At 59.0% G+C, this 134,676-nt stretch overlaps 1 protein-coding gene across 2 annotated transcripts; it reads right to left on the bottom strand.

Moving 5' to 3' along the window:
• Window positions 1-40,915: 40,915 nt before the first annotated feature.
• MYOM2 (myomesin 2) lies at window positions 40,916-121,094 on the bottom strand. 2 transcript variants are annotated; one of them, XM_070047243.2, is made up of 37 exons: window positions 121,031-121,094; window positions 115,376-115,493; window positions 113,139-113,309; window positions 109,140-109,278; window positions 108,869-109,026; window positions 106,468-106,560; window positions 100,113-100,201; window positions 99,965-100,015; window positions 95,916-96,080; window positions 90,940-91,101; window positions 88,595-88,736; window positions 83,064-83,263; window positions 82,597-82,650; window positions 79,379-79,506; window positions 74,090-74,273; window positions 72,915-73,089; window positions 71,421-71,542; window positions 70,046-70,233; window positions 67,863-67,989; window positions 65,236-65,414; window positions 62,598-62,712; window positions 61,638-61,794; window positions 61,446-61,552; window positions 59,985-60,029; window positions 59,407-59,543; window positions 54,395-54,539; window positions 54,224-54,283; window positions 53,407-53,474; window positions 52,539-52,652; window positions 52,296-52,383; window positions 51,786-51,824; window positions 47,711-47,816; window positions 45,009-45,172; window positions 44,635-44,671; window positions 43,156-43,178; window positions 42,595-42,650; window positions 40,916-41,589 (listed from the first exon to the last, which is right to left on the bottom strand). In XM_070047243.2, exons 2-37 carry the CDS (start codon window positions 115,480-115,482, stop codon window positions 41,272-41,274), a joined length of 4,413 nt encoding a protein of 1,470 aa, XP_069903344.2. In that variant the 5' UTR covers window positions 115,483-115,493; window positions 121,031-121,094; the 3' UTR covers window positions 40,916-41,271. The 2 variants fall into 2 exon arrangements, with proteins under 2 accessions (XP_069903344.2, XP_069903345.2); XM_070047244.2 differs by lacking the exons at window positions 115,376-115,493; window positions 121,031-121,094 and adding an exon at window positions 113,614-113,680.
• Window positions 121,095-134,676: the final 13,582 nt, after the last annotated feature.

Here is a 134,676-nt window from a genome sequence, read left to right on the forward strand (position 1 = left end):
TATGTATTGATGTGGGAGAAATGAGATCTATTTGCTGGCGAAGGCACAGAAATGGACAAAAATCAGCTAGAAATTTCAGTTGTTATTCTATTTAATGTGAAAGATGCTCCCTGTGTGGCATCCATTCAGACAAGTGAAGTTGTAGCAGCATTTAAATTCTCCCACCGCCTGGTCGCCAGCACTCAGTCTGCACCAGAGGCTGCCCCAGGGGTCCTCCTAAGGGGCCATGGCCTGAGCTCTCTGGTTGACTCTCTTCCCTGCTCTGCCGCGAGCCAGAGCACCAGTTTCTGTGACACGCGGTGTGGCCGGCGGGAAGAGGTGTGAAGGCAGGGAGCAGCACCGAATCCAGAAGCTTTGCTCAGGGGCGTTGTCTCTGCTTTATATTCCGAGAATGGAGGCACCCACACCGCCTAGCAGCCTTTCCCGTGCCCAGATAGGCGTCCCAGTCTTCACTGTGGTAAAGGCACGTGACGGCACACTGAGAACGGCACAGTGAGCCGCTAGAGTGACCCAGTCGCCAGAAGCTTAGACATGGCAAGGGTGTGTGAAAAGATGCGTGATGGCTTGAGAGACGGGGGACCCTGCTGCTGACGGTGTCACGGCCAATGTGTGTCTTCTTGGGACAAATTAAGGAACAGTGGAAAACAGACGGATTGCTGCTTAGATAAGTTGAGGTCATCCTTTCTGCTATGTGTCAGAGAGGGAATTTGTTGGTTTGGTTTGGCTGGTTCCAGTTGGGTTGGGATGCTTTTTTGGAGTTGAGTTGGGTTAGGTCAGGTTGGGTTGGGTTGGATTGGATTATATTAGGTCAAGTTGGATTGGATTGGTTTCGCTTGGGTTGGGTTGGGTTAGGTGGAATTGGTTTCATTTCAATTGGTTTGCTTTGGTTGGTTTGGGTTGGTTTTGTTTGGGTTGAGTTGGGTTGAGTTAGGTTGGGTTGGGTTGGTTTCATTTGAATTGGGTTGGGTTGGTTTACTTTGATTGGTTTGGGTTGGGTTGGGTTACGTCAGTTAGGTTTGGTTTAGATTGGGTTGGGTTGGGTTGGTTTCATTTGGTTTAATTTGGTTGGGTTGGGTTGTGTTGGTTGGTTTGGGTTGGGTTGGGTTGAGTTAGGGCAGGTGGGTTTGGATTGGATTGGGTTGGGTTGGGTTGGGTTGGTTTCAGTTGCTTTAATTTGGTTGGTTTGGTTTGGGTTGGGTTGATCTCAGTTGGTTTACTTCGGTTGGTTTGGTTTTGAGTGTAGTTCAGTTTGGTTTGGTTTGGTTTGGTTTAGTTCAGCTTAGTTTGGTTTGAGTCGTGTTGGATTGGTTTTCTCTAGAACGTAGGACTGGGGAAGCATATGTGGGTGGGTCTTAAGTCTGAGTGGTGGGCACCAATCCTGTTGGCTTGAGAGGCTCTCCTTCCAGACACAACTCATTTCTTTTTTTTTTCATTTTCAATTATTTTTATATACAGAAGATCGATTTAGTATATATTAAGTAAAGATTTCATCAGTTTGTACCCACATGGAAACCCAAAGTGTAAAATACTGTTTCAGTACTAGTTATAGCATTACTTCACATTGGACAACACATTAAGGACAGATCCCACATGAGAAGTAAGTACACAGTGACTCCTGTTGTTGACTTAACAATTTGACACTCTTGTTTATGGCATCAATAATCTCCCTAGGCTCCAGTCATGAGTTTCCAAGGCTATGGAAGCCTTTTGAGTTCACCGACTTCGATCTTATCCTGACAGGGTCATAGTCAAAGTGTAAGTTCTCTCCTCCCTCAGAGAAAGGTACCTCCTTCTTTGATGGCCCCATTTTTTCCACTAGGATCTCACTCACAGAGATCAGAGATCTTTCATTTAGATCTTCTTTTTTTTTTTTTTTCCAGAGTGTCTTGGCTTTCCATGCCTAAAATACTCTCATGGGCTCTTCAGCAATATCCGAATGCCTTAAGGGCTGATTCTGAGGCCAGAGTGCTTTTTAGGACATCTGCCATTCTATGAGTCTACTGTGTATCTCCATTCTCATGGACAAAACTCATTTCTATTCACAGGCTCTGAACACCAGCACTGTCCCTTCCCAGCCTTGATATTGTTACTTGCCTGGGAGGGCACCTCTGATGGCCCCTGGATGCATTTGCAGTAACACCAAGTCACACCCCTTTGCCTGACATCACACAGATGAGGGGACAAGGGCAGAGACCAAAAGGGGAGCCATAAGTATGGCACAAATGGAAACAAAGCCTGGAGGTGCCAACACATGCCCAGACAAGGTAGTCAGGGAATCCACCTGGGCCACGGGATGAATCCACTCTGGGCATCAGACGCTGAGCCTACTCACCCCACAACTCCGCCCACCCAGGCTGTGGGGACAGATGAGCCTGAGGCTGGCTGAGGAGGTGCTGGCCTGTGTCCCTGGGGTGAACCTTCGCTGCTTCTCTGTGCTTCCAGGGGAGCAGGAGTGATAGGAAAAGATGGGACCGAAATATTCCCGACAAAGCCTTCAATGAGTTCCCTAATGAGAGATCGTCAGATATGTGAAGTATACCTGGGGCAGTGATCCCGACACTGGCTGATCCTGAGAGCGCTGTGAAAGCAAAACCTACACACAACAAAACCGACAGGCTTGGCAAAGCACAGATGAGCTGAGGGAATGGGTGAGGGTGGTGCAGCGGTCCCCTCCCTCCCCAGACTGATGGGGCTTCCCCGTCTTGTAGTCCATGGGGAGCACTAACAGGGCACGACGCAGAGGAGTGAGTGCAGCAGCTCAGCGCTCACGCATCTTAGGCTCCGTGCTCTGAGAGCTGCAAGGGAACCAGAAAGCAGATCACTGAGCGCTTCTCATCTCACCCTCCCTTCATTTCCCACCTTCCACCAGGTGGCTAAGGGCTGGCAGGAGCCATGAGGGACCAGAGGAGGACCACAGGTAACGGGCCCCCTGAGCTAACGACTGACTGCCCTTACCGTCCCTGCATGCATTGGATAGCAAACAGCCTCTCCACGCCCTCAGCAGGCAGCTCCTGGAGAAGAGACACGCACAGCCCGTCACGATTCCTCGAGGGACACTTTTCCCTACCCCTGCACTAAGGGCGACGAGTCGCAGCCACACAGGGGCCAGGCTTCTCCAACAGTTGTGTGAGACACAGTGGCCTGGAGATGGTGAGGAGCTGCAGCATTTGCCCTGTGGTCCAGACTAACACCACTGCAGCCCCCAGCCCAGCCGATGCATCCGTGTCTCCAAAGTGCGTGTGGAGTGGATAAACGTGCCAGCAGGTCACTGGGGAAGAGAGCAGCCACGGGGCCACAGCCACTGGGCGGCCACCATTTTCATTCTGCACAAAATCCTCAGTCAGGCTCCAGGGGCGGGAAGAGCCGGGCAGCAGAACTTGTGCAGGTGCCTGCGCAGCTGCGGCAGGGAGAAGGCTCAGGGGAGGTGGTCAAAGTGACAGGATCTCTCCTGGGGGGGCGGGGCAGACTGACAGGACCTCTCCCTGGGGGCTCAGGGAAAGTGGTCAGAGTGAGGGGCCTCTCCCTGAGGGGGGGGCAGGGCAGACTGAGGGGCCTCTCCCTGGGGGGTCGGGGCAGAGTGAGGGGCCTCTCCCTGGGGGGTGCGGGGCAGAGTGAGGGGCCTCTCCCTGGGGGGTGCGGGGCAGAGTGAGGGGCCTCTCCCTGGGGGGGGGCTCAGGGAAAGTGGTCAGAGTGAGGGGCCTCTCGCTGGGGGGGGCAGGGCAGAGTGAGGGGTCTCTCCCTAGGGGGGGCGAGGCAGAGTGAGGGGTCTCTCCCTGGGGGGGGCGGGGCAGGCGGGGCAGAGTGAGGGGCCTCTCCCTGGGGGGGGCTCAGGGAAAGTGGTCAGCACGAGGGGTCTCTCCCTGGGGGGTCGGGGCAGAGTGAGGGGACCTCTCACTGGGGGGGGGGGGTCAGGGCAGAGTGAGGGGACCTCTCACTGGGGGGGGGTCAGGGCAGAGTGAGGGGACCTCTCACTGGGGGGGGGTCAGGGCAGAGTGAGGGGACCTCTCCCTGGGGGCTCAGGGCAGAGTGAGGGACCTCTCCCTGAGGGCTCAGGGCAGAGTGAGGGGACCTCTCCCTGGGGGGTCGAGGCAGCGTGAGGGGACCTCTCCCTGGGGGCTCAGGGCAGAGTGAGGGGACCTCTCCGTAGGGGGTCGGGACAGAGTAAGGGGTCTCTCTGTGATCTTGACGGGAACCCCAAAGAGCAGGCTGCACTGCTCACTGTTCTTTGGCACTCTCCCCATCTCACGTGGAAATTTAGTGCCCCAGAGAGTCTGCTGCACAGCCCCGTCTGCACCGAAGTGTCCATGAAGATGGTATACCCCCGACATACATGTCGCCCAAGAGTTCTCAGCACTCACAGCAATGGGAGTGTGCTGGCCCAAACCTCTAACCCTGAGGCCACACAAAGGCCAGTGAGCAGGGGGACACTGGGGACGCCTGGGTGGAGGGCGGGGGTCGCATCAGGATTTCCTTTGGCTCACTTCTTGGAGGGACAGAAAAAGAGTTCACAATAAGAGCGACTATTATGAAATAAATGAAGGAGAAAACTGGGAGAGGACAGGAGGAGAAGACAGAGTAACTGAAACACACCTGGGCTGTTGCCTTCCCCCCGGGGTCCACTTTAGTGAAAAGACTAGAAACAAGTGCTTCCTAAGGACGCGTCTTTGTCTGTCTATGTACATCCCTATAGCTTTTCTCACCGAATCCTTCCCTAGGCCTTGGGGGAAGAATCGAGGTGATCCCATTTTGCAGGGGCACTAGAAAGTCAAGTCCAGGGTCACGCCCCGTTAGTGACCTGACTACAGCTTGACCGTTGGTGCATCACTGAGCATCAGGGCACACTGTTTGTCCTGAGTGACATTGACAGCAGAAAACTGTCTTTCAGGGACAGGCAAACACTGCAGTGGTGGAAGGGGGAGTCAGGGAGCCACACTGCCCAGGTTGGGCTGTTCTGAGCAGCCTCGTACTGTGGACCTCTGACACCTTACACAGCCCCTGATCCACACAGCAGGAATAGCACAGCCTCCCTCCCACAAAACCTCAGAGAAAGTGGAAATAAAGAATACATTTATTTTGGTGTGAAAGCCTTCTGAAATCCATGCATAGTTCTTTAGTAATGCACATTTGCATAAACATTTTCAGAGCCCCTGTGTGTGCGGGTGAAGTGAGTGTGTGGAGCGGCTCTGAGTGTGTGAGTGTGTGTGGGTGGGTGGGTATATGTGTGTGTGTGAGTGTGTGGGGGGTGTGGGTGTGTGCATGTGGGTGTGTGTGAGTGTGTGTGAGTGGGTGGGTGTATGTGTGTGTGTGAGTGGGGGGTGTGGGTGGGTGGGTATATGTGTGTGGGGGGGTGTGGGTGTGTGTATGTGGGTGTGTGTGAGTATGTGTGAGTGTGTGGGTGTATGTGTGTGTGTGAGTGGGGGGTGTAGGTGTGTGGGTGTGGGTGTGTGTGAGTATGTATGGGTGGGTGGGTGTATGTGTGTGTGTGGGTGTGTGTGAGTGTGTGTGGTGTGTGTGTGTGAGTGTGTGGGTGGGTGTATGTGTGTGTGTGAGTGGGGGGTGTGGATGTGTGGGTGTGTGTGAGTGTGTGTGTGTGTGTGTGGGTGTGTGTGAGTGTGTAGGGGGTGTGGGTGTGGGTGTGTGGGTGTGTGTGAGTGGGTGGGTGGGTGGGTGTATGTGGGGGGGTGTGGGTGTGTGGGTGTGAGTGTGTGTGAGTGGGTGGGTGTGTGTGTGTGTGTGTGTGTGTGTGAGTATGTGTGGGGGTGTGGGTGTGTGTGAGTGTGAGTGGGGGGTGTGGGTGTGTGTGAGTGTGTGTGAGTGGGTGGGTGTATGTGTGTGTGTGTGTGAGTGTGGGGGGGTGTGGGTGTGTGTGTGTGGGTGTGTGTGAGTGTGTAGGGGGAGTGGGGGGGGCCGCTGCTGCTGCTCCACCGTCACAGCCACCCTCTGTGCGGTGAGCAGGACCTAAGAAGGAAGACTCTTAAAAACGGTTCTAAATAATGAGATTTCATTACTTTCACATTAGAACTGAGAAAAAATGCAAAGGCTCATGTGGAAAATACCAAAATAGCTATAATAGTCATAACCAGACGGAGAGCTCTTATATACAATATGGAAAGAATTCCTACAAATTAGGAAGAACAGGTTCACCTAGAGAAAACTGGGTGAATGATATGAATAGGCAACTTGCTAAGGGAAATGCAAATACCAACCATACACAAACATCAACCAACCACATGCAAATATCAGCCACACACAGATAACAGCCATACACAAATACCAACCAAACACAGGTAAACACATGCAAGTATTATCAAACACATACACACATCAACCACACACAAATTCCAACCACATGCACATGTCAACCACATATGAACACAACCCACATGCAAACGAGAAGGCTGACTGCGGCAGAGCTGCGACGTGGAGAGGCGAGGTTTGCGTCCGTGCCCTGCCACGTTCACCAAGGCCATGACGCCGTGGAGCGGCTTGGCGCTCGGATGGGGGCACACAGCCACACCTCGGGGCGGAATGCTGCAGCCCAGCATTGCCAGGTAGCAGCTCGGTGACGTCTGTCAGAAGCATCTCCATGCCGCAGGCCTTGGCTGCAACGTTTCCAGTTATAGAAAATTTCCCCAGAAAACACGCGCGGTGTAGCTGACTCTCAGGGGGAGCTTATGCGTGTGTGCACCGTTCATCACCGTGCAATCCCGACAGCGAGATGCTGTGTAACTGCTACTCACACAGGGCCAGCTCCTGCGCCTCCACAGAGACTGCTCGGAAGACACTGAGATGTGGCAGCAGAGACTTCGCCGCATAACAGAGACCGCGGGGCAGGGACTGGCGGGGCAGGGACTGGCGGGGCAGGGACCGGCGGAGCCGTTAAGATGCCGCTTGGGAAACCTGCAGCTCACATCCAAGCGCAAGTCCCAGCCCCATTGCAACTCCAGCTTTCTGGGCTGCACACCTGCAGACGGCAGAAGACCTGGCTTGAGTGCTTGGTTTCCTGCCACCCACATGGTTCCTGGCTTCCTGCTTGAGTCTGGTGAGCATTTGGGGAGTAACGGGGTGGGGGGCATCAGAGGTCGCTCTCTCCCCTCCCTCCCTCTCTCTCTCCTCCCTCCCTCTCTCTCTCCTCTCTCTCCCTCTCCCTCTCTCTCTCCTCCCTCTCTCCCTGTCTCTCCTCTCTCTCTCCTCTCTCCCCTCCCTCTCTCTCTCCTCCCTCCCTCTCTCTCTCCTCCCTCCCTCTCTCTCTCTTCTCTCTCCCTCTCCCTCTCTCTCTCCTCCCTCTCTCTCTCTGTCTCCTCTCTCTCTCCTCCCTCTCTCCCTCTCTCTCCTCTCCCTCTCCCTCTCTTTCTCTCTCCTCTCTCTCCCTCTCTCTCTCCTCCCTCCCTCTCTCCTGCCTCCCTCTCTCCTCTCTCTCCCCTCCCTCTCTCTCTTCTCTCTCCTCTCTCCCTCTCCCTCTCTCTCTTCCCTCTCTCTCTCCTCCCTCTCTCCCTCTCTCTCCTCTCCCTGTCTCTCCTCTCCCTCTCCCTCCCCCTCCCTCTCTCCCTCTGTCTCCCCCTCCTCTCTCTCTTTCCTCTCTCCCTCTCTCCCTCTCTTCCTCTCTCTCTCTCCTTCTCCCTCTCTCCCTCCCTCTTTCTCTCCCTCTCCCTCTCTCCCTCTGTCTCCACCTCCCCTCTCTCTCCCTCTCAGTTCTAAGGCTGTCTGATTCTCTCCATGCAGTATCAGATGGGTCGCATGCAGCTGCACTTGTTGGAAAACAGAGACCCCTGCCCGCCTGAGCCCGCCCTTGGCTCAGGATCTTCCAGCCCATGTCCTCGGTCACATCCACACAGCTTGTGTGACCGCAGAGCACCAAACCCACAAGGCTGCCCCTCAGGAGTCCTGGGCCAGGAACAGGGAGACAGAGTGCAAACACGGATTTCCGGTGTACCACAGTGTCAGGGCAGCTCTGTGGAAAGAGTACAAGTCCATGACCAAGTCCCTCCCACAGCCCCGGCTCCTGACACCATCACACTCAGCATCTGAGCTCTGGGGAGACACCAACATCCCAGCCATCGCAGGTGGTGGCCACCCTGTTTACGTCACTGAAGGGCTAACACGTGGCCACGTGGACACCTGGCGCTACCCTGCTGGCTCCTGGATGGGCACTGTCCACCTGAAGCCCCTCTCTCGACTACTCCTGGGCTCTTACAGCTGGGGAAGAGGAAGGTCAGGGGTGGGGCAGGGCTGGGAAAGGCAGAGCTGACCAGCAAGCCCCGCGCATGTCTTGTGCCTCTGGCTCTGCGTCTGCCGCCACCCACACCACGTGTACCCATGTTTGCCTTCCACTGCCTCCACACTGGACGCTCCGGCCGCCCCTTCAAGGGGCACCACAGTGCCTGTGCCAAACATACTCGACGGCTTTTATAAGGAAGTCTCTGCCACACGGCGTCATTTCTGCTCAGACCACAACAGAGCTGGACATCCCCGCGGCCAGCTCATGTCCTTGTTGCCCCCTTGTCATAGGTACCTAACGCGTCACTCACAGGTGGCGCTGGTCTGACCACAACCGCCAATGTCAGACAGCTCAGGACACCACACAGCCTGACAGATGGTGACAGTGAGATCCGAGTGCCCTGTGTGCTGACTGCACCACGCTGTCTGTCGTTATGCGGGAGCGCACACGTTCTGCTGGCAAGAAGTAGCATCCCGTGACCATGGTGCCGTGCTATACCCTGTCGGCGTCCAGGGACCTGGCCCAGCGGCTGGGTGAGGGTAGGTCTGTCTGTGAGGTCAAACGGGGACAAAATCAGATAAAAATGTGTTCCTTGTAAGTGGTCCCATCATAAGTGCCCACGATGACATGTTCTTTCTAGCTCAGGGTGCTAATTCCACATCGGTGGCTTGCAATGTGGGACGTCAGCATCTCACCCCCCAGCACGGGGGTCTCCAAGAACTTCATGGAAATGCAGACTAGGAAGGCTCCGTGCCTGGATTTCAAGACTGCTCTTACACCACATAAGCACTTCTTTTCTCTGCACGTCCCTGGACTGTCCAAGGGGCTCGTGGAGGGCAGGACGGCTGCGTCCCCGACACCCCAGCCCCTCAGTGCCCTTGGAGGCCAGCAGGAGGTCAAGGCGAAGCCGGTGGGACAGGAACCTGAGCCCTTGGTTAGCGCACTTCTCAGAAGTGCACACCCGACCTGAGACTTGCAGAAGCGTTCCAAACGCCTGGAGCTGCAGGTGTGAGCGGCCCAGACAGATGCAGCGCTGTGGGCCAGGGACGCTGCTTCGCTGAATCCGCTCTTCCTAAATCCTTGAACGGAATCTCCCCCACCGCCTGGGACAGCGAGGAGAGGCCTTGGCCTCTGTGCTGAGGGGGAGAAGGGGAGAAGTTTCATTCCCTAGGGACGATCGTGATTGTATCGAGCGTTTTAAAAAGAGACTATTGCTCAGATTCACAGTGCACATGGTGATCTGATTTTTCTGCATTGCTTTTCCTTGAGAGAAGAGGACTTTGATCCTCCACAGGCTAGATCTGTATTTTTTCTGTTTCTCTCTCTCTCTAATCTATCATCGATTCAGTTCTCTCTTACTTATCCATCTCTCGCCTACCATACAGCCATCATCCATCTCTGTCTCTCCCATTCCCCTCTCATCGGTGTACCCATCTATGCAGCTCCCGCCTATGCATTTATCAATCAGCCATCTCTGCCATCCGGCCGTCCCTCGTCTGTCCATCTCTCATCTCGCTACTCCTGCCACCATTCATCTCTAGTCAGTCCATCTCCACTCTCTCTGTCATCTACCCGCCTTTCTGCCGTATCTCCACCATCCGTCCAGCTCCTACCCCTCTCTGTCATCTAGCCATCCCTTCTACCTATCATCCGTCTGTCCGTCATCTCTCTGACTCCATCCCTTCTACCTATCATCCGTCTGTCCATCATCTCTCTAACTATCAATCCTCTATCTCTTGTTCCCTGGATCAACACCTGGAGGGAGAGGAAAGTCCTGGAAGCAGCATCTCTCTTCCTGTGGTGTCTAAATTCAAACACTTTCAGAAGAATGAAGACTAACACTTCTTGCCTATTGAGATCTGGCCCCTCAGTAGAACAGGTGTCGTGGTGGGGAACCACAGAAGCCACGTTATTTTACAGAGTAGAATGCAGTGGCATATTTTTCCCAGAACAACGTTTTGTAAGATGATTGCCCATATATCATTTATTCATATGATCCAGGAGGTGAGATTTTAATCATGCCATGGCTTTGGTGAGAAAACCAGTTTTCCTAGGCATTCTAGACTGTAGACACAGAATCTTCAGGATGGCTGGTCTTGTAAAGCACACTTTAAATCTTCTGGGTATTTACATTTTGTAGACGTCTTCCCTGGCCAGCCCATGTAGGAGGAAGTGGATACATGTAGCAGGTGCACGGTGCCCAACCCCCAGCGTGACACACAGGAGGCACTCAGAGCACGTCTGTGGGGCCGGCGCTGTGGTGTAGTGGGCTAACCCTCCCCTTGCAGCACCGGCATCCCACATGGCCTGCAGTTTGAGCCCCGGCTGCTCCTCTTCCAATCCAACTCTCTGCTATGGCCAGGGAAGGCAGTAGAAGACGGCCCAAGTCCTTGGGCCCCTGCATTCACATGGGTACCCTGGAGAAGCTCCTGGCTTTGGATTAGTGCAGCTCCGGCCATTGTGACCATTTGGGGAGTGAACCAGCGATGGAAGACCTCTCTCTCTGTCTCTCCCTCTCTCAGTCCATAGCTCTGCCTCTCAATAAATAAATAAAATATTTTTAAAAACCACATCTCACAGCAGAGGACTCTCATCAGCTGTCACAGCCTGGGGGACCCCATGCCTCTAGGTCCATACAGGAGCAACTGGTCTGCCTCTCTCCTTCAAGTCTGCTTCTCCTGCTTAATGATGATAGTGATAGTAACAGCAGTAATAACAGCAATAATAACAGTAACAATAGTAACGATAGTAACAATAGTAACAATCCTAGTAATAACAGTAATTAGTGACAATAGTAATAATAATGGTAATGACAGCAATGATAATAGTAACAGTACTAATAATAGTATTAGCAGCAATAATGGTAATGACGGTAACAATAGTAACAGCGATACTGATAATAGTATTAACAGTAATAGTGGTAATAGCAGTAATAATAGTAACAGTAGTAACGATAATAGTATTATTGGCACTAATACTGACACCAGTACTGATAACAGTATTAGCAGTATGATAGTAATAGTAATAGTAGTAACAACAGTACCAATAACAGTATTAGCAGTGCCAACAGCAAGAGCAATGCCACGTGACTTCCAGGCCTCTCCTGAGAGCCTGGCGTTCATGAAGCCATCTGTTTGTCCCAGCCAGACACAGCCGCTGCCCCCGTCTCTCTGCCCCGGCCAGGCGCAGCCGCTGCCCCCGTCTCTCTGTCCCAGCCAGACACAGCCGCTGCCCCCATCTCTGCCCTGGCCAGGCGCAGCCTCTGCTCCCCGTCTCTCTGCCCCAGCCAGGCGTAGCCTCTGCTCCCCGTCTCTCTGCCCCAGCCAGGCGCAGCCTCTGCTCCCCGTCTCTCTGCCCCAGCCAGGCGCAGCCTCTGCTCCCCGTCTCTCTGCCCCAGCCAGGCGCAGCCTCTGCTCCCCGTCTCTCTGCCCCAGCCAGGCACAGCCTCTGCTCCCCGTCTCTCTGCCTCAGCCATGCGCAGCCTCTGCTCCCCGTCTCTCCGCCCCGGGCACGCGCAGCCACTGCCCCCGTCTCTCTGCCCCAGCCAGGCACAGCCTCTGCTCCCCGTCTCTCTGCCCCAGCCAGGCACAGCCTCTGCTCCCCGTCTCTCTGCCTCAGCCATGCGCAGCCTCTGCTCCCCGTCTCTCTGCCTCAGCCATGTGCAGCCTCTGCTCCCCGTCTCTCTGCCTCAGCCATGCGCAGCCTCTGCTCCCCGTCTCCGCCCCAGCCAGGCTCAGCCACTGCTCCCCGTCTCCACCCCAGCCAGTCTCAGCTGCTGCTCCTCTGCCGTCCTTCACACTCTGCCCTTTGTCCCCGGCCCTGGCGCCCCACAGAGGACAGATGACACTCAGCTGTGCGTGATGAGCCCTGTGGTTTCTGTCTCTTCAGCGCCCCAGTCTCGGGTGGACTCTGCTTCTAGTTTGTAGCCACACTGTGCATTCCGGAGTGCCCATCGAGTGGCTGAACCAAGGGCACGGCGGGGTGGGGCTGAAGGGCAGCAGGGGTCCCTCGGCAGAGCTGGCAGTGGAATTTCTGTCACTGGGGAGACCCCGGACCTGGAGTCCCCGTCAGCTCCGTCAGACCTGGGGCTCACCCCGACGCGCCCCACAGCAGGCAGCAGTTCCGCACGTGCGGCCCTTGCTGTCATTAAGGAGAGCTCCCTGGTTCAAGGTTTGCTGGAGACACGGGGCTGCCAGGGGCCTCGCCGGGACTCCATCCAGGGCGCGCTCACTCACTCTGACGACACAGTTTAATCCGCTTCCCCTTGCACACACGGATGTGCACTGAAGACAGCTCTTGTATTTCAAACCCACCAGTGTACCCCGAGTCCTTCTCTGACAAACCCCCAGTCTCCCCGTCATCCGTGCCGCTGACCTGTGGGTGTGGCCAAGGGCCCCAGCACCTCCATCTGCGTGTGCCAGTGCCCGACTCTCAACCCGTGTTTCTACGTCGTTGGTGCAGATGTTCTGGAACAATCTCCACACTCACTCACCAACCCGTGCACGCCACCTGCCAGGGACTCGTCCACCTCACAACTAAAGCCACGTCCCCGCCAACCCGCATCTCCTCAACCCCACCCACGCGGCCCCACTCTGCTGGGAGCCCAGCCGTCTGGCTGTGCATGGGGGTGAGTGCCTGCAGCACTTGGTCTCCGTGGCCGCTCGCCTCCCTCGGCACGGTGTCCCCAGCTCCCCGGTGCCACTGCGGTGGCAGGAGCCGCTTCTCCGAGGGCTGAGCAGCCCCCGCCGTGCGTAGTCTCCATCATCTGTGCACAGCGCTCAGTGCCCCCGTCTGCTGGGACACCCACCCGTCTGCTGCACGCCCTGGCGGCGGTGCCTTTGCTGCACACCCAGGACAGGGCGGCCGGACGGGCGGCAGCTCCACGCCGCGTTACATACTGACTGCGTCCGTTTCCGCTCCCACCTGCAGGGCACAGGGTCCGTTTTCTCCACATCCTCGCCAGTCCCTGCTACCTCCTGCCTTTCTCACTCCCTCGGGCTGCCAGACGCGCGGTGACGCCCCTGTGGTCTGATGCAGGACTCCCCGAGGTCAGACTCTGAGCACCTTTCCGAGCCCCCGTCGGACTTCTGTGTGTCTTCCCTGAGGAACGTCCGTCGGAGTCTCCGGCCTTTCTCGTGGGGTTATTTCCATTGACGCGTGCTGCACTGGGTGACTGCAAGGTGCATCTGTGGCTTCGTCTAACACTGCACACACGACAGTTTAGCATTTGCCCCTTACCTGTGGGGACGTCCTACTAGAAAGCTGGTATTAAGAAAACGAATTAAGATCTAAATTGGATTCAAAGAGGGAAACCCGGCACCTACAGTGTTCAGAAATACTTTGAGAACATGTTCCACGCCGTCGTTTCTTCTCTCAAAAGCCCCGTCTTTGGCAAATGCTGGGTCTGCCGGAACCAGTTTTCTCAGCAGGCAGATGGACACACCTGAGAGTTCTGGAACATTCCGAGCCTTAGCGGATCGCTTCCTGTGGGAAGCAGTTGCTGGATCACTTAGGGTTGGTTCCCTCGAAACACAGCCAGGTGCTAAGGTGAGGCTGAGCAAGAGGCAAGTCCTACGCTCTCCACGACTTGTGAATCGGGAATAAATTTCTAAATGAGCACATGGTAGTGCTTCACTTGAACAGCACTGAAACAACACGTGTAAATATTCTTTCCTTCAGTGTGGGGGGGGTCTTGGAGGGAAGCATGAAGCCAGCGCGCTCCTGTCACTCTGTCACTACCACATGAGACGTTCAAACACAGAGCTAACGGGCAATCAGGAGGATGTGGGGAACAGGCCGGCATGAAAAAGGAGACGGCTCGCAGGCGCCGCGGCTCACTAGGCTAATCCTCCACCTAGCGGCGCCGGCACACCAGGTTCTAGTCCCGGTCAGGGTGCCGGATTCTGTCCCGGTTGCCCCTCTTCCAGGCCAGCCCTCTGCTGTGGCCAGGGAGTGCAATGGAGGATGGCCCAGGTGCTTGGGCCCTGCACCCCATGGGAGACCAGGAAAAGCACCTGGCTCCTGGCTCCTGCCATCGGATCAGCGCGGGTGTCTAAATGCGAGACGGGGGTGGCCCTGTGGCATGACGGGTAAAGCCGCTGCCTGTGCCACCAGCCTCCCACATGGGCGCCAGTTCCAGTCCCGGCTGCTCCACTTCCCATCCAGCCCCCTGCTAATGCACCTGGGAAAGCAGTGGAAGACGGCCAAGTCCTTGGGCCCCTGCACCCGCCTGGGAGACCCAGATGGAGCTCCGGGCTCCTGGCTTCAGCCTGGCCCAGCTCCAGCTGTTGCAGCCACCTGGGGAATGAACCAGCAGATGGGCAATCTCACTGTCTCTGTCTGTAACTCCACCTTTCAAATAAATAAATGAATCTTTTTTAAGAAAATAGCTAAAATGTGAGGCCACTCTGACCCTCACACAGAAGCAGACTCCACACACCAAGTAGACAATAAAGCCTTCCACGAATCAACAGTCAGGGCAGCGTGGAAGCCACCAGTGGACAGCAGGTGAGCGGCCCCGAGTGCACTGGAGGCCAGCTGCGGCTGGGGACCAAGCTCACCCCGGGGCTCACCGGGGTTCAGCCACGCCAGCTGGCATCCACCCACGTGGGCACCGTGTGGCTTTCTGGTCTACCGTCTGCTTTGTCCTACACAGGCCAGCCCACCGTGCGGCTTCCGGGCAGCTGCCGCTCTGCAGTACCAGGAGCCGTCGGCACAGCCAGCCACTTCCTGGGCAGCAGGTGGGAGGGGATCCCTGTGGAAGGGGAGGGTCAGCCCAGGACAGAGGCGCCCCTAGCCCTCGGCAGCCATCCACCGCCCAAGTCCCCCTGTTGATATGGGATAAGGCGGCTAGGTTAGGGCCGGCAGCTGGAGGCCACACCTCCCCCGCCCCTGTAAACCCAGCTGCAGACCTGTCAGTCAAACAGCCCCTCTCCAGGGGTGCACCTCCCCTCACCTGGGACCTGGGGGCTGTACCACACAACCACCACCCTGTCCAACAGTGCCGGTGTGTGTGTGTGTACGTGTGCACGTGTGTATGAGTATGTGTGTATGTATGTGTGTATGTGTGTGTGCACGTGTATGTATGTGTATGTATGTGTGGGTGTGTGTGCGTGTGCATGCATGTATATGCATGTGTGTATGTGTGGGCAGGTGTATGTGTGTGCACATGTATGTGCATGTATGTGTGCGCACGTGTATGTATGTGTGTGCTTGCATGTATGTGTGGGTGTGGGTGTGTGCACGCATGTATATGCATGTGTGTATGTGTGGGCAGGGTGTATGTGTGTGCGTGTGTATGTGCATGCATGTGTGCACGCATGTGTATGTGTGTGAGTGTATGTGTGTGCATGTATGTTTGTGTGTGTGTGCACGTGCGTGCATGCATGTGTGTGTGCATGTGTGTCCCTCACCTGTGAAATGAACTTGACCCCTTCGTGTGTCACATTTGTGCCTGGACTTACAATGCTTCTCAGGGACAGGGCAAGACCCTGGAACGGGGACCCAGCGCCCTCGCAGCCCACACCAGAGCCACTCGGATGCCATCAACACCACCGCGCCCGCGGCGGCTCCTTCGTCAAGGAGAGAAGTTTAACTGGGGTGCAGTTCTGCGGACGCTCTTCTGGCTGGCGGCTCTGACGGCTCAGAGCAGCCCAGGTTGGGGGGGGCGCGGGTGCCCTCGGGAGTCCCCTCTTCCTCCCAAGCCCCCAGGACTCACGGCGCCGGCCCCGCACGCCCTCACCTCGTCCACACCCACGCCTACTTACGGGTTCCCCTTACTGGCCTCACTCTGCTGGGCCAGCATCTCCGATTCCTGGCAGCCAGATCACGGGAGCAGGGGTGAGGTCTGCACACGGTGCGCCCATGCGCATACACCACAGCAGGGACTCTGCATCCTCCCCTGCTGGACTCGGTGGCTCCAGGCGGAGAGGAAGCTAGAGCTGGCGCCAACTTCCGCTGGAAGCCTGCAGTGAAAGGGTGGTGGCTCCTCAACCCGCCAAACGCTCAGCCCGAAGATGCCCCATGGAGAGGAAGGCATGGGGATGTACCCCGGCCACGCCCAGGGCTGTGTGGGGCGCTGCAGCCCGGCTGAGCCCAGAGGAGCCGAGTCCACCGTCTCCCCTTCTTCCAGGAGTGGGCCATCAGGAAGAAGTGATTTACACACTGAATGAAGTGCCTCGCTACGGGGAGGTCTCCCTCGTTTACTAAATCCTCCTAAGGACACGGTGGTGGACACCCAGTGAGAGGGTAAGCCATGGAGCAGATGGGCAAGGCAGCCAGCAGGGCCCAGGCTGCCCGAGGGGGCTCCTCTCACTCCTGTCCCCGGGGCCCAGGCTGCCCGAGGGGGCTCCTCTCACTCCTGTCCCCGGGGCCCAGGCTGCCCGAGGGGGCTCCTCTCACTCCTGTCCAGGCCCAGGCTGCCCGAGGGGGCTCCTCTAGCTCCTCTCCAGGCCCAGGCTGCCCCTGCCCTGGTCACACTCTGCCTGCAAGGCTGCCCAGCTCAGGGGAAGGGGCTGGGTGAACCCCACCTGTTTCTGGGCAAAGCTGCAGCAGGTGCCTTCATCCCCTGTTCCTCACTCTCCTCATCTGAAAAATGGGCACAGCAAGCCCTCAGGGCTTCCCCCGCAGGGCCTTCTGCCTGTGGTTCTGTTCTGTTCTGTTTTTTCAATAACTAATGAGGGGCCCATGCTGTGGCAAAGTGGGATACGCACCCCAGGCAGGCACCACTTTGAGTCCTGCTGCTCCACTTCCAAACCAGCTCCCTGCTACATGTCTGGGAAAGCAGTGGGGGATGGTCCAAGCCCTTGGGCCCCTGCACCCATGTGGGAGACCCAGAAGAAGCTCCTGGCTCCTGGCTTTGGACAGGCCCAGCTCTGGACGCTGTGGCCATTTAGGGAGTGAACCAGCAGATGGAAGACCTCTCTCTCTCTCTCTCTCTCTCTTTCTCTCTCTCTCCCCCTCTCTCCCTCTCTCTCCCTGTGTGTGTGTGTGTGTGTGTAAATCTATCAAATAAATAAATCAATCTTGGAGCCAATGCTGTGGTGTAGCAGATAAAGCTGCCGCCTGCAGTGCCAGCATCCCATATGGGCGCTGGTTTGAGACCCGGCTGCTCCTCTTCCGATCCAGCTCTCTGCTGTGGCCTGGGAAAGCAGTAGAAGATGGCCCAGGTCCTTGGGCCCCTGCGCCACGTGGGAGACCTGGAAGAAGCTCCTGGCTCCTGGCTTTATATCAGCACAGCTCCAGCCATTGCAGCCATCTGGGGAGTGAACCAGTAGATGGAAGACCTCTCTCTCTCTCTCTCTCTCTCTCTGCTTCTCTCTCTGTGTAACTCTGACTTTCAGAAAAATATATAAATCTTAAAGAAAAAGAGCTCCTATGCAAAAATGAATAAATAAATCTTAAGGGGAAAAGTCCTGATGCAAGAAAGGGGGCTTGGGAATCCGGCGAGGGTGTGGATTCCGGGGGATCCGGCGAGGGTGTGGATTCCGGGGGATCTGGTGAGGGTGTGGATTCCGGGGGATCCGGCGAGGGTGTGGATTCCGGGGGATCCGGTGAGGGTGTGGGTTCTGGGGAATCCAGTGAGGGTGTGCGCTCCGGGGGAATCTGGCAAGAGTGTGGGCTCCGGGGGAGAGCTCTGAGCTGTGCCCGTGGGTCCCAGGTGCGCCTGGCACGGTTTCCCTTATTTGCAGTCCTTCCAAGCCCAACGATCAGGCGAGGTCCCGAGGGCTTCCGGGTGACGATTTCCACTGAACTGGGGCTCTACTGGAATTCACCTGAAAGGCCTGAAGTGTATCTCACTGAGATGAAGCTCTGTCACACTTGTTGCTTAAAGAAATGAAGGCAGAGGACGACTGGCAGGCCTGAGCCCTGAGTCGGAGCTGGAGGAAGAACGCACAGGGCAGGGGAGGAACCGGGGCCCCGGTCCCCACCCGGGGGACTCAGCCAGGCCCGGCTTCACCCTCCCAGGCCAGGGCCAGCTGTCACAGGTACTGGGGTGTGGGGGGCAGCAGTGCGGGGGAGGGGTGGTGAAGGTGAGGGCGCCGGCAGCCGGGGGGGCGCTGCGTGCCCAGTGCTCAGACTTCCAGTGTGCAGGCTCCACAGAGTGCTGTGCCGCACACAGAGGCCTGCACCCATCGAGCGCCCGGCAGTGCCGACCCCTGGCCGTTACAGCTGCAACGTCACAGAGCTGCTCTCCAGAGTCGCTTCTCAGTGTGGGGGCACGGGGGCGGCCCTGGCCCCCACTCCACAGGCCCCCATGCACTGCCCTGAGCCGCAGCTGAGGCAGGGTGAGCTCCAGGGCTGCCTGCGTGGCCCCTGGAGGCCGGCACAGCACCGGCACAGTGAAAACTGCGTGGTTTTTATTGGAAAGGTAGAGATACAGAGAGACAGGGAGAGAGAGGGAGATCTTCAATCTGCTGGTTCCCTCCCCAAATGGCCCCAGTAGCCAGGACTGGGCCAAGCCGAAGCCAGGAGCCAGGAGATTCTTCCGGGTCTCCCTCATGGGTGCTGGGGCCCAAGGACTTGCATCTCCCGTTGCTTTCCCAGGCCATAGCAGGGAGCTGGATTGGAAGTGGAGCAGCGGGGACTCGAACCGGTGCTCATATGGGATGCCGGCGCTGCAGGAGGAGGCTTGGCCTTCTATGCCATAGCAGGGACCCACTGTGCGGTCTGTAACAGTAACACCTACTCGGGGGTTATCTGGTCTCTGAAAAAATTCAACCTAAATAATCCCAGCTTTGGACACAGGGAGGAAGTCCCCCAGAGGTACCCGCATCTGCCCCCGGCCAGGCACCCAGGAGGGCCTGTCTGGGCACCAGTGCAGATCCGCTGTAAATGCTTTTGTGGGCCGGGGAATGTTGACAGAGACCAGCGTGTCCAAGCAGGCGAGCGCTGTCCCAGCAGTGAGGGGCAGGAAGGGGCTGACCTCTGACACCTCCCACAGACACCTCTGCGGACGCGGTCGGCCGGGCACAAGGCCAGACACGGCACCTCCAACTGAGGGGAAGAAACTGCTCGGAAACCCAGCAGTCGGCCACACACCAGCCTGGCCCCCACGGCCCACGGCGTGCACGTGTGCTTCTGCCCCACCCCCGCCCCGGATCGGCCCTCCTCCCGGAAGAGCCCAGCCTGACGCTGCTGCGATGTGCAGAAGAAACGCAAGCACACTCACCTGCACAAATCAAAAACCGGCCACGGCTGGCGACGTCCATCAGGGTTCCCCACAGAGCCTACAGGTCGTCCTCCCGCAGACGCAGCCGTGCGCTGCGTCTCGCCCTCCTCGCCACAGTGCTGACTGCGTTGGAGTGGACAGTCGAGCCCCCTGCCCAGTGCCAGGACAGGCCCCTGCTGTTCCCCGTGGCGACGGCTGAGCGGGAGCCAGGTCTCAGAGCCTGCAGGAGTGGACAGCGCGTTCCCCTGAGCCGCACGGCCCTCACCCGGGAAGGAGACGGACCCCACGTACAGCAGAGGCCACACCTGCCGAGGGTGCCCAGAGAGCCGCAAAGCAGCACCTCAGGGCGCGTCCACGAGGATGCGGGTGCGCCTGGATCAGCAGACGAAGGAAGATCTGCTCCCGACCCGACCGCTGAGTGCCCAGCAGAGAAAGGCGGAGCTCCCCTGGGCTGGGGAGGCACCGCAGGCCTTCACCACCCCGCAGGGCCCTGGGCGTCCAGCTCGCAGACGGCTGGGGGCGACTCCTCAGCCTCCACAGGTGCACACATCAGTCACCCAGGGCCCTGTGCGGATGTCACCACAGGCGGGGCCTGGCTTCCTAGAGGGAACTTGGCCATGTGTGTGCCCAGGTGGAAGGGCAGCACTCGGGGTGCGGCACACGGCAGGGGCCACTGTGGGTCACCGTCCTTCCTGACCTCACTCGGCAGGAGTAGAAGGCCCCAGAGGAACGCCAGTGAGCCTGAATCTGCCAGCCCCTGCCCGCCAGAGGAGCCCACCGGCTCCAGTCAGGGTCATGGGCAGTAGACGTCTGGGGAACAGGGGTGGGGCCGGAGCCAGCCGGAGCTTCCACCCTGGACAGCGCCCACTCGAGCAAGGCACCAAGCTCTGGCGCAGCCCCCAGGGCTCAGTGGGCAGAGCCACGGCCACTGGGCAGAGAAGGGAGGGGTCGGGGCCACACCCAGCATCCCCGGGCCCCACCTGTTCCGCTTCACGCCCATCACACAGTATCCAGGCAGAGCAGGTGTCTCCTGAGAGCCCAGCTTCTCAAGTGTGCACAGCACGCAAGGAACACGGGTCCTTCTGGGAATCTATTTTTAGGCTGGAGCCTGAGGAACGCTGACCTAAGAGGCTGAAAATACAGGGGCGACAGCAGGTGCACCTGCGCTGCAAATCGCCTCCCCCAGAGCCGTGGGCAGTTGGAGGGGCTGGAACGGAAACACAGGATCGTAAAAGCAGCCGCACAGATCCTGACCTGGGAGCCCTGACTCCGAGGGCCTCGGGGCAGTCACAAGGGAACAGAGGGATTCGGGGAGGGGTGCACCCCAGCTTTGCTGTTCGGACTCCGGTCACCACAGACCGCGACCGGCTGCTGGCCGGAGGGCTCTGCCTGCAGTGTCAGCGGAAATGAAATCCCCCCAGTCACCTGATGCTAAGGATACACTGGACGCCTCGGCCCCGGGGCTCACACCGCCCGCCGCTCTGCCCGTCAGAGATCCGATCGTGCAGGAGAGAACTGAGCCCAACTCTTGTCTCTCAGGTGGATAAAAGGAGTTCATGGGAAACAAGACATCTAAGCAGCCCTAACAGCTGCCACCCAGCGTGCACTGTGGGAAAAATACTGCGCGTCAGTGCTTTGCCCCGGTCAGGACCCCGTGGGCACCAGGGACGGCGTCCAGGGTCGAGACACCAAGGGGCCCCTCTCCGGGGAGGCCCGGTCACGCCGTTCTGGTCCAGACCCCGCATGGGGTTCACACCGACAGTGCTCGTCTGCTGGCGTCTGCAGCACTGACTCTGCTCTCTGGGCTGCCCCCCCAATACCGGACGGCCGGGCCCCCCACCAGCAGCAGGCCCGTGCCCACGCCTGCCCACGCCTGCCCACGCCTGCCCATGCCTGCCGTGCAACCACCGTGCAAGCCCGGCTCCGGCCAAGCCCCGGTTTGGAGTACACCAGGTAACCACCCAGGAGGTGCTCCGGTTCCACCCTTACGGGTGGGAACAGGGCACAGGCAGGTGAGAGCAGCCGCTGGGGCCTCCTGGGCTCCGCTGGAACCAGAGCAAGCAGAGACGCAGACGCCAAAGCCGAGGATGGCAGCACCGGGATTCCAATCTTCTGAAAGCCCTGCCTGAAGAAGTGTGTTCCTTTGCAGAAGGACCCCACGGGCAGCAGTGGGTGTCCCCCACGAGGCAGCATGGGGAGCGGCTCTGTCCCCAGAGGTGGGGGGGCGGCCCTGTCCACAGAGGTGGGGTGGGGAGTGGCCCTGTCCACAGAGGTGGGGGGAGCAGCCCTGTCCCCAGAGGTGGAGGGAGTGGCCCTGTCCCCAGAGGTGGGGGGGCGGCCCTGTCCACAGAGGTGGAGGGGGCGGCCCTGGGCCCCAGAGGTGGGGGGAGCAGCCCTGTCCCCCACAAGGCAGCATGGGGAGCGGCCCTGTCCCCAGAGGTGGGGGGGGAGCAGCCCTGTCCCCCAGAGGTGGGGTGGGGAGTGGCCCTGTCCCCAGAGGTGGTGTGGGGAGTGGCCCTGTCCCCAGAGGTGGGGTGGGGGGCGGCCCTGTCCCCAGAGGTGGGGGGGGCAGTGTGTGGCCAAGCCTGCAGCTCGGCAGCCCTCCCACACACGGAACGCTGTCACGGGACCAAGCACACGGGGAGTCGGAAGCATGCAGGAGGCGGGAGGGGACTTTGTGGTCAGGTGCGGGAGTCTGCCTCAGGGTTTCTGGGTCTCCGCTAGGCCCCAGGTGCTGGTGAGGACCCGTGCATCTGCGCCGTGGTGACAGCCAGTGCCCGCTCAGGGCAGGGACCCTGCGCTTTTGATCGTGGGAATCTTGCCACGTAATTAAATCTGCGTCTGGGAAGGGGCTGGGGTCCCCCCTAACTTCTGCCTCTGGGGATTTCTCTTTTGTGCCTGCGTCAGCTGGACCCCTAGGAGGAGCTCGGGCTACAGCTGAGAAGAGTGACGGCCCGGAACCAGACACCACGCCCCGTCCACACGGTGTCTTCACCGAGGAGCCGTGAGCAGAGGCCGTGGCGGGTCAGCGTAGGCTCACCGCAAACCCACGTGGCACGTCACCAGGGGAACCATGAGGTGCAAGACATGCGTGGGGAACTTCGGGCACAAATGCAGAGGTGCCCCAGGGCTGTGGGGGTCCTAGAAGGAACAGCGGGTGCTGGGCTGGGGAGGGGTCAGCCGAGTGGCCTCGGACCTGGCCCCACCAGAGCCAGACCCCACTGGGAGCAGGGCACTGGGTCTCAGTCAGCTGCACGCTCCCCTGGGCTCACTGGGCAACCCCGCCTACAGAGCCGGTCACAGACCCAAGACGCACGGAGCCCACCTCCTACCTCGCTCCGCTGCCGGCCTCCGGAACCTCTCGGTAAGTGTCACAAGGGCCCTCACCGCCGCCTGTCACCGGCCATCGGTGACAGCCATGCCTGCCCCTGTACTGGGGAGAGTACATATTCGCTTCTAACGGAAGGCGTGGGAGCAAAACGCCCAGGAAGGGGAGACTTCCAGGCCGCGCTGTGTGGCTGTGATGGGCACGGCCCAGCTCAGGGAGAGAAGCGTGGCTGGGTCAGTGTCCGCCTGAGCCCCTGTGTGGCTGAGGTCTCGGGGCACCTGGGCCTCCCCTTCTGCACACAGACGTCACAGCCGGCCAGAGTGCATGCCACGTGGTGGCCACAGGCTGGGCATGGCCCACGTGTCAGGAGGAAGTCACCCTGAGGTGGCCTCCTGAGAGCAGGTTCCGGACCTGCAGTGGAACCTGCAAGCTGGCTGCTGACACGCCCACCTGGGCCACACACCACTCACCAGCTGTGTCCACCTGGGCCACACACCACTCACCAGCTGTGTCCACCTGGGCCACACACCGCTCACCAGCTGTGCCCACCTCCTCCAGCTGCACACCACTCACCAGCTGTGTCCACCTCCTCCAGCTGCACACCACTCACCAGCTGTGTCCACCTGGGCTGCACACCACTCACCAGCTGTGTCCACCTGGGCCGCACACCACTCACCAGCTGTGTCCTCCACCTCCAGCCGCACACCACTCCCCAGCTGTGTCCACCTGGGCTGCACACCGCTCACCAGCTGTGTCTGCCACCTCCAGCCGCACACCGCTCACCAGCTGTGTCCACCTCCACCAATTCCTGCTCCCCCAGTGACGCCCTGTCCCTTCCACACAAGCGCCCGGGTCTCTGCGCTGGCCACAGCTCCTGCCCAGCGCGTGGCCAGACCAGTCCCCACGGGTCCCACTCCTTCCTGTGGTCACCGGTCTGTAACTCCTCCTAGTCCCTTCTCAGGGCGACTTCAGCCCCAGCCCCAGTCGGCCCCAACAAAGGTGACGCTCTGTGTCCCTGCTGGAGGGACACCGTCCTCGATGACACCCTCAGCCCTCACCACCCACGAATCCACCACAGAGTGCAGCTGCCAGGGGTGTGAGGCCCCGCCCACCTCGTCCCAGGACAGCCACCACCGTCACCCTGCCCCCCGCGGTGGCGGCTGGCTGAGGTCGAGGTAACACACGTGCAGCCCTGGGGTCTCAGGGTCCAGCCCTGCCCGCTGAGTGACCTGCAGGCCTGGGGACCCCTTCACCCAGGAACCTGCACTTCCTCACAGCTTGCGTGGCCTCTCGCGGCCGATGCCACATAAACGGGGCCCTGTGTGCCCAAAGCCCAGCTGTCCCCGGACATGGCTCCTGATGTGGGGACCCTGTGTGCTGGGCAGGGTCTCCCACACTAGGGCCCCCAAGGGGGATACGCTGACCTTTCTCTCTGAGTGTGGCAGTGACCTTGGAGTTGTGAGGGGAGACCCAGGGGCAGGGAGGCAGGCGGCTGGGAGGGGGCCAGAACAGGGTGGAGAGTCTATTGGATGCCTCTCCCTGACCCTTGCCCTCTCCATGAACCTTGCCCTCTGACCCATGCCCTCTCCCTGACCCTTGCCCTCCCAGGAGTCTCCCGGGATGCAGCCACTTAAAGCAAGGTGACTTCATTTTCTAACATTCTTGTCTTGGGAGGGAAATGGACGCCCAGAGCAGGCACCTGCAGGCTCCGGAGTCACGGCCACAGCGGGCTGAGGCCACTGTGTCCTGGGTGCTGATGGCTGGTTCTCCGTCAGCTGTTAGAAGGCGCTGCCTCCTCCTTGGAGGTGGAAGATGGCTTGATTTAAATTTCATTCCCTCCCACCCCCGGAAAAGCAGTTCTATCCTGGAGAAAAACTTGGAGAAATGGGTAACGCGGCTCGTGGGTTCTTTCTCAGCCGGCACTTCCAGCTGCAGAGCCTGGGCGCTCGCCCCAGGTCCACCGCACGGCTGCTCAGGGCCAAAGGCGCCCCGTGGAGGCACCTGCGCCCCTCAGGCCCTGCGCGCACCGCAAACCCGCAGGCAGCACCGACGCGTGGGGCACGTGCGCCACCGCGTGGCCGAGCGCGTTGCTGCAGCCGGGCTCACGAGTGTGGTTGCCCCGCACGTTGGTGCGTTCTGCCTGCCTGGCCCCTGGCCCCCGGGGCCACAGCCTCGCCATTGGCGCGGAAGGGGCTCCACCCACCCCGGCCCTGTGCGCGCAGCTGTGTGTGGGGCCAGCGCCTTAGCTCCCTTGGCGCATAGCACAAGGCAGGCAGCGCACACCCCGCAGCCCGCGGCCCGCAGGCCTGGCCCTGCACCCACACCCCCGCGGGCAGGCCTCTGCTTCTGGTCCCCCAACCCTGGGGCCTGGCGCTGCCCTGCGTGGTCAGCGAGAAGCCGCCGCCATCTGAGCCCCAGCACAGTGGGTCCGGCCCAGCCCGGGGCCCTGGCTGGGGTCTGCGGCGGTGAGCAGCCCAGGACACAGGCGGCCGCCAGCCTCCAGGAGGCCTGAGTCCCAGAGGACACTGCGGGGCCCCAGCAGCAGGAGGGCCGGGCTGGGACTTGGCGGGCCCAAGGTGGATGGAGGAGGAGACGCTGAGGAGTAGTCCCGGCCCAGTTACCTTGGAGAGGCCTCCTGCTCCGGCCGGTCCTGGGGTGCGGAGGTCGTGTGGGGATGCAGGGGTCATGTGAGAGTGGGGGGTGATGTCGGGCTGCGTGGGGTCAGGCACTTTGGAGACCCCTGCCTCCCACACCAGGGTCCCTGGCTGGCGTCCTATCCCCCCGCCGCCTCCTGCTGGTGTGTGCCCTGGGGGCAGCGAGTGATGGCCCAAGTCCTGGGGTCCCTGCACCTCCGTGGGAGACCCGGGTGGAGCTCCTGGCTTCTGCCTCCGGGGAGTGAACCAGCAGACGGAACATCTCCCTCCCTCTCCCTTTCAGAGTAACATGAAAAGTCTATAAAGTTTTGTTTTTTGTTTTGTTTTGTTTTTTGACAGGCAGAGTGGACAGTGAGAGAGAGAGAAAGGTCTTCCTTTGCCGTTGGTTCACCCTCCAATGGCTGCCGCGGCCGGTGTGCTGCGGCCGGCGCACCGCGTTGATACGAAGCCAGGAGCCAGGTGCTTCTCCTGGTCTCCCATGGGGTGCAGGGCCCAAGCACCTGGGCCATCCTCCACTGCACTCCCTGGCCACAGCAGAGAACTGGCCTGGAAGAGGGGCAACCGGGACAGAATCCGGTGCCCCGACCGGGACTAGAACCCGGTGTGCCGGCGCCACAAGGCAGAGGATTAGCCTAGTGAGCCGCGGCGCCGGCTATAAAGTTGTTTTCTGATTAAGAGCAGAGCGTGGGTGGGGGAGTCGGATGGGGAGACCCTGCCTGGGAGACCTCAGGCGCTCGCAGCTGTGGCGAGGACGCGGGGCTGCAGGGTGCTGTTGGCAGACTGGGCACTGGGCTGCCCAGCCAGCGCCCCTGCGGGACCCCGACTCCCGCGTACGCAGGGCTGCCCCTGCACGGGGACCGTGGAAGCCAGTCCTGGTCTTCTGGGGCACTCGTTCAGTGTGTCCACACTCAGCCCTGAAACCCACGCGCAGGTGCAGCCCCCCTCATGGTCCCCTCCGCTGTCAGAGCCCGCGGGCAGTGCCCTGCACCCCGGGCTGACCCTGGCGGGTTCCCGCAAACAGGTGGACAGCGCCCACTGCTTTGCGTCCAGCGGCCAGGACCCCTTGAGGAAAACGGGAAGGGAAGGGCGCAGCTGGGCGCAGGAGTGACCGCTGTCCGAGGCACCTCGTTGTCTGTGGCCTGCTTTACACGTCGATGAGAGAGTCAGCCCCGCCGGCCCAGCTGTGGTCACCCTATGGTCACCGCATTTCAAATCCGATTGCAAATAAGCCGTGCGAGAGCGGCCCCGTAACTACCACGTTATGCTGCAGAGCCGCCTCGTCTGGGTTTGGTGCAAACATTGTGTGGGAGTAGGCGGTGAGCTCAGCCCCTCACAGGGCTGCTGGGTTGCAGTGGCCCCAGCCTCCTGCTACTGTGCACCCGGGAGGCGGCAGGGAAGCGCTCAGTACCGGGGTCCCCGCCCCCGTGAGGGGACCCGTGTGGACTTCCCAGCTCCTGGCCGGCCGGGGTGTTTCCGTGAGTGGATGGCGAATTCTCGCTCTCTGCCTGCACCTGAGCTGTACCCAAGTAAACACAATACGTTGTCAAGTCACGTGAGGACTGTTCCTGTTGTTCTTATTGATTTTTAACATTTATTTTCAGGTGGAAGTTCAGGGGTGGAAGAGAGTTTAGTAGGTAAAACGCGGCCTCGGAAGCCAGACTGAATCTGGGCTTTGCCAGTCGTTATTTTTCCTGATCCGCTCGTGTTTAGTTTCCATCCATAAAACGGGCTGCCTGCAGCCCTGCTCCCAAGACGAAGTCCTTATTCTGAGGCCCAGTCGGAGAGCACAGCGGGCCCTGGTGCCAGGCGCCGGCCTCGCCCGGACAGGACTGGGCTGCACCTGCCCGGCCAGCGGCCCGGGAGCCGGCCTCTGAGCAGCCCTCGCGGACGCGGCCTCGCTTGTAGACTAACAAAAACAGAGCGAGACCACAGCAGCGCCTCCGAGATGCAGGACGGAGCTGCACACTACGGTTTGCACTTAAGAATCTGCACACGCGTGACAAATAACTCCCCAGAGAGAAACTCATTTTGGTCCACACAAGTGGCCTTGAAGAGAAACTGTACGGCGTGCTGTTACAAAGACCCTGCGTGGCTCCTCACTCACACACCTCACACAGACACCCGCCACACTCAGAGCTCACACACACATACACCTCACGGCTCACACAGCTCACATACATACACCTGACACACTCAGAGCTCACATGCAGCTCACACCCACCTCATACCTCACACACACAGCCCACACACAGCTCACACGCTTCATACACAGAGCTCACACACACGCATCACAGCTCACACACCTCACACAGACACCTGACACACTCAGCTCACACACACTTCATACAGCTCACACATCTCACACACACACACACACCTGACACACATGCACTTGCAGAGGAATCTCTGCAGATTCAGGAATCAGTGATTCCGAACACGGGCCCCCGGAGCACCCGGCGCAGAAGAGGAGGCGCCCGGAGGAGAGGCCGTGCTGGAGGAGGGCTCAGCCAGAAGCGGACTCAGCCCAAGAATCCGGGCGCTCCTGGTGTAGGCTGTGCGGGCGTCGCAGGCCATGGGGGCGGCCTCTGGCCGGTGCAGGTGCTATGGGGGAGGCCCCCAGGCCGTGACCCTGCAGACGGCCACACACTCTCCCGGCCGTGGCCTCCTCGTGGGCCTTGTTCCTAGCTGGTTCCGAGGAGGCGGCCGCACCCGGAGCCCCTAGGAGGCCGATTGTGTTCTTGTCGTCCGTGTGGAGCAGCCGTGGCGCGTGCAGCGCAGGGAGACCACGGGAAGGAGGTGTGGGCATGTGCACGGGTGTTAGGGCGCTCGGCGCCAGCACCCACGGGAGTGCCAAGCTTCGAGTCCCAGCTGCCTGCTGAGTGCGCTCAGGGGTACCGGGCCCCACCGCCCGCGGGGGAGACCAGGGCAGAGTTCACAACTCCTTGTTCCAGCCCTAGCTGTCTCGGCGTTTGCAGAGTGAACTGGTGGATGGAGGATCTCTCTGGCTGTCTCATCGCCTTTAAAATAAATAAATTTCCTTAGTGAAAATGAAGCATGATGGAACGAAACCCAATTCCTAACGCAAAACAGGCTGCCGATCAGTTTTCAGACACGCAAAGAACAGAACAAGGGACAACATCGGGAATCCGAGGACTTCGCCCGGAGAGCTCTTGTCCAAGTGAAACGCGGCCAGAAAACAACGCCAAGTGGGAGCCGTGGAGACCTGAAAACCAGACATGAGCCCTGGCCGGAAGGCTGGCGAGCGCCGGGAGAGGAATCCACCGTTCTCTCGACAGAACTGCAAACGTGGGTTAAAGGGAGCAGCCTTAAACTTCCCTCGCTGAGAAACGGGAAGAACTCCCAGGTGTCGCTCCCCGTCTTCGTGGAGGAACGACACAGGACCCTGCCCTGTTCTTTTGTCTGCTCGGCCCTCCCCGGGTTTGCTGCTGGTTCTTCCCGGGTTGGCTACTGTCCCTTCCGCCTCCGTGGAAGGGCGGTTCCCCCTGCCACTTTCCCCACTTCCGCGGGGGAGCGGCACACCGCCGGCCGGCTCTCTCAGGGGCTGCACAGGTGTTCCCTCAGATGTTCCCCTTAGATGTTCCTGGTGCATGCCGTCTCTCTCCTCCTTTATAGTCCTCTTCCACCAATCCCAACTCTGCTACCCACACGCCGAGTACGCTGCTCTCCTCCAATCAGGAGCAGGATCAGCTCCTGGAGGTCATCACTCAAGTTGGCAAGAGGCAGCTGCGTAGAAGCTGTTTCCTCCTCTCCCAGCGCCATATTGTGGGAGAGCAGATGCATAGAATAAGTCTTAATTCCAGTAACTCAGTCAAGTCCGGGTTGCTCACCACACCAGGGAAAACTCCCGCTGAGAGGCCATGGTGACTGCTAAGTACCTGGCCCCCTGCCACCACGTGAGAGACCTGGGTGAGACCCTGGCTCCCGGCTTTGGCCTGGCTGCCATGGGCACCTGGGGAGGGAACCAGCAGGTGGGCGTTCTCTCTGTCTCTCTGTCTCTCTCTCTCTCTCTCTTTCCAAGTTTTAAATAAGCAATGAAAACGTTAAAAATAACTAGGCAAGTGTTTTGCATATCCATGAAACATCAATAAAACATCTTTTAGAAAAAAGCAAGAACGGGTTAAACAATCACCTTTCAAAGTAAATCTTCAGAGAAAGTCCAGGTCGCGAATACAAGAGCTGCCCGCAGGATGGAGGCCAAGGTGACGGAAGCAACGGGGGGGGGGGGTGCCGAGCAGCTCGGGAGGTGAGCCTGGGGGGCGGGGCCCTGTGAGAGAGGGGCCCGGCCTGGGGGCGCCCTCAGGGAGTCCCTAAGTCCCTGGGAGCACCCTGAGTCCACGCGTCAAGCCAGCACTCAGCCTATCAGCTGAGACCCGGCCACAGCCCCACACCTGCCCCTACAGCTGGGGGTCAGTCTCGTGACTGCGGGCTGTGCTCCTCGGGCACGTGCTGACGCCAGGGACCCCACACAAGCCCCAGGCCAGCAGCTCCGTCCAGGCTCCCCTGCCACTGTCCTCGCCGGTGGGAAGCTGACTGGCCCCAGCCAGCCTCGCCGGCTGGACAGACGTGAGCTACGTTTTCATCAGGCTGTCGTTCAAGTTCGGGTTAGGACCCAAGACACGTGCAGTGACCCACAGGTGCCCTGAGAAGGGAAGCAGGGTGGCCATCTAGGCTGAGAGCCCAGCCCCTCTGCGGCCGACCCAGGGCTGGGTCCTGGGTGCACAGCCTGCTGCCCCAGCCCACTGACACGTAGTCCCAGGCCCCGGGGCTTCCCCTGAGACGCTGAGAGAGCACAGCACTGAACATCCAACCTGCACAGAGCCGGGCGTGGGCAGAGCCATCTGCCCTGGCCTCCTGTGTCCCCTGGATGACGGTGCCAGGCCTCAAGGCCAGCTGACCTGTGACACTGTGCCATGTTTCTAGTGCAGGCCGACTGTCCAAGGGCTGCGGCCTTGGCCTGGGGTCCCCTGAGGGAGTACAACCGATGCCACGGGCAGCTGCTCTCCAGCCTGTGGCCCTGGCCCTTGCCCTCCCACGCCCGAGCTCCTGGCACAGGGACTGACACGCTTCCACCCCCACACTGGCCAGTCACTCAGCCCGGAGGACCTTTAAGAAGATCTAGAAATAACCACTGTCGGCACAGGCAGACCAAGACGTGATTAGAAGGAACGCCACGTCCCAGCTTCCTGGGTGTGTTGAAATCCACGCTGGGTTCAGCACAAGGCAGGGGACACGCCTCTCCCTCCTGTCTCGGGCGTTGTCTGGTGGTGTTTTTAGTATTTCCCACGAGTCTGGGTGCAGGTTGCATGAAGAATGTCCACGGTGGGATTTCTCCGGCCTCCCCATCCCTGTAACAGGTTTTCTGAGACGTCTGTCTGCGGCAGGCTCTCGTGTTTCAGTCTTTACTCCGAAAACTGCTACGTCTGTTTCCTCCGTTGCTTTCCTGAGTTCTGTCGGCTCCCTGTCTGTGCAGTCTGTCTCACAGCCCTGTGTGCACCTGGGATTCTGTACTGCGCTATTCTCTTTAATTCCAGCGGACCGTGGGGTCCACCTCCCGGTGGTGTGCCGGCTGCAGCGGCCACTGCAGGGATGAACCAACGGCCAAGGAAGACCTTTCTCTCTGTCTCTCTCTCTCACTGTCCACTCTGCCTGTCCAAAAAAAAATGCAAGCATTCTCTGTATGATGTGTGTATGCAAATATGGATAGAGCAGTTTGAGGAAGGAGACTACAAGAACCGCACGGAAGGTGGAATCGAAAGACAAGCTTGCTCCAGTGGGAATTCCCGAGTGGTCTTCTCAAGCCCGCATTCCCGTGAGGCCGTGAGCGTGAGGGAGAGACGATGCCGACTACACACGCCTGTGTTTAACTTCTCCCTTCATGACTGACCCTGGAAAGCCCATCACGGCGGACATGCTTTTTTAAGGATTTTTTTATTTTACAATTTTTTAACATTTTGTCATCTTCTCTTCGAATGTAAACATTATATACATACATATGTACTGGTTTTTCTTGAAAACAGAGTGAAATATTCATCAGCTTTGATGGGTCCGGATTTTAGTAGGATTGCTCATCAGAGCCAGTAGCCAACCAACGAAAACATGCTGCAAAGATGGTGATGTTGATGGCGATGACAGTAAAGCTAACGTTACTTAAATACATGTGCTAGGTGATTTTGCTAAGCCCCTCACGGCCGCTGCCTGGGGGCCTCCCTGGGTAGGTGCGTGTGGGGTTCCTGGTTGTGTTCTGTGAGCCAGGGATGACCCCGCGGCCCACACAGGTGTGACCCCTGCCCTCCCGGGGCCTCAGCACCAGACTGGCAGGAAGGTAAGTACACAGTGTACCAGTATCAGACCATAAGTGTTGGGACGTGGGTGTACTCTCGTAAGCGAGGTGCGATTGTCCCATTTTATAAAGGAAGGCACGGGGTTAACGAGCCACATACCCAGAATTCAGTAGTAGCTGTCCCTTTACAGCCAAACTCTCTTTTTCCCCTTAATTTTTGCAAAGACATAACGTCAACCCCTCAGAGCCACAGGCTCAATTCACCACGAGCCATACTATCCAACGAGCAAAGAGTGAGAGACCACAGTCCCACAGGAGTGTAAGGCTAAGAGCAACAATCAAGTCATGAGATGTTTCGTTCATATAGATTTCTTGTATTCTGTATTAACTGCGACAAATCAGGGAAAACATACAATATTTGTTTGGGGAGGCTGACCTATTTCACTGAATATAATGGTTTCAGTGGCACCATGTTGTTGTGGAAGACAGGATTTCATTCTTTATGGCTGAGTAGTATTGCACAGTGTACATACACCACATCTTCTCTACCCAGTCAGCAGTTGATGGACAGCTGGGTTGACTCCATATCAGCTGCTGTGAACCAAGCTGATATAGACGTGGGGTACAGATAACTGCTTCGTAGGCTGACTCATTTTGTCTGGGTAAATTCCCAGGAGTGGGAGGGCTGGGTCATACAGTAGATTTCCACACTGTCTTCCACGGGGTCTGCACTGGTTAACGTCCCCAACAACAGTGGATTAGGGAACCTTTGTCCTACATTCCAGCCAGCATTTACTTTTTTAATTTTTGGGTGAGAGGCATTTTGACCAGGGAGGGGGAAACTTCACTGTGGTTTCATTTGCATTTCTCTGGCAGCTGGTGACCCTGAGCATGTTTCCATGTGTTTGGTGGCCATGTGTGTGTCATCCTTTGAAAAACGCCTGTTCAGGTCCTCAGCCTGCTTCCTAACTGGACTATCTGTTTTGCTGTGGTTGAGTTTCTTGACCTCTGTAGATGCGGGATACTAGTGCTTTATCAGCTGCATAGTTTGCCAGCATTTGCTCCATTCTGTCAGTTGCCTCTCACTTTTGAAGTGTTTCCTTTGCAGTACAGAAGCTTGCTAGCTTGATGTAATCCCATTTGGCAGTTTTGGCTTTGTTTGCCTGTGCTCCTGGGGTCTTTCCCAAGAAGCCTTTGCCTACGCCAATGTCTTGCAGAGTTTCCCTGTGTTTTCCTCTAGTAATTTGATGGTATTGGTCATAGATTTAGATCCTTGATCCATTTGGAGTTGACATTTGTATAAGGTGTGAGGTAAGGGTCCTGTTTCATACTTCTGCATCTGTAGATCCAACTTCCCAGAACCATTTGTTGAAGAGACTCCTTTCTACAGGGATTGGTTTTAGCTCATCTGTCAGAGATTGGTTGGTGGTAGATGCTTGGACTGATTTCCGGGGATTCTATTCTGTTCCATGGGTCTATGCGTCTATTTCTGTGCCAGTACCAGGCTGTTTTGATTAGAACTGCCCTGTAGCATGTCTTCAGATCTGGCATTGTGATGCCTCCAGCTTTGTTTTTGTTAGGATTACTTTAGATATTCGGGGTCTCCTGCATTTTCATATGAATTTTAGCATCGTTTTTTCTGCATCTGAGAAGAATGACTTGGTATTTTGATTAGGATCGCATTGACTCTAAATTGCTTTCAGCAGTATGGAGAGTTTGATAGGATTAATTCTTCCAGTCCACAAACATGGAAGATCCTTCTTTTTTTATGTCTTCTTCTCTTTCTTTCTTAAATGTTTCCTAATTCTCATTGTAGAGATCTTTCACATCCTTGCTTAAATTAATCCAGGGCATATAAATTTTTGCAGCTATTGGGAATGGTACTAATCTAAAGTTCTTTCTCAGCCACGGCATTGCTTGTGTATATGAAGGCTATAGATTATTGTATATTGATTTTATATCCTGCAACTTTACCAAACTCTTTTATGAGCTCCAGTAGTCTCTTGGTAGACTATATACCCTATGTATACATCATGATCCTGTCTCAGCAAACAGGGATAACAACTTCCACTTTGTATCTCTGTTTTCTTTCTAATGACTTCCAGAACTACATAGAACAGCAGTGGTGAAATAGGGCATCTTGTCTGGTTCTGGACCTTACTGGAAATGCTTCCAGCTTTTACCCATTCAAGATGACGCTGGCTGGTGCTGTGCCTTGATTGTATTGAGGTACATTCCTTCTATACTCCATTTCCTAAAGGTTTTTTTTATCATTAGAGGATACTTTTTAAAAGATTTATTTATTTGAAAGGCAGGGTTACAGACAGAGAGGGAGAGGTAGAGAGAGAGAGGTCCTCCATCCGCGGGCTCACTCCCCAGGTGGCCGCAACAGCCAGAGCTGCACCGATCCGAAGCCAGGAGCTTCCTCCGGGTCTCCCACGTGGGTGCAGGGGCCCAAGGACTTGGGTCATCTTCCACTGCTTTCCCAGGCCACAGCAGAGAGCTGGATTGGAGGTGGAGCAGCCGGGACTGGAACCGGCGCCCATAGGGGATTCCAGTGCCACAGGCAGCAGCCTTACCCGCTGTGCCACAGCGCCGGCCCCGACTCACTTTCTAACCTCACTCAACTCCTTTTTTGGCCAGGCCTGACATGGTGTGTTGAGAATGAATGAACTGGCTTTAAAATCATTTCTTAAAAATAGGACTTGGGAAGTCTTAACTTCTCACTTTTAGAAGACCCAAAAATCCTTGTATTATTCAGGTGAGCTGAACGCGTGAACACTGTGTTTGCCAGAGACGGGGTCTGAGCCCCAGTCCTCAGCGCTCGCTCGGCTCTGGGGCCGCCGGCCGTGACAGCCCTGGTTTCATGGAGCACCTGTTCATCCCTGGGGAGCACGGTTCCACTCTGAACATTCCCACGGATTCATCCCTGGCAAGAGGTGGCTGCAGACGCTGTGGAGCCGACAGACATCCTGACAGACGACTGACTTGCTGAACACCACACGCCCACCCCACAGGGCGCCATCACAGAATCCCAGACACACGCTCTCGGTGTTGAGCCAACAGAAGAGGCCCCTCCCAGGGGTGCGAGGTGACGGGGGCTGTGCCTCAGTTGTGAGCTCCTCAGAACCCGGCAAGGGGTGCAAATGGGATCAGGCCCTCAGTGTTACTAGGGGACGGAGACAGCCATAAACCTCAAACCACCAAGAGAAAAGAAAACGCCAAATTCCAACAAAGCCTCCCTCACAGGGCCGGCGCTGGGCACAGCCTGCAACACCTGCATCCCACATGGGCACCGGTTCAAGTCCCGGCTTCTCCACTTCCGATCCGGCTCCCTGCTAGTGCACCTGGGAAGGCAGTGGAAGATGGTCCACGTGTCTGGGCCCCTGCACCCATGCGGGAGACCCGGATGGAGCTCCTGGCTCCTGGCTTTGGCCTGGCCCAGCCCTGGTCATTGCAGCTATTTGGGGAGTGAACCAGTGAGTGGAAGATTCTCTCTCTCTCCCTCCCTCCCTCTCTCTTTCCCCTCCATCTCTTTAACTCTAAAATAAACAAACAGATCTTTAACAAGCATAGCGAGGCTCCCTTTGCCCCTGCACACCTGCAGCTGCTGAGAGTGGGGCAGGAGGCGGGAGAGACGGGAGATAGAGAGGAAGCAGAGGAGACCCAGGCATGGAAATCCCGGCAGAGCCGGACGCCGAGCGAGTGCTGGGCTGAGCACCGCCGACCTCACCGCACAGCCACTGGGCCAGGGCCAGGGACACGGGCGAACACACGTGAAGACGGAGCAGGGCCTGATGGGAAGGAGGAGGCGTGCCAGGACGGGCCACCGTGCCAGGGCCAGGTCACGTGCCGGGGCAGGCCATCATGCCAGGGGCGGTCATTGTGCCGGGGGCGGGCTATCATGCCAGAGGCCATCATGGGAGGCACCGCACACACGGCCATGGCGTTGAGTGTTAGCCTCCACATGAAAGTGGTGAGAATGCGGGCATGACGAGGCCGAAACACACGTCCTCCTGACTGCCCCTGAGCTGCAAGGGGGACGCTGACCATCCCTGGCTGTGGCCTCAGCCCCTTGGGACTGTGGGCAGGGAGGCCCCCACCGGGATGCAAGGAGCACACTCAGCCGTCCTGAGTTCCCCACACAGGCCCTTCGGGACAGTGTCTGGGTTACACCTGACCCCGACTGCTACGGCCGCAGTCACTGGCAGCATCTGGATGTGGGCCTTTGTTCCGTGTGCCCACGGCACGGTTCTGAAGAAGCTCAGGCTGTAGCAGGAAGGGCTGGAAAGCTGGGTCAGCCTGCGGGATGTGAACGGCTCGATGGTTTGGGGGAAGCAACACCGTGTCTTATAAAACCCGAGTCTGAGTTCTCCGCAGTCCTCACGGCTTTTAACTGGACACGGCAGGTGGGGAGCTGAAGCTGGGGTGGGCAGGGCCCCCAGGAGAGCAGAGGGTGATGACCACCTGCCCCTCCCGGCCCTGAGGTGCCCCCATGGGACTCCAGGGAGTCAGCACTTGCCTGAGGCCAGGGAGGGCAGCGTCCCCAGGGAGAGTGGGTGACGGGGCCCTCTGCCCCAGTCTGAACCCACACTGGCCCTGTGCTGACAAAGGTGGCCCGGGAAACCCACACTGGCCCTGTGCTGACAAAGGTGGCCCAGGAATGTTAGGTGTGGCCCACCAGGGCGATGGCACGAGGGGCACGTGGCCACTCTGTTCATTGACCCCAGTGTCTCCGTGTGTCTGATACTATTCACAGAAAAGAGATGTTGTAATGCCCAGCCAAGGAGAACAGGGAAGAGCACGCTTGCCAGGGCCACAGGGGAGGCCCATGTGGGTGACAGGACTGCTGTACACAGGGACGGCCTGCTGTACACGGGGACGATGCTGTACATGGGGGATGTGGGGAGCAACTCGGACTAGACTAAGTTACTGGAATTAAGACTTATTCTCTGCATCTGCTCTCCCACAATATGGCGCTGGGAGAGGAGGAAACAGCTTCTACACAGCTGCCTCCAGTTCAACCAATAAACTGTAGGACCTGCTCCTGATTGGAGGAGAGCAGCGTACTCGGCGTGTGGGTAGCAGAGTTGGGATTGGTGGAAGAGGACTATAAAGGAGGAGAGAGACAACATGCACCAGGGAACATCTATCTGAAGGAACACCTGTGCAGCCCCCGAGAGAGCCGGCCGGCAGTGTGCCCCTCCCCCGCGGAAGTGGGGAAAGTGGCAGGGGGAACCGCCCTTCCACGGAGGTGGAAGGGTTGGTAGCCAACCCGGGAAGAACCAGCAGCAAACCCGGGGAGGGCCGAGCAGATGAAAGAACAATGCAGGGTCCTGTGTCGTTCCTCCACGAAGAGGGGGAGCGACATAATGGTGCCGTGACTCGGATAGGAAAACCCAGGAGGGAAGAAGCGGGAAGAAGTGGGAAAATACTGGAGAGAGAGACTAGCAAAGAGCCTAGGGAAAAGCCGGACGGAAAAGGTGCCGGAAGAAGCTATCGAAAGCCTAGGCATAGACTTGGATACGGACTGTGGGAAAGAAGTTAGGATTGAAAGGGAAAGCAAGAAGAAACTTAGACTCGGATGTGGACTATGGCGGGGAAGCTAGGAGATTGAAAGTGAAAGTGAAAGCTAGAAGAAACTTGGATACGGACTGTGGGGAGAAGCCAGGAGAAATGAGAGGGGAATATTGTTGGAAGAAAAGTTAGGAAACATACCGGGTAGAGAAAAATATGTTAGGGAGGATGTAGCCGCGGGGGCAGGCTGAAGCGGAGACGTAAGCCATCTTGGGATTCTTCAAGTCAGCCCGGGGAGCAAAAGGCGAAAATCTGGAACCAGAGGCAGAGACATGGGCCGCCAGGTTGGAATCTGTCAGATTAGCCCGGGGAGCAAAAGACGGGAAGCCAAACCGAAAGGCGCAGACGTGAGCTAGGTTGAATTCGCCAGGTTAGCCCGGGGAACTTGGACTGAATGCCGGTGACGGAAACGTGAGCTAGGCTGTGTGATTCGCGGAAGCCGCCGCGTGCAGAGAGAGCACAGGGCGTGAATAGATAGGGAACGCGGGGCTGGCGTGAAGGCCGTGGTGCGGGTGCGAAGGGCGTGGAGACCACGGAGCGCGCGAAGCCGAGCCACGCAGAGCCGGGAGCCCACCGCAGGGCGGGCGCCGGGAAGCTGCGCAGATGAGAGAAGCGCGGGCTGAAGAGGCTCAGAGCCGGGAAGCAGCGCAGAGCCAGGAAGCAGCCTCGGGGCGGGCGCCGGGATGCCACAGGGATAAGAGAAACAGAAGTTTTAGAAGTAAAATGAGAGAAATAGGAATGCTGGAAGATAGAAGTAAAATGGGAGAAATAGGAATGCCCAGAGATAGAGAAATAGAGAAAAATAAGGCCTCCCCACAACATGGCAATGAGAGAGCTTGGATTCGGTCTGCCTTATTAGTAAGACGATAAGCACCTGTGGGCAGCTGCAGGTCACCGAAGACAGGCACGTTATCAACACCAATAAGTCTCCCCACAAGAAAACAGTGAGAGGGCTTGGATTCGGTTTGCCTGATTGATAGGGCTTGTAAGCACCTGCAGGCAGTTCTAGCGGAGCAGAGCATGCGCTGCAGGGCACCGAACACAGGCACGCATCAGCGCCTAAAAACCTCCTCACAACATGGCGAAGAGAGGACCCAGACTCAGTTTGCCTGATTGGTAGGGCTTGTGAGCACCTGTGGGCAACTCTAGTAAGCAGAGCAGAGTGTGTGCCGCGGGACACCAAAGACAGGCGCGTATCAACGCCAAAAAATAAAAAGAAAGGGGGATCTGTGGGGAGCAACCCAGACTAGACTAAGTTACTGGAATTAGGACTTATTCTATGCATCTGCTCTCCCACAATATGGCGCTGGGAGAGAAGTAAACAGCTTCTACACAGGTGCCTCCAGTTCAACCAATAAACTGTAGGACCTGCTCCTGATTGGAGGAGAGCAGCGTACTCGTCGTGTGGGTAGCAGAGTTGGGGTTGGTGGAAGAGGACTATGAAGGAGGAGAGAGACAACATGCACCGGGGACATCTAAGAGGAACATCTATCTGAAGGAACACCTGAGCAGCCCCCGAGAGAGCCGGCCGGCGGTGTGCCGCTCCCCCGCGGAAGTGGGGAAAGTGGCAGGGGGAACCGCCCTTCCACGGAGGTGGAAGGGATGGTAGCCAACCCGGGAAGAACCAGCAGCAAACCCGGGAAGGGCCGAGCAGACAAAAGAACAGCGCAGGGTCCTGTGTTGCTCCTCCACGAAGAGGGGGAGCGACAGGGGACAATGCTGTACACGGGGACGATGCTGTACACGGAGATGATGCTGTACACGGGGACAATGCTGTACACGGGGACAACGCTGTACACGGGGATGATGCTGTACACGGGGATGATGCTGTACACGGGGACGATGCTGCACACGGGGACAATGCTGTACACAGGGGACAATGCTGTACACGGAGATGATGCTGTACATGGGGACGATGCTGTACACAGGACGATGCTGCACACGGGGACAATGCTGTACACGGAGATGATGCTGCACACGGGGATGATGCTGTACACGGGGACTATGGGTCTGCTGCACACGGGGACGATGCTGTACACGGGGACTATGGGTCTGCTGTACACGGGGATGATGCTGTACACGGGGACGATGCTGTACACAGGGATGATGCTGCACACGGGACGATGCTGCACACGGGGACGATGCTGCACACGGGGACGATGCTGCACACGGGGATGATGCTGCACACGGGGACGATGCTGTACACGGGGACGATGCTGTACACGGGGGCGATGCTGCACACGGGGACGATGCTGTACACGGAGATGATGCTGTACACGGGGACGATGCTGTACACGGGGATGATGCTGTACACGGGGACGATGCTGTACACGGGGACGATGGTGTACACGGAGATGATGCTGTACACGGGGACTATGGGTCTGCTGCACACGGGGACGATGCTGTACACGGGGACTATGGGTCTGCTGTACACGGGGATGATGCTGTACACGGGGACGATGCTGTACACGGAGATGATGCTGCACACGGGGACGATGCTGTACACGGGGACGATGCTGTACACGGGGACGATGCTGTACACGGGGACTATGGGTCTGCTGTACACGGGGACGATGCTGTACACGGGGACGATGGTGTACACGGGGACAACACTGTACACGGGGACGATGCTGTACACGGGGACGATGCTGTACACGGGGACGATGCTGTACACGGGGACGATGGTGTACACGGAGATGATGCTGTACATGGGGACGATGCTGTATGCAGGGGAGGATGGGTCCGCTCTACAGGGCTGTGCACGGGGGATGCAGGCCACTCTGTGTCGTCCAGGCCCGATGCCAGGAGTGAGCCCCACGTAACCTTGGACACGGTGTGCCAGGTCGGTTCCCATGATAGCAGCGCCCCTCTTTGGGGGGAGGGCTGTGCATGTGTAGGGGAGGGTCCTGCTGGCAGTACTTGTGACTTAGTTTCACTCTGGAACTAAAAGTGCCCTAAAAAGAACGAACATCCTGGATGGCTCTAAGATTCTCAGCCACTTAAATCCTTCCCACTGGGCACAGCTGTGTGCCCTAGAAAATGAGTGAATTCTGCTTCGCCACACACGGCGCCTTCCCTGGGGACTCCTGCTGACCCAGCTGAGGTCCCCGTGCAACACAAGAGGGGGAGCCGGAACAATGCCCATGAGACTCACACCACGGCTCTGCGAGCCCGCCCTCCCGGCGTCCCGGCCCTCGGGGACGTGGCTAAACCTCAGCATCTGAATCAGCACCTTAGAGAAACGGAAAACAGCACACGCTTGGGCTCGGGCTGACTGCAGACACAGAACGTTCTCCACTGGGCCACAACGCACCTGTGAGACGTAAGAGCCAAACGCATGTCGATGCCGGAGCCACATCAGCCTCTTTGTGACGAGGGGGTGGGTGGCACACGTCCTACCCTCCCAGGAGACCCCCTCCTAGGCAAGGCATCACTTTTCCCCCACAGCTACGGCTGCGATGGCTTCGAGTGAGCCGCGCCCACGCCCTTCCCGTACAAGGCTGCCACGTGCGCCACGTGACCCCCGGTGACCTTCCCCGGCCTCACCCAAATGCACTGTGGCAGGGCCGTGATGCTGCGGGTCCCTGGGGCAGGTGCGGGGAGCCCACCCAGCTCGGGCACAGCAGGCGCTGTCCCTGCGCAGAGCGACGCACACAGGAGGCAGACGTAGTGAGGGCTGGGGACACCACAGCCCGGCGCCTTGTGATGCTTTATTAGCCTACAGCAGGAGACACACGTGTGACCGGCTAGTGCCTGCTCCGAGGGCCACTGTGGGCCTTAGCAGCTGCCCGGGGTGGACGGCGGCTTGGCACACTCAGCCACGCACTGCACGGCCCGGAGTCGCCCCCACGCGGCCATGAGCCGGGCGCTGAGCTCAGGCCCCGCATTCCGCCAGGAACCATGAGTACAGAGCCTGGGGCAAACAGACGGGCGTAAAACGAAAATCAAACGCAAAACCTAGAAGCATGGCGGTGGCCCGTGGCCTGCTGTCACGCGGCACCAGGACCAGGGCCTCTCCACGCCCTACGGGGCCGTGGCGGAGGCGGACGCGGGGATGAGCTTGGGCTTGGCCTGCTGGGGCGGCGCCACCTCGGGGATGGCCTCGCCGTGCTTGTACACGCTGACGGTGACGTCGATCTTCTCCCCGCCGTACTTGTTCTTGACATTGATGCTGTACTTGCCCGAGTCCTCGGAGGTCACGCCCTTGATGGTCAGGCTCACGTACTTGGCCTGCTCCACCTTCACGGAGAAGTGCTCGCTGAGCTCGATGTCCTGGTCGTTCTTGAACCACACCACCTCGGGGTCGGGGTTCCCAAACACCGTGCAGGTCAGGTTCAGGGTCTGGAGGAGGAACAGCGTGTGAGCTCTGCCGTGGCCCGCGGCGCCCTCGTGAAGGCGGCCAGGGGCATGGGGCCGGGCACACCCGAGCCACAGGCGCCCACGGGAGAGCTCAGAAGGAAACCCAGCGCCGAGCTGTCTGTCTTACTCCGGTTTCAAAGGCATCGGAAGCCGGTTAAGCTCTACAAGTCGCAATACACACACTCAGCCTCTCCCTAAAATTCCTTTACATTCAGATTTAGGGGGTCACCCGGCCAGTTCCTCGGGCGACACGGTGTCACAGCTAGCAGGACGCAGTCAGCACACTCTGGACGTCTGGCTGAAACCAGCTTTCGGCCGTGACAAAGCAGAACCAGTGCGGGCTTCTGGGTGGCGGTTCGCTGTGACACTGGCCCTCTGCGGGGGCTCACTGGGCCTTCCGCAGCCGCCGAGGGAAAGCTCCATACATTTCCGTGTCTCGGCCTCGCAACATTCGCCCAAGCATCTATGTCCCCGTGAGGCTGAGCTACCGTCCCGGGTGCGGCGAAGGAACCAGAACCGGCACCTCCACGACAGGCGCAAACCCAAGCTGCACACGGAGGCTCCCGCTGGCCTGAACCCGTCTTACACTTTACAAACGTGACAGATGACACTGCCAGCAGGCGGCCACAGCGTCACGCAGGGCGGGCGGCCTCCTTCTCCCTGGTCCTTCCTCCCTTTGGCCCCAGAGCCAGGCGGGAGCCTGGGCCCAGCAGAATCCCTGCCACAGGCCCTGTGGAGGCGCCCGAGTCGACGTGTGGCCCGGGGTGCAGAGGCGCAGTGTGTTGATGCCAGTGAGCGAGCGGGCGGGGAGCTGGGCCATGCCCCGTGCCACAGGGAGTGCACAGCAGGAGGTGAGCTCAGCTGTTCTGCAGAGGGGCAGCGGACGTGGGACGGGCCCCCCTCCCGCAGGCCCTCTGCTCGGCCCTAGGACAAGCGAGTGTGCCGTGTCCAGCCCCACCCCGGTGCTGCCCCACTGCCAGCTCTCACCTTGCCTTCCATGATGGTCACCACGTCGGGCAAACCGCCAATCACCTTGCCGCGATCTGCAACAGAGCAAAGCCACTGAGCCGAGGAAGCAGTGACAGGGACGTCCCCGCGGGGCACCCAGGAGAGGGCCCAAGGGAAGGGGGCCCCTGCGGTGGTGGGAGAGGCCAGGGGCCCAGGGCATGAAGCAGCCTAGAGCGACTGGGGGATGCGAGCTGGGCTCTCGGGGTCAGGGTCTGCCAGGGACAGAGGCGGGACATGGCGTGCTCCCTGGCTTGGGGAAAGCAGAGGCCCTGGGTGGCACAGGCGGAAGCTCAAGGGCCGGTGCAGGGCAGGAGGGGGCGGGGCCGGGTGAGGAGGGGCCAGAGCTGGGGAGCAGCAGAGGCGTGGGAGGGCCGTGAGCTCAGATGGCTCCCGCTCGACACGCAGGCTGTGGGCCCTGCCCCACCCACGGAAAGCAGCCAGCGTGATAGTGGGTGCTGTAGCAGGCTGTGGGCCCTGCCACCCCCACCCCCACCCCCCCCCGCGGAACGCGGCCAGCGAGACGGTGGGCGCTGTACTCACTCTTCTCCGCGAACGCCGCAGCCCTGAGGGAGAAGGGGCAGAGAGCAGAGGTGAGAAGAGCGTGGGGCCAACGCCACTGACACAGGCCCCGCAGCCAGGGACGCTGGCCGGGCAGGGCGCAGTTCCCGCCACGGGAGAGGCGCTGCCCCTGCCTCCCCAGGGCCCCGCCCCGGCACCCACAGGCCACACCCACACCAGGGCACACGGACTTTCCCATCCACCTGTCAGTCTCGGCTTCGTCTTCCTTCTCTGCACCCTCCCCACAGCCACGGCCGGGAGACCGGCAAGGCCCCTCCCTGCTCCCGGGGCAGGCACGCGAACGCGGGCACATGCTGCAGAATTCTAGGTCATTCTTCCGAACAGCCCCTGAGTGGTGTGCTACTGTGACACTGTAATTAGTCGCTCCTAATTTGCCGCGACCACGCATTAGTCATCTAACCGTCTAAAGCGATGCAAGGCTATTACAACTCAGGAAGTTAACCCTTAAACACACTTCCGGTCTGGACCTGCCCTGCGACCAACTGAGGTACTTAAGTGGCTCTTTGTATCCCAGGACCAACTCCAGCACTCAGTTCACCCGGGGATCCACAGGCCTTCCTACACCTGAACAAACAAGCCCCACGGCCCCTGGGCCCCCTAGTGACTCAGTAACAGTGGGCAGAGCCACAGAGCGGCAACTGAAAGTGAAAATCTACAGAAGAACCCAAAGTGCAGGTCTACACGTGACAGCCTGGGTACACGTCTACACAGTCACACCTCATGTGCAGGTCTACATGGTGACATCCTGGGGTAATGTCTACACAGTCACACCCCATGTGCAGGTCTGCACGGTGACAGCCTGGGTACACGTCTACACAGTCACACCCCATGTGCAGGTCTACACGGTGACAACCTGGGTATACGTCTACACAGTCACACCCAATGTGCAGGTCCACACGGTGACAGCCTGGGGTACATGTCTACACAGTCACACCTCATGTGCAGGTCTACATGGTGACATCCTGGGTACACATCTACACAGTCACACCTCATGTGCAGGTCTACACTGTGACAACCTGGGGTACATGTCTACACAGCCACACCTCATGTGTAGGTCTACACGGTGACAACCTAGGGTGCACATCTACACAGCCACACCTCATGTGCAGGTCTACACTGTGACATCTCATGTACGGTCTACACAGTAACACCCCACGTGCAGTGTACACAGTAACAGATGAGCGTGCAGGTCTACATGGTAACAGATGAGCGTGCAGTCTACACCATGACACCCCACGTGCAGTCTACACGGTAACAGATGAGCGTGCAGGTCTACACCGTGACACCCCACGTGCAGTCTACACGGTAACAGATGAGTGTGCAGGTCTACACGGTAACACCTCATGTACAGGTCTACACCGCAACACCCCACGTGCAGTCTACACGGTAACAGATGGGCGTGCAGGTCTACACCATGACAGCCGAGCACGCGGCCCTTACTTGAGCCGCTGGAACTCTGCGAAGGCTTCGTCGAACGCTGCAAGGAAAGGTTCACCCGTGGTCAGCAGGTTCCTCCTAGCCAGCTTTCTGTGCCCACTCAGACGTCCCCCCGTGCATCTGCTCGTGACCATGGCGGTTGCCCGCTGGACGAGTCTTCACCCGTGGTCAGCAGGTTCCTCCTAGCCAGCTTTCTGTACCCACTCAGACGTCCCCCCGTGCGTCTGCTCGTGACCATGGCAGCTGCCCACTGGAGGGGTCTTCACAAACCCCTTTCTCCGCAGGAGTATCGGAAGATCCGCCTGCCTTGGATCTCCTCCTGCAGCACCGAGCGGATCAGCCGGCCGAAGCCCCGGATGCCGAGCGGCCGCTCTTACCTTGTCCCGACAAGTCGAGCGAGCGCTGGTGGTTGTCTTTGCCATCGAAAATCTCAAAAGTGTACTTCCCTTTGTCCTTCTCCGTGGGCTCGCAGATCTGCAGCCAGGCCATGTCCTCACTGCCCCCAATGCGCATGTGCTCACTGGACGAGATCTTGGCGTCTCTAGAAAAGGAGAGGGACACGGGTCTCTGTGTCACATGCACGGCACCTGCAGGGCTGACTCGCCGATGCCAGCGTCCCTAAGTGACACCCTTCTTGTTGAATATGCACTCGACACAACGTGACCTCGACACTCGCAGAGAACCGAGAGCAAACACTGGGACACATTCAGTACACCACGCTCACAGCAGCACGGGTCCCGATGGCCAGGAGGGGACAGCAGCCAGGGGTCAGGGGCAGGTAATAAACCAGGCATGGCACAGCCTGTCCATTCCATGGCACAGCCTTCAGCCTCAAGGACAGAAGTTCTGACACGGCAACAGGATGAACCCGAAGATGTTACACAGAGCGAAACAGGCCGGCCACAGAGGACCCAGACTGGGTGATGCTGTTTCACAGTCATCAGGCCGGGGTCACTGGGGGAGGGGTGGGGGTGGGGGAGTGGAGAGGGAGGTGCCGAGGGCTGTACAACAGCATGGCTGTATGATCCCACGGAAACCTGACACCCAAAAGGCTAAAATCCCAAATTTTGCATTCTGAGCTAGCTTGCTATATAATGTCTATTTTGCAAAAGCATAAATGATGCCACGTTCATCAGTCAGGAATGTGCAGTAACACGCCGCTCCGTCTCCAGCTATCTCGGAGCCCAGTCCATGGTCTGGGACGCGTCTCTCTGTCTGTGGTCAGTCCCCTCCCTGCATGTTGGGAAGAGCAGTGGTTAGGACTGGACCTCCCAGAGTCCAAAGCCCTGTTCCCTCGCCCGCTGGCCATAGGGTTTGGGACACGATGCTTGCGTCCCCCTCACATCTACAAGACATGACGACTACCTACCCCGAGGGCATCTGTGAGATTAGATGTTCCTCACGGAGCATCAGCTCGCCGGCCCTAACACAACACAAACTGACACGCACGTGTGCCTGTGCAGGTGCAGGTGTGTGTGTGTGTGTGTGTGTGTGTGTGTGTGATCTCTGTGCCCCAGCTCCAGCACAGAGCAGGCCTGTGACAAGCCAGGCAAAGCTAAAGAAGGGTGGCCCTTGCCGGGGCTGGCCGTGTCCATGACAACGTGGCACAGGCACACAGCCACACAGCCTGAGTGGGACCGGGGCTGCACAGAGATGTTGCAATCCATTCTGCTTCCCACTGATCCCACGAGAAAATACATCTACTCGCCGTCTTAAGAAAGCAATCCTCATAAGCAGTTATTTCACAAGACTCACCAGCGTCAGACTTCGAAGCTCTTATTTCCGGAATTCTCTCTACACAGAAATACGCTTCCTTCCGCACACTTGCCTAACAAACCGGACCTGCAGCAACTCTGTCTGATGGAGGACACAGGCTACTGAAGACACAGCCGTGGAAGGCTCCAGTCTGTCTTATTACCTTACGTGTCATAACACGTGACACAAAAACAATCGGTGCGTTGAAATTTAAATGGGGAAAAAGCCCCAAAATGATAAGCAGCTCAACTCACTCACTAACAGACTCGCTTCAACAAAACAGCGCTTTTTAAAGCAAATGTCACAACCACCAGGATTGTCTTTGGAAATACTGACTAGATAAATCTACCCACGGTGTGGCAGAGGGGGCCTGGGCTGTAGCTCATGGGGGAGCAGGGGTTGGGGAGTTGTCGACACCATTGGAACTTGGGGCACAGGTTGGGACAGGCCTGAGGTGCTGCCCTCCTGGGGCTGGAGCTGTGGACAGCGGGTTAAGCCACCACCTGCAATGCCAGCACCCCACAGATTTGAGCACTGGTTTGAGTCCCAGCCGCTCCACTTCCCATGCAGCTTCTTACTAACGTGGCTGAGAGGCGGCAGCTGATGGCTCAAGTCCGAGGGTGTCTGTCAGCCTGTGGGAGACCCGGATGGAACCCAGCCCTGGCTGTTGCACCATTTGGAGAGTGAATCAGCAGGTGGGAGATCTCTCTATCTCTCCCTCCTCCTCTCTGCCACTCTAGCTTTCAAATAAATAAATAAATCTCTTTAAACCAAAACGGTGTCCTCCCGATGTGGGCGCGAGCAGAGATGAACTGAAAGCCACTGTCCCCGCCCCATCGGAGGCCCGTCCCCCACGATCCCGTCCTGGGAGCGACGGGACCCGGCTTTCAGCTGTCAGGTACACGTCTGTGGCAGGGACGTGAAACAGTGGCCCTCCACGGGTCGTGACTCCCACCTGGGAATGCACGAGACACGACAAACTCGCCATACAGACCTGACCTTGCCTGCCTTACGTCAGGCTTGTCTCCGCTCCTTTCCCCGATAATCCGGCGTGGTGGAAGCTGCCTGATGGGAACTAGGAGCGGGATTCTGACGAGTGGTCCCCCTGCTCCCTGCTCCCCTCCAGGGAGGCTGCGGGCCACCCCTGGCGCACGCGAGCCCCGCAACCATCTCCAAGGCCTCCGGCCACTCCATTCTCCTGGTCCTGTCTCCTGGGGGTCCTCCCAGTGCCGCGCTGCCTGGCCCCAAGCCCACGGTGCACACAGCTGCTCAAGCTTACAGACCTGGGCCCTGCCACGGCTCCTGGCCGCGGCCCCGCACTTACTTGTGGTACCAGTTCACTCTCATCTCCTCGGTGAAGTACTTCATGAAACACTGCAGCCTGATCCCTTCCGGGGTGCAGAGGATCTTCAGGGGAGAAGCCGACATCCCTGCAGGACACAGAGAGGCCTCAGGCGCGGGGGGACAGTCGGGGCCGCACTCATCACCCACACGTCCACACCACGGACAGCCCAGACAGCCCTACACGCTCAGCTCCTGGGCCCACAGCGGTCAGTCACGGTGCTGGGGGGCCCTCAGTGAGCCCTGGAGAGGAGGCTGTGGGTGGGTGATCTGCAGCCAACACCTGTGGCCTCTGCTTCCTCCTCCACAAAGCCTCCTCCCGTGGGCAGGCCCTGAGCTGCTGTTCACGGCATTGGAGGCCTCTCAGACGCAGCCACCCATGCCATGCGGCTCGGGCCGCTGCACAGGAAGTGCGGGGATCCTGGAGAACACGGCCAAGACCCACCCCCACGCCCTGGTGTCTAGGATCCCACCTCCCACCCAACAAGCTCCACGTACCCATGAGTAATTCCCACTTCTCCTCCACAGCGTCTGCCACCTGCCTACCCTGCATGTGCCAGCAACCCTGCCAGGCCCTTCCTGAAGGGGCAGCCACGCCTCGGCCCTTCCGTGCCTGGCTCCTCCTGCTCTCACCAGAGGTACAGCTCCCTCCTCTGCCGAGGCTGAGCCAGTGTCCCCCGTGGGGACGTCCTCTTTAGGGAATGTCACGCGGGAGGACCCAGCTGTGTCTACGAGGAAAGTCACACACATACCCCCACCCCCACCCCCATAGCATCTGCAGCCCCACACACCCCAAGCCACGAAGGTTCTGGGGCCTCAGCGGTGGAGCCTGTGGTTCTAAAACAAGGGGAAGCAGGGAGCAGATGGCAGTAGCCAGGCAAGAAAGTACAGGATGGGAGGCAGCTTCCAGGAGAGCAGGGGCAGGTGCATGGCACGCCCCTCTCCCCTCCCCCCTACCAGAGCCCTTGCTCTCCCTGTGCAGGGGAGAGGACCAGGAGAGACTGACGAGGCAGGGCAGGTGCAGCCATGGGGGACACGGCACACCCCTCTCCCCCAACCCCGGAGCCCTTGCTCTCCCTGTGCAGGGGAGAGGACCAGGAGGGACTGACGAGGCAGGGCAGGTGCAGCCACGGGGGACACGGCACACCCCTCTCCCCCAACCCCGGAGCCCTTGCTCTCCCTGTGCAGGGGAGAGGACCAGGAGGGACCGACGAGGCAGGGCAGGCAGACCTCAGCTGAGGACTGAGATTTGCCAGCATGAGGAACGCAACTGAAGGGCCTGCAGGAAGCAGAAAGTGAGTTTTCAGGGCCCCTGACCCTCTCCTCCCTGGTTCGTGGCTCTCATTGCAAGGCCAGGGGGAGGGGCTTCGACCGGCCCCCACAGGACCCACTGCAGGCAGCAGAATGGCCTCAGCCACGGAGACAGAAATGGTGTGGTCACAGAAGGCCAGGCTTGGGAAGTGCTCGCCTTTCAGAGTGCACTGGGGTCGGTGCAGGGTCACAGGCCTGGCCAGTGTCCAGAGGGGGAGGGAGACATGGCCGGGGTGACCCAAGGCCCCTCTGCTGGCAGGACAGGCCCGCCAGGCACCCCGATGTGGATCCCACCTGTCTAGGCCTGTGTGTGAACGCCGTCAGATCCTTCCCTGAGGAGAGAAGCAGCCCAGCCCCAGCTGAGGCTCCTAACGCCACACAGCCATGGCTGGGACCATGGGGAACACACTGCAGGCTTCCAGACTTCAACAACAGCCAGCGGACTCCACGGGCACCAGCGGAGAAGCCGGTGACAGTGGCCACCCCGACCCCACCAACCCAAGGACAGCTGTGAACCAGACAGCGGCCACTACTGTGGGAAAGAGACTCAATGGGGACATGGGCAGGTGCACAAGTGTGTCAGAGTGTGTGTGTGGAAATGTGTGAGTGCATGAGTGTGATTGTGAGAGTGCATGTGTGTCATTGTGAGCTGAGTGATGACTGTGTGTGTAAGCTCATGAGTGTGTGTCAGTGAGCTTGTGAGTGACGAATGTGTGTATGAGTGTGAGCTCATGAGTGTGTCAGTGAGCTCATGAGTGATGAGTGTATGTGTATGTCAGTGTGCATGAGTATGAGTGTGTGTGTCAGTGAGCTCATGTGTGTGAGTGCATGAGTGTGAGCATATCAGTGTGTGAATGCCCGAGTGTGTGAGCTCATGGGTGTGCATGTCAGTGAGCTCATGTGTGAGAGTGAGTATATGAGTGTGAGCGTGTCAGTGTGTGGGCTCGTGTGAGTGTATGTGTGAGCATGTCAGAGTGTGTGAGCTCATGGGTGTGCATGTCAGTGAGCTCGTGTGAGAGTGTGAGTGTATGAGTGTGAGCGTGTCAGTGTGTGAATGCCTGAGTGTGTCAGAGTCTGAGGATGTGAGGCGATGCCCGTGTGCACATGTGGCCACCCCAGATTTCCTCCCGGAGAAGAGTGAGGTAAGTCACTGGCACGGGGGCTCTCAGCAGGGCAGGGCAAGCTGTGGGCAGCTGACACGGTGACTAGGACACAGCGACAACACCGTCTTCCACCCAGCCTGCTCTCTTCCTGTACACATTCACTCTGTCTAGACCTCATGAGCAACTGTTTGTCAACACGTGGCCCTGTGTGTAGCGTGTGTGGCCCCTCCCAAGTGGTGCATGTGTCCCTAGGAGATGTGGCCCCACAGTGACCATGAGCATCACAGCCTACGTGTGTCCCTAGGAGAGGCAGCCACAGTGACCGTAAACATCACAGCCTACGTGTGTCCCCAGGAGATGTGGCCCCACAGTGACCGTGAGCATCACAGCATACGTGTGTCCCCAGGAGATGCAGCCACAGTGACCGTGAACATCACAGCCTACGTGTGTCCCCAGGAGATGCGGCCACAGTGACCGTGAACATCACAGCCTACGTGTGTCCCCAGGAGATGCGGCCACAGTGACCGTGAACATCACAGCCCTAACTGCGGTCATTCCACTGGACCGTGCAGAGGCCGAAAGACGTGCAGAGCTGCGTGGACAAAGCAGTGAAAACGTGACACAAGGCGCTTCTCATGAGGATGCCAGGCGTGCATGGCAGCAGGCAAGCGCCTGGCCGGGGCCCTGACCGGGGCCTGCTGAAGCCACCCAGCCCTGCTGGGCCCACAAACCAGGTACCCTCCAGAGCCCACAGGAAGACTAGCACACAACCATAGCGCAAAGCACTATACAAAAACCAGCTGCTACCGTCCAGTTAACACCAGTATCTGCGTTCCCACAGTTCCCACAGACAGGAAAATGCAAAGGGAGAGATAATTCACAAGGCTGGAAGACGGTTTCCTGCACAAAGCCAGGGGTGTAAGAACTCACTGTTGCTATCCTCATCTGAAACCAACAGGCTAACGGCATCAGGTGCCAAGCAGTCGCCAGGACTAACCAAAGGCAGACTGGAACCGGATTTCTCAGAGGGAAACACAGACCCCGGAGGGTTAGGCTCCCACCGGCAGCACTGACATCCCATATGAGCGCCAGTGTTAGTCCCGGCTGCACCACTTCCAATCCAGCTCCTGCTAATGCTCCCGGGAAAGCAGCAGAGGATGGTCCAAATGCCTGGGCCCGCCCACCCTCTCCTACCCCCCTCACCTCCTCCCACCCCCTCCCACCTCCTCCCACCCCCTCCCACCCACATGGGCAACCCAGATGGAGCTGCAGGCTCCTGGCTTCAGCCTGGCCCAGCCCCAGCTGTTGCAGCCATTTGGGGAGTGAGCCAGTGGATGGAAGGCCTCTCTCTGTGTCTCTTTTTCTTGCTCTCTATAACTCTGCCTTTCAAATACATAAGTAAATCGTAAAAAAAAAAAAAAAAAAAAAAAAAGGACTAAGGAGCAGCTGCCACCTTGAAATCCCATCAGGGAAGCAGCAGAAAACCAGGCCATCTCGGGACCGGCCACAGCCCACACTGCCCACCTTGACCCTGGCCCCACTGGCGCTGGCCCATTCACTTCCTCCCTTCAGCGGCTAGCGCCCATCTCAGGAAACAGCAATCTTGGCACCAAAGTGACCTGAGACACGGGAGCCCTCACTTACCACAGACTCTGCTCATGGCCAAGATCATGTCCTCGTACACTGGAGAGGAAGAGAGAGACATTAGTGCGTGCAACTCGACAGACAGCAGCACCCTGGACGGCTGAGTAAACTGACGGTCGCTGGACGAGCGGAACATTGAAAAGGCAACGCTGACCCACAGAAGGCTTCTGTGCACGGTAAACCCCTCCAAGCCACTCTTTCTAATCAAGAACAAGAACACTCTGCTCGGCATAAATCCAACCAAATGCTTAACCGAACCACTCCAATGGCGTCCGCCACAGCAGCAACACTGGCTACGGGGTGAGCCGCGGCTTCCGGCCGTGGGCGGCAGTGACATTGCACACAAACCCCGGAACAGCTCTGCATGCGCCCAGAGCTCCCACAGAGGCTCCCTCGCAGGTGAGCAGCGAGGAGGCGTGTGCACCATGGCGGGGACATGGGCCACGGGGCTTCCCGGGCCCGCCCTGTGGACGAAGTGTACGTCTCTCGTGGCGGGCGGCGGCCCCTCACCTTTGCCCGCTATTTCCAGGATGCTCGCGTCCTGACCTCTCTCGTCCTTCAAGGTCGCCTTGTACTCGCCGTGGTCCTTCTTGGACAGCTGCGGACAAAGCACAGCCCTGTTAACACGAAGCCGGTGCACGGCCTCCACGCGGGGAGTGCTGACATGGCCTGGGCAGAGGAGGCCGGGTGCAAAGGGGAGGGCGCGGAGACACGGAGGCCTGTGCAGAAGTGCCGTCTGTGCACGCGCGATACCTTCGGGATGAGCAGCTCGCACACGCCCTTCTCCAGGTCGGGCGGCGTCTCCGTCTCGTACAGAACGTCGTCCTTGAGCCACTTGAACACCGTCTCCTTCTTGGTGTTCGCAACCTGCAAGACAGGAGCTAGCCTGGGTGCGGGAAACGCAGGAGCGAAGCCGTATGCACTAGGCTGGGTGCGGGAAACGCAGGAGCGAAGCCGCACGCACGGGCTCTGACACGGCGAGCCTCTCCCGGATGCCTGCGGCTGAGGAGCCGGGCCTCACCCTGGCACCTGAAAGACAAACGAGTCTCCTGCAGCCATGACCTTGGGCGTGTGAAAGGTCACTCACGGAGGCTGCACCTGGGGATGTGCAAATAACGCAGAAGGCGCTCAGAGGTCTGGGAAGCTGCCGAACGCTGCCTACCTGGTGTGGCCACGATCAGGACCACCCTCAGCAGGAAGACAGCCCCGGGGGACGAGGACTCACTGGACGCTCACCGCACCATCTCAGCACTGCTAGGATGGGGGAGGGGCTTTGCTGGACCCTTAGCGAAAAGGCGGACTTTTGTGCTTAACAATAATCAAGCGTATCCGATTTGTCAGGAGAACACTCTGGAAGCGCCTTGGCCCTGAGCCGCGCCTCCCGTTTCCCGAGACCGGGTGGCATCCTCGTGGCCTGGAGCTCACTGTGCGAAGGGAACCTCCACAGACTCCCAGCCCGACCCCCTGAAAGGACTGGCCCGAGTGGCTGAGCCCTGACATGCCCAGGACGCCTGGAAGCCGCCCAGCTGAGCACGCCCGCACCTCTCCCGCCCACACTGCACCCGGGAGGTGGCGCCAGCGCGAGTGGCAGCGAGACTCCTGCTGGGGGCTCTGGGCTCACCTTACAGATGAGCCGGACCTCACACTCCTCTGTGACGTCCCAGTGCAGGTACTCAGCAAAATGAGGGCCTGAGGAGGAAGGAAAACGAGTTTAAGTGAAGGAAGAAGTGAAACGAGTGAGTGCACTCCACAGGTGCTATCCACACGCGTGTTACGGGAATGCACCAGTGGAAGGCATGTGTGTTCTCTGGGTGTTAGGTGTGCACGTGTGCATGGTGTACATGTATCACAGATGTTATGTATACACATGTGTACGGTACGTGTTGTATGAATTACATATACACATGTATGGCCTGTGTATGCTGTAGCATTATATGTACACTTATGTAAGATGTGTGCATGGCCCATCGGCGTACGTGCTATGTATACACGCGTGTCTAGTGTGTGTGTGTCGTATGGGGCAGGCAGGAGATGAGGTTTCACTAAGCAGGTGTGGTCTGTGGAGAGCCTGCACCGGGCCACACGCTTCGCGGAGTGACGGAGGGGCGTCAGGTAGGTCACGTGTGGGAGGGCCGAGAGGAAATGCATGTTTGGGAAGCGCCGTGTCCAGCAGGGTAAGGAGGAGGCCGCGGGGCGCTGGTCACCTCAGCTGCCCGGCTCCACCCAGCGCCTCCTCCCTGGGACGGGAGCAGCTAACGGAGGTGTGGCTTTCCAGGGGACAGCAGCAAGCCCACACCAGGCGCGGGTGGAGCACAGAGCACGGGAAGGACCCAGCCCCACAGCTGAGCCAGGCACACCTCACTCGTGGTCACCTGCTGTCCCCCCGGCTCCCGCGGCTGCCTAGGTGAGCTGAGACCCCAGGCACCGCCGTCACTGACCTTGCTTCCTGAGGAATTCTTTCCTTTGGAACTCAGCCTCTTCCAGCACCTTCCTGAAGGCTACGTTCCACATTTAAGGGAAAAAATTAAAAATATGTGTCAACTTCTCTGGGGCAAAGGCCGCTGAATGCCGTGTATTTCTGGGACACGGTGACACCGAGCACAGCCTACCGTCTCCGATGAGGACCAGGGAAGACTGGTTTTTGGCTTTGCCATCGTGAATCTGCACGGTGTAGGTGCCCTCATTCTCAATAGTGAAGCGATCCATCACCATCTCGATGATGCCGGACGCCTTGTCACATTTCATCCTGTGTGTCTGCAGGCAGAGGGGACATTACACAGGAGACCCCTTGTCCCCACCCTCGTCACACAGGACCCTGTGTCTGCAGGCAGAGGGGACATTACACAGGAGACCCCTCGTCCCCACCCTCATCACACGGGACCCTGTGTCTGCAGGCAGAGGGACATTACACAGGAGACCCTCATCCCCACCCTCGTCACATGGCATCCTGTGTCTGCAAGCAGAGGGGACATTACACAGGAGACCCCTCGTCCCCACCCTCATCACACGGGACCCTGTGTCTGCAGGCAGAGGGACATTACACAGGAGACCCCTCGTCACACGGGACCCTGTGTCTGCAGGCAGAGGGGACATCACACAGGAGACCCTCATCACACAGGACCCTGTGTCTGCAGGCAGAGGGGACATTACACAGGAGACCCCTCGTCCCCACCCTCATCACACGGGACCCTGTGTCTGCAGGCAGAGGGACATTACACAGGAGACCCCTCGTCACACGGGACCCTGTGTCTGCAGGCAGAGGGGACATCACACAGGAGACCCTCATCACACAGGACCCTGTGTCTGCAGGCAGAGGGGACATTACACAGGAGATCCCTCGTCACACGGGACCCTGTGTCTGCAGGCAGAGGGGACATTACACAGGAGACCCCTCGTCACACGGGACCCTGTGTCTGCAGGCAGAGGGGACATTACACAGGAGACCCCTCATCCCCACCCTCGTCACACAGGACCCTGTGTCTATAGAAAGAGGGGACATTACACAGGAGACCCTCATCACACGGGACCCTGTGTCTGTAGACAGAGGGGACATTACACAGGAGACCCCTCATCTCACAGGACCCTGTGTCTGCAGGCAGAGGGGACATTACACAGGAGACCCTCATCCCCACCCTCGTCACACGGGACCCTGTGTCTGCAGGCAGAGGGGACATCACACAGGAGACCCTCATCCCCACCCTCGTCACATGGCATCCTGTGTCTGCAGGCAGAGGGGACATTACACAGGAGACCCTCATCACACGGGACCCTGTGTCTGCAGGCAGAGAGGACATTACATAGGAGATCCCTCATCAGCACCCTTGTCACATGGCATCCTGTGTCTACAGACAGAGGGGACATTACACAGGAGACCCCTCATCTCACAGGACCCTGTGTCTGTAGACAGAGGGGACATTACACAGGAGACCCCTCGTCCCCTCCCTCATCACACAGGACCCTGTGTAATGTCCCCTCTGGGGCCTTCCGTGCCTGTGCACACTGGCCCTGTGCCCGCATGGTGAGCTCCCTGGAAGGAGGCAGGAGCCCTCGGTGACTTCCCCAGCCCAGCGCCCACCCCAGGGCCTGAATGTCTGCTCTCCCAGGTTCCCCTAGACCAGCTTTGCCCCTGCAGACCCAGCCCATCAGGAGTTTGAGCAAAGATCCCCCCTCCTGGATCCTGACCACACGCCTGAAGGTGGGAGGTCCTGGGACCAGGATGCAGGGAACAAAATCTCACGGGCGGTGAGCAGCAGGTGCTCGGGGCAGCACAGGGAAGGCCCACCCGCGGCAGGCGCAGGTGCCCTGGGGGATGCCGACGAGTGTCCGCCTGGAGGGCCATGCTGTGCTGAACCCTGGAACTGTGCGCAAAATAAACTTTTCTCCAGGATGTGCCCGGCTTCAGTATTCTCCCGCAGCCACGGGAGCACACGATGGCAGTCACGACCACTGTGTGGCCAGGGACCCAGCAGCCGCTCTGTGAAGTCACAGGCACTGGTCTTCAATGCGGTGCTTTCTGTCTCGGTAGACAAAGGCCAGCGTGGCAAGAGAGCTCAGAACGTGAACATCGGGAACAGAGCAAGCAGGTCGTGTGGATCTCCGGTTCACTGCCCTGGGGGCACCTCCGGGTTCTGCCTCGGTTCAAGGCCTCTGTCGTCTGCACCCTCCACTCCACCCAAGATGTCCCCCAAGACCTCACTCATGTTGCCGCCTGCTGCCCCAGGCTGATCTCAGCTCATGGAGCTCCCTTGCTTCAGCCATCCCCTGAATTCTGCCTCCCTAAAACACTTCCGCAGCTGGTGCTGTGGGGTAGCGGGTAAAGCCTCTGCCTGCAAAGCCGGCATCCGACACGGCTGTTCCAGTTCCAATCCATCTCCCTGTTAATGGCCTTGGAAAAGCAGAGGAAGATGGCTGAAGTGTGTGGGCCCCTGCCATCCACATGGGAGACCCAGAAGAAGCTCCTGGCTTTAGCCTGGCACAACCCTGGCCATTGTGGCCATCTGAAGAGTGAACCAGCAGGTGGAAGATCTCTCTGTCTCTCCTTTTCTCTGTAACTCTGCCTTTCAAATAAATACATCTTTTAAAAAACCTCACTTCAATTAAAGCAATTTCCATTTAGCCCCATTACAAACCATTCTCCCAGTCCTGCAACCGTCCTGCCTTTCAGTCCAGACCACTCTGTTACCAGGTTATCAGCAAATGCTGAATGTGAACTGACACGCACTGGGAAGACAAGATGAACACACGGGCGCCGGCCGTCAGCTGAGACCCTTGCACGCCTGTGACCAGATGGACGCTCAGGCTGAAGTGAGGCACGTGCCTGCCTCGGGCGCTCCTTGACTCGCAGCAAACACGAAGTCTCCTCCACGACTCGAGATCCCAGGGCTGCTTCAAATGCGCAGATGCGACCGCACTGCCGGCGATCTCCGGGACTTTTCCCAGCTGGGACACGGAACAGGGTCAGGAATGAATGGGAAAGCTTGGGCTTGGTTTCGGGAGCACCAGCAGGAGCGTCAGAGCTGGGATCAGCCACGGGAACACAGGGCGACACCCTGACCCGCCCTTGGAGGTCCTGGGAGTTGGTGGGGCCCCCAAAGAGGAGCAGGAAGGGGGCAGCCCGAGGACTCGGCCCAGCCTTGACCCCTGACCTTCTTCCTAGCTTTGAGTAGTCACTTCTTTCTTTATTTTGTTTGTTTGTTTGTTTTGTTTGAGAAGTACAGTTACAGACAGTGAGAGGGAGAGACAGAGAGAAAGGTCTTCCTTCCGTTGGTTCACTCTCCAAATGGCTGCAATGGCCGGAGCTACGCCAATCCAAAGCCAGGACCCAGGAGCTTCTTCCAGGTCTCCCATGTGGGTGCAGGGGCCCAAGGACTTGGGCCATTTTCTACTGCTTTCCCAGGCCACAGCAGAGAGCTGGATTGGAAGAGGAGCAACTGGGACTAGAACCGGCGCCCACATGGGATGCCGGCGCCGCAGGCAGAGGATTAACCAAGTGAGCCACGGCGCCAGCCCCAGAGCATTCCCCTCCGAGTGCCAGGAGCAAGCTGGCTTGACCAACGGCCCACCTCGTCCTAGCCGCTCCACTCCCTTCAAACCTCAGCAGTAGGGACAGCAGGAAAGCCTGCCCAGCGGCTCTGAGGATGACAGAGTCTGAGTTCCCCAGCCAGGTTCCGGGTGGCCGGGGGCCTTTTCCGTTCTCTCAGCTGCTGCATTGCAGGTTGTAGACAGTAACGAGGCTTCTGGCTACGGCCGTGACACAGCCGGGTGGAGCTCAGTGACCTCCCAGGTGCCACAAACGCAGGCTTGTATGTGACGTCACAAAGCAGCGCCTGCGGTTACTAATTACAGAACCGAGGTGGGCAGCCACAACCCACGAGGTCAGCCGTGCACCAGCAACGCCCACGTGCAAGGCAGCCCCCCGGCAGCAGGGAGGAAGTGCTCGTCAAAAGCGATCTGGAGGTAAGTGCAATGACACTGAACTCCATTTCATTTCGCGGCAGGATCTCTGCTCAGAGGAAGCTCCGCCAAGTGCCACGAGCAGGCCGCGCGCTCCCGCGGATTTCTGCATGGCCGACTTTGCAGCCTGGAAGACGCTGTGTGCTTTCCAGTTTTTAGCCAGCCGTCTTGCCTGCGTGAGTCTTCAGAGAATGCCAGGTCTCCAGCAAGATGCGCGTGATCAGAAAGCACAGGACCCTTGTCGGTGCAGGATGCCCGCCCACACGGCCGTCCTAGCAGCCGCCAGCCTGCCGAACACCTCCAGAGGGAAGGCAGGACCGCGGGGAGGGTCGAGCTCAGAGAAGACCAGCAGTTCTGCCTCTCAAGCCTCCAACTGCTCTCTGTGCCGTGAAGGAACGAATGAGGCACACAGGACTCGGAGGAGTAGCTGAGCTCATCGGCGACACAACACACCGGGTATGACGGGGAGGAGGGCAGCAGCCAGTGCGGTGGATCCCTGAGCCCCCAACCCCACTTCTGAACAATGAAGAAGGGCCCCACCGGAAGAAGCGCCCTGTACCCGGGTCCCAGGCGAGCCACCGTCCGAGAGAGAAACCGCCGAGTCCTCCAGATACAGAGGCCACAGCCTGTAACAACCCAGGGACCGCTCTGCACAGCAGACGGCAGATGCAGGGCGAGCGCGATCGCACACAGCGCACTCGTGCCTCCGGCCGCCGTGCTGCCTTCGTCCAGGCTGCGCCCGGGAAGTCGCAGGAACTCATTTCCACGGGACGCTGCCAGGGCAGGAGCTGCGGGAGGATTCCTCACAAGAGACGCAGCGCACGGCTCAGGACCACGACTGACCAGCAACAAGCCGATCGTCAAGGACGTCTCCCGCGTGACCTGAACTTTCCATAACGCTGGGCTCGAAGTCCCCACAGCGCGACTTGTCAGTGTTTGATTCCAACAGCCTCGGATTTCAAAGCCTTCATGGATCACCTGGCTAACCCAGTCCAAACCCCAGGACACTTCAAGAATCAGCGTCCCCCCCGTCTCGTCTGCTTCTGCACCCCAATTCTTACAGCTCAATACAGCAATGAAAACAAACCCAGGCTGCTGGCTCGGGCCGCGCCCCTCCCCAGCCACGTCCTGGCTCTGTCCACAGCCAGGGACCCCGTGCAGAACTCACCTCACTGTCAGACACTTCCCTGTCGTTGATGACGAAGCGGAAGCTGGCGTCTGGGGATAAGGGCTCCGTCTGGAGCCAGAAGCGCACCTGGCCCTTATCGAAGATCTCATAAGCTAACTCTGATTTCAGAGGGATTGCTGTCGGAAGGAAAGAGACCGCGTGTCAGTAAGGCACGAACCCTGTGCGAAGACGAGCTGTGTGCAGTCAGACGACGCCAATCCAGGTGCCTGGCGTTCTGAGGACATGCACACTGGAGCATTGCACGGGATGACGGGAACTAAAAGTCAAAACTGAAACTCTACTCAGCCCACGGCACTGAAGACCCCAAGCCGTGAGCTTTCCAGATGTGCTTCGTGTTTTCAATGCAACGCGACAACTGTGGTCAGCTGCCACGGGCTAGGGACAGCTAACCCTAAACCCCGAATTCAGGAGACCACGCACTGCCAGTCTCTGCAAGCCACAGCGACAAGCCCAAGTGCCAGGAGTGACTTTCCCAGAGACGTCCCTCAGCCCCCAGCGCTGATGACCACAGCCCTGCCCGGCTCGCAACTGCGCACTCGGGGTCCGTGCGAACTTACTGGGGTTCTTGATCTCGTTGCTCAGGGCCAGCAGTCGCTCAAGCTCTGGAATTAAGAAAAGATACCAGAGGTTGCACAACTCCCAGGTTTAACGAGGTCATGGAAGAACTTTGGACCGAAAGCAGAAAGCGCAGGTTCCCTTGTCCTCCGGGTGCTCCCTCAACACACCAGCAGCCATCGGCAGCCCGGGACCCGGCAGTGAAAGGGCCCAGGGCCTGCAGGGACAGTGGGGGTGCCCTGAGGAGGAGGGGCTGGCACAGGGCAGGTGCACCCTTCCAGAGGGAGCCAGGGAGCCAGCAGAGCCGACAGGGACACCCCTGCCCCCGCCTAGGGCAGCGCCCGCCAGTCCCAGTGCCACCCTTCCGCCGCATCTCGCTGTTCTGTGAGAGTTCACCGCATGTCACCAGCGCTGAGCCTGGCCTGCAGGCCCACGAGGCCGCTGTGTGTCTCTGGCTGCCTCCTGCCTTTGGGGTCACCGGCCCTGCCTCACCGCTGCGGTCTGAGTGTCTGTTGGAAACGTAATGCCAGTGCAGCAGAGTGGCCGCTTCGGGAGGGCTCTGCCCTTGGGCGCTCTGGGCCGCCGCTCTGAGAGTGGGGTTTCTATAAGGCAAGAGCTCGTCCCCCACCCCCGCACTCTCGGGCCCCATGACGGACCCCTTCCTGCTCTGGTGGAAGCAGCATGGACCGGAGCCGAGCCACCCAGCCTGCACGCCCTGTGCCAGGAACCCAAGGCAGAGAGACACTCCCCTCGGCAGCCTGCCTGGGCCAGGCGTCCTTGGCGGCCCCTCGGCTGTCAGCCAGGACACAGTGGACAGCTGAAGGAACTCACATAGTGCTTACAGCATCACAAGGACTCTACAATTTACCAAGGCAGCCAGGGACCCAGTGTCCCCAGAGACCAGAGGGTTCTGCCCAGTGCTGCCAGGTTCCCAGTGGGCCATGCTCCCTGTGAGGCCAGGCAGGTGGGCTGGGACCAGGTGGGCAGGTACACAGCACAGGAGTGCGTGGGCCCTGGCCGCACCTGCCTCGTGGGAGCTGAGACGCTCACGCTAAGCGAACTTCCTCACGTGTCTGCCGTCTCCACTCAGAACAGGGCTGGCGGTTCTAGCTGTGGCCGTCAGCCAGTGCTCAATGCACGGAGTCTGTCCCCTTCTCGTCCCACTTCTCAGCACTGCAGGGAGGGACGGGGCCCCCACCGGCGAGGCTCCAGTCCAGTGAGCAGACTTCTCTGCCAAGAGCCCACGCTGCTGCACTCTGAGATTCGGCTTTAGAAGTGAACACTGAAGCCATTCAAGACCCGGGATCGTGGGGTGCACAGAGTGCAAACCCAGCGCTTAATTCCCAAAGGAATCACGCACCTCTCTAAGCATCCCCGACCACAAGTGGCCGCCCTTTCTCTAACCCACGGAGTCTCTTCCAGGTTAGTACAGGAAGGGCGGGCCTGTGACCCGCGGGCATTACCTTCTTCGTCCAAAACAAAACTGGAGGACACGCCATCCGTGTCACTGACCGACACAGAGTAGGTCCCCAAGTCGGCTTTGTCTGGATTCTTGAAGTAGAGCTTGGAGCTGCAAGGGAGAGGAGGGAGCGTGTGGGCACTGGTGAGGCCCAGGGGCGGCCGTGTCCCCCGCCAGCGAGCCGCCCAGGACCTACTGGTCGCCCTTGGTCTCCACGTGGAACCTCTCGGGGTCGGCGATCTCCTCGTAGGACTTGCACCAGGTGAAGTGGGACGCGTCCGTCATCTCCTGGCAGTCGAAGCCCAGGTAGATGTTGCCTTCCTCGTCGACGCCAGCACTGATCTCCTTGGTGCCTGGGGGCAGGGGCAGGAGGTGAGTGCTGAGGAACACGGCGTGCCCAGGGTTCCTCTGCGGGGGTGCGGGCAGAGCTAGGGTTACATCGCGTCAGCAGCTGCACCCAGAGGGCGGGAGCCAGAGCGGAGAGCACTGCTGCCAGGACCGCATCCTTGGCTGCGTCCGGGGCCCTGCGGGACCCCCTGAGGCCGCCCACCAGGCCGAGGCAGCCCCTCGCCCGACCTGTGGGCACTAAGCCTCCCCTCAGGGCGCAGCAGGCAGCACCCCACGGGCCCCTCCCCTGCTCCGAGGTTGACATGGGTGGTTTCCAGGTTTGGCCTTAGATGGACCCCTGGCCCGACACCTGACACCCAGGCCCAACCTCAGGCCCTCTGCTGGGGTGGAGAAGAGCCCACATCACACAGACGCTCTGCCAGAGACCTGGGCTTGCGGTGGCAGGCGACCGGGGGCTGAGGCAGCCCACGTGCCCCGGGGGCAGCACCGCCCCTGCGAGGACGGCTCAGGGGGCTCTCACGCACTGCAAGCAAGAAAATCACCAACAGCTCCCACATGTCTCTCTCGGCACCTGCCACATCAAAACCGCCTCCTTCCTGCACTCTGGCCACCCGGTGAAGACGGGGGTGTGTGCCTGCTCCTGCCCCAGCTGTGAGCGCCCACAGAAAGCCCAGGCACGTGCCAGCCCTCGTGCCTCCCCACACCCCACGGCGCCCTGCACACGCCCACACATGCTCAGTGCGGCCCACCCTCCTGCAGCCCGCTGTGTCGGTGAGCTCTGCCTGGCCTGGGCGGGACGCGCTCTCACCTGGCCTGGCCTCCACCAGCACCGGCTCCGACACATCCGAGGGCTTCCCCACACCGCTGGCGTTCACCGCCCGCACGCGGAAGACATAGATTCGACCTTGGTGCAGGTCACAGACCTGGAAGTGACGGGGGAGACCAGGGGGATAAAGATAACCTCGCTGTCCTCCACGTCTTCCAAATGTTCGTTTTTTATTAGTCTTCCTCTACTTGAAAGGCAGAACGACAGAGCCAGAGAGACAGGGAGGGAGCAGGGAGCCTGGAACTCATCTGGGTCTCCCTGTGGGTGGTAGGGGCCCAAGCACTGAGCCATCATCTGCTGCCTCCCACATGAGATCAGCAGAAGCAGGGACCCCAGCCGTCACTCGGATACGGGACGCAGGCACCCCAAGATGCACCTTAACCTGCCGCGTCACACGCCTGCCTCATCTTCCTCACTGCCTTCCCCTCAAAGTTAACCCGAGGGGCCAGCATTGCGGAGTAGCAGGTAAAGCCCGCATCCTACACGGGTGCCAGCTCAAGTCCCGGCTGTTCCACTTCTGATCCGGCTCCCTGCTGATGTCCTGGGAGAGCAGTAGAAGATGGCCCAAGTGCTTGGGCCTCTGCACCCACGAGGGAGACCTGGAAGAAGTTCCTGGTAAAGGGCATGTCGCTGCCCCCCACACACACCATGGGAGATCGGTTCATGGCCTCTCTCTCTCTCTCTCCATCTACAAAACGAAAGCTAGATAACCGAGAGGCCCCCTACGGCTGCTGGAGAGCCCCCGGTGCCCAGTTCTCTTGTCAACCCGACCAGATAGCGGCCCAGCCCTAAGTGCACCCTGTGTGCAGTCCCTTGGGAGACTGCCGCCACCTCCTTGCTTCAATAAAGCGACCTGTCTCGGTTGACATTGGTCTCTGTCTCCTTTTCCCATCTCTCCTTTCTGGGGGCAAGAAAAGCCAGAACTCCAAGCTATTCCAGACCTGACACCTGGCTCCTGGCTTTGGATCAGCCCAGCTCTGGCCACTGTAGCCATCTGGGGAGTCAACCAGCAGATGGAAGCTCTGTGTGTGTGTGCACGTGTGTGTGTGTCTGTCTGTCTGTCTGTCTATCTCTCTCTCTAATTCTGTATTTCAAATAAATAAATAAACTTTAAAAAAGCACCTCACTCGTGTAGCTGGAGAAGCATGGGGGACACCTCCAGCCGCGTGCAAAGCAGTCACAACTCCTCTGCGGGGACAGGCCCATGGGTGGCAGGCACCCAATCACCCGAGCCGTCACTGCTGCCTCCCAAGGTCTGGTTTAGCAGGAGCCGGAGCAGGGTCCTGACAGTGCATTGGGTGCCCTAACTGCTGCCTTTACTGCTGACCCAAACCCCTGCCCCCAAATCCTACATTAGATGTAATTTTCCACAGCACAAAATCACATTCAGACACAGCACAGGTAAACGCGTCTCTCCTCATGCAGACGCGGGTAGCGAACGCTGTCATCTTCTCACACATCTCTTCTTATCTGCACAATTCTGCTAACTGGAATCCGTCTTGGGAACCACGAACAAACATCTCTACCTGCATTTCTAATGGATTTGGTTAGCTGAGTCCTTGGGGGCTGCTCCGCGTGTTGCAAAGAGACTGCTGTATGTTACCAGGCTGCCGCCCACAGGTGCCGCCCACAGGGTGCTGCCCACAGGGTGCCTCCCAAGGGTGCTGTCCACAGGGTGCTGTCCATAGGGAGCTGTCCACAGGGAGCTGTCCACAGGGTGCTGCCCACAGGGTGCCGCCCATCCCTGCCCCATCAGTGTGAGCTGAGCCAGGCTCAGCCATGTCACACACCTCTGCCTAAGCCACGCCCAGAAACACAGCCTAAACCTCCGAAGAAACCAGCCAGGGGGTGTGGGCCGACCGGGTTCCAGGACAGGGGTCACCACTGACCCGGTAATGCTAAGTCACACATGCTAAAACAGAACTATCTAGAGAGGACAGGCAATTTACGCATTGTAATGTCAGCAGATATAGTGAAACCATGTGCACACGTGTGTATGTGTGTGCACACTTGTGCATGTCTGTATTTGTGTGTATGTCTGTGCATCTGTCTGTGCCAGTGGGTCCATGTATGTTTGTATGTGCACATGTGTATGCGTGTATATATGTGTATGTTTGTGCTTTGTGTGTTTGAATGTGTGTCCCCGTGATTGTGTGTGTATGTATGTATGTGCGCTTTTGTGTAGAAGTTTGAGTGTTTATGCATTTTTGTGTGTATGAATGTGTCCCCGTGTCTGCGTGTATGCATATGTGTGTGTACATGTGTGTTTGCACTTTTGTGTGTGTTGTGTAAGTGGAGTGTATCAGACAGACTTCTATATGTGACCACATGAATTAATCAAAATAAGCACAGGGCTTAACACAGAGGGGCCCGGCCTGTGTCGGTCCTCCGCATGAGGGCCGCCCACTGACAGTGGGTCTCAGCTGCTGGGCTCCCACCAGCCCACCAGGTGCCTGTGTGCCAGCAGGAAGGCCCTTTACTGCCCTCTGCTGGAGCCTCCGGCAGCTGCGCCATGGATCCCAGGGGTGAAAGGCCAGCACCCGTGGTACCAGGCGTGGTACCTGGGGCCGTGAGCAGAATCACCGGTCACACGGGAGGAAAGCGCAGAGGAATGACTCACCTTCAAGTAACGATTCGGAGTCGCTGCCTCGTTCACGGTGCTCCATTCTCCAGAATCCTCTTCCTTAAAATCCACAAAATATCCAGAAACAGGGCTGCTGCCCGAGTACACGGGGGCCTTCCACAGCATCACCAGGGACGTGTCCCTGACCTCGCAGAATGTCAGGTCATAGGCTGGACCTGCAACGGGCACTTCTCTGAGCGCAGGCACCCAGGGGCTGCCAGGGCCGCAGCCCTGCCCCTCCTGGGCCTGGCCCCCCACCCCCACCCCGCAGCCCTGCCCCCAGGCCCAGCCCCAGGTCTGCCACCCTGCCCCCTCCTGGGCCTGGCCCCCCACCCCCACCCCGCAGCCCTGCCCCCAGGCCCAGCCCCAGGTCTGCCACCCTGCCCCCTCCTGGGCCTGGCCCCCCACAGCCCTGCCCCCCAGGCCCAGCCCCAGGTCTGCCACCCTGCCCCCTCCTGGGCCTGGCCCCCCACAGCCCTGTCCCCAGGCCCAGCCCCAGGTCTGCCGCCCTGCCCCCTCCTGGGCCTGCCCCCCCCCCACAGCCCTGTCCCTAGGCCCGGCCCCAGGCCTGCAGTCCTGCCCCCTCCTGGGCCTGGCCCCTCGTAGCCCTGCCCCCCAGGGCCAGCCCCAGGTCTGCCGCCCTGCCTCCTCCTGGGCCTGGCCCCCTGCAGCCCCCAGAGCCCTGCCCCCCAGGCCCAGCCCCAGGCCTACTGCCACCCTGCCCCCTCCTGGGCCTGGCCCCCCGCAGCCCCCGCAGCCTGCCCCCCAGGCCCAGCCCCCCACAGCCCTGCCCCCAGGCCCGGCCCCAAGCCTACTGCGCCCGCCTTTCCCAGACACCACACCACCCCTGCTGTCCTGTGTCAGCCTTTCTCGGGAGCACCCGCCACGATGGCGCCCAGCACAGGGGGAGCAGCTCCCGTACCTGTGCCCCCCCACCAGGCGTGTGCAGGGCTGTGGACACGGGGCGGAGTCCAGCAGGCCGCAGTTCTCACCCTCGTATCAGAGAGACAAGGTGGGCACAAAACAAAGGTGCTCGTGTGCCCCACACCAGGAGGGAGGGGGCGACCGGCCCAGGCCCTGCCGTCCACTGACACTAAGCGACCCAGAGGGCTCTGCGCTGACTCCCTGGCCCAGCCCACCACCCGGCTCCATCCTAGCGCAATCACACTACACCCCGCGAGCGCAGCTGAGCCACATGTGGGGCCTGTGGACAGGCTCTGGGAACCACGGGGACCGAGAATACATCTATCGGCTCGAGCAGGGAAAGGAGGGAGGAAGAGCCAGGTCCTCTGGCCACAGAGCGGAAAGACAGCCTGGGCGTTGCGCCCTCCAGGTTGTCCGTGATCCCTCCTCTGTGGGTGCCTGGCGGGGGGACACTAGGCCATCTGCTCCAAGCTGGGCATTTGGGAGGAGTTAGGCACGCAGAGCCCACACAGATGCAGCTCTGCAGCAGGTGCGCGTGGTGAACACGCAAATGAGCGCTGGGCCCCACACAAGATGTTCTTCTGCCCCACCCGCCTCGGGGAGTGGTCCCCAGGTGCTGGTTGTCCCACCCGCCCACCTTGGGGAGTGGTCCCCGGGTGCTGGCTGTCCCACCCGCCCACCTTGGGGAGTGGTCCCCGGGTGCTGGCTGTCCCACCCGCCCACCTTGGGGAGTGGTCCCCGGGTGCTGGCTGTCCCACCCGCCCACCTTGGGGAGTGGTCCCCGGGTGCTGGCTGTCCCACCCGCCCACCTTGGGGAGTGGTCCCCGGGTGCTGGCTGTCCCACCCGCCCACCTTGGGGAGTGGTCCCCGGGTGCTGGCTGTCCCACCCGCCCACCTTGGGGAGTGGTCCCCGGGTGCTGGCTGTCCCACCCGCCCACCTTGGGGAGTGGTCCCCGGGTGCTGGCTGTCCCACCCGCCCACCTTGGGGAGTGGTCCCCGGGTGCTGGCTGTCCCACCCGCCCACCTTGGGGAGTGGTCCCCGGGTGCTGGCTGTCCCACCCGCCCACCTTGGGGAGTGGTCCCCGGGTGCTGGCTGTCCCACCCGCCCACCTTGGGGAGTGGTCCCCGGGTGCTGGCTGTCCCACCCGCCCACCTTGGGGAGTGGTCCCCGGGTGCTGGCTGTCCCACCCGCCCACCTTGGGGAGTGGTCCCCGGGTGCTGGCTGTCCCACCCGCCCACCTTGGGGAGTGGTCCCCGGGTGCTGGCTGTCCCACCCGCCCACCCTGGGGAGTGGTCCCCGGGTGCTGGCTGTCCCACCTGCCCACCTTGGAGAGTAGTCGCTGCACCACCTGCTGTGGGGAGTGGTCCCCGGGGTGCCAGCTGCCCCACCTGCTGTGGGGAGTGCACCCCCACATCCAGGGCCCACAGTGGGGTCCCTTCTCTGTGCAGCCCTCCTCCCTCCCACCTGAGCCCGGGCTCTCGGTCTACACCATTCCTGGCTCCATGTCTGTGTCTGTTCCTGTCCTGACAGCAGACTCTGGTCAGCCCCACCCACGGCTATACCCAGCCCTGACGCCCAGCCCTTCCCTGTCCGGGGAGATGAATGGGCACTGCTCACAGGCCTGGAGAGGCAGGAGAGGGCAGAGGGGCCGACGCTGGCCCCCAGCAGAGAGGGGGCCTTACAGGAGGGGTGGTCTCACCGGGTTCTGGTGCTGTCCAGGCCTCACACTTGAAGTGCTCACTCGGGTCCGACGGCTGCCCAATCCCGGCCAAGTTGGTGGCAGCGATCTTGAACTCATAGAATGAGCCTTCTGTCAAGCCTTCCACCTGTCACATTTTGTCTCAGTTAATATGTGAAATGGAAGGAGGGTTTCACCCCACGGGGTGGAGGGAGAAGTACCTATGACGGACTTGTAAGGGGAAATATTTGTAAGGAACCTTGTAGGCAGGTCAGACTGCATAGCCTACAGATGCCAGTCGCAGGGGAAACAGGAAACTCGGACTGAGAGAGACAATGTCCACAGAGAGAGGACAGAGGGCAGAGATGGGAGGGGGGCTGAGATCTTGGGCCACACTGTCCCCAGCAGACCCTGGGACTGGCAGGAGGCGGCTGAGGGGGTGACGGGGAGTCCTGGCCCCTGGGCAGCCTTGTGCCCTGCTGCCATAGCCCCACCAGCTCAGCAAGATCAGGCCACCACCGTTCCTTACATGGCTAAGGTCCCCATCGCAGCCCCACTGCCCTCTGGGTTGGAGGACAGGACACTACAGGAGGCCTCTGAGGGAAACCAGCGCCTGGACTTGGCGTGGGGGGGACCGAAGCCTCCAGGTGAGGGTCACCGCAGGACAAAGCTTCCCAGCGAGACGCCTGTGGGGAGACCGCTGTGCTGGCTGGGGGACAGCCTGCCCCTCCTCACGGAAGCAGCGTGCAGGAGGGAAGTGCCTCTTGGAGTAGGAGGCCCTGTGGTGCACCTCTGACGCCGGCATCCCATTGTGCCATTTCCAATCCGGCTCCTGCTGATGGCCCAGGAAAGCAGCAGAGGATGGCCCAAGTGCTCAGGCCCCTGCACCCACACGGGAGACCTGGGTGGAGCTCCTGGCTCCTGGCTTCAGACCAGCCCAGCTCTGGTCGTCGCAGCCATGTGGGGAGTGAAACAGCAGATAGAAGATCTCTCTCTCTGTCTCTTCCTCTCTCTCTGTAACTTTGCCTTTCAAATAAAAAAAAAAAAAAAAGAGCAACTACGAGGGCCAGCAATGGGGCACAGCAGGTAGAGCCACCACCTGTGACACCTGCGTGTCATATGGCTGCCAGTACGTGTCCCGGATGCTCAATTCTGATCCAGGTTCCTGCTAATGACCTGGGAAAGCAGTGGAAGGTGGCCCAAGTGCTTGGGCCCCTGCAGCCACGTGGGAGACCCAGATGAAGCTCCTGGCTTCAGTCTGGCCCAGCCCTGGACATTTCGGTCATCCGGGGAGTGAAACAGTGGATGGAAGATTTCTCTCTAAACAGTTATCTCCCTTGGCTCTGTAAGTGTGACTTTCAAATAAGTAAACCTTTTTAAAAATTAGCAGCTAGGGGTGGAGGCCGACATGCCGCGTGTCGATGACGTCACAGCACACCTGAGGGCTGGCAGCACAGAGCACCACGTGCGTGTCACAGACACAAGCGTATGACACACATCTGCATGGAAACATAACATGCATTGTACCATAAGACAGAACCTTTTGCAAAGCTACGATGGGCCATTCTCAGACCTCCGTCAAGACCCCTCATTTCACAGGGCCAGTGGCTCCCCTGAGGCCTGGCGGCCCCCGAGGTGATGCGTGAGCCCCAGTCACAGGCATTCACATGAGAAGGCCAAGGTGCCACAGGTGCATCGGAAGCCAGGTGGGCGCCAGGTTTGTGCCTGGATTTCCTTCCAGATCCGAATCCAGGTTCTGCTGCTCTTCTCCTGGGCCTGCTGCCCACAGTGCACAGAGGCTCGGGACTCGGGGTCCTGGGGAGGTGGCGAGTCCCGAGCCGAGGCCACATCCGTCCTTTCCCGTGGGCTGATCAGCACCGAGCCTGCCCTCAGCCACTGCGTACAAGGGGGGTGGGAGCCCCTCACCCCCACTCCACCTTCCAGGGCTCAGAGCAGGCAAGTCGCGGCCATGGGCCTGCAGCACAGCCCCTCACCCCCAACCTGCACAGCACCCTCGTCGCCTCTCAGGGAACATCGGCCCCTAGGCTCTTCCGGGGTCCCAGACCCCGAGGCCGCTGGAGCTCAGAGCTTCTGCATTCAGCTCTGCTCTGGGTCAAAGGCTCCAAAGCCGCGGCACTGAAGAGGGAGCCAGGCCAGAACACAAACATCCCTCAGGCGGAGCCAACGGGCAGATGGAAACCCACCGTCAGGATCCGCTCCTGGATCGGGGAGGAGTTGACTTCGTGCCAGTTCTTGTGGTGGACTTCGCGCTTGTCCACGTAGTAGCCCAGGATGGGCGAGCCGCCGCTGAACTTGGGCACCTTCCAGCCGAGGGTCATGGAGCGGCCGTCACAGTTCAGCAGCGTGACCCCGTACGGATGGGAGGGCACAGCTGCAGGGGGCACAGCATGGAGTCACCCGAGGCCCAGGGCCGCCCCACCCCACCAAGCGTTCTGCGCTTCCTTTCCGGGGGGGGGGGGGGAGTCACAAACACACCCACCAGCATTCTAACCACACGCGGGCAGTGGACTCTGGGTGGCCTGGACATTCGCGGTGACAGGATCCCCGGCTGCCCCGCGGGGACGCTCAGAGAAGGAGCGTTTCCATTGGCAGCGGGAGGGGAAGCAGCCGGAGGGGTCTCATTCCCACCCAGGCCCAGAAACTGCAGACTAGCCCAGGGCCTTACACCCCACCTGCCCCTGGGTGAGAAAGAGCAGGACGCCTTCCCCAGCAGGGAGAGGGAGGCCAGCACTGCCCTGCCTGACCCGAGAGCCAGGGCAGCCGGAACCGGAATCTTAAGTGTCGGCCTCTGCTTAGGAGGGGTGAGTTCACAGGGCACAGGGCAACTTTGGAAAAAGCCCTGGCGGGTTGGGGGAGGGGAGGAGCGCAAGGTCTGAGTAAAGAAAGACCCTAAACTAGAGCGACTGATGTGCTGTGATTTCTGGCCAGGGACTCTGACGTGGCAACGCCCAAATCATTAGAAATCTTCATTTCTGAAAGTGCTGGCAGATTTACTCGGAGCGGAAACCGTGAGGAGGAAATGATGCGCGGGAAGCAGACGGCCCGGGACTGAAATAGCAGAGTGCATGACACCCATGTCCCCGGTGCCCCTGGGTGCTGCGGCTGTCAGCAATAGCCAGGGTGGCCGCCCCACTGCTCAGCGCTCTGAGCGTCCAGGTGCCTCCCAGGGGCCGTCGCCAAGACCAGCTGTCACGCTTGATCAAAACATTAGACGATTCTGAACACCGCCCCTGGCGCACGGAGCCACTGAGCCACGTAAACGACGTGGACAGCTCTGGCGCGGTGCGTTAAGCCTGCACCAGCTGACGAGGCCACCGCTGTTGGCTGCTGCTGCACGCGTGTGAGCGCGGCCCGGGGGAACGCTCGTGCCCTCTGGGGCTCTGCTTCTGTGTGCGTTCTGCCAGCACGCGGCCATCCTCTCTCACTCTGCCGCTCCACGGTGACACCCAACCACGTGGCAGCCTCTCAGAACCGACACCCCTCCCCGCCTCAGCCTCCAAACCACGCCGTGCCGGAGCCCAGGCGGCCGGAGCCGAGCGGCCCACGCTACGTACGTACTCAGGGCGGCCTGCACCTTGATGACCTCAGACTCCTGGGAGTTCTCGCTGGTGCCCAGGGCGTTCACGGCTTTCACCCGGAAGATGTACTGCTCCCCGGTCGTCAAGCCATGCACCACGAACCTGAGAGAAACAGGCACGGGAGCGTGACCACGGGACACGTCTCCTCCCCCCACCCTCGGCAGAAGCAGGGATCGCTAATGCTCCATAGAAAGCTCCGCGTGGACGGAACGCAGCTTCCCTTCCGAGTGTCTCACTGATGCACGGCACACACTCGTTTTTCACTTTTGATTTCAGCTCAGTCGACATGCAGGGTGGAAAAGTAAGGCTACAGCGCCCAGCGATACCCAGAACTGCCCACACGTCCTTCCAGTCACTTGCATCTCCAAGTTTTCTGGATGCCGTCTTGACCAGAGGTCTATTAGAAAACAGCCAACTCCTTACCAAGAAGAACCCATGGGCAGGCATTTGGTGCACTGGTTAAGACTACACTTGGGGGGCCGGCACTGTGGCACAGCAGGTAAAGCTGCCACCTGCAATGCTGGCATCCCATATGGGCACCAGTTCTAGTCCCGGCTGCTCCACTTCCGATCCAGCTCTCTGCTACAGCCTGGGAAAGCAGCAGAAGATGGCCCAAGTCCTTGGACCCCTGCACCTGCATGGGAGACCTGGAAGAGGTTCCTGGCTTCTGGCTCCTGGCTCCTGGCTTCGGATCAGTGCAGCTCTGGCCATTGCAGCCAACTGGGGAGTGAACCAGCACATTAAAGAACTCTCTCTCTCTCTCCCTCTCTCTCTCTCTTTCTCTCTGCCTCTCCTTCTCTCTGTGTATAATTCTGACTTTCAAATAAATAAATCTTAAAAAAAAAAAAAATGACTACACTTTGGGCGCCCGCATCCCAGACTGCAGTGCCTGGTTTGAGTCCTGACTGCTCCACTTCCCACTCAGCTTCTCGCTAATGCAGCCCAGGAGGCAGCAGTGTTGGCTCAAGTAGTTGGACCCTGCCCCCCAGGGGAGGCCCACCTTCTGTTCCTGGCTCCTGCTTTCAGCCTGGCCCAGCCCTGGTTGTTACAGGCATTTGGGGAGTGAAATAGCAGATAGAACTCTGTTTCTTCCTTTCAAATAAAGTGAAAATAAGCAATTCTTAAATAAAACCTTAAAAGCCAAATATACTGAGTAACAAGAGGCTGAGACTTTGAAGTTGGGTAGATGAGGTTCAAATACTGGCTTTCGGATTGGATGGGTTTTGTCTGTCATCCAGGTACTTAGCCCTGGAGGGCTGCCTCCCTGGGGCAGAGGAACAGGACGGCTGGTGCTGCAGGGAGGCACCGAAAGCTTGGAAATCAGCACGGGGCGCCGCAGCCCTCCCCAGCAGAGCGGCTGAGTGTATCTCGCTAGCTGACGACAGTCCCGACCATGAGTGGGGCCAGTGGACACAGCATTCAGGCAGGACAAGCTGGGCCGCGGGGCATGGGGAGGCGCAGGAGGGGCGGGCACCTGTTGTATCCAATGGGCTTGTGGTTGCACGGCTCCCACGCGTTGGTGCCCGCCACGCAGCAGTCCACGTAGTAGCCCAGCAGGTCCTCCTCGTGTTTCGGCCTGTCCCACTGCACAACCACCGACGTCTTGGTGTTTCGGGAAGCCAGCACCCGGCCGGGAGCAGAAGGGACCGCTGTGCCGAGGGGACAAGGGACTGGTCAGGAGGAGCAGCCGAGCCACTGTCCTCCAGGAACTAAGGCCGGGGCTCGGGCGGGACCCCGAGCGGGGCAGGGAGCAGGACAGCCCTGGCTGAGCGCCGGGAGGTGCTGCATCACGTATGTCATCCCGAGACCCGCCCAGCCCCAAAGGAGAGGAATCGGACTCATGACACTGGCACCCCCACCAGAGCGGTCAAAAGGGAACCCGCTGGTGGCACAGGCAATTTGGCTAACTGGGCAATAACTATATTTGGAATGTAAATTACTGAATATAAGAAAACCACATTTTTTCCAGATTCATGGGAACCTACCAGGGACTCAGAATTCAATCTCGATTTGACAGTGAGGTCTCCTCGCATCGAGCAGGGCTCCATGGAGCCAGCAGCGTCCTCAGAGCCAGCGGGAGCTGCCCTGCCACATGCCCTGTGCTTGTCACTTTCTGTCACTGTCTACGCTGCTGTTCAGAGGGAAGAGGCCAGCCCCATGGAGGGGCCGTGTCCTAGACCAGACCCAGAGAGGGACGGAGGCCCGCACTTCCGTCCGCCAGCCAGGCCTCCTCGCTCACTCAGGAAGCGGCTTCCGAATGCCCGGGAAGCAGGGGAAGAGGGCGCAGCCCACCCCAGTCCTCAGAGCCCGGCTCCTGAGGTCCCGTCTACACCACCAGGCTTGGGGCTTCCAGGAAGCCTGGTCTGCCACAGCCCCTGGCACAGCAGCTGATTTCTGCAGCTCTGTTCGACCTCTTCCCACCGGGGTCTTCAGGCCTCAGGGCAGGAGTCCCGGTGTGTTTGGGGGCTGGGCTTTGTTCTAAATGGGACCATCGACTACACCTATCTTTAGTCCATTAGTTGGTTTCGTGAAAAGCACATGGAGCTCGGGAGGAAGGCCGAGGGTCAACCAAACCGTCGCAGGGAGTCTCCGTCGCAGACAGCACCCTCACCCCCGTCCCTGCACCCCAGCCACTGCGCGAGAACTCACCAATCGTGTCCTGAGCCTGGATGGGAGATGTGATCTCCGACGGGTCGCTGAGCCCATGCTTGTTGGCTGACAACACCCGGAACACGTAGGGTTTCCCCTCAGCGAGATCAAAGACCGCGTACCGAGGGGACCTCACGGCCGTCTGCGCATTGACTCGCTGCCAGCTGCCACTGCCCACCACGGACTAGAGAGAGACGGGACCAGGGTTACCACTGCCGACCACGGACTAGGGAGAGACGGGACCAGGGTTACCACTGCCGACCACGGACTAGGGAGAGACGGGACCAGGGTTACCACTGCCGACCACGGACTAGAGAGAGACGGGACCAGGGTTACTACTGCCGACCACGGACTAGAGAGAGACGGGATCACGGTTACCACTGCCGACCACGGACTAGAGAGAGACCAGACCAGGGTTACCACTGCCGACCACGGACTAGGGAGAGACAGGACCAGGGTTACCACTGCCGACCACGGACTAGAGAGAGACGGGACCAGGGTTACCACTGCCGACTACGGACTAGAGAGAGATGGGACCAGGGTTACCACTGCCACTGCCGACCATGGACTAGGGAGAGACGGGACCAGGGTTACCAATGCCACTGCCGACCACGGACTAGGGAGAGACAGGACCAGGGTTACCACTGCCGACCACGGACTAGAGAGAGACCGGACCAGGGTTACCACTGCCTCCACTGACCACGGACTAGAGAGAGACGGGACCAGGGTTACCACTGTCGACCACGGACTAGAGAGAGACCAGACCAGGGTTACCACTGCTGACCACGGACTAGGGAGAGACGGGACCAGGGTGACCACTGCCGACCACGGACTAGAGAGAGACCAGACCAGGGTTACCACTGCCGACCACGGACTAGGGAGAGACGGGACCAGGGTTACCACTGCCGACCATGGACTAGGGAGAGACGGGACCAGGGTTACCACTGCCGACCACAGACTGGACTAGGGAGAGATGGGACCAGGGTTACTACTGCCGACCACGGACTAGAGAGAGACGGGATCAGGGTTACCACTGCCGACCACGGACTAGGCAGAGACGGGACCAGGGTTACCACTGCCACTGCCGACCACGGACTAGAGAGAGACAGGACCAGGGTTACCACTGCCTCCACTGACCACGGACTAGAGAGAGACGGGACCAGGGTTACCACTGCCGACCACGGACTAGAGAGAGACAGGACCAGGGTTACCACTGCCTCCACTGACCACGGACTAGAGAGAGACGGGATCACGGTTACCACTGCCGACCACGGACTGGACTAGGGAGAGATGGGACCAGGGTTACTACTGCCGACCACGGACTAGAGAGAGACGGGATCAGGGTTACCACTGCCGACCACGGACTAGAGAGAGACCGGACCAGGGTTACCACTGCCGACCACGGACTAGAGAGAGACCGGACCAGGGTTACCACTGCCGACCACGGACTAGGGAGAGACGGGACCAGGGTTACCACTGCTGACCACGGACTAGGGAGAGACAGGACCAGGGTTACCACTGCCAACCACGGACTAGAGAGAGATGGGACCAGGGTTACCACTGCCACTGCCGACCTTGGACTAGGGAGAGACAGGACCAGGGTTACCACTGCCGACCACGGACTAGGGAGAGACGGGACCAGGGTTACCACTGCCGACCATGGACTAGGGAGAGACAGGACCAGGGTTACCACTGCCTCCACTGACCACGGACTATAGAGAGACAGGACCAGGGCCACCACGGACTAGGGAGAGACGGGACCAGGGTTACCACTGCTGACCACGGACTAGGGAGAGACGGGACCGGGATGAAGCTGAGAGTTCGAGAAAGTGAGCAGAGGAGCCCCCAGCCGTGGTGTAACCAGGCTGTGCTCTGGGCAGGCCCCTGATGTCCTCTACAGTGGACAGTCAGTAAAGCTTCTGTGAACCGTGATAAAGGTGAGGCCCATCTGAAGGGGTAGGTGATATTAACAAAAGTTGCAAGTCTACCAGTAAGGACTGTTTTCACTAAAGTGAATAAATTATAGAAACCTGAAGAATCCATATGTGGGTAGTAAAGCAAAGGGAAATGTGAGTAACTGGGGCACTGTTCACAGAATTCCATCATAACTCGGTGGTTATTTTCTGATTAAAAGGTAACTCCTGCAGCAATAGTGACAAAGTGACAGTAATCTCAACGTCCAGCATTAGGGTAGGGGACTCCGTGGTTCCTCAGGCATTTATAACATGCGGCTATTAAATTACATATAAAGATCCTGATCAAACAAGATAAACTGAGGCATTTTGATTGCAAGGGAGAATGCAGAGTATGTCCACAAGCACATGACTGTGGAGAACAAGACCCTATGCACCAGGCATTAATACTGACTATTCCATAGGTAGGATCTTTAAAAAGTTCACGGAAATTCATACTATAAAAAACTAATAGTGGCCGGCGCCATGGCTCACTAGGCTAATCCTCCGCCTTGCGGCGCCAGCACACCGGGTTCTACTCCCGGTCGGGGCACCGGATTCTGTCCTGGTTGCCCCTCTTCCAGGCCAGCTCTCTGCTGTGGCCAGGGAGTGCAGTGGAGGATGGCCCAAGTGCTTGGGCCCTGCACCCCATGGGAGACCAGGAGAAGCACCTGGCTCCTGCCTTCGGATCAGCGCGGTGCGCCAGCCACGGCGGCCATTGGAGGGTGAACCAACGGCAAAGGAAGACCTTTCTCTCTGTCTCTCTCTCTCACTGTCCACTCTGCCTGTCAAAAAATTTAAAAAAAACTAATCATGGATTTCAAAATTTTTCGCACCAAAATAAACATCTTACAATTCCATTTTTTCCACAAACTTTTTGAAAGGTTTCACGTGATGGAATTATTGGGAGTGTAGTTTTATCCCACGTGACTTTTCTGCATTTTCCAGGTTTTCTGTGCTGCACACTGAGTTTGATCCTTAACGCCTGAGCATCCTGCTTACTTCCCACAGACAGACGCCCCTTTGAAAGTGCGGCTGTGTAGCTCTCTTCAGCAGCGGCCGCGAGGCCGGGTGAAAGCAGTCTCTCTCCTTTTGGCCAAAGCAGAAAGTCAGGCTCTGGTAGTGTGCCTGGACTACCACGGCTCAGAGCAGGGCCCGGCTGGTGTCCCCCATGCTGGTCCCCATGGAGCCACGCGCATCCTCGCTCTAGACGAGGGCATCTGGGGCGGAGGAGGCATGAGGACCCTGGGTCAGAGGGAAGCATCCTCTGAGAGGGCCTCAGGTCAGAGCGGGAGACAGCCAGGCCCCCGGGGACCTGAGGAGGACCTGGGGACCTACCCGAGGCATGGGCCCCCCACCTGGTGAGCAGGGCCTGCAGGGTGGCCTGAGGGTCTGGCTGTGTGGCAGAGGCTGCCTGCTGAACACCCCGCAGCAGGCACAGGTGCCAGGCCCCGCGGCCTCACACGCAGAGCCCAAAGGGGAAGGAACCACTGCACAGCCACATCTGTGGGCCACGGCAGCAGGCAGGGCATGGCTATCGTGATCCACCCAGAACCAGTGGCACTCGTCTGCGTGGGACTGAGCTCAGAGGACAACCTGCTCAGCCGCGTATGCTCCAGTGTGAAGGAGGCGCCCGCAGTGCTGAGTCATGGCAGAACGAGGTGGCAGCTCTTCTCGAGGTTCTTCTAGGGCCTTGACATGCGCTAAGTCACTAAAAGGCTACCGCCCACCTGCAGCCTCTGCTCCCCTCCTGAGTGGGGGTCCAGCCCAGGTCCTGGGCTGCAAGGCTCACCTGCAACTGCTCAACAGGTCAGGACACGCGTCCGCCACAGAGAGCAGGCAGTGCAGCCCAGCTGCCGGCCCGGGGCGCAGCCAGGGGCCTCATCCTACAAATGTGTGTGCAAACACTGGCATTTCTGGTGCTCATGGGAGACCCTCCACGCTGGGAACACCCCACACAGAGCTGGCAGTGACAGCCTTCGTGACACAGTAACTACATCTCACGGCCAGAGTGAGGGGCAGCCCTCCACTTGCAGCACCCCAGCTACAGCCCCACACCGCACCCTCTACAGCAAGAGCAGACTGTGGGCTCTGCACGTCCACAGTAACAGCGTCCCGTGGGCTCTGCACGTCCACAGTAACAACAGCCCGTGGGCTCTGCACGTCTACAGTAACAACAGCCCGTGGGCTCTGCATGTCCACAGTAACAACAGCCCGTGGGCTCTGCACGTCCACAGTAACAACAGCCCGTGGGCTCTGCACCGCCCGTGACTACTGCATTGTAGGTCAGATGTTTGTATCATTTTACATCCTGCACTATGCTAACTGGTATAAAAGGATATAAATTTATCTATTACATTGTTAATTTAGGGTCACAAGACCATAGTTAAAAGGTTTATTGGACTTTGAAGGTTTATGCAACTACACCTCCAATGTCCATAGTGGGAGGAGACCCATCACAGAAGCAGGCCACAGAGGGTTTTATGCAATAAGACGGCTCAGCCACACGGGGGCACACAGGGCATAGAAGGTTAGTGTGAGTGATATTTTGTTGGTTACATATGTGTGCATATGTGTGAGAGAGGGTAGGGCTGGAATACACACATACTGTGTGTGTGTGTGTTTGAGAGAGAGAAACAGGGGGCAGGGCCATAATATACAACATACTGTGTGTGTGTGTGTGTGTGTGTGTGTGTGTGACAGCAGGGCTACAATGTACAGTGTACTCTGTGTGTGTGCTCAGGGCTACAATATTCAATATACTATGTGTGCACGTGAGAGAGTGGGGCTACAAAACACAACGTACTCTGTGTGCGTGTTCAGGGCTCTCATATACAACATACTATATGTGCGTGAGACAGCGAGAAGGGCTACAGTATATAATGTACTCTGTGTGTGTGCGTGTGTGTTTGGGAGAGAGAGAGAGAGATACAACATACAATGTACCACGGGTGTGTTTTCAAGGCTGCAACAGACAACCCACTGTGCACCTCTCTATGCGTGGGTGAGAAACGCAGGCCACGGGGTATCTGCGTGTGACAGTGGCTCTGCACAGGCCCTGCACAGGCACACATGCGGGGCACCACCCTCTGCTTCCCTGCAGTCCCCCAGGCTCAACTCCTCACCAGACGGCGGAGGGCACAGAAGCCAGGGAGGTGATTAGCCACACTGCCCGCTGGAAGGGCCACAGCGCCAAAATGGACAGCCCTCCCTTGTGCTGGTTTCCATTCTGGAACATTCCTGCTGGTCTCAGCACTGCCCTGCCTTTAGCCTCATTCTAAGTAGGTCGAGAGCACCTGCGGGCACACGGGGCGGCTTCCCAAGGGCTCAGACGTACCTTCTCGATGAAGTACATGAGCGGCTCCTTGCCCCGGGGCACTGGGGGCTCCCAGCTGAGCACCACGTAGTTTCTGCTGATCTCCGAGGCGTGCACATTGGTGGGAGGCCCTGGAACCTGAACGTCGCCTGCAGGAGCAACAGATGGGGTGCGTGAGGGGCCAATGGCATGGCTGCCATCTGCACTGGGCACATGGTGCTGGCCGGGCACTGTCCCTGCCTCCCTTCTCTCTGGGGAAGGCAAACCAGAGGGCCGTGTTTTCAGGGTGAAACAGAAGCTACCGATCCTCCAGCCGTGCTGTTTCTAAGACGAGAAAACAGCCTCGTCCACAAGGCTGCCGAGTGCCCACTGGAAGGGAGAAGGAACGGGTGTGGAAACAGGGGCAGAGCGCACGTATGCAGACAGTGTTAGCACCGGCCTCGCAGGCCTGGAAGCCTAGGAGAGGACACGGCCCTGTGTCCAAGGAGCTCCTGGCTGCTCTCTGCTCACTGCGTGCCCTCAAAGCACCTGGCGCTTCCCTCCCAGGAGATCTGAGTCAGGTTCACAAGCACCCGCTCTATGCCTCACGCTTGATGTTACGCAAACAGCGATGGCAGAGAGTCTGCAACCAGAGACAAGTGGCGCGCGGTCTCCTGACTTGCACCTTTGTTTTAATACGATGGGCGGTGTCCCAGGCTCGGGCTGGAATTTACGGGGACTCGCAAAGCATGGAGTGGCCTCCCAGGCCCTCAAGTTGTGATACAAAACTACCAGGAGCTTCCAGTGGGATTAGCACGAGATTAAAAGGTCTGAGCCATCCCCAGAGCGTCTTCTGCGCCCTTCCGATATCCACCTGCTCCCACAGGACTGGGCTGCATGCGAGGACCCGACCAGCCTTGTGGCGGCAGCACAGGTAGAGGCCAGACTTCCCTCCACGAGGGCCCTGCGGCAGGTGCCCCACACGGGAGCCGTAACGTGGGCCTGGCCCCAGGTGGTGCTGGCAGATGGGCTGAGTCCCAGACAAGGAGTCAGCGCCTCTCCAGGAACGACAAACAGTGCCTGCGGGCAGCAGGCAGGGCCCAGGGCCTCCACTGCCCCCAAACCCAGACAGCTCGGTCCACACGGCAGGGAACCAGAGAGAGGTCGATTACAAGAGAAGCTGCAGAAAACCCACCAAGTCCCCACCCCTAGACACCGGCATCTACCACACGAGGCACCAACTGAGAGGGCAGCAGAAGCCGCCAGGGAGACCAGGATGGTGGCGAGTGGGCGCCCGAGGGCAGAGCACCGGCACCTACGCCCTCCTGCTCTAGACCCCGCACGCGGCCTCACAGCCAAGGGGGCAGAGAGGAAACCCGCCCCCGATGCCAAAGGAGAGCCCAGTGCTTGTCAGCGGGGAAGCCCCGTGCGGGGGGGAGGGGTGCTCAGCTGGGAAGACCCTGGACGTGGCTGCCTGGGGCCGGCAAGGCAACAGGGGAGCCCCACTGATGTGCAGGTAGCCCTAATGGATTCCAGGGCTCGGCTTATATGAAGCCGGGGGGCAGGGGCAGAAACGGAGCTCCCCCCGTGCGAGCCCTGAAGCCAGGCAGGTCTGTTTCAAGCAGAGTAGACTCTGCGGCCCACCAGGCCGTCTTCTCCGCGTTTAAATGATGGAGCCTTCCTGTCTCCAGGGCTTTTACAACGCAAGCTGCGCTGTAGACGCGCGGCGTTCCTTTAGCAAGCTATGCCTCTTGCTGCAGGTCCTATCGGTTTTTTAAGATTTTATTTATTTGGAAGTAAGAGTTAGAGAAAGAGGGAGAGACAGAGAGAGAGCTTCCATCCACTGCTTCACAACCCAAGTGGCTACATCAGCCAGAGCTGAGCCAGGCGAGAGCCAAAGGCTTCATCCAGGTCTCCGACACGAGTGGCAGGGGCCCAAGCACGTGGGCCATCCTCTGCTGCTTCTCCCAGGCACCTCAGCAGGGAGCTGGATCAGAAGTGGAACAGCTGGGACGCGAGCCGGCGCCCACATGGGACGCCGACGTTGCCAGCGGCAGCTTTACCCTCTCCTCCGCAGCACAGGCCCTGCAGGTCCGGTGTGCAGGTCGGAGTCCCTGCTTGTCTGTGAGACCTAGCGACACCGGGGCCCTGAGCTGCCGTGCAGTGGTGAGGAGGAATGGTCCCCTCCTGCTGAACACACAGGTCTAGCAGGGCCAGCACAGTGCAGTATAACCTGCAGATCCCTTCGCTCATTCAAATGTCCACACGTTCATCATCAGAGGAAGGGCAAGTGTCCACTGCGCGTCAGGCACGGGGCCAGGAAGTCCCACTCGACTCAGCCATGGTCTTGCCTCTGTGACCTATGCACTGGACATCGCCCCTGGTTTCTGGTTCTGCCAGGCAGAAGCTTTGGCCAGGTTGTAAACGCTATCTTGGGATGAACGCGGCAGAACTCCACAGGGTGCAGCCCTGGGGTTCCTCCCCTTGTGGGGAGCGTCGGGGCCTGGTCAGTTTGAGGTACCCATGTGAAGCCCCCCTCTAGGGGCCTCTCTGCCTCCAGTACAAGCACTGGCCTGCAGGATTCTGGGATCTGCAGCTCTCTGGGGAACAGAATTTTAGACGCTGCAGCCCCAAGTGCCTCTGCTTGGCCAAGGCTCCAGGTGGACAGGCTCCCTCTGAGGTCTGTCTCCACCCACTGCTCCAAGAACTCTGAGTCCACCTGAAATCTGTGACCTCTAACGGGGTGGTGGGGAGGGGCAGGTCCTTCCAGCTGCCCCCAGGGCACTGAAGCAAAGTAGCCACGAATCAAATACGAGTGAGGGAAACACAAGCGTTCAAGCCAAGAACGTCACTGGAGAGAGAGACACACCACTTCAGTTCCAGTGCAAGGGATGGCATTTTAGCTTGCAAGGGAACCTAAGCTTTGCTTCGAATGCACCTGTGAGCAAGGAGCTCTACCAGGCAGGGACCAGACCTCGGCTTCCCTGTGCCTCCCTGTCAGTCTGCAGAGAGAACGTGGCCAGGATCCCAACCCGAAAGGAGGCATCTATGGATCCCGCCCAGGAGCCACGAGCCCACAGCCCGCCTCCCACACCTGGATTCTTCCCCCCAACCTGTTTTGCTTATATTTTTAATTCTTCTGGACTTGAAGCTGCCTGCAGAGCGGGCCCACCTTGCAGGTGTGTGACGTCCCTGTCTCGTGTCTAATCCCAGCTCGCAGTCCCCAGGGCACAGGCAGCTGAAGTCACCAAGACCCTTACCTTCAAGGTCATCCTGGTAGATCACAACCTCCTTCTCCCCCTCCAAATGAATGGCTGCGGAGAGAAAGTGCGACACTGAATGCGACATCCCGCGGCTTCCCGAGGACAGCAGGCGTTCTCCCCGATTCGGGGCAGGTCCGAGCCACCTCCGTGAGGAGGCCGTGCACACCGTCCTCGCGAGTGAGGTTTGCAGCGTGCGTGGCTGGGAACTGGCTGCGGCGCCATTCACAGCTCTGCAGCTCTGTGCAGTGGACTCAGACGAGCCCCTGGGCAAGGCAAACAGCGATGACTGCACCCGCGTCGAGGCCGGGTCCCAGTCTAGGCTCTCTGTCACGTGGAATCTGCGTGAGGGAGCTACATTCAGCCTGCTGAGGGCTCACCCGAGTGAGCGGGAAAACAGAGAGCAAACCACCACACACAAGAGAGCCCACCGCGTCCCGGTCGTAGCTGGAAAGAGAGCGACCTACCCTGTAACCTCCTGAGATCCGCGGGGTCCAGGGCGGCCACGGCGTCCGAGACCCGGGAAGGCCGGCTGATGCCGGCGCTGTTGACGGCCCGCACGCGGAAGATGTAAGACCTGCCTTCGTAGAGGCCCGTCACGGGGTACTTGCAGATCTTCACAGGCGCATCGTTGCACTGCACCCAGTTGTTAGTTCCCACCTCACACCTTCGAGTGCAGAAACAGGAGAATGGCAACGTGGCGTCCACCACACACGTCAGGCACGGCTCGGCAGGCTCCCCTCGGTCCCCACACACGTGTCAGTCACGGCACAGAGAGCTCCCCTCAGTCCACTACACAGGTGTCAGTCGCAGCTCAGCGGAGCTCCCCTCAGTCACCACACACGTGTCAGTCACAGCTCAGAGAGCTCCCCTCAGTCACCACACACGTGTCAGTCACGGCTCGGCAGGGCTCCCCTCAGTTACCACACACGTGTCAGTCACAGCACAGGGAGCTCCCCTCAGTCACCACACACGTGTCAGTCACAGCACAGGGAGCTCCCCTCAGTCACCACACACGTGTCAGTCACAGCACAGAGAGCTCCCCTCAGTCACCACACACGTGTCAGTCACGGCTCAGCAGGGCTCCCCTCAGTCACCACACACGTGTCAGTCACGGCTTGGCAGGGCTCCCCTCAGTCACCACACACGTGTCAGTCACGGCTTGGCAGGGCTCCCCTCAGTCACCACACACGTGTCAGTCATGGCTCAGCAGGGAACCCCTCAGTCACCACACACGTGTCAGTCACAGCACAGAGAGCTCCCCTCACTCACCACACACGTGTCAGTTACAGCTCAGACAGCTCCCCTCAGTCACCACACACGTGTCAGTCACGGCTCAGCAGGGAACCCCTCAGTCACCACACACGTGTCAGTCACAGCTCAGCAGGGCTCCCCTCAGTCCCCACACACGTGTCAGTCACGGCTCAGCAGGGCTCCCCTCAGTCACCACACACGTGTCAGTTACAGCTCAGAGAGCTCCCCTCAGTCACCACACACGTGTCAGTTACAGCTCAGAGAGCTCCCCTCGGTCCCCACACACGTGTCAGTCACGGCTCAGCAGGGCTCCCCTCAGTCACCACACACGTGTCAGTCACGGCTCAGCAGGGAACCCCTCAGTCACCACACACGTGTCAGTCACGGCACAGAGAACTCCCCTCAGTCACCACACACGTGTCAGTCACAGCACAGAGAGCTCCCCTCAGTCACCACACACGTGTCAGTCACGGCTCAGCAGGGCTCCCCTCAGTCCCCACACACGTGTCAGTCACGGCACAGAGAACTCCCCTCAGTCACCACACATGTGTCAGTCACGGCTCAGCAGGGCTCCCCTCAGTCCCCACACACGTGTCAGTCACGGCTCAGCAGGGAACCCCTCAGTCACCACACACGTGTCAGTCACAGCACAGGGAGCTCCCCTCAGTCACCACACACGTGTCAGTCACAGCTCAGCAGGGCTCCCCTCAGTCACCACACACGTGTCAGTCGCAGCTCAGCGGAGCTCCCCTCAGTCACCACACACATGTCAGTCACGGCACAGAGATCTCCCCTCAGTCACCACACACGTCAGGCACGGCTCGGCAGGCTCCCCTCGGTCCCCACACACGTGTCAGTCACGACTCAGCAGGGAACCCCTCAGTCACCACACACGTGTCAGTCACAGCACAGAGAGCTCCCCTCAGTCCACTACACAGGTGTCAGTCACGGCCCAGCAGGGCTCCCCTCAGTCACCACACACGTGTCAGTCACGGCACAGAGAACTCCCCTCAGTCACCACACACGTGTCAGTCACAGCACAGAGGGCTCCCCTCAGTCACCACACACGTGTCAGTCACGGCACAGAGAGCTCCCCTCAGTCACCACACACGTGTCAGTCACGGCACAGAGGGCTCCCCTCAGTCACCACACACGTGTCAGTCATGGCACAGAGAGCTCCCCTCAGTCACCACACACGTGTCAGTCACGGCTCGGCAGGGCTCCCCTAAGTCACCACACACATGTCAGTCACGGCACAGAGAGCTCCCCTCAGTCACCACACACGTGTCAGTCACGACTCAGCAGGGAACCCCTCAGTCACCACACACTTGTCAGTCGCAGCACAGAGAGCTCCCCTCAGTCACCACACACGTGTCAGTCACGGCACAGAGAGCTCCCCTCAGTCCACTACACAGGTGTCAGTAACGGCTCAGCAGGACTCCCCTCAGTCACCACACACGTGTCAGTCACGGCACAGAGAGCTCCCCTCAGTCACCACACACGTGTCAGTCGCAGCACAGAGAGCTCCCCTCAGTCACCACACACGTGTCAGTCACGGCACAGAGAGCTCCCCTCAGTCCACTACACAGGTGTCAGTAACGGCTCAGCAGGGCTCCCCTCAGTCACCACACACGTGTCAGTCACGGCACAGAGAACTCCCCTCAGTCACCACACACGTGTCAGTCACGGCACAGAGGGCTCCCCTCAGTCACCACACACGTGTCAGTAATGGCACAGAGGGCTCCCCTCAGTCACCACACACGTGTCAATCACAGCTCAGCAGGGCTCCCCTCAGTCACCACACATGTGTCAGTCACGGCACAGAGGGCTCCCCTCAGTCACCACACACGTGTCAGTCAAGGCACAGAGGGCTCCCCTCAGTCCACCACACACGTGTCAGTCAAGGCACAGAGAGCTCCCCTCAGTCACCACACACGTGTCAGTCACAGCACAGAGAACTCCCCTCAGTCACCACACACGTGTCAGTCACGGCTCAGCAGGGCTCCCCTCAGTCACCACACACGTGTCAGTCACAGCTCGGCAGGGCTCCCCTAAGTCACCACACACGTGTCAGTCACAGCACAGAGAACTTCCCTCAGTCACCACACACGTGTCAGTCGCAGCTCAGCGGAGCTCCCCTCAGTCACCACACACGTGTCAGTCACGGCACAGAGAGCTCCCCTCGGTCCACTAGACACGTGTCAGTAACGGCTCAGCAGGGCTCCCCTCAGTCACCACACACGTGTCAATCACAGCTCAGCAGGGCTCCCCTCAGTCACCACACACGTGTCAGTCACGGCACAGAGAGCTCCCCTCGGTCACCACACACGTGTCAGTCACAGCACAGAGAGCTCCCCTCAGTCACCACACACGTGTCAGTCACGGCACAGAGAGCTCCCCTCAGTCACCACACACGTGTCAGTCACAGCACAGGGAGCTCCCCTCGGTATAGCCTGCAGTGCTGAGAGGCTGATTCATACAGACAGCAGTATAAATAAGTCAGGGCTCCTTAGAACTTTGATATCTGTCTGTATGGATATGTAGGAACAGATAACTCTACAGATACGGGCAGAGCCATCACGTAGATGTACAGGTACAGTAACTCGGTCAGCATAAGCAGTGGCTAGATAGATGACAGGGATATGGACGCATGGAGGGACAGACGGACAGATGACAGACAGACAGCCTGGCAGGGCGAGTGCTCCGCTGAGTTCTTACAGCTGCACACTGATGCACAACGGAAAGCAGGGCAGTAAGGGTGGACTGCCCCTTTCTGGAATGTTCCATCACTTTGATATGTGTTTTTAAAGCGGGGAAAGGGGGTGTGGATTATTACGGGAGACAGTGTGTGAAACAGCTCTTGCCAGCATGGGTGGAAATGCCGTCAGAGCTGCCGGAGAGCGGAAGCCGAAGTTTGCTGTTTGCCGCTTTCTAACCCAAGCTGAGCCCAGAACAGCACCGCATGCAGGTCTGTCTCTAGCAAAGCACTGACAACTGCAGCCCCTCAAGAAGCCTCCCTGGGGCGGAGAGGAGGATCAAGTGGGTCGCCGCACTCTGTAATAGCCACCGTGTCTTACGGCGCTGCGTGGCAAACCTGAAATTCCTGCCAGGAACCCCACGTCTGAGCCCCTCTGCACACTTCTGAATTCTCCCTGGCTACGCCGACTTCCTCCCCCTGGAGGAAACCCGTGCTCGAGGCACAGACCATGCACCCTCACCCTGTCTGCCACTTCCCCCCAGGCTCTGAGCTCTGTGCCCGACAGAGGACAACCGGCGTTGAAACGCCAGCCATCGACTTAACCATGACCCACACTTAAGGTCTCAGTTCAAGGGTAAATTCTGGTACTCTGTGCTGCAGAGCGCAGTGTTTTCTCCTTGGCAGCAAGCAGACAGCCCCGTGGTTTAGCAGGATGAAAGACCTGCGTGCTGGGGCAAGGGGCCGACTCAGGCCTGGCCGCTCTGCCCCCCTGAGGCCACTCCCCGAGCCCCAGCCCCTTCCAGTGCAGCGCACGTGCCCCCAGCGGAACCACACGCCAGGTCGCTGCACGCCAGGGCAGCGGGGATTCAGGGTGGGCTGTGGAGCAGGACAAAGAGGCTCTGGCTTCAACAGAAAGCCAGCTTGGTTCCGGGGGCTCGGCCTGCTTGGTGGCAGTCACCAATGACGTCTTGCAGGGCTCACTAACCCAGTGGTGACGCACCCCTGGCCGCTGTGTTCAGAAACACGGCCGTCTCTGCGTCCCCTCTGGAGATTTTCTGCAGCGACCTCCTTGGACACGAGAATCCACGGAGGCTCACGTCCCTCATGGTAATGGTCTGGCAGGGGCGGGGCCTGTGGCGCAGCAGGTTAAGTCACCACTTGCCTCACCCATGTCCTCTAGCAGAGCACCAGTTCAAGTCCCAGCTGCTCTGCTTCCGATCCAGCTGCCTGCTAACGCACCTGGCAAGCAGAAAGGTGGTGGCCCGAGTGCTTGGGCCCCTGCCAACTCTTGCCAGACCTGGTTGGGGCTCCTGGTTCCTGGCTCCTGGCTTCGGCTTGGCCCAGACCTGTTTGGACCACCTGGAGAGCAAACCAGTGGGTGGAAGTTCTCTCTCCCCCTCTGTCTCTCCCTCTCTGTCACTCTGCCCCTCTAACTAATGAATGCACTTTAAACAAACAAACAAAAAGATATATTTATTTGAAGGCAGAGTTTACAGAGAGGGAGAGACAGAGAAAGAGAGAGGTCTTCCGTCCCTAGGCTCACTCCCCAAATGACCACAACAGCCAGAGCTGGGTCATTCTGAAGCCAGGAGTCAGCACCTTCCTCTGGGTCTCCCACGTGGGTTGCAGGGGCACCTGCACGAGCAGGGAGCTGGATGGGAAGTGGAGGAGCCAAGACCTGAACAGCACCCATACGGATGCCGGTGCAGCAGGCAACAGCTTTACCCCCATACCGCAACAGCTCCACCACAGCTGGCACCATTAATGCACCTTTTTAAAAGGCACACGAACCGTCTTGAAAATGGTATAGCACTAACATGTAGCCTACACACATCCTCTCGTGCACTTTAAATCATCTCTCAATGACCCTGCATAGCTAATACCACACAAATCGTTAATGTATTGTATTGTTCAGGGAATAATACCAAGGGGGAAAGTCCGTACATGTTCAACACAATTACTTTTTCTGAGAATTTAGATCTGCAGTTCACTGAATCGACAGACGTGGAACCGAGGACAGACAGGGCCTGGCAGGGCGCAACTCACCGGTCCACAAAATAGCCGATGACGGGGCTCTCCGTGGTCGTGTTGGGCGGCTTCCAGGTCACGATGACATAGTCTCGGTTTGCATCGTGGCACTGCAAGTCCATGGGAGCTCCGGGAGCCCCTGTGACGAGCGGGTCAGCATCTGGGGGTGAGTGACAGGACGGTCATCTAGAGTCAGTCCAGCAGAGGGTGGAACACCCAGGCAGAGCAAGGGAGTGGACATTTCAAACACCACCGCTGTAAGCATTTCGGACTGTAAGTCAGTACATACGTATGTGTGCAAGGATGGGGATCAACGTATATAAATATCTGTACATGTTTCTGCACGTGACCGGCCCCGACACCGAGCCCCGTGTGTACATGTTTCTACACGTGACCGGCCCCGACACCGAGCCCGTGTGTACATGTTTCTACACGTGACCGGCCCCGACACCGAGCCCCGTGTGTACATGTTTCTACACGTGACCGGCCCCGACACCGAGCCCGTGTGTACATGTTTCTACACGTGACCGGCCCCGACACCGAGCCCCGTGTGTACATGTTTCTACACGTGACCGGCCCCGACACCGAGCCCCCTGTGTACATGTTTCTGCACGTGACGGGTCCCGACACCGAGCCCCGTGTGTACATGTTTCTACACGTGACCGGCCCCGACACCGAGCCCCCTGTGTACATGTTTCTGCACGTGACGGGTCCCGACACCGAGCCCCGTGTGTACATGTTTCTGCACGTGACCGGCCCCGACACCGAGCCCCGTGTGTACATGTTTCTACACGTGACCGGCCCTGACACCGAGCCCCGTGTGTACATGTTTCTGCACGTGACGGGTCCCGACACCGAGCCCCGTGTGTACATGTTTCTACACGTGACCGGCCCCCACACCGAGCCCCGTGTGTACATGTTTCTACAAGTGACCGGCCCCGACACCGAGCCCCCTGTGTACATGTTTCTGCACGTGACGGGTCCCGACACCGAGCCCCGTGTGTACATGTTTCTACACATGACCGGCCCCGACACCGAGCCCCGTGTGTACATGCTTCTACACGTGACCGGCCCCGACACCGAGCCCCGTGTGTACATGCTTCTACACGTGACCGGCCCCGACACCGAGCCCCGTGTGTACATGTTTCTACACGTGACCGGCCCCGACACCGAGCCCCGTGTGTACATGTTTCTACACGTGACCGGCCCCGACACCGAGCCCGTGTGTACATGTTTCTACACGTGACCAGCCCCGACACCGAGCCCCGTGTGTACATGCTTCTACACGTGACCGGCCCCGACACCGAGCCCCGTGTGTACATGTTTCTACACGTGACCGGCCCTGACACCGAGCCCCGTGTGTACATGTTTCTGCACGTGACGGGTCCCGACACCAAGCCCCGTGTGTACATGTTTCTGCACGTGACGGGTCCCGACACCGAGCCCCGTGTGTACATGCTTCTACACGTGACGGGTCCCGACACCGAGCCCCGTGTGTACATGTTTCTGCACGTGACCGGCCCCAACACCGAGCCCCGTGTGTACATGTTTCTACACGTGACCGGCCCTGACACCGAGCCCCGTGTGTACATGTTTCTGCACGTGACGGGTCCCGACACCGAGCCCCGTGTGTACATGTTTCTACACGTGACCGGCCCCGACACCAAGCCCCGTGTGTACATGTTTCTACACGTGACCGGCCCCGACACCGAGCCCCATGTGTACATGTTTCTGCACGTGACGGGTCCCGACACCAAGCCCCGTGTGTACATGTTTCTGCACGTGACGGGTCCCGACACCGAGCCCCGTGTGTACATGTTTCTGCACGTGACCGGCCCCGACACCAAGCCCCGTGTGTACATGTTTCTGCACGTGACCGGCCCCGACACCGAGCCCCGTGTGTCACGGGTTCTGCTTTGCTTTCACCAGGTGGACCCGCGCGGCCCCCCTCACAAGGCTGTGCCTGGCACAGGGCAGTCAGCGTCACAGTGACAGCACTCTAAGTCAAGAGAGAACCAGGGACTCACAGGGGAGGGGCGGTGACAGGACCCCTGCCGGCTCCCCCCACCCCGCCAGAGCCCCCTTTCCTGTACCCCATCCCCTCTGGGAGGAGGAATCCCGATGCCCTCACTGTCGGGGGCCCCGCGGTGGAATCCAACCATCGCTGGGTGATGAGAGACAAAGGCACCATGGGATCTGTGCTCATTGTCGGGTGCAGCCTGGGGTGCTGGCCTGGGCCCAGCAGGTGCTCACTGCCCACCAGAGGAACCAGCGCCCTTCTGCTCCCTTGCCCTGCGGCCCTGGCCCTGTGGGGCCTCCTCGGCCACGTGCTCAGGGCCAAGCCGTGCGGAGGCCACGCGTACCTCTGACGAACAGGAAGGCGCTGTGGTCGCTGACACCGCCGCGGGACACGATCCTCAGGGTGTACAGGCCCTCGTCGTCCTTGTTCAGGTGGCTGAAGGACAGCGAGGCCTGGCCCTCGCCGAAGAACATCCGGGTCCACTTGGACTCCTTGACCAGCACATCTGAAAGAGTCAGCATCCAGCGCTGCCTCACAAGTCCCCCAGGAGCCCCCAGGACCCCCCAGGAGACCCAAGCTGGCGTCATGGGCGGACAGGGCCCCCGGGGAAGGCAGCTGTGGGAGAGCCCTGTCCCCACAGTGCACTCGCATGGAGCAGGGACCACAGGGGTGCGGGGAGAAAGGACATGTCCCCAGGGGCACAGAGACATGGCCCTGCCTCTGAGAAAGGCACCAGCCCCCAGCCTCACCCACAGCCGTGGGAGCTGCCTGGGATGGCAGCTACCTGGAAGCTGATGCCCCGGAGGGAGCCGGGCTCAGCCCTAGCACTGCTGTTGATCTAGACAGGAAGAGAAAGAGGCTGGGACAAAGTGCAGGTGTAGAAGCAAACGGAGCGCTGTTGTAGAGGGAGCATTCAACACAGACATCTCAGACACACAGCGAGGACAGACAAACTGCTTTCCACTAAACGTGGTGGAGCTGGGGGGGGCAGGAGCCCCTCTCCTCACCCTGGGGGGCACACAGGAGAGGAGCCCCTCCCCTCACCCTGGGGGGCACACAGGAGAGGAGCCCCTCCCCTCACCCTGGGGGCACACAGGAGAGGAGCCCCTCCCCCCACCATGGTGGGCACACAGGAGAGGAAACCCTCCCCTCACCTTGGGGGCACACAGGAGAGGAGCCCCTCCCCTCACCTTGGGGGCACACAGGAGAGGAGCCCCTCCCCCCACCATGGTGGGCACACAGGAGCAGGAGCCCCTCCCCTCGCCCTGGGTGGGCACACAGGAGAGGAGCCCCTCCCCCCACCCTGGGGGGCACACAGGAGAGGAGCCCCTCCCCCCACCCTGGGGGGCACACAGGAGAGGAGCCCCTCCCCCCACCCTGGGCACTGGTCATGACAGGTGACATGGGAGTGCTGTCAGATCCCTGAAATACACTAACAGTTTGCAGCAATGACACACACCCGAGAATGTGCTGTAAGCAGTAATATGGGTTCATGATGAGGACTTCAGTCCTGATTTGTATCAGAAGAGCATAAGGCAGCTCCAAGCCCAAGTGGAGGTACAGGTGATATGTTCGCCCAGGGAGGCCCGGCCGCCGGCAGCTCGGGTGCCATGGAGGGGCGCTCACGGGAACACACACAGTTCATTGTCAGGGGAGCCAAGTGCTGAGGAGGTCAGGGTTTCCGTGATGAAATAATCATGCAAAGTGGCCGGCGCTGTGGCGCAGCCGGTTAAAGCCCTGGATGGCAGGGCTGGCATCCCATACGGATGCAGGTTTGAGTCCCAGCTGCTCCACTTGCGATCCAGCTCCCTGCTAATGAACCTGGGAAAGCAGCAGAAGGTGGACCAAGCGCTTGGGCCCCTGCACCCACGTGGGAGACCCGGAAGAAGCTCCTGGCTCCTGGCTTCGGATCGGCTCAGCTCTGGCGGTTGCAGCCATTTGGAGAGAGAACCAGATCTAAGACCTCTCTCTCTCTCTCTCTCTCTCTCACTCTAACTCTCTTTCAAATAAGTAAAATAAATCTTTTTTAAAAAGAAGTAAACAAGCGTGCAGAGTTGCCGTACGGTTTCTCCCACACAGCTAATGCTGACTGGGAATTAGCAGAGCTGGGTCTGTGATCAGAACAACAAAAGCACGGCACAGCGCCTCGTGCTTCCGTCCAACGCAGAGCAGCGAGAGCTTCGCCGTGGGAGGGCACGCAAGTCCGAGAGGAGGCCCTCGGTTTCCCCTTCGCAGAGACTGGTGAACCTTGTCACTGCATTCCCGGATCAACAAAAACCTCTGCAGTCTTAGACCCTGTCTGCCTGGTGCTGCAGCCTGCACTGCACTTGTTTGTCCAAGAAAGGAAAAGAAAGACAGGAAGGCATGGCAGTCCCCTAGAAGGGACATATTTCTGTTGATCAATCAAAAACAGCTTTCCACCAACGAAAGTCTGAAAGAGACAGAGACCACCAGAGTGACACCGGAGAATGACCCCAGATCCCGAGCACAGGGCGCTAGCCCGGGTCCGGCAATCCTCCAACACAGCGCTCCCTCCCGACCCCACGCAGGCGCTGCACACACTCCGGCCTCTCACTCTTGGCCATCTCTGAGCGCTCTGGGCCCTGCTCTGACCTCACACCGCAGGGCCCGGGCCCTGGCCCAGGGCTTTAATTGCTCCCCAGGGCAGTGGCCCCCATTGAACCCCTCGGCCCTGACCTCTCTCTGATGACCAGGCCCAGACGCTATCTCCCACGGGGACCCCACAGGCATCTCTAGATTAAGTTGCCCAAAAGTGGGGTCCTGAGCCCCACTCCATCCACTCACCCAGAGTCAACCCTGACAGCCACAGACCCCATTTCTGAAGGAACCCCAGGAGCACACAGTCACACCCTTCTTCTCCCCCCAACACCCCGTGTTCCCCAAGTCTGCTGGGTGCACACCAATCTGCCACTCCCCTCTTCCACCAGCTCCTCCTGGGCCCCCTGCCCCCACACCCAAGGAACGCCTTTGCTCTAGTGCAGGGCACCAGCGCCTGCAGGGCCGCCCCACAGGCCACCAGCCAGAGGGCAGGTCCCTCACACAAACCCCCAGCCCCTCTCCTATGCACTCAGGACCACCCCTGCTGCCCCAGTAGCCGCCCCTCCCCCTCCGCTCCTCCCCTCTTCTTCCCCCTCTCCTTCCTCCTCATCTTCCTCCTCCCCTCTTCCTACTCTTCCTTATGGGACTCCTTCTCCTCCTCCCCCCTCCCTCTTCTGCCCCCCCCTTCTCCCCTCCTCCCTCTGCCTTCTCTCCTCCCCCCTCCCCTCCCTGCTACCCCCAGGACAGCCAGGCTGTCCCTACTCCCAGAACCCTGGCCCTGTGCGGTCCCTGTCCAAGCCTCCCTTGGTCTGCACCCCGCCCCCCTGCTCGCTTCCCCAGCGCCCCCTGCTGGAAGGCTTCAGTGACTGGCTCAGCGCCCATTCCCCCCACCACACCCTGCTCTGCCAGCTTTGCAGCCCCCTCAGCGCAGGGTGACCTGCTCCGGGCTCACCCTCCTGCTGGCCCTCGCCTGTCTCCACACCAGGGTGGGCGGCCCGTGAGCGAGGGCCTTTGAGCTTTTGGCCTGTGCCAATTTCTAGGGCTCGGAACAGGAGCTGAGCACCCCGCAGCTCAGAAGTTTGCAGAATGGCCGAGTGGGCCTGAGCTGCCTCACCCTGCACATGTGTGTGCCCGCACCACAGCAGGCCCAGTCATGACTCAGACACCACATGGGGCCACCTGCTATTGGTCCCCCAGGTCTGTGAATCGTGCTCACCGATGTGCGCCTTCAAAACACACTTGAATTCACTCTAGCTCTGCCACGCCTCAAGGGCAAATCGGGAGGCACCATAGCAGTGTGGCTCAAGGGGTTTGTCTGAGAAGCACGGGGCAGTGTTTGCTGGGTTGCTGGAGCCACTGGGAGGAGGCACTGTGCCCGGGACTTCTCGGGGGCCTGGCTCGCAGCTCCCAGGGAGTCTCCCCGAAGCACAGAACCTGGGTACGGAAACGCAGCGTCCCTGAAGGGCTGACAGCAGTGATGATAAAACAGAAAACTCATGGCCAGGGGGCGTGGCTCTGGGCATGGGCCAGGGGGCGTGGCCCTGGGCGTGGAGAACCTCAGGATTCCTAGAAAAGGATCGGGGGCCACGGACATAACTCTGCCTGCCCTACTCATATACTGAAGCCCCGCTCCCAGTCAACGCACTGGGGGCATGTCTCCTGGGACTGGGGCCAGATGAGGCCACTGGCGTGCGCTCCACGAGGGATTCATGTCCTTGCAAGAGGGGAGGGACCAGAGCATCCCCCACACCACCTCCCTCTCGCTTCCATTGCTGTCTGTCGCTTGCTCGCCCTCCCTCTTCCTACCTCTGTCTCTCTGTGCTCCCCTCTCCCTCTTCCTCTCCCCCTCTCTCTCTCTCTCCCTCTCCCCCTCCCTCCTCCCTCCCAGCATCACAGGAGGCCACAGTGGTAAGTTCTCAGCCCCACAGAACGCCAACCACAGACCCGTAGCTCACTGCTATGGACCAGGGCCAGGTCAGGCACAGCCTCCCGCCTGGAGGACACGAGGAGCTTCCTGCTGTCCCCGCAGAGGCCACTGGCCTGTCAGTGGCCTCCTGTTCCCCCAGAACGCCTCCTTCCTGGCTCACTCTCAGCACCACCGCTCTGTTTAATGAACTTGAAAAGACACCACTTGTCAATACTGGGTCTACCCACCCCATTGGCAGGAACGGCAGCTGCGTCTCTGGGAAAATGTTTGCATTATGTCAGGTTCTGAACAGAGCAAGACAAAGCCCACCGTGGGATTCAGTCCACAGGAGGTAAGTTCCCCTGGAAGCAACAGCCCAAGAAGATGAAGGGAGTTTTGGGTATCAGCATGGATACACACAACTTCTTGCAAGGACACAAGCCCAGAGTTCCAGACATAGCTCCGAGGAAGCGCTCTGAGCCAAGTCCGGGCCGAGCCCCCACCCTGACACAGAGCTAACCGCCGTCCATCTTCCGGAGTCGCAATAAGAACAGGAAAAGCCTAAGTGACACCCACTCTGTACTCCCATCGAGACACCCTTTACAGAGCCAGGAAAACCTCGGAGTGACTCATCTAAATGTCAACCTCCCAGGAGTCTCCTGGGTGAAGTTCAAGGTGAATGGCAGGCGGCCAAGTTCTCTCTGATCCCCGGCTTCACTTTGCTGCCTGCAGCTAACAGGGTGACCCAGACAAACGCCAAGGCAAATGGTCACACTTCAGGCCTGCCCAGAGGCCTCACAGGGGCCACGCATGCAGGAGCGCGTGCCCAGGTCTGGGGCTGGCGTCACACTCACCGTCCCGGTACCACTCGGCCCGCGGATGCACCCTCTTCAGGTCCGGCGTCACCAGCAGCGTGCACTTGAGAGTGACCGTCTCACCTTCTCTTCTAAAGGTGACCCCGAATTTCTCCAGGAACTGGACATCAAAGTGTGTGTAGGGGATCACAGTCGACAGGGGCACTGTGCAGAGGGAGTCAGACACCGTCAGAGCCGGCACCACCACGCCACACACGCCACACACAGGGTGCACGCACACACCACCTCACGCCCACCTCACTGATGGGATTTGCAGCACGGGCCTCTGGGGGTGAGCAGGGTGGGATGAGGACATGGGGCGGGGCTTATGGGATGTGCATCCTCATAGGACAAGAGGACCCAGCGAGCAGGAGGACGGCCTGCTCCAAGCCCACCACCCTGGCTGCAGCCGTCAGAACCTCGACATCAGCGCCGGCTGGCGTGAGCCCGAGAGTCCGCTCAGGGCCTCTGTCCTCACAGGCACGCTGGGTCCAAAGCACACAGCAGGAGAGGGCGAGAGCGTGACCTCAGCCCCTGTGTGTGGCTTCAGACACGGACACACACACATACACATATACCACACACACCATGTGCATACACACACATATACACACACTCATACACAAACATACACACAGACACACCATGCACATACACACAGACACACCCCACACTCATACACACACATACACACATACCACACACACCATGTGCATACACACACATACACATACATACACATACATACATACATACACACCATGCACATACACACAGACACACCCCACACTCATACACACACACATACACACACCACACATACACACCACACATACACACCACACTCATACACACACATACACACAGACACACAGACACACCCCACACTCATACACACACATACACACATACCACACACACCATGTGCATACACACACATATACACACACTCATACACAAACATACACACAGACACACCATGCACATACACACAGACACACCCCACACTCATACACACACACATACACACATACCACACACAATGTGCATACACACACACCACACATACACACCACACTCATACACACACATACACACAGACACACAGACACACCCCACACTCATACGCACACATACACACATACCACACACACCATGTGCATACACACACATATACACACACTCATACACAAACATACACACATACACACCATGCACATACACACAGACACACCCCACACTCATACACACACACATACACACATACCACACATACACACACACCACACATACACACCACACTCATACACACACATACACACAGACACACAGACACACCCCACACTCATACACACACATACACACATACCACACACAATGTGCATACACACACATCACACACTCACACACACATACACACATACCACACACAATGTGCATACACACACATCCCACACTCATACACACACACACACATACCACACACAATGTGCATACACACACATCACACACTCACACACACATACACACATACCACACACAATGTGCATACACACACATCCCACACTCATACACACACACACACATACCACACACACCATGTGCATATACACACATCACACACTCACACACACATACACACATACCACACACAATGTGCATACACACACATCACACACTCACACACACATACACACATACCACACACAATGTGCATACACACACATCACACACTCACACACACATACACACATACCACACACAATGTGCATACACACACATCACACACTCACACACACATACACACATACCACACACAATGTGCATACACACACATCACACACTCACACACACATACACACATACCACACACAATGTGCATACACACACACCCCACACTCATACACAAACATACACACACCATGTGCATACACACACTTCCCACACTCATACACATACACACATACACACCATGCACACACAAACACAGCCCACACTCATACACAAACATACACACATATACATAACATGCACACAGACACGCACACCACACACATACACACACAGCCCACACTCATATACACACACAGCACACTCACACACACATGTACACATACCACACACACCATGCACATATAGACATGCACAGCACACTCACGTACACACATCACATTCATACACACATACCACACACACAATGTGCTTACACACAGACACACATACCACACATACAGCACACACTCATACACCTACACCATGCACATATACAAACATGCATACCACACACATATACACGCACCACACTCAGACACACAGACACACACCACACACATACACACACACACACACACACCACACAGACATGCCCCCAATCCACACACACCACACACACACACACCACACAGACATGCCCCCAATCCACATACACCACACACACACACACCACACAGACATGCCCCCAATCCACATACACCACACACACACACACCACACAGACATGCCCCCAATCCACACACACCACACACACACACACCACACAGACATGCCCCCAATCCACACACACCACACACACACACGCCACACAGACATGCCCCCAATCCACATACACCACACACACACACACCACACAGACATGCCCCCAATCCACATACACCACACACACAAATGCACACATATGCACATACACACACCAAACATACACGTCCCCCACATATCACACACATCATTCACACGTATGCACATAGGCACACATGCACATACACCACACACATCACACACATATACACACTCTACATATCACACACATGTGCACACACACACCCACACAGACTCTCTCATCTCTGCTGCCGCCTCCTGTGCTGACCTTGACCTGGTCTCTGTGTGCCTGCTGGTGGTCTGGGACCCCACCGAGTTTTGGGCGCAGCCCATGCAATGGGATCCACACAGAAACCAACCTAAATAAACTATCCCCAAAGCATTCCATGACTGCGAGAGAAGTTTCCCTGTCAGCCATTGCTTTTGTCGATCAGTCACTCGCCACACTTGAGTGACAGCTCGGCCTCAAATGACAGTACATCGAAGCTGCGGGAACACGCAGTCGCAGTCCTGGGAGTTCAGGACGGCCTGCGTCGGCCACGTGGGAGGCAGGGGTCAGTCCTGGTCCGGGACAGGGAGCAGTGGCCCGCCTCACCCCTGCTGGATTTGCACAGCCCAGACCCTGTCAGGACATGGAGATAACCTCATCCCAGGACCCCCAGGGGCTGGACAGAGGCCTAGGCCTAGGGCCCGCGAGAGCGGGCAGCTTTACACGTGGGGTTCAGGAGCAGGAAGGGGAGGCCCCCACGAGTCGGAGTCACACTGAAGGCTGCGCTGTGCACACTGGGAGAGAAGGCTGGGCCTGGGAGGGGCCGGGAGCCTGTTCCCAGCAAGCCTCTTCCGCACGCCTCGCGGAGACCCCAGGAATGACCACAGAGACCGCCCGGGTGGGGGGAAGGGCGTCCCGAAACATGAAAGGAGCAGCATTATGCACCCGCCTCGAGAATGTGAATTCGCTGCACTTTCCTAAAGTGTCTCCAAGTGATGACTTCACCGGGGCCTAAAAATACCCCCAAGCCAGAGACATGTAGGGAACAGATGGTGCACACCCTAACACTGACCGGGGACCTGGGAGAGTTTGGGGAAATACAAGCCTTTAAGAAGATTTCACCCTTAGAAAATGACTCTTTAAATTATGTGCTAACAGGGGCTGGCGCTGTAGTGTGGCATCCCATACGGGTGCCGGTTCAAGTCCCAGCTGCTCCACTTCCAATCTGTCTCTCTGCTAATGAGCCTGGAAAAGCAGCAGAAGAGGCCCCAAGTGGTTGGGCCCCTGCACCCACACAGGAGACCCAGATGAAGCGCCTGGCTTCAGCCTGGCCCAGCCTCAGCCATTGTGGCCATTCAAAGAGTGAACCAATGGATGGAAGATCTCTCTTTAACTCCGCCTTTCAAATAAAGTGCCAACTCTCTCAACATCTTCCTGCATGAAAATACAAACAAAATCTACTTACATCCAATCGGGAGCCCCACGGAGTAGAATGGCTCCTCATCGCCTCGGTACCCTGCAAGACAAAGAGGTGAACATGGCAAGGAAAGGGGCGTGGGTGGCAAGGCACCCCCCAGATGCCTCCCCAGGGCTCCCCCGAGAAGCACACTCACTCCGCACCACCACCGCGGCGTTGGTCGACACCTGCCCGTGCGCGTTGGTGGCCACTGCGGAGTAGGTGGCCGTGTCGTCAAAGCTTGCCCTTGGAGAGAAAAGCACAAGGGAGTGTGTGGGGCGGCTCTGCGGGCGCCGGTGCCCTGCACTGGAACAAAGGCGTTCCTTGAAAGCCGAGCCGCCGACACCCCGGATGGTTTGCCAGTGAGTGATCTGTTCAAGAACAATGCCAGCTCTGCCTCGAACCAGGAGGCCGCGTGAGGCAGTGATGACAGGCAGGGATGCGCTCCCGGGCTGGGCCGATCCTTTGTCTACCTCTCTCCTGCCCTGGTCCCACTTCCCACCTCTTTGGCTTCTCTGGCCAAAGCACCCGGATGGGCGCAAGTGGCCTGCCGAGGAGACTCCTGCACCTGTTCTGTGTGCGAGCCAAGGAGCTGTCTCAGCAGAAAGCCAGACCCCCTGGTAAACAGCCTTCGTGGGAACCGCACATCCACCAGCTCTCGGAAGCCTGGCGCTGGGCTGCCACCCGACCCTCCAGGTTGCCCCATGCATGGGCGATCCGCCCTTTAACAGCCCAGTGTAACACCTCCAATGTGGCGGCCGAGGGCTGACTCCAAAGCCCACACGGGAGCCAGAGCAAGGGATTCAGAGGTCAGGCAAGGACCTGCTTACTTCCTAAGTAAGAAACACCTGCCAGAACAGCAGACTGGACAGCCCCACTGGCCCCCAAAAGGAGCCTCTGCCAACAGGAGACTGCAGAATCCCGAGGGAGGGTCAACCCTGGACACGAACCACACGCAGACACACAGAGATGGCGATGCTGACCCCCTGAGGCATCGACGCGTGCTCCAGACCTAGACGTGGCCAAAGACCCCAGGGCACAGCTCTCCAGTCTCCCTGCATCCATCATGCAAGAGTCAGAGCCCATTTTCTTGGCTGTGAACTGTCTCCCCAGCAGCTCCCAGAAGTGCACCTGACAGGCGGGATGTAGGGGGATGTGTGGATGTTTATTGATCTTTCACTCCCTGCCGGGCACACCACAGTTACTGAAGCCAGCTATTTCAGAAAATATTCTCCAGCCCTGGACAGTAGATGCTGCAGTCCTATTATCATGGTGAGAGAGCCGACACATTACACAGCTGGGTAGACAAGGCCCACGTGACCCCATGGTGACGTCTGTCTGCCAGCTCTCCTGCGAGAATGCAGGCACCATCAGCGAAGTCTTGGTCCGGAAGAGAACTAACACGAACAATCTCACTTCCGAAAGAAGAAAAAGTTGGCCCAAGTCTGACTTTAAGAAGCATCAGAAGCCCAGGGCCCCAAAGGCCAGAGCCACTCCTGGGAAGCCACTAGCGATTCTGCTCTCCCCTCCACTCCTCTAGGCGTGGGAAATAGCGCACGGACCAAGACAAAGAGCAGTCTCCAACGAAGGAGAAAGGAAGCTGCAGAGATCCTGCTGCCCACCGCGAGCGCCCTCCTGCCCTGGGTTCCAACCCCAGCCCCGTGTCAGGCAGCGCCACGGCCTCCGTCTAGTGCCTTGCTCCAGGGATGGCCCACGCAGAGCCCGGGCGTGCAGACTCGACCTCCGGTTCACCGTGGGGGCCCGGGGCGGGGTCAGGTCACGGTGTTGGATTTTCTTAGTTTGCGCTTTTGTTAGCTCTTCTAGACGATGAAGCGGTTGTATTTGGGGAAGACTGTCTTCTGAGAATATCCTTAACCCTTCGCAACACTCCTGTCCTGCTATCAATAACAACAGCACGGATGCGGAAGCGGGCGAGGCGGGAGCACCCGGCACAGGGGCCAGGCTCCGTCAGGACACTGGAGCAGAATGCCCTGTCCCAGGGCCTGGCTGGGGAGCACAGAGAGAGGGATGAGGATTTCGGGGAGAGGCTGGGAGCCAAACGTGGGCCTAGAGCTCAGCAGGGGGGCGTGTCCCATGCAGGCTCACAACAGGAAGTGACCAGTGGACCAGGATGGAGGCCATGCCCTTGGCACTGGATGCCACGTCCTCAACCCCTGCGAGGGGCTGCGGCCTGCCCCGCCGGGAGCCCTCCGTGGAGAGAGTCCTCCAAACACCTCCCTCCCACCCCCTCTGCCCTCGGCTTAGCATCCAAGGTTTGCAGACGCTGTTCCAGGAATCCCCCAAGCACGTCACAATTTCTCCCCATGTATGTATGTTAGCAATTTACACTGCACTCAAACGCCCCGTCCTCGACCCCCGCTGAGGCCCAGCCGCGCCTGTGAGCGGCAGCTCAGCTCGGGCGCCAGGGCCCCGGCTCCGTGGGTACGACTCCGAGACTTCAGCGTGAAACAACGTTGCCCTTTGCAGCCACTTGTCTTTGTGAGTCACGGGTTCTCAACACTGGGCAGTGAGGAGGCAGCCAGGGGAGGTGGCCACAGCCGCTGTGCAACCCCAGCCCCAGGACCCAGGTCCCCAGTGCAGATCTGTGTCGCCGTTCACTGGTCTGGTCACTCTTCTGTAGATTATACGACACACACATCCCATATAAAATACACTGTTGAATTCCTACACTTCCTGGGATGACCTTGATGGTGAAATGCAACAGTGTATTTGCAAACATCTTGTAATTTTGGAATATGAAATCAATCTTATACTTTAGAATCATACGTTAGAATTATACGTTAGTTCAAAGACGCCTCCTGCTCTCTCCTCCATGAAGGACCTCGCTACCCAGCGTCCTCCCGAGCGGTGCAGGTTCCCCGCAGCAGAGACGTGCGAGTGACTGTCATTCTGCTGCTCCTTAACCAAGACCCCGAGACGAGTGGGATGGGACCACGCGGGGAGAGGACAGCGCACAGGAGGAGTTCCGCAGGCATAGCCCAAGCAGGCCCCACCCCCACAGGACACCGAGCCTGTTCCTGGAGTTCAGGCACTCGGATCGGGAGCCACCTAGCACATTAGCACCAATTAGCTGGTTCAGTGACCACTTAGCACCTCACACCCAGGGGCAGAAGCAGCTCAGGGAGAAGGAGCTGTGGCACGGGCCCCAGCTCCTGCAGGGAATGTGAAACGTGTGCATGTGTGTGCATGTGTGTGCCCATATTCATGCGTGTGCACACATGCATCTGTACCTGTGTGTTTGCATGCATGTGTGTTTGCACATGGGTGAGGCCCCAGCTTCTGTCTGGCATGTGACGAGGCCCATGGCCCCTAACAGCAGTCAGACTCCGCTAAGCCCCTCACTTAGGGTGCCCCAGCTGACCACTGACTGGACGAGAGGTGCCCCCAGCTGACCACTGAGTGGACAGGGGGAGAGTTGGGACTTCCTTCCAGGTTACCTTTTATCTTGTTCTTCTCACATTGCTCTTGGCAAATGTTTGGTGCCAGGCAAAATATAACAGGGCAGAGGTGCACACATAGATCATAAGTAAGCTTGCGTGCCTGTACGGGAGTGGGGGCGTCAACCCCCCCCACTGCAGGGGTCAGAGCCGGGGCGGTGGGCAGAGGGCGCCCCAGCACCCAGAAGGACCTCCTCCTCCTGCTCCCCCAGCCACAGGGGGGCGTTCGGCAGACCCAGGTCTAATGACAGCTGTGACCTCACAGGAGAGCTGGCAGCTAGCCACGGAGGGGCGACGGGTTTATTTTCCATCAGGACAGCCGCCAGGACAGACAGACCATCTCTGGCCTATTTCTGTGGCCGTCTGGTGGGCACCGTCACTCCCCACGTCTCAGCATGCAGAGCCCCAGCTCGACTGCATGGGAGGAACAAAGACCGCACTGTGGGTTTCAGACACGGGCAGACGAGAGGTGAGGTGGCCCGTGCTCCTCGTGGCGGCCGCTGGCCCCAGCACCCTCAGATTCCAGGGGCCAGTCCCTGGTTGGTCATTAACTCAGAGCAGAATTTAGAGACCAAACTCGAACAGCACGAGACACGTTCAACCTTAAAATCGCCCCCCAAGGATTACAGAGGGGGGTCACGGACAAGAAGCAAGACGGTTGTCCCCAGCCTGTTCACACAGGAGTGAGAGCTCTGTGGAAACCGCGCGGAGCTGGACTCACACCTGAGCCCCCGGAGAAGAGCTCACGACCGTATAAAGCGGTGTTGGTTACAAGCCGAGACCCAAATAGCACCACAGGGCAGGCCTCCTTCTCAGCACTTGGAGAATTTGGCTCCAGTGGCCAAGGAACATTCATAGGAGCAAATGTCACTCCCCAACAGAGGGAGATGGCACCAAGACGGCCGGCGGGTGTCGGGTGGCCGGCTCTGCGCCAGCAACAGCTGCGGGCAGGCAGCTGCCCAAGTGGCTTCTTGTGGCTTGTTCCAGAGGGGCGTGGGCACTGCACGAGAAAGGCCTCGCCGTCGGAGCAGGAACGCTGAGACAAGAGGGGCTCCTGGGAGCTTGCTTTCCCAGTTTGCTCAGTGTCTGCACCTTGAATTCACCTGCAAATCGCCGTCAAACTTGATTTTGGGGGAATTAATTATCGGTCCCCTCTGCAAAAGTCTTCCATTTCTTTTTCCAGAACACAAAAACTCATCTTGGTGGTGCTGCCTGGAGATTTCTAAGCATGACACGCCAATTGGTTGTGTTTTCCACTTCATACTGGATCCTCTGTCTAAACTCTTGTTTGTATTGCATCAGAATACAAAATTTGGGAGGGAAGAAGGCAAAACCAACTCAGACCCAGAAACCATTTAGGAAATTGCCGCTCAAGAAACCAAAAGTCGGCTGAGGCACCCAAAACAATGACAGAAAGCCAGAATTGGAGCAAGCCAACAGCTGTGCCCTGATTGAAAAAGCCCATTCCTCCCGTGCCCTGAACTCCATATTCCAGCCTCAAAACCAAAGCTCACATCAGAAAATGCATTACAAACCATGATAAATAAGACAAATGGGAAAAACACCAAAGAAATGCAAGAGTCCTTTGTGATATTGGGCTTGATTTAGTCACAAGGAAACTGGCTGTTTCCGGATTCATCCACCCCTCCCAGCTGACTGGCTTTGGAAAACTTATTGAATTCACCTGAAAATAGCCCTCAAACTTGATTTGTGTGGAATTAATTATCGGCCCCTCTGCAATAGGGTTCCATTTCTTTTTCAAAAACACAAAAACTCATCTTGGTCACCTTCACGCACAATCCCAGGCAGAGGAAGGGGCGCTGATCTGGGAGTGGGCTTACAACTGCGTGGGCGCCAGCCCAGCACACCAGCATGGACGCGACGTTTCTCCCAGCTAAGAAAGGGCAATCGTGGGTCCTCTGACGACGGCGATGGACCCACAACTTGGAAGTAGTCAACTGTGACACAAGCTGGCGTCTCCACCCTGCAGGCCCAGGTGAGAGGCAACCCCCTGCAGAGCCACGTGCGCTCCAGGATCGGGGAGGGGCTCCCGGCCCCAGTTATGCGGCTCAACCTGTCCACACTTCCGCACCATCTGGGAGTCCAAGGAGAGAGCGTTGCCCCTGCAAAGGGCAGCGGCAGCCCAGGTGTGTGACCGGCACTGGCCGCACTGGGGCCAGAGCCCAGTCTGTCCCCAGTGCAGGCCCCACCACGGGGTCCTCGCCACCTTCACCACGCCCCCGAGTACCGTTTGCCTTAGCAGAACCCAAGGGGTATGACTTTCTAACTAGAAGAGAAGGAAGAGAAACAAACCCTGTCCTTAGAAGTGTGCACCTGGGAGAAGATGCCGCAGGCTGATGGGAGTGTTGTGCCACGACAGGACCCCTTGAAGCCACCGTGAGAAGTAAGAACATGCTTCCCTCTAAGGAAACTGAGCCCTCGCGTCCCTGGGTCCCTGCCACGCCCATGGGAGACCCTGGCTTCAGCTTGGCCCAGCCCTGGCCTTGGCATGCATTTGGGAAGTGAAGCAGTGGCTGGGAGACCTCTCTGCCCCGCCCCGCTCCTTCCCTGTCACATGAGATAAATGTAAGTGAGTCAATGATTGGAGAGAAGGACACTGAGCCTAGCGACCGTGCCGCCACGGCTGAGCGTCTCTCCCGGCTCCAGTGTCCCCTTTCCCTGGTGTGTACACGCACACACGCCGTGGTCCACACCGCCGCAGACACACCTTCCTGTCTCACAGAACTCCCTCAGGTGGGTGAGGCAGTGACAGCCCTGCCACCTGGCCTCAGCCCAAGTCACCTGGGGCCGGGGGAGGAGCCAAACTTCTGACTCCTCGGCAGGTGCGCAAGGCTTTGCTATGGCCCGTTAGTTAGGTAGTGACGGCCATTTAACAAAGCAACAGCTGAGGCCTGAGGGAGTGCTGTAGAAGACTAGCATTGGACAGAGGCAGGTGGTCGGATGGCCCGATCCTTTGGTAAAAACCTAGACTGGGCACCCGGAGACGCGGGAAGGAAGGGCAGCGCTCACTCCTGCGGCGCGGCCGCACCGTACCTGCTGATCTCCAGCGTGTGCACGCCGTACTTGCTGTCGATCCTGTACTTGCCGGGCTCCCCCGCCTGGCAGATCAGGCTGCCGTCTTTGTACCTAGAGCACAGAGGCCCACCTTCAGCTCGAGGCAGATAGACGTGTCCTTTGGCCCAGCCCCTCGCCCGACTAGTGCACGACCCCGGCCTCCCTCAGTACCCCAGGCTGGGGGAGCCTGGTATCCCAAGAGCCGGACCCCATGAGTTCTCAGGATTTGCCGTTGCTCGGGTCAGAAGCCGGCCTGGTGCTGGTCCCAGGCTGCCCACTTGAGCATAGCGAGGCCGTAGCCCAGCTGAGCACAGCGCCAGGACAGACGTGCCGGGTCTCACCGCAGAGTCCTGGCCGCAGGCCTCATGGTGCCACCCAGGACACAGTGGCAGCCCCTCCTTGGGGTGGCCTCAGCCTCCCTTCCAGCCCTCCTGACTGGCAGAGGCCAGCAGCAAAGCCCCTACCCGCTGCTGAGTGACCTGGCCCAGGGACCAAGGAACATACACGTGTCAGAGTGTGTTTCATGAAAGCCTAAGCTCGGTGTTCCAAAGAAATTTTGTGCCAAAATAAACGTCTTTTAATTCCATTTTCCATTGACCTTTGAAGTCAAAGTGTAAACAGAGAGCTACAGATGTACTTAATTCTAGCAGGTGCCGAAATAGGAAGTGTCAGCCGGCGTGGAGATGCAGCTCCTCTGTGGCACCGCAGCCATGAAGTCGTGGGTTCGAGTCTCCACCATGCGTCCCCACAGTTACAGGCAGGCCCAGCTGTGTGCCAGTAGGCACTGACGCGCATGCAAACTGACCCCCAGCTGTGCACGCACACATAGCTTGCTTCAGGGAACGACTTCTGAATAAAAGTCCTCCTAAAAACCTGCTGAGGGTAGACCTCAGCCTGCTACACTGGCATCCCAGATGAGTGCCAGTTCCTGTCCAGGCTCCTCGCTTCTGTTCCAGCTCCCTGCCGTGGCCTGGGAAAGCAGTAGAGGACGGCCCAAGTGCCCGGGCCCCTGCACCCGCGTGGGAGACCCAGAGGAAGCTCCTGGCTCCTGGCTTTGGCCTGGCCCAGCCCTGGCCATTGTGGCCCACTTGGGGAGTCAACCAGTGGATGGGAAATACACTTCTCTCTCTCTTTCTCTCTCTCTCTCTCTCTCTCTCTCTCTCTCTCTCTCTCTCTCTCCTCCTTATGTAACTCTGCCTTTAAAAAAATTTTAAAAAATAGCTGAAACAACATCACTGAGGGAAAAACTGCTGTGTACTCTTTTCAACGACCTGGGTTTCAGGAGCATTCCACAGAGTTCCGAGCCCACCGTCTAGAGGACGGACCCCAGGCAGGCATCACTCGGGTCTCCTTTGTGCCCAGGGCAGAGCCTGCCAGCCCCTCACCCACCCCACCCCGCCCTGCACCACGGTTCACCTGCATGGGCTCATCTCCCACACCACTGTGTGGGCTCACCGAGCTTACCCCTCAACACCTCTGTGTGGGCTCTACCCCCACCTCTGTGTGGGCTCACCCCTCAACTCCTCTGTGTGGGCTCACCCCTCAACTCCTCTGTGTGGGCTCACCCCTCAACTCCTCTGTGTGTGCTCACCTCCACCTCTGTGTGGGCTCACCCCTCAACTCCTCTGTGTGGGCTCACCCCTCAACTCCTCTGTGTGTGCTCACCTCCACCTCTGTGTGGGCTCACCCCTCAACTCCTCTGTGTGGGCTCACCCCTCAACTCCTCTGTGTGTGCTCACCTCCACCTCTGTGTGGGCTCACCCCTCCCACCTCTGTGTGTGCTCACCTCCACCTCAGTGTGGGCTCACCCCTCAACTCCTCTGTGTGTGCTCACCCCTCAACTCCTCTGTGTGGGTTCACCTCCACCTCTGTGTGGGCTCACCTCCACCTCTGTGTGGGCTCACCTCCACCTCTGTGTGGCTCACCCCTCAACACCTCTGTGTGGGCTCACCCCTCAACACCTCTGTGTGTGCTCACCCCCACCTCTGTGTGAATTCACCCCCTCCCACCTCTGTGTGAATTCACCCCCTCCCACCTCTGTGTGTGCTCACCCCCCCCACCTCTGTGTGAGCTCACCCCCCACCTCTGTGTGTGCTCACCCCCACCTCTGTGTGGATTCACCCCCCCACCTCTGTGTGGGCTCACCCCTCAACTCCTCTGTGTGAGCTCACCCCCCACCTCTGTGTGTGCTCACCCCCCCACCTCTGTGTGAGCTCACCCCTCCACCTCTGTGTGTGCTCACCCCTCCACCTCTGTGTGTGCTTACCCCGCCCCCACACCACGCTCACCCCCTCCCATCTCTGTGTGCTCACCCCGCCCCCACACCACGCTCACCCCCTCCCATCTCTGTGTGCTCACCCCGCCCCCACACCACGCTCACCACTGCACCACGGGCGTAGGGAAGCCCTGCACGGTGAAGCAGAGCTTCACGGACATCTTCTCCCAGACGGTGTGGGACCTCAGCTGCACCAGGATCTCCGGCGCCCGGCTCAGCCGCTCCTCAAACACGTGCCTCTCCCAGGCCATCTTGTCCTCCACCTGTGGAAACCAGCAGGTGAGGGCGGGGCCCAAGGGCAGGTCCCCAGGCCAGTCCCCAGCCCGGACCGCAGACCGACCCCCGCCCAGCCCCCTCTGCAAGGCCAGGCCCCTACCATCTGCTGGAGGGCGTACTTGTCCACCACGTCGCGCGCCTGGGAACGCGCCAGGTGGACACTCTCCTCCAGCTGGGCCAGCTCACTGAGGAAACGCTGCCGCTTGGCCTCGCCGTAAGAAGCCACCAGGGAGCGGTACCTGCAGGAGGCAGAAGCCACGTCAGTGACAGGACAGGCAGGGCCAAGGCCCGCACAGGTCCCCCCAGCACTGCCTCCCGTGGGGCAGCGGGAACAGAAGCGCCGTTTCTGCTAAGTCGGTTCGTTAAACATGTTGAGATCATACGTGAAGAAGCTGTGAGGAAGAGCTACACGTGACTGAGAAATTAAAGAGAGGCGAGCCATGCGCCCGTTTTCTCGTTACCCACGAGAGGCACAGGGAGGGGTGGGAGGGGGACGGCCCTGAGACCGGGCACCGTGCTTCCTAGGGTCCCCGTGCATAGTCTCCCGTGAGACACGGCACATGTGACGATGGACAAGCGGCGAGCTCCAGACTCGAGCCAGGAAATCAGACACACGTGGAGTATTCCGCAGACACCAGCAGCTCACATGCGTAGGAGCCTGATAAAGCTGCACCACACCGGGAGCCACCGAACAGCCTTTGGGTGCACAGAGCCCCCGGGCGCCTACATGCAACACCCTGGGTTTGTAAAGGGGCGAAGCTGTCTGCAGGACTCCAGGCACTGAGACTCAACACAGCTGAGAACCACTGGCCTGCGCGTCCTGTTCCAGTCTGACTTGAGGTCCACTCGGTCCAGGCCACCCAGGGCCACCTGGCCAGCGGCCGTCATACCCCAAAGTGAGGCTGTGCTAACGAGGCCTGTGCTGGAGCCACCATCAGGGCTGCCACCCGACGCGCCATCCACAACATCGCGTGCCCCACTGGGTGGTCAGAACTTCCTGGACCCCAAATCAAACCAAGACCAACACAAGCCGATCAGGAAGCTCGAAATCGGAATTCCAGGAAGTTCTGCAGCTTCTGCACACAGGACACGGCCGAAGGAGCTGTAAAGCCTGAAACATGGATGTGGGTCCTCCCTGCCGGCCACTCCCGGTGCGCAGCCAGCTGGTTCCCCTCCAGGCGGCTGCCTCCCCTGCACCTGGCCTTTCCGCTGTCTCCCACCCCTACTCACTGACTCCCGCCTGGCTGACTGGAGCACCGAGACCACCCCCCGAGACTCACCCCCAGCCCCACGCCCTGTGGCTCTCTCACACATCTTGTCCCACATTCCTCATCATCTCCCCATGTTGTCAGCATCTACACGTGTCGTCAGCATGCACACACGTGGTGCCAACATCTACATATGCTGTCAGAGGCCCTGCCCCATCACGTGACTCTGGAGATGCTGCCAGAGGCCCTCACACCCAGGACAGGTGCGTGGGAGGAGTTGAGAAGTGGGGCTCCCTCCGAGCTGAAGATGCGCTCTGTCTGGAGCTGTCTGAAGTCCCCGTGGGCGTTACCCTTGAGTGACCAGAGCCGGGGCTGTGTTGCTAACTCAGCCACCACCCCTGACTTCGCAGGAGTCAGCCCCAGTGTGGATCCAGTCAGATCCGTACACTGAGAAGGGGTTTTGTGGGTCTGGGCGGGATCCCCCGTGTCAGTGCACACGGGTCTCCGCTGCAGACAGATGTGCCATGCGGGGGCCCACTGTCCACAGAGACCCAGTACAGGGTTGGAGGGGCCTTCTTTTTTTTTTTTTTTTTTTTTTTTGACAGGCAGAGTGGACAGTGAGAGAGAGAGACAGAGAGAAAGGTCTTCCTTTGCCGTTGGTTCACCCTCCACTGGCCGCCGTGGCCGGCACGCTGCGGCCGGCGCATCGCGCTGATCTGATGGCAGAAGCCAGGTGCTTCTCCCGGTCTCCCATGGGGTGCAGGGCCCAAGCACTTGGGCCATCCTCCACTGCACTCCCTGGTCACAGCAGAGAGCTGGCCTGGAAGAGGGGCAACCGGGACAGAATCCAGCGCCCTGACCAGGACTAGAACCCAGTGTGCCGGTGCCACTAGGCGGAGGATTAGCCTAGTGAGCCGCGGCGCCGGCCTGGAGGGGCCTTCTAACCAGCTGTGTGTCCCCACGGTGTGCCCAGCACCCCATCAGGATGGTTTCACACGGGGTCATAAGCAGTCACTCAGGCTGATGAGCCCACAACCTTGCCTCCCACAGAAACCAGGCCAGCAACGCACAAGCACCTGCAGTAACCCAGGGCAGTGGGAACACTGAACCCCAACACGTGGCCATGACGCCACTTGCCCGAGCCCCGGGCCTGCCTCACAGCAAGACCCACACAGCCCAGGGCCAGCCTGCGATGCCGTCCACTCACTCACTCTTCCCTTCTGGGGAGGAAAGACCTGACTGGGAGGGAACCTTCTGGGGGACGAGCCACACGTGGCTTTGAGACTAAGCTGCGGGGCGGCCAGATGAAGAGCACCCACATCCAGGTCAGAGCTGGGCGCAGGGAGAGCTGGAGCCCCTCCTCAGCGTGCTTGGCCTCCCAGCGGGGCCGGCCTCCTGTGAGGTCCTGCAACCAGCCCTGACAGCGGTCCTTCCGGCTGGAACAGCAGAAATCGCCCGATGCCTGCTGGCCCTCAGGCCTCAGCCTCCACCGCCTGCTGGGGCACGGCAGACACACGGGGTACGTTCAAGGTCACGCCAGTGTCTAACACAGTAGACACGCAGGGTACGTTCAAGGTCACGCCAGTGTCTAATTGATCACAAAGCGCTCCTGCTTCTAGTCCCCAGAACTTAAACAGAAGAAGAACTCTTTTGAAAGAAGAACCCAGTACATAAACACCCAGATTGTCTTAATGTCTACATTGTTGAAGTGGTTCTCCCCCCTCCCAGAAAAAATCCTCATTTTACAATAAAATTCATTCACATGGCAAAATTCCCCTGAGGCATTTAAAGATAATTCAGAGGCGCTGGGGCCGCGGGTTGAGTTGCCCCCTCAGTGCTGGCACTCCACATCAAGGCCAGTTCACTTCCCACCCAGCTCCCTGCTAATGCACATGAGAGAGCAGCAGAAGAGGACCCAAATGCTGGGGCTCCTGCCCCACGTGGGAGACCTGGATGGAGTTCCAGGCTCCTGGCTTCGTCCTGGCTCAACCATTGCAGCCCTGGTTCATGCAGGCCTTTGGAGAGTAAACCAGCAGATGGAATCTGTCTATTGCTCGCTCTCTCTCTCTCTCTCTCGCTTTACCTGTCAAATAAATAAATAAAATGCTTTTAAAGGGGTCCATCTTTCCAGCTATGCATAGCTTTCATTAAGCATTGCTTTATCATAATGCAGCTTCCAAAGTGAAGCGTGTTTTCCCAAATCTCATCTTCCCATCAGGATTTAAGATTTTAGGGAGACAGAAATATCTTCCAGGAGAAGCAGAGGGCAGGGAGGGGAAACGAAGCCGAACGAATGCAGCCGAAGCACCGTGGATCGTCATGCTTGCTGTGTTCTTAAAAGGCCGAAGTGCGGTCGCAGCTGCTTCTCGTCATCTGGAAATAATGCGCAGGCTGGCACTCTGCTTAATCCGTCTCATTCCTGCGGCCCCATCGAAATGTAAAGTATGACAAGTCACGGACCCTCCCCACTCTGGTTTCCACGGCACAACTGTCCAACCCTGGCTGCCCCGGGAAGATGACCTTGCCCCGCCCACAGCCTCCCGGACTCTGCAGCAGCCACGGCCGGGCAAGTGGGCATTCCAAATTCATCCCAACACTTAGGGCCCCATGTGCTCCATGGAGGTCCCGCTGCTCACGGGGCGGGCAGAGGGGAGCACGGAGCACTGAGACGGAACTCGGCGCTGCCTGGCACAGACGTGGGCCCAGGTGACCACAGCGTCTGCCCCACTGAGCGACAGGCCAGCTCCCTCCAGGTCCTATGCTTCCGGGATGGAAGAGTGAGCGAGAGGCAGAGGGCGGGGGCATCGCCGTCCTCACTCCGGGAAGCCACAGCTCCTGTGGCTCCTGTGGTTCCTGTGGCTCCTGTGGCAGAGGGGCCCGGCAGCCGGTACCTGTTCTTGCTCTCCTGCTCCTCCTCTTCTGCCGCACTCAGCCGCTTGGCACACAGCCGGCAGGTTGTGCCCCCAGAGGACGTCTGGCTGGAGGCTTTCTGCAAAGCTGACTTGTGGGTGGCCATCTGGGTGGACGCAGACTTGTGGGTGGACATCTGGGTGGACGCTCGCCTGCACGGACATCAGCTACAGTTAGGTGTGCACAACGACACAGCACTTCATCCTGACAAACCCCAGTCCTGCCCATACACACGGCTGCACACAGAGCACACTCACATGTGCACACAGACACACGTGCATGCACACATTCACACAAACAAGCACACATGCATCTGTGACAGATCAGTGTGTCACGTGCGCACATGCGTGTACATGGACACACATGCACAATCATGCACACATACCTGCACAGGGGCACACACATGCACGTACCACAGACACGCGTGCACATGCACTCACACACACAGCTCCTCGCCTGTGTCCCTGTGCTACTCTGTCCCCTGGGGCCATTTCCCTCAGCCCCGTCAGGCCTCCCCTGGTCCAGGCTCAGGGCCATGATTATATATATCTGGCGGACATGAACTCCCTAGGGCCATTGGGGGGGGGGGGCTCCCACTGTTTGGCTTTGTTTATCACACAGGATGGCAACTAAGCAAAAGCACCACAAGTGTTTCTAAATAGAGGGTGTTGGTGACGGGAGGCAGGGACCTATGGCTGGGACACCCGGCCCAGCGCCCTCTCTCCTGACTCCTTGCCACCTTCTAATCGGTCTGCTGAAGCTGCAGACACGCAGCTGCAGTGTGGGCCGGGCACACGCTGCCACCCAGGAGACGCCTGGGGAACATGGGAAGGAGGGGTGGCCCACAGCAGCCTCCACAGGGGACAGAGCCACGCCTGCAAGTGGACCCCAGCGTGGCAGCCTCCACAGGGGACAGAGCCACGCCTGCACGTGGACCCCAGCATGGCAGCCTCCACGGGGGACACAGCCACGCCTGCACAGGGACCCCAGCATGGCAGCCTCCACATGGACAGAGCCACGCCTGCACAGGGACCCCAGCGTGGCAGCCTCCACGGGGGACAGAGCCACGCCTGCACGTGGACCCCAGCATGGCAGCCTCCACGGGGGACACAGCCACACCTGCACAGGGACCCCAGCATGGCAGCCTCCACAGGGGACAGAGCCACGCCTGCACAGGGACCCCAGCATGGCAGCCTCCACAGGGGACAGAGCCACACCTGCACGTGGACCCCAGCATGGCAGCCTCCACGGGGGACAGAGCCACGCCTGCACGTGGACCCCAGCATGGCAGCCTCCACGGGGGACAGAGCCACGCCTGCACGTGGACCCCAGCATGGCAGCCTCCACGGGGGACACAGCCACACCTGCACAGGGACCCCAGCATGGCAGCCTCCACGGGGGACAGAGCCACGCCTGCACGTGGACCCCCCAGCGTGGCAGCCTCCACAGGGGACAGAGCCACGCCTGCACAGGGACCCCAGCGTGGCAGCCTCCACATGGACAGAGCCACGCCTGCACAGGGACCCCAGTGTGGCAGCCTCCACGGGGGACAGAGCCACGCCTGCAAGTGGACCCCAGCATGGCAGCCTCCACGGGGGACAGAGCCACGCCTGCACAGGGACCCCAGCATGGCAGCCTCCACAGGGGACAGAGCCACGCCTGCACGTGGACCCCAGCGTGGCAGCCTCCACGGGGGACAGAGCCACACCTGCATGTGGACCCCAGCATGGCAGCCTCCACGGGGGACAGAGCCACGCCTGCACGTGGACCCCAGCGTGGCAGCCTCCACGGGGGACAGAGCCACGCCTGCATGTGGACCCCAGCGTGGCAGCCTCCACGGGGGACAGAGCCACGCCTGCACAGGGACCCCAGCGTGGCAGCCTCCACAGGGGACAGAGCCACACCTGCACGTGGACCCCCGAGTAGCAGGAGTGTGCTGACGCCAGCCGCCCACCCCTTCACTTTGCCCCAGTAGATTTCCTGCCCACGTCTGCTCCGCTAGTACCCCTCTCTGTGCCCTTTGTTTGGGGACCATTTTAGACCCTCGTCCTGGGAGAGGAATGTCCCTGAGCTCACACTGGGATGGCCCTGCCTCCCCCACTCCACAGGCCTGGAGCCGGGCCAGCAGGATCCACACCGCCCGGTCAGCCGGGACACAGGCATCAGGGAACCGCACCAGACTTCTTTCCCCGTCGGACCCCTCACCACAGCCACTTACTTCTTCGCTGTGTATTCATCCATCAGGTACTTGGTCTGGATGTTTCGGTAGGACTGGTCGAAGTGTTTGTGTCTCTTTTGGTAGAAGGGCACCGCAACAAGGGACATCTTGTGTTCTCCTGGGGACAAGGAGGGACAAGTGGCATTGAGCTCCCTTTCAGACATCCTGAGCGCCCACCTCCACTGTGCAAAAGGGAAAGCAATGGCCAATAAAACCCATTCCAGGGGCCAGCGTTGTGGCTTAGTGGGTACCCATCTGGGCGCTGGTTCAAGTCCCAGCTGCTCCGCTTCCAAACAAACAAACAGGAAAAAACTCGACTCGAGAGGGACAGAAGAGGGAATCACCTCAGCCCAGAGGTCAGGGAGCCATGGAGCTCCCTGGCCCTGGAGTTCATCTTCCATTTGCTTCCACGAAACTGGGAGATTGGGCTGTAGTACATTTCACTTAACACTAAACAAGTATTTATAGAGTACCGGCTGTGTCGTGGCAGTGCTAAAAGCATCGTGAGTGCGAGGGATAAAAATAATTAAAGCACAGATTAGAGACATAAACAAATGCTTAGAATACAAGAGGAGGTGCGATAAGAGCCAGGGCAGAGGGGGACACAAATGCCCCAGGAAGCGAGAACAGAGCACGGGGCACAGGAGCACAGGGCGGCCAAAGAGGCCCCACAAAGAGCCCTGATGTGGGCACCAACCAGGGCCAAGGCCACAAAGGCGCAGCAGGGAGGCGCAGCAGGGAGACTGGCAGGGTGTGAGCGGAACTGCCACACGCGTCAGCCTCCAGAGCCGGAGTCGCTGCACCGCTCAAAGGGGCCCCTGGAAAGGACCTGGTCTTCAAGATGCACCCACCCCCGGATCCAGATCCCCGGAACCACAAGCTGCTGGGAGGTGAGCTGGGTGGGAGTGGGCCGGAGGGGTGCGAGCCCAGCCTCACGGTCAGAGACGTGGGGAGAGGAGCGCATGTGGGAGACCTGGGAGTCTGAAGCATTGCAGACGTTAGAACATTTGTTGTGGGCCGCCCAAAGTAAGTAAAACGCCACTGCCTGGCCAGCCAGCCATCCTGACAGACATGTGGAGATGGTATTCCAGTAGCACCAATTTCCCAAATAAGGCCAAGAGAGCTCCTCCAAACCCGATCTCCAGGCCTCCCTTTGAGTTAAGGACCCAAGTTCAGGCAGGGCCCCGGGGCACATCCCCGAGGGACGTGGGGGCCACCCTGCAGGGTGGGGGAGGCGGGCTGGGCTGCGAGAGGAAAGCGTCTTCACCCGCACTCCTCACCGTGGTCTAGATCACAGGCAGGTTCAGAAAACCAATCAAAACACGGGATTCACCCCAAATGTACTCTTCATGACTGATTTCCTTCAGACCTGTGACCCCCTAGAATCCCAACATCAGAGTTTGGAAGGATCCTCAAGGGCCAGCAAACACCTGTTCTACGTGGAGATCAACACACACAGGACCCAAGAGGAGAGGGCGCGCCCAGCGGGCCGGCCATCGGACTCCCGTTCCCTTGCCACACTCACGCAGCTCGGCACTTCCTCTTCACAACAGGTCAGCCAGCCACGCCTACACGTGGGGACCCGGCTGGGGTTTTGCAGTGGGAAGCACACGTGATTACAAACACAGAACAGAACGTCGCACCTGATAGAGCACAACCAAGCACCTCCCCCAGTCTGAGGGAGGCGTTATGATGCAGACAGAGGCCGGGCGTCCCGGTAGACCTGGGCTCAAATTCTGACTCCAGCATAAACCCGGGGCCTCGAGCTAACTTGCCTGTCGCATCTGCGTCATGCCCGCCAGTGGGCTCGCAGGAGAGTACGGCAGCCTCAGTCGGCAGCTGTCTCTACCACGTGCGGTTACGTTGAGCTCTGTAGATGGGAAAATGTATCTGAAAAAACTCCTCATCACTTGACATATCTTCAGCCACATCTCAGTGGGATTTTCCAGGGAGTCAGCCAAAAGATCTTCCAGAAAAGTCCCTGCCCATATGCTATGCGCTGGCTCTGTGCAGCTGGGAAGAGCTCACCAACCTGAACTCAGAAGGAGGCCAGGGCATTCTCACTTTGATCTGCACTAACGGGGGTGACTCGCTACAGCAGAGGTCAGGAGCCGTCCGCGTCACACACTTCTCCTCCCGGTGGAACCAGCTCATCTCGGTCTCTATGTGAGTGCTGAGTCACCTGCAATGTGTTTGCATTTCTTGGCATGTAGGAGCGCAACAATGGCCTGTCACAGGACAGAATAAGCTACCTTGGAATTTTTAAACCATGGCAGCTACACGCCCGGAGAGTCAGCCACACTTGGTGAGACCCACGCTCAGGGCAGGGAGACAGAACGGCCCCGGCCTTCACAGCTCAGAGCCTGGCCACCCTGGCCAGTGCCACGTGCACGTCGGCACCCTCCGTGTATCACTGCCTGGCGCCTGGAAGCCTCCGAGCACTCCGTGTGCTTGGTAGTGATGAGAGCAGAGCTTCCATCCAGTGCACACACTTCCGGTGTCCCTCACCCTCACGCACAGCTGTGCTGGGCATCGGTCCCCCAGAGACGTCCACGGGCCGTGGCGGGAGAACGCTTCGCTGCGTTAGCTCCCACACTTGCTCCCTGCTTACTGAAACGCTGTGCTCAGGGCCGTCAACATTCAGAGCTGTCACTTGCTCCCTGCTTCCTGAAACGCTGTGCTCAGGGCCGTCAATACTCAGAGCTGTCAAGGGCCCTCCCAATGCACTGACCCTTGGTTCCACTCACTTTCCGTCCACAGACATTTGGAGCATCTGCTAGGCGCCTGCCAAGCCTGAATCATGGAACCATTGGATTTCATGGGTGGAAACATCTTAGAGTTCCTGGCTCAGGGAGCAAGCTCTGTCCTCTGGACAACTGACCCTCTGGTCAAGGTGCCCCAGCTTCACTCCCCTTCCCCGACTCCTCTCTGTCCCCCGCACGACCCAGACAAGCCCAGCCCGGCCCCCAGCCCATGTTTTTGCTGTTTCTTTGCTCCTGTGCAGTTGTCCAGACCAGCCTAGGACGTCCCCAACCAGGACAGGTGTGACGAGACCTCTGGTCCAGCATGGGCACGGTAGCTGCAGCCTTGGAGTCTCTGTAGGCCTTTATGTAAGAAAAGGCTGGGAGAATGCTCCCAGCTTCAGGAAACTACATATTGTGCATTAAAGAAGAGGGGACTTGGGGCTGACACCGTAGTGTAGCAGGTAAAGCTGCCGCCTGCAGTGCTGGCATCCCATGTGGGCACTGGTTCGACTCCCAGCTGCTCCACTTCCAATCCAGCTCTCTGCTGTGGCCTGGGAAAGCAGTAGAAGATGGCCCAAGTCCTTGAGCCCCTGCACCCACATGGGAGACCTGGAGGAAGCTCCTGGCTCCTGGCTCCTGGCTCCTGGCTTCGGATTGGCACAGCTCCAGCTGCTGCGGCCAACTGGGGAGTGAACCAGTGGATGGAAGACCTCTCTTCTCTCTGCCTCTCCTTCTCTCTCTGTCTAACTCTGACTTTCAAGTAAATAAATGAATCTTAAAGAAGAAGAAGATACCTTGGAGACCATTCGGGCCTCTAGACCTCCCCCCACTGTGTACATACGAAGCTATTTTCCTTTTCAAGAAAACTATCTCAGATAAGTGTCCAGTGTCACCCAACACACACACACATACACACACGCACACACATACATACACACATATACACACACACACACCCCAAAGGCAAAGAAAACCACATTTCCTCGGAGACCAGCTGCCACGTGGGTCTTCCAGGTGCTGGGCGTTGGAGACCTGGACTCAAGGATGCAGCAACCTGTGCCTCTCAGGGTGGGGCCTCGGTCTGCTTCCCTGGGAGCTGAACTTGGGGTGACCAGTACCCCTGCAAGCTCAAACGGCACTGGCGCACTTAACCGCGGCTGCCCTTGAACGCCGGAGCGGCACCCATGGTCGCTGCCGGCCACACCCGCGTGCTCCTGACACGTTCCGGGATGAGGACAGCAGGGCGAAACGTGAGCCTGGCTCGCGGCAGGACTGAGCCCGCGGCTCTCTGCACGCTAATCCCTTCCTGCAGAGAATATTTGGAACACATCTCTCACGTCACCACGAGCAGCTTCAGCCCGTGAGAACATGTCAAGTACGAAGCACCCACTTCCATTGTATGAAAGGAATTGTCATCTGTGCGGGTAAAAATGCCAAGAGCAATCAGCACGCCGCCACATGACAGCACCGCAGGGGAGTGACCCCAGTGGCCAAGCCCACAGCTCCCAGGACCTCTCAGAGCCCACTCACATGGGAACCACGGTCACCAAAGCGTTTTCCAAAGGGCTTATCACCAAAAAAACAACCGAGCACGAGATAATTCGTAAGCACACCGCCAGCAATTAATCCAACGTGGTCTGATGCCTGATTGCTGGCAGCCAAATTCTCAAGTGCACCTCGGAATAACCTTTGAGAGTCATGACAGGTGTGACTGATGGCCTCAACCTTGTGGCCACCAAGTTCTTTAGCTCCCTAGGAGCCCGGTTCATTTTCCCCTAGTGCTTGGAAGGAGAAACGGGATAATGTGCACAGGCCAGTGGCCCGGAAACCCACAGTCTCTGTGAGTGGAGAATGACCAACCATGAAGTCGTCAGACCCCACCGAGCTTCCCTGGGGCATCTCAATGCAGGTGCACTGAGCACATTCCCAGCAGGTGGAGCGGACGGAGCAATGCAGCACCGCTCACAGCACCTGCGTTTCGGCCCTGCCCTCGCCCCGCTGCCTGTCCGGGCAGTGAGGGTCAGCACATCACAGCATGTCCATCCCGAGGGCGGGGCAATCGCTGAGTCGGCCCCCAGAGTTGGCCTGGACCCAAGTGACCAAGCCCTTGGATTCCAGGACAGCCTCCACTCCGGGACTGGGCTCGAGTCACCCCCAAGGTGTCTCTGCTCGCGTTGGCCCTGATTCCTGCTCCGCTTCTCCCCTGTAACAGCGGAACTTCACGTGAAAGGAGGAGACTGGGAAAGTTGGGAGCTTCCCCCAACAACGCCCCCTTTCCCACCGCCTTGCCCTGCCCTGCCCTGCCCGGGCCTCTGAGGGCAAAGCCCCGGCCCCCAGAGGCTGCTGTGGTTTCCAAGGCACGAGTGCGGTAGGCACCAGGCCCATCTCTGCAAGGACCTCAGAAGCCCAGAGCGAGAACAGCAGGGACACCTGTGCTCCGAGGCAGACCCGGACCGTCCTGCCAGGAGGACCGACACTCGTCCCGTCCCCAGGCACTCGCCCATCCCAAGCTCAACGGTCCCTTCTCCCTGCTAAGAAACCACCCACCCTTGTCTCACACCTGCTCAAAGCTCCCTCTGAGAACCTCATGACAGCTGTCGACCACAGTCAATGACTCAGAGACCTCAGGGCTGCAAAACCAGGGGCTAACCCAGGCACGGGGAAGGCGGGCAGGCGGGCAGCTGCAGAGACCACGTGGCCGGGGCACCGACAGCACCAACGCAGACCCCCTGACAGCGCCCAGGTCTGCTCTTTCCTCAGTGCAGTTTGTCCGTGAGGGAGGGTTAGGGTCAGCTCTTCCTCACCCTGAGACAGGACCACTCAAGAAACCCGGGGAAGCCGGCGTCTGCACCCCTCATCACCCCTTCCCCCAAAGCCACAGATGAGGGTAGGCAAGAAGGAAGACGCTCACCCACGCGGGAAGGCGACGGCAAGGAGGGAGAGGCTCTGTCCACCCGGCAGCTCCAGCTGAAGACGGCAGGGCTGCTCTCCCCTCCCTTTTATGGACCAAGGAGAGGCTATAAATAGACCCCCAGGACTGCCTCTCTCCAACTGACACCTGCATCGTAAATCATCAGCCCGCTGTGAAGAGGGAAAATGTCTCATTCAAGTTGGGGAGCATCCAACGTGGGGAGCGTCCCTCGAGTCCCCAGGGCAATCCCCTACCTGGGAGGGAGACCACACCGGGGCAAAGGCACTGCCCCTCCCTCCCCACCCCAACACCAGCCCTCCTCTCGCTGTGACTCGTGGCTGGAACTTCTCCGACACGTTCCCAATTCTTTCCAGCTACGGTGGTGTGGGCACCGAGGCCGAGCCTCTGTGGGAACCGTGTGTGCTGCGTGAGGTTTCCCCAGCAGGCCAGGACACCGTGGGTAGCACGGTGGCCCCGGGGACGGGTGCGTGTGGGCTTTCCCTATTCCAGGCAGCACTGTCTGTCTCTGGGCTCCACATGAGGAGTGGACACAAGGCACGCCTGCGGTGCGCTCTATAAATAAGACCCAACTTGCCGACGAGGCAGGCGGCCGCCGCCGTGAGGGGCAGGTCCTGCTGGCTTCACAGGTCCTGCAGGGTGCACAGCGGGCAGCCAATTATAAATAACACACACCTGGCGCGGCCAAGCACAGCAGCACTTGGCACCAGCACCGGGAGGCCTCAGGGATGCCCGGGCCCAAGAACCCTCTGAGCTCACCACACACCAGCTCGCCACGGAGGGGTTCTGGACTCAGGCCAGCTGGCTGGGCTCCCGGGCCAGGCTTCTCATGTGTAAGGCGTGTGCAGTCACAAGGATCTCGCACACGTGTGAGAAGTACCTGGGAGCCGCACAGGCCCTCATGCCATCTGGTGTGTGGGGACCAGCACCAAGCACCTGCACACATAGCGGTGAGCATGCCAGTTCAGCACGAGACAGACACGGGATAAACACCCTTGAAGCCTGCTGCCCCGAGTCCCTCAGACGCCGCACCAGGGATCTGCATCTCTGGTGTGCGTCTGGCTCGCCTCAGCGCACCAATGGCCTCGCAGTCGACGCAACTTGTTTGTTGAGTGACGTCTCTGTGCATTGTCCATTTGGCTGCTCTAACAACCACACAGGGGCTTCTCAACAGCAGGCGTCTGTGCTCTCAGTTCTGGGGCCTGGAGGCCAGGCCCGGGCATGGCTGGCTAAGGGCCACGTGAGCCCACGTACTGGGTCCCGGTTGGCATTGTTATACTGCGTCCTCACTTCATACCACAACCTCACGTCACACCATGGCCTCACATCTCACTGCATCTCCATACTGCACCGCGTCCACACGTCTGTGTCCTGTCACACCCCATCCACACGTCTGTGTCCTCCTGTCACACCCCGTCCACACGTCTGTGTCCTCCTGTCACACCCCGTCCACACGTCTGTGTCCTGTCACACCCCGTCCACATGTCTGTGTCCTCCTGTCACACCACATCCACACGTCTGTGTCCTGTCACACCCCGTCCACACGTCTGTCCTATCACAACACATCCACACATCTGTGTCCTCCCGTCACTCCACGTCCACACGTCTTTGTTTTCCTGTCACACCCCGTCCACATGTTTGCATCCTCCTGTCACACTGCGTCCACACGTCTGTGTCCTCCTGTCACACCCCGTCCCACGTCTGTGTCCTGTCACACTCCATCCACACGTCTGTATCCTGTCACACTGCGTCCACACGTCTGTGTCCTCCTGTCACACCACATCCACACGTCTGTGTCCTGTCACACCCCGTCCCACGTCTGTGTCCTGTCACACCGCGTCCCACGTCTGTGTCCTCCTGTCACACCCCGTCCACACGTCTGTGTCCTGTCACACCCCGTCCCACGTCTGTGTCCTGTCACACCCCGTCCCACGTCTGTGTCCTCCTGTCACACCCCGTCCCACGTCTGTGTCCTGTCATACCGCGTCCACACGTCTGTGTCCTCCTGTCACACCACGTCCACACGTCTGTGTCCTGTCACACCCCGTCCACATGTCTGTGTCCTCCTGTCACACCTTGTCCCATGTCTGTGTCCTGTCACACCCCATCCACACGTCTGTGTCCTCCTGTCACACCACGTCTGTGACACTGAGAGCCGGTCAGAGAAGCTGTGCTCACGGTCAGGTATGTGTGGGACTGGGATCCCAGTGAAGGTGGTGGGGTGGGCCCGGGGCTTCCCGAGATAAGTGGGGCAAGACATGTGTCCTTCCCGCAGGAATAGGACACAATCAGCTGTGGGCTTGGTGCCATCAGCTCCGTCTAGGACGCGAGGGCCGAGTTCTTGTGGGAGAGGAGTATTGTGAGGAAGGGACTGGAGCAGCGGACGGCACGGCTGTTGCTCCTCACTTGCTCTGGCCTGAATGTCGGTGTCCACCCCTGCTCTCCTCTGTCTGCTGAAATCTTAACCCCGGGGTGTGGAAAAGGGAGGCGGGGCCCCTCGGGCGATGAGGTCTGTGGGGTGAGCACCCAACAGGAAGGACCCAGAGACCCCTGCACTTCTCACCCCATGAGGACACGGCATGACGGGAAGACACAGTTCAGAGGATGGGGCGATTCGTGAATACGGTGTGACAGGAGGATGCAGACGTGTGGACATGGTGTGGCAGGAGGACACAGACCTGTGGACACGGTGTGACAGGACACAGACGTGTGGACGGGGTGTGACAGGAGGACACAGACGTGGGATGGGGTGTGACAGGACACAGACGTGTGGACATGGTGTGACAGGAATACAAAGACGTGTGGACGGGGTGTGACAGGAGGACACAGACGTATGGACGGGGTGTGACAGGAGGACACAGACGTGTGGACGGGGCGTGACAGGAGGACACAGACGTGTGGACGGGGCGTGACAGGAGGACACAGACGTGTGGACGGGGTGTGACAGGACACACGGTGTGACAGGCCGGGCAGCGGGAGTTTCAGGTGTGCAGCAGGAAGCGTTTCCTGGGTCCTGTGTACCTCTACGTTCTTTGCAGTGTGGTCACTTTTGACCTTGTCCACAGATCACCATATGAGTGATCCCATCAAGAGGGAGAATTGGCCGTAAACTCTTGGTGGAAACTGGGCCTCGGATCCCACCCCTCTGCCCCGGGCATCTGGGTCTCCAGGGACTGAGTCCAATGGTGTCTGCCACTGACGGCCTCAGCTATCAGGTCTCCCATTTACCCCTCCCACCCTCCTGCCCCTGCCACCTGCCTTCTCTTTCACCCTGAGACGGCTGCAGCCATCACACTCTGTAGGTAGCAGAAGACAGTATTGGAGACACCTTCAATAAAACTGTAGTACTTTGTGCATATTAACATGGAACTGAAGCAGAGACATCTCCATCTTCCCACACCAGCTTCACACTCTGGGCAGAACCATACCAGAAGTCACGGTGGTATCATGATTCGCACAACCACTCCACACAGCAGGGACAACACCAAGCAAACCAAGACCTGGGCCACTCACCCAGGGGACACTGCTGGGCAGCCATGGAGCCCGGAAGCTAAACGCAGGCTCACACGCCTCCCTCTGCCCCAGGATCTCAGCTGCTCCAAGTGGCACCGAATCTGCTCAGCGTCCTCACAACAAACGCAACATTTCAGGCAATGAAACCAGTCAGGAAAAGCTGCCTGGACCCCATGGGAACAGGCTTGCCAGTGCTGCACAGGAAACCAGACAGCTCAGAAACAGAAAACCGTCCGCGGAGCATCCGTCCCCTTCAGCGTGCGGTCCGAGACTAACAGAGCACCCGGGATTGGAGAGGCCAAGATCTGGAGAGAGGGATCCAAAGTCCCAGCCCCAGCCCCAGCCCCAGCACTGGGCTTCCCCAGAAAGCGTGGAAGGGGCGGAGGAAGCGACACAAACAGTGGTGGGAAACTTAATTTCTTATGCGTTCCTGTGCTGTTGAGACACACGTGGGCGTTCTGGACTAGGAAGGCGGGACTGTGTTGCACCGCTAGGTTCTATGCCAGGAATCTTACAGCAAAAGAGCGAGTGGGGTAGGGTCGGCATGCTGGGGCGACAGAGCCTGTCTCATCTCCGGCCAGCTCCACACACACTGTGCCAACAGAGGTATTGAGGGCTCAGCCTGTGGGAGCAGGGAGCGGATTCCTCCTGGAAGAAGCTCACAGCCCACACAGCCTGTGCACTTCTTAGGCCAGACCAGAAATCCAAGGAAAACCTCCCCAGCAGTAAGACTGACTGGTTCTCTGGCTGCTGTCCCACAAATATGATCACCGCACCTGGGGCAAACAACACAGGAATGTAGGGGCTCTCCATTGCGGAAGCCAGAAGTCTGAAACCAGGCTCAGTGGACTGCACTCCCCGGAAGCAGCTCCTGGTGGCTCTGCTGGCTCCGTGGCTTGAAGCCACATGGCTCCAGCCTCCCCCCCGTGTCTGTGTGTCCTCTTCCCTCTTCCAGGGCACGCTCACTGGGGTTGGGCCTCCCACAGCCTGGTAGGCTGTCAGTGCATCCTTAGCTACAAGTGCAGAGACCCTATCTCCAAATAAGGTCACGTTGGGAGGTGGGCACCATACCACCAACCACAAAGATCAATAGAACAACCTGGGGCTGGTGCTGTGGCACAACGGGTTAAAGCCCTGGCCTGAAGCGCTGGTATCCCATGTGGGCGCCGGTTCTAGTCCCAGCTGCTCCTCTTCCTATCCAGCTCTCTGCTGTGGCCTGGGAAAGCAGTAGAAGATGCCCAAGAAGATGTGGGAGACCTGGAGGAAGGTCCAGGCTCCCAGCTTCACATTGGCACTGCTCCGGCCGTTGCTGCCAACTGGAGAGTAAACCAGCAGATAGAAGACCTCTCTCTCTCTCTCCTCTCTCTCTCTCTCTCTCTCTCCCCCCTCTTTTCTCTGTGTGTAACTCTGACTTAAAAATAAATCTTAAAAAAAGATGATGACGGCCCAAGTCCTTGGGCCCCTGCACCTACATGGGAGACCCAGAAAAAGCTCCTGGCTCCTGGCTTCAGACCGGCTCAGATCTGGCCATTGCAGCCATCTGGGGAGTGAACCAGACGATGGAAGACCTCTCTCTCTACCTCTCTGTAACTCTGTCTTTCTACCTCTCTCTTTAACTCTTTCAAATAAACAAAAAATAAATATTTTAAAAAATACAACAATCTAACTATATCTAACTATATAACTAACAGGAAACTGAGTCACTGACACTGTCAGATACAATTAACATATATGTGATCAACATTTCAAGACAAATTGTAAGAGAGAATTTCATCTAAGAACTGGAATATTTTTGAAGAAAAACATGGGCTTTTTTGTAATTTTCCTTCTTTCTTGGAAAAAAGGCTTTTTTACAGCAATTTCAGGCCCACAGCAAACTGTGCGGAGAGCAGAGATGTCTCAGGTGCCCCCTGCCCCTACATGGGCCAGGTGCCCCATCACCGTCCTCACCTGAGGGTGACTGGGGACATCATGAGCCAACAGAGCCTCCGCATCCTCACCAAGCCCACAGCCCACGGAAGGCTTACTCTTGGGGTCGCACCTCCCGTGGGCTTAGGTAAGCGCTCCACGGTGTGTGCCACTGCTACAGTGCCTCCTGCACAGCAACACACGTGTCCACATTCAGCGTCACACATGTGTACTGTCTCAGCATCACACACGTGCGTCCACACCTCAGCATCACACACGTGTCCACATTCAGCGTCACACATGTGCACTGTCACAGCATCATACATGTGTGTCCACATCTCAGCATCACACATGTGTGCACACTGTCACAGTGTCACACACATGCGTCCACATCTCAGCATCACACATGTGTGCACACCATCTAAGTATCACACACGTGTGTCCACTGTCACAGCATCACACACGTGTCCACATCTCAGCGTCACACACATGTGCACAGTGTCAAACATGTGCGTCCACATCTCAGCATCACACATGTGTGCGCACTGTCACAGTGTCACATGTGTCCCCACTGTCTCAGCATCACACATGTGTGCCCACAACTCCACATCACACATGTGTGTACACCATCTCAGCATCACACACATGTGCACTATCACAGCATCACACACGTGTCCACACCTCAGCATCACACACATGTGCACACTGTCACAGCATCACGTGTGTCCCAACTGTCTCAGCATCACGTGTGTCTACATCTCAGCATCACACATGTGTGCACACTGTCACCTGTGTGTGCCCACTGTCACAGAATCACACATGTGTGGCTACATCTCAGCATCACACACGTGCGCATACTGTCACAGTGTCACATGTGTCCCCACTGTCTTGGCATCACACGTGTGTCCACATCTCAGCATCACGCATGTGTGCACACCATCTCAGCATCACATACATGTGTCCACTGTCATAGCATCATGTGTGTGCGCACTGTCACAGCATCACACATGTGTGTCTACATCTCAGCATCACACATGTGCACACTGTCACCTGTGTGTGCCCACTGTCACAGCATCACACATGTGTGGCTACATCTCAGCATCACACGTGTGCACACTGTCACCTGTGTGTGCCCACTGTCACAGCATCACACATGTGTGGCTACATCTCAGCATCACACGTGTGCACACTGTCACCTGTGTGTGCCCACTGTCACAGCATCACACATGTGTGTCTACATCTCAGCATCACACGTGTGCACACTGTCACCTGTGTGTGCCCACTGTCACAGCATCACACATGTGTGTCTACATCTCAGCATCACACGTGTGCACACTGTCACCTGTGTGTGCCCACTGTCACAGCATCACACATGTGTGTCTACATCTCAGCATCACACGTGTGCACACTGTCACCTGTGTGTGCCCACTGTCACAGCATCACACATGTGTGTCTACATCTCAGCATCACACGTGTGCACACTGTCACCTGTGTGTGCCCACTGTCACAGCATCACACATGTGTGTCTACATCTCAGCATCACACGTGTGCACACTGTCACCTGTGTGTGCCCACTGTCACAGCATCACACATGTGTGTCTACATCTCAGCATCACACGTGTGCACACTGTCACCTGTGTGTGCCCACTGTCACAGCATCACACATGTGTGGCTACATCTCAGCATCACACACGTGCGCATACTGTCACAGTGTCACATGTGTCCCCACTGTCTTGGCATCACACATGTGTCCACATCTCAGCATCACGCATGTGTGCACACCATCTCAGCATCACATACATGTGTCCACTGTCATAGCATCATGTGTGTGCGCACTGTCACAGCATCACACATGTGTGGCTACATCTCAGCATCACACACGTGCACACTGTCACCTGTGTGTGCCACTGTCTCGGCATCACACATGTGTGTCTACATCTCAGCATCACACATGTGTGCACACTGTCACCTGTGTGTGCCCACTGTCTCGGCATCACACATGTGTGTCTACATCTCAGCATCACACACGTGCACACTGTCACCTGTGTGTGCCACTGTCTCGGCATCACACAGAGCAGCTTCCCCACCCCCAAAGACCTCTGGGCTCCTCCCTTTCACCCCTCCCTTCCCCAGCCCCTGGAACGGCCGGTGTTTTTGCCGTCTCCATAGTTTTGCCTTTCCCGGATGTCACAGAGTTGGCATCACACAGCACGGGGCCTCTTGGGATGGCGTCTTTCACTGGTGACAGGCGTGTAGGGCCCTCAGGTCCTCTCTGGGCTCCACAGTCACCTCATTCCCTTTGGTGCCGAGTAACAACCTCCGTGTCTGGATGTCCACTGTCTGCTTACCCACTCGTCCCCTGCAGGACATCACGGTGGCTCCCAGCTTTGGCGATCATGGATAAAGCTGCCGCCCGCATCCACAGGCAGGCTTTCGTGTGGACAGACATTCCAGCGCCTCTGGGGAGCCCCCAGGATCCCATCTGGAATGTAAGGTACAGTGTGTTGAGCCGAGTGTGGGACTGCTGGCCACCTTCCCACCAGTGTGACCGAGAGCCTCGCTGCGCCACACCCACCCCCGGTACTCGGCGGCGGTGTCCGCGCCCTGTATGTTGAGCAATCTAATCAGCATGAGCAGCATCTCACTGTCGTCCCCATCAACCTCTCTGGTGATGCACAGCTAACTGCCCTCTGTGTGTCTTCTCTGGTCGGGTCTGTCCTGGCCTTTGGTTCATATTTATCGGGTTATTTTATTCCTTATTGTTGAGTTTCAGGAGACATGTGCGACGAACACACCTATGGTACAGGACTGTCACCCAAAACACACAGAAGTCTGGGTGGAAGAATGGTGAAGTCACGGAGGCCGCCTGCGAGGCCAGCAGCCCGCAAGTGGACAATGTGTTCCCCCCTGAGGAGGATCCCACGTGACCAGGCCCTGGCTGAAGACAACAGGCACGGCGGGCACAGAATTGTGGCTTTAGAAAGCAAAGCAGAGCAAACTCTGCCAGCAATGGACGGTGAACCCACCGTGCCCGGAGCAGCTGCAGGCACGGCAGAGCTCCCCACAACATCTCCAACAACGGGGTCGAGGTCCTGACGCCTTTCTTCACGTTGGAACCGGAGTGGAGAGGAGCCACAGCTTCCCGTATGGTCCTTTAGACCGAGCCCCATCACAGCAACGGCCGCCAGGGTGGGCGGAGGCTAAGAGCAGAGGCCGGGGCCACAGTCGTCCGGGCTGCACAAGGCACTCTGCCCCCTGGGAGTGCGGTGGGAAAGGCAGAGCAGGCTGGGGCATCAGCGCCCAGGAGATACAGCCCCCGAGGGTCCTCCCCAGGCCCCCGCTCCTGCTCCTTCCTCACGGCACAAAGGCAGGGCTAGCGGAGACCTGAGGGCCCCCCCTCCCTGCACACACACCTGGTTCAGGGCCTGGCCTGCCCCACCGGCCCGCAGCAGCCAGACATCATGGTGACCCACAAGGCCCGGTCAAGATTGCAACATACAGAAGGTTGAGTCCCATCACGTAACATCCGACTCCACTTTAAGTTGAAAATCACTCCCCTTCGTTTACCCAAACAGTTTCAACTCCTGCTCCGCAGAGTCGGCTGGAGCGGAAGTGCAGGAACTCCGCCACTCCCCGTGACCCAAGCCCCTTCCCTCCAGCGGCCAGCACGTCCCTGCGCCACGTCCCACTCCCCAGGGCTCCCAGGAAGCTCGCAACTCAGTTCTTGCCATGTGAGCCCGCTCCTTCCCCTGTCCCGCCCTTCTCTGAGCATCCTCGGGTCTCTCCCAACCTTGACATCACTCAGACACCCCCTCCCCCAGCTCCGGCTCGTTCCCCAGAACAGCTGGGTCCTGCTCCTTCCCCGGAACAGCTGTGTCTTGTCCCAATTTTCCCATTTCTTTGCTGTCCTCCAGCCCTCTGGCCTCTCCCCATCCACCCCCCATGCAGATCACGTCACTCCCCAAAATAGCTGTAAGTCACCCATGACCTCTGTGTCACCAAACCCCAAGTGCCATGTCAGCTCTCAGGTTACCTGACCCCGCCCCGCCCCACCCCCTGCCTGAAACGGCATCCCTGGGCCACGGCTGCCGGCCCTGCCCAGTTTCTCCGAATGCCCCCACTCTCCCCGCTCTGCTCTCTGCAGGCTCAGTCCTCTCCCCAGGGCCTGGGCCTGCTCCCTAGCTGGCCTCCTCCATGCACCACGCAGAGACAGCTTCCAGGCCCAGGCTCAAACGTGGAGCCACCTCCCCTCCCTGTGAGTGATGGCAGACAAAGACGAACCCCGAACCCACAGCTGCCCGTCCGGGCCCCGTGCCCAGGGTCCCCTTCCCCAGCCTTTCTGAATAGTCTTCCTCCCACACACCCACAAGCCTCCCCGCACCTCCCCAGCTCCTCTGCCCTGTATGTGGCCGCTCTGACAACTGCAGAGCCCTCCCCATGCCACAGCCGGTCCCGGCCCACTCCACCCACGCAGTAGTCAGCAGATCTGTGCTGATCCTGGGGCTAAAGTCACTGCCTGCCCCTGTAATCCGTCACATCCCAGAATCCACGCCCAGAGCCCCGCCCCTGTGCAGACTCCAACTCCAACACCAGGTTTTCAGACGCGGCTCCCAGCCTGCTCGGCTCCCTTGTGACGAATCCCCAGGGTCCACATTCCTGCCTCAGAGCCGCCCTCGGAATCAGGCCTCAGCGACAGTGACCATCTGGCCGCCCTAGCTCACCCCTAGGGATCTGCTGACTGTGGACGTCCCAGGACTTAGCTCAAAACCTGGTGCATAAGATACACTCAGCAAATACCTGCTCACCCCAGGAACGGGCAGAGCCATCAGCTACCATGCCTCCTTCGCTAGGCACAGGGAATGCTTGGGTGGAAAAGCCGCATTCTTCCCCAAGCTCAATCAGGCTGCTTGCCCTGTGGGCACCACTCGGCACCTCGGCAACGGAACTCAGTTTTCCCACATTTTGTAAATCAAAACATATCCTAGGAAACCTGTCACCGGATCTGAGCTGTGTGCCGTCCGGGTATCATGTGTGCACTCTGTCTGGCAAACGGCCGCTGTGCTCACCAGCCAGTGGCGGCCTCAGAGCTCGGCGCCCGAGGCCCGGCACAGGCCCCTCTCGGACCAGCTGGGCGGAGGTGAGTGTTCTTGGCAGCCCAGAGGCCCAGGGGACAGGAAGCCTGACGCACACAGGGGAGGAAGGTGTAAGACTTGGGCCACCTACAGTCTGGGCAACCACAAATGTTCACAGCTCAATAAAATTCAAGACCGTAATGTGATCCTGCACACACTACTCCGGGCTGTGTTTTAAACTCCAGAGGTGCCAGGGACGGAGCTAAAAGCCCCATCTGAAGGACCGTCCTAATTAACTGTATGGACCAGCGCACCCAGGGCGCAAGCAGAGGTGGCCACTGGGGCAGATCTCCACTGTCCTAGGACGCAGTGGTACTGGGCACACTGTGCAGCCCGACATGCATACTCTGTGTTCCACGTGGGCAGCCCTGTGCACACCCTGTAGCAGACACACACCCTGTGTGTTCCACATGGGCAGCCCTGTGCACACCCTCTATCAGACACTCACACACTGTGTGTTCCACGTGGGCAGCCCTGTGCACACCTTCTATCAGACACTCACACACTGTGTGTTCCACGTGGGCAGCCCTGTGCACACCCTGTAGCAGACACACACCCTGTGTGTTCCACATGGGCAGCCCTGTGCACACCCTCTATCAGACACTCACACACTGTGTGTTCCACGTGGGCAGCCCTGTGCACACCCTGTACCTCTCACACTGTGTGTTCCACGTGGGCAGCCCTGTGCACACCCTGTAACACTCACACTGTGTGTTCCACGTGGGCAGCCCTGTGCACACCCTGTACCTCTCACACTGTGTGTTCCACGTGGGCAGCCCTGTGCACACCCTGTACCTCTCACACTGTGTGTTCCACGTGGGCAGCCCTGTGCACACCCTGTACCTCTCACACTGTGTGTTCCACGTGGGCAGCCCTGTGCACACCCTCTATCAGACATTCACACACTGTGTGTTCCACGTGGGCAGCCCTGTGCACACCCTATAACAGACACTCACACCCTGTGTGTTCCACGTGGGCAGCCCTGTGCACACCCTCTATCAGACATTCACACACTGTGTGTTCCACGTGGGCAGCCCTGTGCACACCCTGTACCAGACACTCACACACTGTGTGTTCCACGTGGGCAGCCCTGTGCACACCCTATAACAGACACTCACACCCTGTGTGTTCCACGTGGGCAGCCCTGTGCACACCCTCTATCAGACATTCACACACTGTGTGTTCCACGTGGGCAGCCCTGTGCACACCCTGTACCAGACACTCACACACTGTGTGTTCCACGTGGGCAGCCCTGTGCACACCCTGTACCAGACACTCACACTCTGTATGTTCCACGTGGGCAGCCCTGTGCACACCCTATAACAGACACTCACACCCTGTGTGTTCCACTTGGGCTCCCTTCAGACAGGGCTGCGTGTGGCCCTCGTTGTTTGCATCTCATCTCTCTGGGAGCATCAGCCACCGCACTGAGGCTGTGGGAGCCCACATGAGGTCAGAGGGCACTGGGCTGGGTCTGAGTCACTGTTGGAGCTGCACCCTGGCCTCAGCATCCTCAATTGCAAGGTGAGAGTTGGATTACAGGTTCCTCGTCAAAGCCCCAGTCTGCTGTCATTTCAGCCCAGAGACGGGGCCTTGGTGCTCAGAGTGGGCTCCAGCCTGGCTCCAAGCAGGGTCTTGGGAACAAGGACCGAGCACGGCGCGGCCAGGCCGGGGGGACTCCCCTGTGGAGCTGCTTAAAGGCTTAGGGATTACCAACAACCTGCCTGTGTTGACAAGAATAGCGCCTGCGATAACACAGAGGGGTGGCGCCCTAGAGTGTGCTCAGCTGGCTACGCTGGGTGCCAGCGACCACCAATCCCTGGGGTGCAGGAGGGGGCTAGCAGGGGGGGACCACAATGGGATGGGCCCCTGTCCCCTGGGGCCTCTCAGGACCACACAGAATGGTGGTCTTCCCCCCCCCCAACCCGGGGTGGATGATGGCCCAGAGAGGCAGAGAAAGCAAAGTCCACTGTCATATGGCAATGCAGTAGAGGACATGTGTTAAAATTCCTAGACTCGCTAGCCTTCCAGGAGGGCCTGGTCCCCACATGTGGGGAGTCTGCAGCCAAGTCGAGGTCAGGGTGAGGGCTCGCATCCAGCCTAGCACATGACTCGGGCCACAGCCAGCTTGGGAGATGGCCAGCTGCACGTGGCTCACGTGGGAGGCAGGTCTGTGGACGCCATGTTCCCACGCCAGGCCCAACAGGATGCAGCTACAGTTGGGAGGTTACAGGTGCTTGGTAAACTCAGGGAGGTGAGAAGCAGTCAAGGTCGGCTTGTGCCCCTTAACCGCCAGGCTGTAGGTAAGCCAGGCAAGGCTCAGCCGGCCACAAACACTGGCCCACGCTCCTGGGTGCACCTGAGAGTGGAGTCTGTCCCAGGCTTGTGGTCCTTGAAGCTCCTGGGGAGCCCAAACCCTAGCCGAGCCTCAGCAGCAACCAACACTGCAAAGAACCGCGGCGTCACAAGGTCCCCCACCCCCCCCCCGCCCTGTGCTCCCGCCCATGCTGGCCCACGACCCCACCACCAGCCCAGGTGGCTGCCATGCTGAGCGCGGCCTGCGCTAGGTTCAGACCCTAGGCCCAGCTCTGCCCCCTAGGGCCCCCGGGGAGGGGGAGCAGACAGCGGGCTAGGATTCCTTCACCCCAAGTGCCCATGACCCCGCTAGACTGGGGGACCACACAGGGGCTCAGCCACAGCCGCCCAGGGTGTTAGGAAACTGGCACAGTTGTGGCCAGGTGGCCCATGGCCCAGCTCCCTGAGCCAGGCTCCACCCCCATCCTAATGGGATTCGGGGCTCCTGCTTCCCTGCCCGCCCTCGGAAGGGCCTGTTCCTGCACACAAGCTCTCGGCCCTCCCCTCCCCTCCCCTCCCCTCCCCTCCTCTCCTCTCCTCTCTCTTTCTCTCTTACAGTCTCCTTCTCTCTTTTCCCCTCGCCGCCCCTTCACTCCGGCCTGTAGGGTGTTCCCAATAAACCCTTCCCCTCACTCCGCTGTCCGGTGTGCTTTGTGACGGCCAACATTAACATAGAACACAGGGGCCAGGGGACAGTGCACCCCAGCACAGGCGCTGCTG

This window comes from Oryctolagus cuniculus, chromosome 8, assembly GCF_051225735.1.
Source record: "Oryctolagus cuniculus isolate XC-2025 breed Fujian yellow rabbit chromosome 8, ASM5122573v1, whole genome shotgun sequence".
NCBI classification, from domain to species: Eukaryota; Metazoa; Chordata; class Mammalia; order Lagomorpha; family Leporidae; genus Oryctolagus; species Oryctolagus cuniculus.

Bases quoted from the DNA above. Each gene is read 5' to 3' on its own strand.
- MYOM2 (XM_070047243.2), bottom strand. From the start codon at position 115,482: ATGTCCCTTGTTGCGGTGCCCTTCTACCAAAAGAGACACAAACACTTC. The intron at 82,651-83,063 runs GTAGGTCGCTCT...TTCTCTCCGCAG, and splicing joins GGATCTCAGGAGGTTACAGG to CCATTCATTTGGAGGGGGAG. The intron at 51,825-52,295 runs GTGAGGGGCCGC...CTTCCTCTCCAG, and splicing joins CCTGGAAATAGCGGGCAAAG to TGTACGAGGACATGATCTTG.